A 144,179-nucleotide genomic window follows, 5' to 3' on the forward strand; every position below is an offset into this window, starting at 1 on the left:
AAGCCTCATCCCACTAGCCCTTTCTACTAGTATGCGCCGTTTTTTTTCCGCCGCTTGGTGGCGGGTTTGTCGACGGGTCTTTTCTTGTTTCCGTACTTCATAAACTGCATTTGTTTCTTATCTGATCTAAAAGACTGAACAAAAACTACTTTCATACATAATTGAAACGGTTCGCGACACTTGTATTTTGTATCTCGACAAAAAAAAAAAAAAGCATTTAGCGGCTGTGACCAGTAATAAGCCCAGGACCAAAGACGTCACATATTGCGCGCTTTCGGTAACGCGGGTTGCCCTCGTAGGTGGAGGAGGTTTCCGCGTCGTCAGGTTAATATATGACGCACTGATATTTAGTGACTCCCTCCGTGCCCGCTGGCTTGCTTGAACCCCAAGAGACGTGGAAACCGCGAAAAAAGGTAGACGCCTAAATATGACTGCAGTGCCCCTTTAAAGGGATACTTCAACAATATTTGAAATATTCCCGTCGTGTTCAAAAATAGGTTGAATATGATCCACAATATCCGTAAATGACAATCGCACGTTTGTATTTTGAGCCTGGTGGCTGTATTTTTCGTTATAAACGGCCCACTCTGGCAAGCGCTCGGAGAAGGCCCAGCGGAGACCACGTGACATTTAACGCAATCGTGACGTAGGTCTTCTCAGGACGAGCAAAGCTACGGCGAGGATGGCGTCGAAAGGATGGCCTATACACGAACTCATCTCTGTTACGTCACGGCGCGGTGGTGGCGCGTCGGACGCACTTCCGGTCCGGGGCTGTGGGCGGAAGTGCCCATTTGAGACGTGTATTCCTGCGTTGTTTTGAAAGGAACTAGACAAAAAATTTGCCTTCTCGTCAAAATGCTGCGACTGGGGCTGTACTAAGAGTATCGAGAAAGGTTTGTAGGTCAGGTTTCATGCGCTCGGTTCGTCCGAGAACGCGGATATGTCCAGTGAAAAGGGAAAACCAGACTCCGTCGGACCACGATTGCTTGGGCGTGAAGCATTTTGGGTTAAATTCACGGATACTACTGGCCATCAAACTTATTTGTTTTGTTCCAAAATGAACGCCGGAAAACCGTCAAGTTGTACGGACCACCTGCGAACTACGTTCAGAGCGTCTTCAAGTTCAAACGGTCGCCTAGTCGTTCGAACTGTCGTCTGCTCTTTCAAACATTTCTGCTTGTCGTCTGCTCTTTTAGAGGACACCGGCCCGTAGACCAAACGTGGGCCCGGTACTTGCGATAAGAATTAAGTGCAGGCCTCAAAAGACTTAAGTTTGAAGGTTGGTAAGCAGGCTCGACGTAAACAGTAGATACAAGAAGATGTTGATCCTTGCTACCACTGGCCATCACCGACTTGTTATGCCTGATTCACTTGGTTAGATTCTGCTTGCGATTTTCAGTATCGACGTCGACCATCTCAGCTACGGTTCACGCTTTTGCAGTCCGAGCGACGTCGCTACTGAAAATTGCGATCGAAATCTCATCATGTGAATCAGGCTTTAGCGTACGTTCTGCGGCGTCCACGCGGAATGAATCGCCGCATATCAGAATATTCACGCGAAGTTTTGCGGTGTAACGAGCCTCGTTAATTTCGCTGACGCTGCTCAAGTAGTCAGACATCGTTAGGAGGACGTAGAATCAACAATTCCAACGCGAAAAAGAGCGCGGGGACTCACACCGGCGCCGACAACATCGCATTTCAATGGTTTGTTTATGGGCGACGGCGAGCTTTTTGCCCACACCCCCATCGCGCATGCGCGGCGCCGGTGGCGTCCGCTAGGGGCGCTCGGGGCGCTCCGGTTTGTTTGCAAACATGAGTTGGTGACTCCGTGCGAGAACTATAGGGGGCGCTTTGAAGAACGCGCGCAGCGCCGCTAGCGGAGGAGCTGGCGTTCGACTGTGAGGCGCGTTCAGCAGCCTGCGGCGCCTTTTCGCATGCCAAGCTGTGGCGGCGGAAGCGCGCACGGACGAAACTTTTGCTTTTTGAGCCGCGATACGTTGAGGGTGACGTTGCATGAGTGCTGGGGCAGAAGGGCATTTAGCTGTTCTCTACTTATATATTGAGTTTGAGTCGTAATTAGGGGTAATTTCTCTAGTTGCGGCCGAAAAAGGAGTTGGAGTAATTTTCCGAAAAACAAGACGGCCCTTAATTGCTCTGAGTGGGAAATTTATTTCGCTCGTCGCTGTAAACCTAGGACTGCTGGAACGATGATATTTGGAGGCGAGTGAGAGGTTCACTAAGTTTGTGCACGAAGAGAGCCAAGTTTCTTTAAGACAGCAGGTGTGACAGTTATGTTTCTAACGAATAAAGAAATAAAGCTGTACGGGATATCCAATATTGGACCCAAAATGTTGTGTTATAGCGGGCTGTGCAAAGTGCAGATTTGGGCGCTAATGTGCTTGGACTTGACAGTAACATGACACTGCACTTATTATACAAAAAAAAGGTGGCATAGGGAAACCAGGTGAAAATTTGGTTTGGGCGGCGTAACTCAGTGGGAACCGGTTTTGATCATGAAAAGGCTGTCAAGAGAATACCACTGGTCGGGAGAGGTGGAGACTTTAGAGGTAGGAAGGGACTAGTGGACTGTACTTCCAATTGAAACAACTTTACGAAAGGTGGTTCCAAAGCCGAGAAAACAAAGTTGTCGGCCAACACACGGTTTGGCCGCCAAGGGCTTTTGCGGTCAGCTGTTGTGTAATAACCTGTTGTGCAAGGTGCTGATTTTCGGCGCACAGGTACTTTGACATGACCGTCACTTGGCACAACACTTAATATAACAAAAAGAGTTGGCATCGCGAAACCAGGTGGAAATTTAGTTTGGGCGGCGTAACTAAATGGGAACTGGCTTTGACCGTCAAAGGCTGTCAGATAATACCACTCATCGTGGGAGGTGCACATTTTACAGGTAGGAAGGGACCAGTGGACGGTACTTCCAGTTCGAACCACTTTGCGATAGGTGGCTCTAAAGCCGAGAGAAAAAAAAATGTTGTCTACAGAACTCGGAGTGTCAGCGTTTCCACATCCAAAAGGAGGCTGGTCAAGAAAGAAAGCACACCACATAAACTTCCATACTCAAACGTCGATTCTCCAGTGATTCCGAGTTTCATTGTTGTTTTCTTTAGATTTATATTTGTCACTTTTTTTACCTTTCGAATCTTTCTTCATGAAGTACAGATTGCGTGCCATACTTGTCCGGAAATATCATCGACACGTACGATGGGGACGAAACTTCTTTGGAGGGCATTCCTCCAACGAAATTGGCAATGCATACCTGCGAGTGTGGGTTCGTCCTATCGGCGCTGACACATGTAGGCGTTACTGGTACGAAAACAAACGCAGAGCGCAAAGCGGCAGTGTAGAATATGTCAGCCGTGCCGACACAGTGGCAGACATGATCGGGAGACCAAATTTCTCACGTCGTATGGCACGGGTCCATCGTTGTCGCTGTCCCACAAAACATCGGCGAGGTGAAAAACTGTGAAATTTTGTCTCCACGAGATACGACGCATAACTATTGAAGCACTTAAAATGACGCAGCACAGGCAGCACTTCATGCTGTGAACCCAGCGCAACCGCACCACTCAGACTTCAATGCGTACCAACGTACGCGGCGTGGTTTCGGTTTCGTTTTCTCTGGGGTTCTCGCTGCCTACCTTCGGTACCGGCCGCGCGGCGGCGCGCCAGTCGCGTCGCACGGAGTGTTACAAGTCAAGAAGGTAGGAGAAGCTCCTCCCACAAGTGTGATGCGCCCGTTTCAAATCTCTCCGCAGTCGAAAGAAGAGTTCACTGGAAACGCTCCTTGTTCCGCTTCAATGGATTCCCACTTGTCTCCGATCCCACTTTTTAAGAAAGCGACCTTTGTATTCATCGGAGAGGGAACCGAGCCCCTGAAAGCAGCCTTTGTATCCATCGGGGGGGAAGCTAATCCCCGAAAGCCGTATTTGTTTCCGTTGGTGGGGGAGAACTCTAATCTCCCTCTCGTGGCTTCCACAATGCTAACGAAAGATAAAGCAAATATGTACAGAAAGGCAAGACCCTCCTCGCGCGTTGTCCGCGACGTCACGGAAACGGTGGGACGCTATTGGATGCAAAGGTGGCGGAGGGATATCTGATTCCCTTTGAGGGGCACTTGCCGCTACCTTCTTAACCTGTAACTGACTATAGTCGTTCCAGCCACCGAAGCGGCTGCTTTTGTACGAATTTTGAGTGACGGGTTAATCTTCTATAATCTTGTAGGGGGACAATAGCGACTTCTGCGACACACAAAAGGCATTCTTGGAAAGAGGGGAGTTCCTCCTTCCCCGCTTCTTTCGTCGTGGCCGGAGGTGAGACAACCTCTGTCACTAGCTGTCAAGGTTCCTAGACGAGCATTACAAACGAGGCGTTAGCGACGTCCACCAGGTGCTCTTTGCTAATCGTTTAATTCGATTTAAAATTTCTTTTCGAGACTTTTTTAACAGGATATTGGTATGTTCGATGTGATACTACTCATTTGAACACATATAGACCAAAAAATAAGCGTCGGAATTTCGTTGTAGTATCCCTTTAATAATATTGGATACATGTGAAAATTTTTAGAAGTCAATTTCCAAGGCAATGGCGTTTGAAGCAGACGATTCTTTTGCGCAGCGGAGGGTGAATTTATAGATTGGTCGGAGCGGGTCACGTGAAGGGTGTGACGTCGCCGCGTCGTCTGCCACATAATGCCGCTCAGGCAATTTTTAAAACAAATTACGTTATTAGATGGCACACAATTTAGCGAAAATTATTGTAAACTGTTCCTTTATTATGTCAAAAACTATTATCGTTCCGTACATCCCCAAAATAACTAAAAAACGGCGATTTTCTCACGTTCCCCCTGCATTTGTGACCGGAATTGGAACCCCCGGGTGTTCGCCGCTAGCCGCCGAGAGATGGCGTTCTAAATTGCTCTACTCTAGAGTTCCTGTATACACCATAGGGTTATTACAATAAACGCTAGAGGCTCTGCTGGCGCTAGTGTCAATGGGACTTCCGGTTGCAAATTGAAGCAGACAGCATGCAGTCGACTTTTCCAGTCTTCCTGTGTATTCCTATGGGAAAACGCGCGTGAATTTTGTCTCGTCGCCGGAAAATAACATGAATAACTTTTGTTATTTCGGTTGTACCGGGTAGTATGTAACTTTATTGGTATTGTGAAAGTGTAATTGCTTTAGTTACAGCATTTTTCTTTACCGCTGAACGATGTTAAACTTCGCTATATTTCAGGCCCAAACCTCTGTTCCACGGCAGGTATGTAGAAACGAGCGACGATTCTAAGCAAAATAACGATCGAAAGGAATGTAGAGTGCGTTCAAAGTTCGCCAGCATTTCGTTGGTGCTTATATGTTGCTGATATGCCTGTCCTTTCACTATATGAAAATGACCCCGTCGTGCATCTTTACGAGTAATTAAAAAAAAAAAAGAACTGTCGAAACGTAAAGAAGAAAGTACTGGGCTACAAAAGGTGTGTTTTCTTATTATTTTTTATGTTGGGCAGTTTTTATCGCGCACCTGTCCTCTGGCTTCCCCCTATTTGCAAAGATTTGGAGCGTGCGGGTGATGATTTGAACCCAGAACAAGCATCCTCGCACATATTCATGAGCAGAAAGAATAAAGCAGTACTTATTTATGGCAAATCTGACTATATTGCGTGGCTTTCAATTTCTTTTGATCGTCTGCGTGCACAAGGAGTTACTTATCCAGTGTTACTGCGTAGTTCTTGCCGTATGGCTTGGTTTTCCACATGTCCTTCGATCGTTTGGCACGTATATCCCCCATGCTGGAAAGCGTCGACGCCGTGTTCGCGCTAACAGTGTCCGACAGTGCACATAAATACACGTACGAAGCGGTTTTAACACCGTTTTTCATTCCACGAATTTCAAATAAAAATACTGTAACTGACCAATTATTTCGTCTGCGTGACTGAGAAATGTTACAATGTGCCTAGTACGTGCAAATTATTAGTGATATTTGCTCTTATAATCGAGCACAGAGAGAAAATGCACTCGCTTTTTCCCATAGAAATGCATTACCGGAAGTCAATTTCTGACTGCTTGCTGTCTGCTTCAAAATGCAACAGCACACTAGCGCCAGCTGAGCCTCTAGCGTTTATTGTAATAACTCTATGGTATAGGCTCCTTGCACTGACGTCACATCGCATACTTTTGAACACCATAAAAGAGGAGGAGAGGGGTCACGTGACTTGATCCAGCGGATCAAGTCACGTGACAAGACAGATGCAGCAACGCTGGACGCGGATAGGTTTTCGAAAGCAACGGGTACAAGAACTTCACGCAGGAGTGAGATAAAAGCTGCGTTCGATTTACTTGCACCTCCTGCGCCGCTGCAGAAAAGTGTAGGGCAGTCTACTTCCGGTATACACGAACTCATCTCTGTTACGCCAGGCCGCGGTGGTGGCGCGTCGGACGCACTTCCGGTCCGGGGCTGTGGGCGGAAGTGCTCATGTGAGACGTGTATTCCTGCGTTGTTTTGAAAGGAACCAGTCGAAAACCTGCCTTCTCGTCAAAACGCCGCGACTGGGGCTGTACTAAAAGAGTCGAGAAAGGTTTGAAGGCCAGTTTTCGTGTGCTCGGTTCGTCCGAGAAGGTGGATATGTGCCGTGAAAAGGGAAAACCAGACGCCGTCGACCACGATTGCTTGGGCGGGAAGCACTTTGGATTGAATTCACGGATACTTCTGGTCATCAAATGTATTTGTTTTGTTCTAACATGAACGGCGGAAAACCGCGAGGTTGTACGGACCACCTGCGGACTACGTTCAGTGCGTCTTCAAGTTTAAACGGCCGCTTGACTGTTTAAACTGCCGTCTGCTCTTTCAAACGCTTCTGCTTGTCGTCTGCTCTTTTAGACGACACCGGCCCGTAGACCAAACGTGGGCCCGGTACTTGCGATAAGAAGTAAGTGCAGGCGTCAAAAGACTCAAATTTGAAGGTTGGTAACCAGGCTCGATGTAAACAGTAGATACAAGGATGCATTGATAATTGTTACCAGTGGCCATCACCGACTTGTTATGCCTGATTCACTTGGTCGGATTGTGCCTGAGATTTTCAGCATCGAAGTCGACCATCTCAGCTACGGTTTACGCTTTTGCAGCCCGACCGACGTCCGGACTGAAAATTGCGAGCGAAATCTCATCATGCGACTCAGGCTTCAGCGTACATTCTGCGGCGTCCACGCGGAATGAGTCGCCGCATGTCACATTATTCACGCGAAGTTTTGCGGTGTAACGAGCCTCGGTAATTTCGCTGACGCCGCTGAAGTAGTCAGACCTTGCCAGGAAGACGTAGAATCAACAATGCGAACGCGAAAAAGGGCAGGGGGACTCACACCGACGCCGACAACATCGCATTTCAATGGTTTGTTTAAGGGCGACGGCGAGTTTCTAGCCCATCCCCCCATCGCGCATGCGAGGCACCGGTGGCGTCCGCTAGGGGCGCTCCGGTTTGTTTGTAAACAGCAGAGTTGCGCATTCAGCCTCGGCGGGTGGCCGTAGCGCCGTCTTTCCCGCACGCCCTGGTTGATTTGCTCCTGCGGCGCCGGCCCAATGTTGGCGCGCCGCCGCGCATGGAAAACAGGAGAGGAGGAGAAGGAGGGCGAAAGCAGGGGAACATACGCCGGGGTGCGAGAGACGTCGGCGGAGCGACCGTAAAGGTGGCTTTCTTACACGGCAACGGATGCTTTGCTCCTCACGTGATGGATCTGGGCGAATAGCGGCGTGGCGGCGCGGGGAAAACAAATGCGCAACTCCGCTCCCCCTTCGGGGGAGCTATACAGGAACTCTACGCTACTCTCTAGATACTCTACTGTAAAGGGCTTCACACTATGCCTACCGAAGACAACATAGATTCAAAGGGACCATGAAATGATTTTAAAATCGAATTTCATCCACCGCACGTCGTAAAAGGTGTGAAAAGAAACACAAAAACACAAGACTAGGGAGCCAAAAAAAATTATTTGCTATAGAACTTTTAAAAGAAAACTGGACTCTTTTGCGACTTCTTTCCTTCGAAAGATCTGCCTTCACTACGATGCATACGCAGAAACGGTGCACGTCAGCCGAATCCACATCGCCTATTGGGTAAGAGCCTACCTCACCAGCACCGCGATCGTAAACAATAAATAGCCGGCGAATGTTTCCTAAAAGTTTTGTTAAATAATATTCAGATCCACATTTTGTAGCATAATTAGAGATGTGTGGCGAAAATTGCCAAATTTGATAATGCTGAGAGCCAAGCGCCATCTATCGTGTGGTAAACGAAGCAACTACTGCGCGTGCGCAGTAGGGCAGGGCCAAGTTCAGAACGGTTATTTCCTTTGGTTTCCTTCCTCTCAAAACTCTGACTGACTGAACGTTTATTTTTCTACGTGTTCATCTCGCGCGTGCCGACTTCAAGCAGCAAGAAAGAAATGTACTTAAAACAAACCACGACGAACAAGAACGCTGGATCCACAAACACCCGAGAAGAGCGACAACAGCCGCGAATCCCGCTCCGACGAAGCTCAGAATATAGGCCTAGCAGGCACTCCGACTCGGCGCAGCGTTGCTTCGTCGCAAGACCGTCTGCCTACGACCGGCTGGCGTACTGAATGGAATATGCCCGCGCTACCCTTGTGGACCCTTCCGTATTATAGTTTGATCGCTGACCTCAATTTTAGGTTAAGAGGTGAGGTCAATCTCTTCCCCTTGTTTTCCGAGGCAGTGTTGACGAACACTCGTCGAAAAGGGACCCTCGTCGATCCTCTCCTTGTTTTGTGTGATATAGAGCTGAAATAAACGCTGTGTGGATTACCTTCGTAGCACGGTATGTACACTTTGTTATTGGTATGCCATTTGTATTCTGACAGACTGCACGTCACTGTCGAGCTGTAACAGTTCGTGGGAGGTATACGTGCAATACCGGTCCAACCTTTCTTTGCCGAGTGTCGCGTCAGTATCGAGTTGCAATTGTAAAAGATCGGTCCCGAAGCGCTTACCAACAGCGCGAATACAGCACTTCATCAAACGCGCGCGTCCGCTCCGAGTGTGAACAGGTATTTACGTGGCTCTTGCTGACAGTTCAAACGTATCTTTTTTAACGTCGGCTCGCTCCTGCATCTCCGAGACCGCGAAAAACGCCGCGGCAAATTGTTCCCATCTGCACTTCCCAACAGGCATACCGGCGTATGGGACTAGTCCCATGCTGTCGCTGTAGCGCAACGTATCTCATTGAATTTCGCTCAGCTGCGATGCGGCGATGAGAGGCGCCGATTCAGAAAATACGTCGGTGACATCGGCGCAGTAAAACCCACCGGCGCACCCCAACTCGCTAACGCTCCCATCTCCTACTGCAGAGAGAACTTCCGGTTCCGGAAACATCGTACGTCACGGCTTGTTTTGCGGTCAAGAAAAAGTCGATATTTCATTAATTTTTTGTGTAGAAGTTAATAAACCGAGACGAAAACGGATGCCTGTTCGGCATTCAGTGAACATTGACGGTTTATTGTAAAAGTTATCTGGAAAAAGTAAAAAAGTCATTTCATGGTCCCTTTAATAAAGTCATTGGGTTTTAGAGACAGCGAAGGGAGAGTAGATTTCAAAACTGTAGAGATTACCAAGCAAAGATTAAGTGAATGGTGGCAGAAAGCGAGAGAAAACTAGGTATTTACTTATTAACTGATTGCAAGGGGTTTTTATAGCCTCACTTTCTTTGCAGTGCGGAGTGAATGTAGATTTCACATTTAAATATTCTAATAGCGAGTTCGTTTCACGGCACTCGTGTCCACGCGTGCCCACTCGCGGCGTAAAGAGTGTTCGTTTCGGCAGGCACTCCACGAGTAGTTGCACTCTCCGAGTTCGTTTCAGTGGCGGCACCGCACGCGTGCATGCACTCGCTGCACCGAGAAAATCGGGCGTGCGCCAGAATGCAATCCCGTCATGCCTCGCTCCGGCGAGGCCGGCGAGGAGCGAGAGCAGACGACGAGGGTTCGTCTGCTACGATGTGTCGCGGAACCGAAAGGAAAAAAAGTAGATTTTCTGATAGAAATCGCGTACCGTGGGCAACGGAATCAAACGCGAGCTTGAATTGTGAGCGTCTGCTATTTCGTGAAGGAAGCAATTGACAACTCGTGCTTTATTTGCAGTTTTAAGTCGCTATATTGCCGTACAGACGCTGAACTATACCAGTGTGTCAAGAAAAGCTCAGAACAAACGCACCAGCGGCCCCGGAGATGTTTATCAACATCTGTGTGCGGGTGAAATATTGAACATTTGTCGGCAAAACTGGCTCAGCAGAAAACTCTGACTACCAAATAAGCATCAGAGAAATCTAAACAGTGACTTTACCCGGAGCTTGGGCAACATCATCATGTTTAACATTTACCTACGTCAGCTAACTTGCCCCGTCGTATTTTGTTCGAGAAAGCTCTCGTTCTCGACGTCCTCACCAAGGCTAACCCCAGGTAACACGAAAACATTAGAATAATGTTATTTTTATGTTCGTCCCAAACGTTCGAGGAATGTTCTTAATGTCCGCCTGTATAAAGCTATTTGAACGTTTGGCAGAACATTCTTATAACGTTTTGATAAACGTTATTTGAACACTTGGAAAACAATTTTGCAACGTAAATACAATGTCCGGAAAACATTAGCATAACATTACTGTAAACATTGTAGTAACATTTGTACAACATAAATAATTTTTTTACGCAGCGTTATTACAACATAAATATAATGTTTACAAAACATTAAAATAATGTTCTGGCAAACGTTATAGTAACATTCGTAAAACATGTTATTACCACATTATAGTCGGTGACAGGTCAAGAACCAAGTAGAAGCTCCTCCCACCTCTTTCCTCTTTAGTAGAGCAAACGCTGGAGAGGAGGTCGCCTCCTCTCCAGTGTTCGCTCTACTAAAGAGGAAAGAGGTGGGAGGAGCTTCAACTTGGTTCTTGACCTGTCACCGACTACAGCAAAATGTATGCAAAATGTTCGGAGGAGTGTTTTGAACCATGAAGACAAATATATACTGTAAAAGTCTGGTTCAGACAGTTGTGTTTGACTGCATTGCCAGGGCTGTTGCCGAGAGACGGTGAATTGCCATGGCAACACCTGTCACGTACGGTAACTCAGTCGTCTTACCAAGGTGCAAGCCCTGCAACACAGTCAAATTAGTGTTTGAAGCAGCCTTAGTTCAGATGTGCCCTACACACAGTATATATATGCCTTTATGGTTCAGAAGTGTTCCTCCAAACTTTGCAGACATTTCACCAGTGCAGTAACATTCTCTTCTGTTACTGCACTGGTGAAATATATGGTGGGCCAAAACAATTCTACACAGCAATGACACCCTAGCTATTATTGAGTATTGTTTACTCAGAAGATGGGGGCTTTGCAATGAGCATAAAAATGTGAGGCACAATCATTATTAGACCTTTTCAAAACAGCAGATTAACACATTTCAATATTCCACACCAGTGAAAAGACTAAATAAAACAGACATGTATGGTTCGTCTTCGTGACTCTTAACAGTCCCTCCAAACATTTTTTCATAAAAGCAATTGCATTTTTTTTTTCGTGAACACTAACCAAGCTAGGTGCTCTTTTTGCTAATACATACGTAAAAAAAAAAAAAAAAAACCAACAAAGCCACAGTAGCGTGCAACCTCGAACTATGTGTGCGCGTCCTGCCGGTGGCGTGGGGAACTATCCCCTCTAATACTGGCAGATTGTGAGATTAGCGACTATCAACACCCAGTTATATGACCTGCACTGCTGCCGTACTGACAGTCATTTGCCTAAAGTGGCGCACTGTACACTGACATTGAAATGTTTTGTCAGCTGAACAGACAATGCGCTTTTCAAGAACTTTATTTGCAACGATGCATGCTTTTGGTTCAATATGGTCGTCGTGATGTGAATCAAAGCTTATTGTGCTTCACTGGAACTGTAGCGAAAACAAAAAGGAAAGACATTCTGTTGCGTTCCGCAATTCCAAGTACACACGATGAGCTTATTCGATACTGGTAGCCAGCCTTATCGAGATGCAGTGTAGAGAGTGCCACTCTAGGCCTATGGTCGTTAGTATGGTAGCAGGGCGGCAGAGCAGGTCATCTAAACGGATGCTGACAGCAGCTAATTTCACAGCTAGCTGCAGCAGCCATCGATACTAGTTCTTTTCGCTGCCGTCATGAAGTGCGCGAGTATCTCGAGGCCGCACGCTCCTGTGGCTTCGTTGAATCTTTCCACGTCTGTACATATATGTCAGAAAAGGAGTCTACTCCAAATGGCCTTTTAATTTATGATTATTGTAATATCTTTGCACTCTTCACCCAAAGTTTCAAGTGAGATTTAAGCAGAGAATGATAAACAAGCAAACAAAAGTTGATCTATGTTTATCATTCTCCCAAACTTGTCAAATCTGTTTGGCCATATACTGGTTGTCCCAGTAATTGTACAGAGTGTGTTTGTGAGAGGCATAATAATTTAAAATATTGAACACTAAACCATCACAAAGCTTCTTTGTGACAACAGATGTAAGCATAAATATAGAAAGACACTTGTTCGGAACATAAACAGCTGTGTGCGCCTCACACTTTCCCGGGGAGGAATAATCAGAAATTCATTTATTCAGCTTGGCCATAATGCCACTCGACACACCACTAATTGAAGAAAAAAGTGTTTCCTTGGTAGAAAGTGTGGGATACAACCATCACCAGATTTAGCACAGCACAAACAAGCTACCATACAGGTGATTAATTTTAGAAGAACTTGTAGTTGGGCTAGTTGGTGAACGTTGGAAATCATAGTGTAAGGCGCAAAAAATCAATGGACACAAGAGAGAAAACAGATATACAGGTGCCACTCACAACTGTACTTGAAAAGGGCAGAAAGAAAGGAATGCATACATTCTCATCTTCATCACGTCCACGCATGCGCTTAGCCATGTGTTTGATGAGGCGTATATCACATGGCTAAGCGCATGCGTGGACGTGATGAAGATGACGATAGATGTATTCCTGTTTTTCTGAACTTTTCAAATATATATACTTGTGAGTGGCACCTGTATGTCTGTTTTCTCTCTTATGTCCATTGTTTTTTTGTGCAGAACACCATGATTCCCAGGTGATTAATTGCAGTCTACCCCTGCTGTGAAAAGAAAACAGTTTGGTACAAGTTTATGAGCACATTTATTGACTCTCCAAATTTGGAACATTGAAGTGTACATGAGCAGCGACAATATTGCTAGGCTATGCAGTTAAAATTATTTTCCCTCTAAAAAAAAAAAAAAATAAAGTGAACAATTATGAAAAAAAATCACACTTCCGAAGAAGCTTGAAGGCCTGTAAATTGGGTTCATGAAGCTCACATAATTAAAGAAAGGAGCGAGAAAACTCAACAGTGTTTCTCTACCGCAAAAATAAACTAGACATCACAACGACCTCAAACTCTGGTAGTATGTAGCCCTGGCGATTGGAGTAGGGTGCAAAAGTTTGAAAACACGACATTACATAGATCAAAAGATAATAAAAATAAAAAAATAAAAAAATTCTCTATGAGCTGACGTCAATCTTAAGCCCAATTTGCGGTACATAAAAAATAGCACCGAGAATGCTAGCACTAATTTTGGTGGAAAAAGCTTGCCATCATGAAAGAAAGCATAATTATCTTTCCTGCTCACAAACTTTCTCATTAAAATGAATGCTACAAGAACTAAAATGTCATCTTACGGTTTTACAGTGGACTTTGCTTCATACCAAAATTGTTTCTCTTTGTTATAATTTAATAAATGTTCTCAAACGTTCACATCCTACTCCAACCACGAGGGCGTTTCAGAGGAGTTTGAGCTCTCCGCATTCTCATACCGAGCAGCTATAAATGTTCAAGTTGCAAAAGTAAAAATAGAGCTATAAAAAGCTTAAAAACCTCTTTGGAACACATGATTAGGAAAAGGTTTTAAGAGAAATGTCCACAACTGATGACTAGATGAAAGCAAGACAAAAAAAAACATTATTGCCATATTGAGCAGGTGGCAAATACTCATGAATAAATTGTTTTTAAAGGATAAAATAAAAGTAAACACAGAATGTCGTCCTTCTAGAGCTGAGATTCGCACCAGCACTTCCTGCTTTGGACACGATGCTTAGGACTTCTTTGCCTGCAAACAAAACAACACAATACTAAATGCAAAACACCTAAACTTGTTAACAAGGTGCTATAAAGGAAGCATAGCATGCTTTCCTGAACTTACTTCGCTTAGTTCAATATTCAGCCCTTTGTCAAAGATTTACAGGGATGACTGAGAGGTAATGTGGGCAGTTGTCGACTAATAGCAAACATTTTTGTTGAAAAAGTGGTGCGAGTTGCACCTGTTTTCAAACAAGCTTCTCGAAAAGTTCTCCTGCCCTCCTTGCCATTGTGCATACCTGTGGGGACTGACATTTTCAGCTTTTGCAACAGGCAAAACAAACAGTCGTGTCTCCATGTGGGACCAGACCTCTCACTAGCATTTGCCCAAATTTCACGAAGAATTTCCAAAATCGCAAAGAAACTGCTGGGCACACCGTCGCACTGATGACCTAGCCCATCGCTTGCCAAGCTCAAAAGATTTTACGACCGGATTTCAGTACCATCCGACTCTGAATCTGTGTCCACGCAAAGATCACTGAAACTGTTCGGTAGCACTGCTTAAAACCTCTTTCGCTCCGTTGTCGCTGTCCTCTGCTCTGTCGACCATCAAATCCCTATCCGCCGCCACAAAAACTGAGTTCGGAAAAATGTCTGCAAGATGGTCGCGGACGCTCTCGGCAATAATTCTTTTTTGCCGGTTGCACAGACGATGTAATGGTTTTCTATGTCATTTCATTTTCCCCCCTCTTGTTACTTTTGAAACAAAGAGAACGACAGGATACCAGTTTACGTCAGATTGTTTTCAAGAAAATAAGCACGTGCACAGTGGTTATCAAAAAGGTGGTTACTTACGGTTCTCGAGTCCCGCCGTCAAGAAGCTGTTCCGTTGTCCGCTTTATCAGTCAGCAGTCACCGTTGTGGACGCGGCTGGACGTAGCTTAATTGGAAATCAAAGTAACTCAAAGTTCAAACTAGTTCAAGCTATTCAAACTGTCCCAGAAGTTCGCTCGAAGAAATCGAACCGACGAAACCAGCGGTGGCAGGGGCCACAGTTGCACACTGTTGCAGTGGCGGGAACGCGGATGGATGAATATTGGCTGTTCCGGCTGTTCCCTTTATAAGGGGCGGTAGCTTGCGCCACCTAGCTTCGAATTAATTAATTGAGAAAAATTTCCTTTTTTCTTCTTTCCGTTTTCTCCCGTACTTAATCCTCTTCCTTCACTTCCTTGCAACTATCACAGGGCAGGTAGAGTACTTTTCAAAAAGACCTTTAAAAAATCGGGCAAAAAAAAAAAAAAAGGAACCGGCGAACATATAGTTTTTACATTATTTTATTGTTTTACAAATAAAGTTATTTGAATGTTTTATTTTCAACATTATTTTATTGTTCTACAAATAAAGTTACATTAGCGTTTTATTATTAACACTGAAATAATGTTAGTAATGAATCTTCCAAAATCATTATTTTAAAGTTCTATTTTTAACATTATTTGACAATTACATATGTGATGTTACATTAATGTTTCAATATAAACACAGAAATAACATTAGTAATAAATGTTCCAAAATCATTATTTGAACGTTCTATTTTTAACGTTATTTCACAGTTACATATGTGATGTTACATTAACGTTTCAATATTAACACAGAAATAACGTTAGTAATAAATGTTCCAAAATCATTATTTGAACGTTCTATCTTTAACGTTATTTCACAGTTACATATGTGATGTTACATTAACGTTTTAATATTAACACAGAAATAACGTTAGTAATAAATGTTCCAAAATCATTATTTGAACGTTCTATTTTTAACGTTATTTCACAGTTACATATGTGATGTTACATTAACGTTTCAATATTAACACAGAAATAACGTTAGTAATAAATGTTCCAAAATCATTATTTGAACGTTCTATTTTTAACGTTATTTCGCAGTTACATATGTGATGTTATATTAACGTTAATAACACAACATATAACATTATATGTTTTACTGGAACGTTATACTAATGTTTCAAATACAACTAAAACATAATATGTTTAACTTGAACGTTACATTAATGTTCAGGTATAACACATAACGTTATTTAAACATACGCAACAATAAAATAACGTTACTACAATGTTTGGTGCTACCTGGGACATCTGATCCACTTGTAATGACGATCGAAATCGAAAGTCCCACGAAAAGTTTTGCTGGATATTCCAACAGACTAGTTTTAAGCCGTATACCCTTTCGGTGGTTCACGCATAATACCATGCTCAAACGGATCAAGCTTCTGCTCGGACAGCATCATCAGTTTTCTTCAGTGTAAACAGTTATAAGAATTGAAAGATCGCAACCAGCTGCTTTGTCGACAGCTGGGTGCGGAAATTTACGCCGTCTGTAACTATCTCTACGACAGCCGAGTTGCTTGAAGTCATCGCAACTATAAACTACAGGTTGTAGCGTTCAACGTTTGTAGATAAACGTTGGTAGTGTCTGCACTCTCGCATTCCCACCCATCACTCCAAATAGAAAGGCGCTAGTTTCGGTTTGAGGTCGGTACATTTTCTACAACATAGATGGCGGCAGCATCAGTCTTCTGCACTCGGTGCATTTGGCGAGTTCGTTTGAGTCCAGTTCTCCGTGCAACACTCTGCGAGTCTGCTGCATTCTGGGAGAGAACTCGAACGGGGCCGGTGCGTGTAGGGTGGCTAGAGAGTTGGGTGTGTCGAGCGCGCCGGCTCTCCCATGCATCGCCGCGGCCGGTTTGGAAAATCACCGTCAGGGGCGCTCTAATCAGCCTGTATGTGGGAAACGGGTATGCAGACAAAACCAGCACTGGAGACGTACAGAATGTTCAAACAGGAAATTTGCAAAGAAAATATCTACGATAATTCTAGGGGAAGCTCTTTGTTGTTTGAGGCCAGGACAGGAGTATTGCGGACTAAGACGTACCGGGTTAAGTACCAGGAGATGGACACTTTATGTAGTGTGTGTGGGGAGCAGGAGGAAACGGCTGAACACTTAATACTTTTCTGTAAAGGGCTTCACCCAACAGTTAACAGTGACCGGGCGGATTTAATCAAAGCATTGGGTTTTAAAGACAGTGAAGGAAAAATAGACTTTACACGGGTAGAAATAACCAAGCGGAGGTTATCAGACTGGTGGCTAAAATCGAGGCAGGGGTGAGACTTAATCTTGGAATTCAAAACATATAATTAGATTTATAATGTTGGCTAGGTGGCGCAAGCCACCGCCCGATTCACAGGGTTTAGCCAGATCCATCCATCCATCCATCCATTATGCTAGGCTTGCGCAGCTGCAGCGCACTGATTTCCGTGCGGCAAGGCGGGTTGCGACGAGTTCACGCCCGCTTTCATCTGTTCTTTAGCGCTTGTGTGAATTTATTTCAACCGTTCCTGCATGCCCGTCAGTCAGGTGACACGCGGAGACCATGGACATTGCCCCGTCAACCTCCGGCGTAAAGAAAAAGCAGTTCCAGGATGCACGACAGGCTACAGGTCTGCAAAAGAAAAACACACGTTGTTCACAGTCCCGAAGGCCCAGTCCTCTTCTCTCAGGGGGGACAGGAATATTTCGAGGGGAGACTCGCATCTTCAGGAAAACTCTGTGGTGTGCGCACTTCGCTTCCACGAGCGGTACATCAAGCGATACTTCTCTAAAGTATCGCTCGATCCGTTCGATATATTGCTGTATGAGTGATGTTTTGGGGCTCGTAGCGTCCCTGCTGAACACGTCTGCGGCCAGCGTTGGGAAGTACTTAAGTACATTGCACTTAAATTACTACTTAAATTATATTTAGGAAACTTGTACTTTACTTGAAGTACATTCTCTGAGTACGTACTGTACTTTTTTTTTTCTGCTACTTTCCGAGGAAAGTACAATTCCCGACTTCAAAGCACATTCCCCGAATTTGGTTTTGTTAAATTTGTATCACGAAATGACGCTTTGTCAACTCCGAAAAAATACTGGGAGGGATATTCTACTCTCACCAGAAACGTGAGCAGACGACGGACCGCTCCGTTTGTTTTTGGGGGCGGCGTTCCCGTAGTTTTTTTAAACTCTCGCTACTTCTCTGTCGGTCAGCGCAAGCAACGAGCTTTAAGATATCAGGAGAGCAAAATTAATCATAATGTAGCGCCTGAGACTGTGGTGCGAAAAAATTAAATTTTCAAGTCGAAGTGAAAGACAACAGAGGAGGACGTCATTAATGTTTTAAGACATTCTCCTTTGTCTTTTCCTTCTATTTGAAAGTTCCTTAATTTTTTTCGCACCCAAATCTCGGGTGTCACGTTATGATTAATTATCACCAGCTCGCTTGGACACGCATTTTTTATTTTTTTTTTTTTTTTTATTAAGGAGAGGACATTTTTCTATGAGAGCTATGGGGCTGATGTCATGCTCTGTCCTATTACATTTAACCCCCTTGGGTGCTACAATCCAGTGCAAGGGGTGCCAAATTCAGAAGAGGGTCTTCTGCTGTATAGGGGAATGAAAGAGCGTCATGAAAGATTGTGTTAAAATACTTGTACTTTACATTGAAAGTACATTGTACGTATAGTTCTTTACTTCAAGTACGTTAATTGTTCCCAGTGTATTTCATACAATTTTACTTAAAGTACATCACGTCTCATTTACTTTGTACTTTAATTACCTGAAGTATCTTTTAGATGTATTTTACCCAACGCTGTCTGCAGCCTTATTTTCTGAAATCCGAATTTCGGTTCAGCATCCCTTTAAGCTGGTTGCATGCACTTTTCAACACGACTTTATGAAGCTGACTTTTCGCGTCGTCAACAGGAAGGAGCGGGCGTCAGTGACAGACACGAGCCTAGGAATGTATGCATGCATATACAACAATCCTGTGTGAAAGAGGTTGTGTAAAAGACGTAAATAAACTTTGGAATGTTTTTCGTCTTCAGCGGTGGTTCACATTCGCAATCTCTGCCCCCTCCCCCCCCCCCCCCCCCCCCCCCCCCCCGATGATCCCCGTTTTTAGCGTCTGCATGAGAAAATTCGCAAAAAAGCATCGGTTTTGGTGAAATAAATAAACGCCGATAAACATCCGCCGATTTTGTTATAAATAAACAGCCTATGATGTATAATATGTTACTTCGCTCACTCTCTTTTAAAATCGATTTCGTATTTCATTGCTAGTTTTACACGTTGCAAAAACATGTAAACAGCCAAAAATGCATTGTTTGCTTTGTGTCATGACAACTTTTCGCGTTCTTTCTCGCCAGCCATGTCTGCTCTTGAATCACAGGGGAATTGCTCCAGAAGTATCCAGCGTCCTCACACATATTTTAATGTTAAAAGGCCTGAGCCGTTCAGTGTCGATTCATTTGATAGACGAAACACAGCGGCTTGAAACGTGAAATTTCGTCACGGCTACTGATACCTCGGCGGACGTTTCACGTATTTTGAAAACATAGTACACGAGAGAAAAAAAAAATAAATTGCCCCATTTTTTTATATTACCCCGAGAGCGTTGCGGTGAGAAGAGAACGACTTCAAGTGGGGATTTACCTTCGTCGACGCTCCAAAATCGGGTCGACTATCAAATCCAGGTTTATCAGACTTTCATTATGCCACACCAATTAATTTTGTAAAAAAAACACAGCCGACAAGTGGCCGGAAAAAGGTCCGCACGCAGCGCATTTCGGCCCCAGCGCAGCCAAACTGCCGCTGACGCCGCGGTCGGGTAGCATACAGGGCTTCCGAGGCGCCTCCTGGCGACAGATTTCCTTTTGGTGCCGCGCGCCGGCCGCCGCTGGACAGACCCAACTCTCTAGCCACCATAGTATGGTGCCTGGAACGCGTCTCCGACTGGTGTGTTTACCGGGTTCAAAAAAGTGGTCCCTCGATTTCCGCCTGATGACGTCATAGAAGTGTCACGCTGTCGCCTGTTGCGACCCTGGCGGCGCCCCAACAGTTGCGGTATAAGTGGCAGACGCCTGTTCTGTTGCAGGTCGCTTTCCACTGTGACAGTTCACGGAAGTTGCAGCAGCCGGAAGTTGGGACGCCTAAAGGGACGCCGTGACGAAAGCGACACTCGCGTTCGCTCGTGCTTTTCGCCAGCATTTCTACGGCCAACCGCCAGGATCGCGACAGGCAACAGCATGACACTAGGGAGGCTGTAGTGAGGGTGGGCGCAACTCAAAACCTGGAGAGCGTTTGCAATTTAATGGCGGCGCCTGAGGGAGAGGATTCGAGAAAGGATATGCGCCAGTGTTGCCTGCACGAGAGCAGTCGCCCGCTCTGTTGCAACTCTGTTGCTCCATGCGCCTTTCCTCCTCTCGCCTCCCATTGCAAGCAACGAGCGCCTTGGCGCAGCCTCTCTCGCTTCCTTCTCGCTCCGAGAATTGCAAACGTCGAGCGGAGAAAGCAAAGTTGCTAGACAAGCAGCAACGTCCAAGATGGCGGAATTTACCATTTTTCGCGTTAAAAAAATACTTAACCTATCGCAACAAAACTGGCGGCTATGGAAAAGTAATCATTTATACCTTGTGTAAATTATTCAAGCACCTTAATGGGCTTTTATGACCCGAGTTAGGAAAGAAAACGACCCTTTGCCCCATAGACTCCCAGCAAAATTTAGCAATTAAATGGCGTCCATGTCCCGTGATCGCCGATCTAGCAGTTGCACGCACCCTCACTTGAGCCTCCCTACATGACACTCGCGTCAATTGTTGCCACATTGGGACCACTTTTGATGTATGGGCGGGATAGGACGCTAAACACACCAGTCGAAGACGCGATCCAGGCACCATAACCATAGAGCACTATATAGCTCCTACGGAGCAGAGTAGCGCAATCCTTTGAACCTCGTGTTTTGCCGACAAGATGGCCGACAGAGCGGCTCGGCGCGAGTCACGTCACACGTGGTACTCAGGGTTCTAAGAGGCGGCCCGCCCTATGGGAGAATACATGGAGATCGATACAACACGGCTGATTAAAAAATGAACGGCGAGTTCACACCTTTCAAAACTAGTCTGTCATGAAGTTAGTAAAGCACTAAACACTTTGTCAAAGTTTTAATAATATCGGATGCGTGTGCAAATTTTGAGAAGGCAATTTCCAAGGCAATGGCGTTTGAAGCAGACGATTTTTGCTCGCAGCGGAGATGGGCTTTTCGGGTTGGCCGGAGCGGGTCACGTGAATGGTGTGACGTCGCCGTGTCGTCTGCTGCATGATGCCGCTCAGGCAATTTTTAAAAAAAAAGTTACGTCCTTGTATGGCACAAAACTTATCGCATATTATTCTAAAATGTTTCATTATTATGTCAAAAATGATCTCCATTCCGCACATCCCCACAAAACTGAAGAAACAACGATTTTCTCACGTTCTCCATGCATTTCTGACCGCAGTTGGAACCTCCAGGCGTTCGCCGCTAGTCGCCGAGAGACGGCGTTCTAGATTGCGCTACTCCTGCGCTACTCTGCTCAGGAGCAGAGTAGCGCAGTCGCGAGGATGAAACGAACTCGCTATAAGCTTAAATGGTAAAACAAAATTGCTAGATGCCGTAAGCTACCGCCCGTTCCAAAGGGCTCAGTCAGATTCATTTATTTATTCATCCATCCTCTCAAACTTTTGCCACTGCAGCGACCCCTGTAGTAGAATCGATCGATCTATCTATCTATCCATCCAGAGTTTTCCGCACGAAGTCGAAGCAACCCCCGGTCACAGTCCCAGTTTCGCGGCGCTGACATTAGCGTCGCCACCATCAGCGGCGCTGTGCATAGCGTCGCCACCGGCAGCAGCGCTTAGGTGGTGGGGGGCTCTCATTAATACAAAAATACAAATATAAAACTTTGTCCGCTAACAGTAATTTCAACAAAACGTCTTCACCGCACCATGAAAATAAAATGCAATTTATTTTATATATTTCTTTCTGTTCGTTCTGTTTTCGGTCTAAAACCAAAACTCTAAACCGACCCGCTGGCCTCGCCGGTGCCCTGGAAGGCGCCGCTGCCCCCCCCCCCCCCCCCCCCCTTCGCTCTACCCTCGCCCAAATTTGAAACTTCGTAACGGCGGACGGCGGCGTCGGCGGCGTCGCGTGGTTTTGTTTACCCAAGGGTCGTGCGAGCGTAGTTTCGCGCTCCGGCGTTCCGCGCGCCTGTCGAACTCGATGGATATTTTGGTGCGAACTTTCAGAGACTGTTGAGAGGTGCATTTTACGTGGCCATATCCCGATGGTGCACGAACAGCGCAAATGCCAAGACCACAAGTTTTTGTTTGTTCATTTTTTTTTCAAGATAAGGCAGGTGAGTATGTATCTCCCGTACTCAGTTTTATTTGCTCAGCGAACTTACCATTAAACTTCTGCTGCCCATAGCTGTTAGTTTGCAGGCTCGTTCTCGCAGTAAAAACATATGCTTTCCCCCGAACAAGTACGGTTTTAATGAAGTTAATGGTATACACCTAGCTCCACTTCGATTTGTGCACAACTGCTTATTTAAAGTGTAACAATTAGGTTTAATCTTGAAAATGGTCTTTGGCGGTCCTCGAACAGACGGAGGATAATAAAACAAAAGAATGAGGCTTCCTATATATTAATTTGAAGTTTCATTTATTTCTGCATGGTTCCGGGTGCGACAATGGCATTATGTCATTAGTTTGTTCGCTGTAGATGGACATTTGTTTTGTTTTAAATCAGTTTAAAATTTTAAACATCATGACCACATTGTCATTACAGATGCTGGGACATATAGAACGAGCATTTGAACGTCGTCTCAAGGAGGAAGAAAGCTTCGGACACTTCGTGGTTCCGAACAAGTTATCCAGCCTGTTGAGTGCAAACATTTTTCGAAGCTTTATTTCACATTTTCATCTTGCTTGCGTGAGAAGCTTTGAATATGTAAAAATGAAGGTAATGATTGCTGGGGGCCACCTAAGTAGCTTATATTTCTTAAATCAGTGAACAACTTTACTTTCAGTGAACAGCTGATCCAACTTGGCATGTTGAATGCGTAATTATGTGGGTCAATGTGTACACTTGTAAAGATATATGTTAGTGACCATTCCCAAGAAGTGATAGTGATAAAGTTAGTGATAAAGCCCATTCCCAAGAAGGTGCGCGGCCAAGCATGTAATAATGAAGTGATGAGATCGTGCACAGATGACAGAGAGGTGCTGGCGATGTGCAACTGCAGCTGTGGGCGAGGTTGACGAAATGATTTTGCCAATGTTTTATTTTTGCGCGTATGCAGGTGCAGTGCTGTACTTAATTCCGTTTTAGCATCTGTGCAATAAATGTACCTCGAAATATTTCGGTCGCAGCTGTGGATTCCTTACTGGACGGCGGGACGCCTCGAAACAGAAGAACAACGAACACACATGACTACGCACCTTATACAGCTGAAAGCGAAATCGCACATCGTATATTACGTTAGGGACTTTTAGCGAACTGTTACCGTGTTCCGCGTACTGCACTATCGGAGCCTTTGAAACATGCTTTATAGGCGCGCACCCGGAGTGATACCGTGACAGCGGGGCGCGCACTTAAAAGCATGCTTCAAAGGCTCCGATAGTGCGATACGCGGAACACGGTTTGTTAAAAGTCCCTATTATTACACTACCGGGACCGGGCGTGATGCTCAGGAGCCTGGATCCAGGCTCCAGCACGACCCCGAAGCGATCCATACGAGAACCACCCTACAAAAATAAAGAGACGCCATGTTGGATTCTTTACGGCTTGGCTTAGAAACGGCTTCAAAGTAGGCTACTACGTCCCAAACGTGTATATAGAAGTCGTTTTGAAAAGTAAGCCAGATATTTTATTAATAGCATGGTTAGCTCTTAATATAATTTTACAATTTACCGAATATAAAATAATAAGTTAACTCGTTCAAGTAATGAGAGCCCCCCACCACGGACGAGGAATTCGGCGCTACTGTACAAAACTCGACTCCATTGGCCCTATGGAATCCGTCCGGGGGTTGGTCGAAGCAGTCGAAGTCGGAAGTGTGCTCGGGAGGCCTACGCCGAAGAGTTTGCGAGTCCTCGCGTTGGCACGTTGTTTCCAGGTAAATGATGAAATGAGCAGTAGAATTTATCGATTTTAAATTTTCGGAAAGCTTCTTGTCGCGAGCGCATCCGTTACCTGCTGTGGGCCTCTACCGAATTTATTGTCGGCCTTAATGATATGAACGAAAAATAGGGCGTTTGTACGATAGTTCCAACGCAAAAACCTCATGGCCTCGCAAATCCGACCGGTGCAGTTTCAGGCCTTGTATCAGCTAGAAAGCTGTTTTTTTTGTAATAATTTTAATTTTTAAGCTAACAGTTAGTCTCTCATTTGCCTTTTTCACACATGGGATTATCTTTTTGATTTGCAAGTTTAGCGCAGCGCTTTTCCTTTGGTTCGGGGTAAGGGCATTTGCGTAATGTGCCGGTCTCTTGCGGTCGTCCAAGTTTCTGTAAGTAGTGTTACTAATACTAATAAAGGTCTGAATCGATTGGATTGATTTTAGTTTGATGGAAGATGTCCGTTAGCGCACGCTCCGCCGTGATGCAAAAATGAGCATTTCGCTCTTGTAACGCCACCGAAATAGAATAACAATTTTTATTTCACAGACAAAATGCTGTAACTTGAGAAAGAAACAAACAGTATTGGTCCAGAGTAACAATTAAGATTTGTGTAAATATTCGACGGCAGCGGTGTACCGGTCTTGTCCGCTTCCGTCGCCTTGGCAAGACCGGGTCTCGTGTACTGACCTTCGCCGAGAAATGTTAGCGCGTCGCAAGCAGCAAGTTTCCCGCGATCGTTGCCCACCTTGACGGCTCTTCCAAACCTTTTGTCCGTGCACCTCCCGTAAAAGTGCGATGTCGTCTGTATTGAAAATTGCAGTCGCGAGGATGCCGCGGACGTCGCACTCATGACGACCGCCAAAGCGGCTGTAGCCGCGATCCTGGGAGCCGCGATTTTCGAGCTGCTCGTCTTGCTTTGGCCAACTTTTCGTGCATCACGAATTCACTTTGGAGGAGCGCAAAGAAGTGCGCATACAATTTCCAAAAAATTGCGACCAATAAAATAGCTCAGTCAAAGCGAAGTTAACGTTAGGCGCAAGTGCAGTGGCGACGACGCTATGACCAGTGTCCGAAATCCTAGCTTGATCGATAAAAATGGGAAATAATAAACTCAAGCGCAGGCTCATTTATGCGCAGAGCATTTTATGCTCTGCGCATAAAACACGATTTTTGCTTTTTTACAGCCCTCTTGGCGTTGGTGTTGTTCTTGGAGCTTCGTGACTATGCATTTCTGACGTTCTTGCACCATGATATGTGCGAAGGTTTCTAAAAACAAAAAAAAAAACAAAAAAAGCGGAGTCTTGCGAAAAGCTCGGGCACTGTCATGGCATCAGCATAAACTAACATGGCGCATGGAACAGAGTAGACACTGGCCTATACATGGCTTGCATTGACGTCACGTCTGCCGCCACTGCTCGTACCATTCTCCTGTGCCCTTCTGCAGCATACATTTGGCACCATGGAATTTGTGCTCGCCAAGAACAACAAATTGGATGGTTCCAAATGTATGCAGCAGAAGGTACCTGGTACGGTACCATCTGACATCACGTGCAAGGCATGTATTCTTTGCATACGCTGTCCTAAAACTCCCTATTTTATTGTAGGGTCTATCCTCCCGGCAGCCGGGAGAATAATTTCCGTGGAATTCTACTGGCAGTTGGCTTCCATTGGCGGAGGCAATCAGTTCATCGAATGATGTTTCATCAACAGATTGTTTCATTGACAGCTCAGATTAGCTTTTTTTTTTCTAATGGGCCACTGAAGACTGTCACCGCGAAGTGGCATGAATGGGTGGGCTGGGTAGGTTATCACGCACCCCCAATGATACACGCACGACGAAATGTCCTTACAGCATGCAATTTGCGTAACGAGTGTCGATGAGACATGTTTCCATGAAATGCCAGGAGGATAAGAAAGTCAGTATTGTACCGGCAGTTGTCGCATGATTTTTAACAGCCAATGGAAAGGCGACTGCCGACAGAATTTGGGGGAAATTATTTTCCCGGCAGCCGGGAGAATAGACACTGCCTTATTTTATATCTCAAGGTTTAGATTCTGATGTTTCCTAACCAGGTTGCTTGCATACTTTCTGTGATGTACCGGTTAATTTGGGATAATGCAAGGATATATTTATTTAATCGGTTGGTGTTATCAGAAGCGTGCCCAGTCTGTGGCCTCCCATGCTTCTCTGTGGCTCCCCCGCCTTTGGTTGCATCCGCTCTTGGGCTCAATAGGTCGTGTTCACTCTACGTGGTGAACACACACAATACACTTTCCCTTCTTAGAGGATTAATGCTGCTTTAGGCAACTCGCACGAGTAAAGCTGCCTAAGTTTGGCTGACAAACTCGGGTGGATTCGAAACTTAGACCCTTTAAATTATGCCAAGTTCTTTGTAAGAAGTTTACAGAGTTGGCCATAGTTGTTTTTCTTGTTGGATACGACCATTGCAATAATTCTACCTATCAATTAATGCTTCAGTGAGGTATCAATGTTTCGCTGATCCAGGGTTGTGCGTATTCACAATCATATGCATGTTTTTAATTCCAGCATCTGTACCATGGCTGCACAAATTTTCAACACGCTTGGTAAACTCGGAATTGGTCTAGCTGTGGCTGGCGGTGTGGCTAACAGTGCCTTGTACAATGGTAAGTCTTGCAAAGTCATTGTATTTATATTACTCATTTCGTCTATGATGAAAGGTGTGCAGTCAGATGCACTATTACCTAATACTGTCAGGCACTGAATTTTGCACATCCCCTTTGTTTGAATAGGCACAGGCACCAAAAAGTGTGATGTCAGATTGAATAAACTTCTTTTTCATATGAATCCGTGTGAGCACCAACTATGCCAAATGTTAAACAGATAATTTTTGGTGTAACTGCAAGTTCATGCTGGGGAACACTGAAAGAAATGTCTGAACATTTGAAGCGAAGAAAGAGTACAGCGACGGATGCCAAGCATTGGCACGCGGGCTATTATAAATGGAGGTCCATCACAACAGGATTGCATCCACCTTGGTAATCTCTCAAATAGCTTGGCTCCCCTTCATTTTCCATTCCCCTGTGTTACCGGCTGGACTAGTTCACGTGGTCCCACCGTGCCAGAGCTAGTGCAGCAACCATGTCGGAGTACCTTGTATCCCTCTGGCTTTGTTTACTAGGCCTTTTAATGCCACCTTTAACAGACATTCATTGCCGAGTGTTGGGTCTTGTGGAACCCCACTAACCAAACCTTCGTTCTACCTGAAATACTTTTTGACTACTTGGTCCTTAACTATTTCCTTACAACGGGAACACTGCCTATTTTTGGGAGGTCTTTTCGCAATATTCCTCCTTTTTTTTTCTACAAAATTTTGTATGCTTCTAAAATGTTTTTCAGTATATCCAAGTGTAGCACAATAAATGCTCTTTTTATATATGTAAATATGAAATAGGATCCCAATAAATTATGCAAAATTCAATTTCTGAAAACCAAAATTGTTGTGGCCAATGCAACAAAGATAAGAAAGATGTGCAGATAACTGCAAAAGTTAACAAAAAATTTCAAAATACACAAAATATGCTAAATTTCAATACCAAGAAAGACTGCAAATTGCAGTGCTCTAGATAAAAAAAAAAAAAAAAACTTTTCCAGTTCTGCCACATGGTCTCAACCATTGTGGCATTCATGCCATTTGGTGAAGTAGTTTCTGGATATGGTACAACAGTGAAATGTAGCACATAGGGCAGAAGACATTTGTCTTGTGGTCAACTTCACACTCCTTGGAACACATTGTGCAATTGTCCCGCTTCTTCATTTTGCTTTATTTCTTTTCTTTATTCTTTTTTTTTTTTTGGGTGCAGTTGTTTAGGGGTAGGAGGGGGTCGACATACCCTACATGAAGTGAGAGAATCTGTTGGTCATGCTCCGTCTGGAAGTCCAGCTGATCCAAATGTGCACTTGTGTAGAGTACTTGGGTGGGTTGAGAGAGAATGTCGACAGCTGAGATGTCCATGCAGTAAAAGAAGAGTGTTGAGCCGATGGACACACTTCATCAGGATGTTGTACGATCTAATCAACTGATCCAATTTGTCAACTCCTCGCATATCTGCATTGTAGTCGTTGACAATCTGCGGCTTTTTGATGGAGATCAGTGACCATGTGTCTTTTTTCCCTGTTTTTGCAAGCAACGTGCTTATTGGCAGTATGTACAGTGCTCATCATCTGTTTGACTCTTTCCATTCAAGATAGAATGCATTTTGATCCCCACTGGACATCAGCTCTTTTTGCCTTATTTGAAATCCTGCACACTGCTGCATAGTGCTATCTCTTCTTCTTGGACGGCTATCTCCTCGACGTGTTTGTTCATGATAAATTGCCATCTCCTGGGGAAAAAAATCACTGCAGTATGAAGAAACTCAAACTAGAGTGTCTAATCAAACCACCAAATTCATTGACAACAAGCACAAACTGCCCGGACTTCCATGCAAGACCAGTGAAGAGCTTGAAAACCGAAACCAAACCAAGCGTTACTAACACGCAGTTGTAGTTCCTGGCTTATTTGATGAATCCTTGCTTTCGGGATTAAGATTTGATGATCAGACATCATCTTCCGACTCGCTCGTGCTAGTATGAGCAACTAAATCGACCGCAGACACTCTGGAATCGCGAGACTTGAAGCGCTTCTGAGGAGGTGTGTTGCTTGATGAAGATTCGATGTTGGTAGCACGGAGCGCCCTAGCGATTCTAAACTCCATGTTTGGTTAAGATGAATCGCAGTCTCATGGGAAACAAAAGAGCTATATGGAAGCTGGAACTAAAATGCCTATGGTAACTACCAGATGCTGGAACTTGTCCAGAAACGCATCAGAGGCTTTGCAACGGTGCTCGCAAATCGTTGATTACGATTGATTGATTTTGACGTGTGCGGTACAAAAAGGGTTTAAGGGCTATTCCAGCAATTTTTTGAGCTACCCATACTAACTATACTTTCTGGGTGCCTTTACCCTTTCCGGCCTGCTGTTTAGTTTCTCCAAGTTCAAAATAGTTATTGTGAAATGGGCAAATCAAGGTGATACCAAACCAACATTCAAATATACCCAGGCATTTCAGTGTCATGCTGTCACTGGAAGGCAGGCTTCCAGGTCGAGCAGACAGTTTAGAAAGCACAGTACTCCAGCAAACTATAGAGGGCGCACTGCTCAGGCAAAATAAACGAAAGGAGGTTGTTTTCGTCGCTCAGCACGCGGACCAGCACAAATTCCTGCACTGCGGCGTAAAATCAGTGTTACATTTCAAAACAAAGCGGTTTTTCGATGGTAGAAACCTTCTTCTAGTCAGTGCGTAGGAATGACATGGCAGAATCAAAAAAAATAATTACTGGAAACAATGTTTGTTTCTATGCTACCTACAAGAACCAAGCAGCGATAGCAGACGACAGAGTCGAAACGACCTCCTCTCCTGAGCTTCTTGGCGCTGCCGCTATGCGGCGACGAATTGGTTGGAGTCACGAATAGTGCGCATTTGTTTTGTGCTGCTGTACGAGTGCTGGAGCAAGCTTTCAAAGCTTTCATTTGTCACCATCAAACTTCTAATCAGTTGGGAAGAAATTTTCCTGCCCAGAGAGTGAGCCCCTGCCTGCCAGCAGCATCACTTTTTGATTGTTGCCAGTAGGGACTTTCAGTTTGAAAAGAAGTGCGAGGACAAAAATTAAAACTTTGTGAAATAAAATTATTTTGGCCTAATATTTGGGTTATTAGTAGGGTGTGTACTTTCCGGTGTTTATTTGTGAGAAAAATCGGCGGATGTTTTTCGGTGTTTATTTATTTTCAAAACACCGGTGTATTTCGGTAGAACGTCTCGCGGCGAGGCTAAAATCGGTGATTATCGGTGAAAAAAAAAACGATTGATCACAGACAGAGGGTTCCAATTTTATTCACATAGTTCATACACTTCTTCTCTAGGTAGCAACTATTTCTCACACTTGGTCTAGTAGATGAAAGCATTATAGTATTTGCAAGCATGTAGATGCTTGCATCTACACGCAAGGAACGTGCTGCCGTCATGGCAGCACGTTCCTTGTGGTTCGCAACCCGCAATTATGAAAACGCACGCTCCTGTACGACACGGACGTTGGTAGTGTCTTCCAGGAACCACAGCAACCTCTGAATACATGGCTTGCACCGACATCACTTGGCCAGACACAATGAGGAAAAGGCACGTGAGAGCCTACCCTCTACTGCGTTAATTTTTCCACAAAAGGGGGCCACGGGAGACACAATAGGGGAAAGGCGTATGAAAGCTTAGCTTCCACTGCGTTCACCAGACGCTTTTGACCCCCAGAAAGGAGGGCGGACTGACGCCACCTGCAAGCCATGTATAAACACTGGAAGAATGCAGGATCCACGAGATAACACGTTTGACGAACCTCTACGGGGAAGGGGTTTCGCTAGGTCGGAAACTAGCAACGAGCGGTGTTTTTCGGTTTTAACCAGGGCGAAAATATCCAACCACCGGTGTTTTTCGGTTTTAACCGATTTTATATTTTCGTCACCGACGGATGTTTATCGGTGTTTTTCGGTTAAAACCGGAAAATGCACACCCTAGTTATTAGTCGTTTAGACAATTTGTAGGCAAATCAGGTGACCGTAAAAAGAAAACGCCAGAGTCCTCCTTAGAACGGGCACCAAAGTGGTTTTTGAGATGGTCTATTTATGGCCACATTCCAATCTGAGCTCCAAGCATTCTAAACAACCCGAGGTTACATTGATATGCGGCCAATTTCCCTATTAAAAACAAAATGAAAGATAGTACCACACCCCATTTTCTACTTTTGGGTGCAGAAGGGCGTCGTCAAACGTGTTAGAGTGAATCAGGAGTGATGGTTTCCCGCTTGGCAAAAGGGCCGGCCAGTGGGGGACTGATTTTCGAATCTGCGGATCGCTGGGGACTGGCTGTCGCACGTCCAACGGTGTCTGTACTGAAAAACAGCAAAAGGGGTATGTCGCAATCTTCGATCCTATTTTTAATAGAGAAATCTGCTGGGTATCAATGTAATCTTGGTTTTTTTTAGAATGCTTAGAGCCCATAGGCTGAGTTCTGACCATAAATAAGTGGTCTGAGAAACCACTAGTACCCCTTTAATAGCTCTGTTGAATATTGCGACTAGTCTGATCTGGGACTTGATATGACCTCCTGTCTTGTTTTCACAAAGGCAGGTCACTGGATGAATGATATGGTAATGTCTGTTGAGGACACAGTCCAGTTTTCTCAGTTACTGAGAGGAGACCTTTCTTTACTGAGCAGTGAGCCCTTCAAAGGAAACGAACAGGTCCAGCTCATGTGAGGATGCATACTGGGTTCACACTTTGCCAGAAGCAAGTTCAGTGGAGCACATCACTGCGGTCATTCAAGGTAGCTCTTCAAAAGGGAAAATGGCATCCACTTTACATGATACTGTCTGACAGGAGCTCTGTCTTTCGGTGTTTATTATTTGCAAAACATGGTTTTTAGCCAGCAAGTGGTGCAAAGTAGGGGTGTACGAATATTAAAGTTTCGAATTTGAATCGCATAATCATTCAACAAGTAATTCGATTAGACTTTCGGGGTATTTGAGTTTTTTTTATTCATTTGATTCATTGACTATGAGCACTTCTGGCAAAAATAATGGTTTCTTACTGGAACACTGTTCACATGGTGATTATAGCCTGCATTCAGAAGAAGCCTTGACTGACGAACCATTTCAACACAATGTAGTTTGTTTCTTATATTTCTCAAATGGAACAGTCCTGCTCTTATACTTTGTTTCGGCTTAGGCCCGACCACAGCCTAAAGGGACGGTTCATAACTTTGAAAAGGTTGTTCCTATTCGGGACAAAGTAGTCTGTAAAAGTGAAGTTTTAAAAATATCCCCTTCTTGCGTAAACGTTGCACAGCATTTTATTTATGTAATTCGAAGAATTATTTATTAAAAGGTTGATAAAATGAAGTTTTTCTAATACTTCCAACGCACGTGGTTTGGTCGTTTGGTGAAGAAAAGAAACGTATACCTGCTGGCAACATTCCAGCTTCCAACACTCCAGTGCACTGCAGTGGCTTAAAGGGGTAGTGTAACGAACGAAACCGGAGAAGCGGCACAGTGTTAGAGGACGGCCACAGGTGGCACTGGCGCTTGCAGCACCGTCGTTCCGGCTATGGCTCCGGCTTGGCCAGCTTGGCTCCGGCCGATTCGCAGCTGTGGACTGTGTTGCAAGTTGCGTGGGCGCTTTGTGTTTTCAACGGCGGGCTGCGTTGTCTCGATCGCCTGTGGTCATCAGAGTGAGCCATGGTCGCAAAAATGTGTTTCAACGTGATAGCCAACTACTCCGACAGACTCTGGACCAGACGAAACAGATCGGCCTGGATGCATTTATCTTAAACATTTTGTCTTTTACAAGACCACTACAAGCGCGAAAAAACAGGAAGCTCTCACGACCGGATCACAGCATTCATTCATTCGTTCATTTATTAGTTCCCCTTAAGACCCACAAGGGGTATTAAAAAGGGGGGGGACATTGGCAAGAAACACAATACAATAATGCCACAAGAGAAAAAGAATGAATTCAATGGGCGTATCACAGGTGCAGGTAACCAATAGCAGCTTCGGCGAATTTTTGAGGGTCCGTTATCGTGACAACGGCTTCTGGTATAATGTTCCAGTTTTTAATGGCGAGCTGCAAGGGTGAAAACTTGTAAATATTAGTCCTGGGAATGTCTAGGTGAAGTTTGCAGGAGTGGTCAAGTCGGCGAGAAATGAAAGAGGCAGGTATGCAATAAGTAGACTTACGAGATGGAGGGTGATAGAAAAGTTTATGAAGTTGTTTTAGTTGGCATACAGCTCTATGTTCACTTAGAGGACGAAGGTTGAGAATTGACTTCAAAGAGGTAACGCTTACAGAGTGGTTATAATTCCTTAGGATGTAACGTGCAGCTTTATTTTGGATGGATTCTAACTCTTTTTCAAGGAAGACTTGGTGGTGGTTCCAAATGGCAGAAGCATACTCTAAAATGGGGCGTATTAAGGCGTTATAAGCTACAAGTTTAGTTTCTTCAGATGCGAGATATAAAGTACGACGCAGAAAGCCAAGAGATTTGTTAGCTTTAGCGGCTATATGATTAATATGACATTCCCAAGAGAGGCTACTGGTTAGAAAAACGCCTAGGTATTTATATTTCATAACTTTTTCTGCACAGGCATTAAATAAAGTGTAATTGAATACAGAGGGAACTTGTTTAGTGCTGAATACCATGAACTTAGTTTTGTGAACGTTAATTTCCATCTGCCGTTTCCAACACCAAGACTCAATGCTAAAAAGGTCATCTTGCAAGGAAATGCAATCTGCTATATTAGTAATTCTAGCATACACAACACAGTCATCAGCAAACAATCTTATAGTTGAGTTAATACAATTAGGCAAATCATTAATATAAAGCAGAAATAACAATGGTCCCAGCACGGTTCCCTGTGGTACACCTGAGCATACTTCCATTGATGAAGAGGCCTGATTATGAAGAGAAACATACTGTGTTCCAGATGTTAAAAATGATTCTACCCATCTTATAACGCCTTCATCAATACGGAAGGAGAAAAGTTTTTCAATTAGCCGGCTATGGGGAACTTTATCAAATGCTTTGGAAAAATCGATGAAAATGGCATGGGTATCTTTCCTGGCCTGTAAGCTTCTATGAATGTCAGTAGTTAATTCAAAGAGCTGTGATTCACGTAAAAGGGACTGCCGGAAACCGTGCTGGTTAAAAAACAGTAGATTATTTCAAGAAAGGTGATTCCTTATATGTGAAAAAATAATGTGTTCCATCAGTTTACTAGGCACGCTAGTCAAGCAAATGGGTGTGTAATTTGTTAAACACATTTTAGATCCGTTTTTGAACACTGGAGTTATTTTAGCATGTCTCCAGTCAGCTGGAACATCACCGGAATTAAGAGACTGATTAAACAAACTGGATAATAAAGCACACAACACTTTATTTGTTAGTTTCAAAAGTTTGGTTGAGATTCCGTCAGGACCAGGGGCGGAATTGAAGGAGAGGTTGTTTATTAATTTTTCAATACCAGCCGGTGAGACACCAAACCTAGCCATTTCATTGGCAATTTCATGTGAAGAGGGCAGTGAAGGCAACGGAAATATTTCCTCCGTGGGCATGCTAGAAAAAACACGGCTTAAAGTCTCATACGCCTGAGATTCCGTTAGCTCAGTTCCGTCAGAATCGGTAAATTTGGTTGGTAGAGAGCTTTTGGGAGTTTGTATAGTTTGCCAGAATTTTTGAGGGTTAGTTTTTAGTAATTGAAATACTTGTGCTTAGATTTTTCTACCTCATACTTGTATTTTGAAGCACATTCATGATATTTCGTCCATCTGTCAGAAGACCCTGATAACTTGGCGGTTCAAAAAAAATGTTTCTTTTTCCTTAGAAGCTTTGTTAGTGTAGCAGAGAACCAAGGCTTCTGGGAGCCAGACTGTATTGAAATCCTGGGAACAAATTTGTTTAATGACTCGACCAGAGCCCACCTAATGAGCTTCCAATTTGCTTCAACGGTTCTATTTTCAAATTGATCAAAAAAAGTGGCTGCAAAATGAGACATGTATTCATGTCTGCTAGTTTCACATTTTTATTCACCTACAAACACAAACCATGTCCTTGGAAGTTCACTGGAAACAATAATTGTTTTTGAGGTATTTATATTAATTATAAAGCGTGTTAGGGTGCCTCAATCTGCCAGCCGATGGAGGCACCCTATTGGAGCTGCGAATCGAATCACCACCTGCACCGTCTTCCAAGGAGCAGCCATTCTCGATGCATGGTGGGGGCTATGCGGTAACTACACTACCCCCTTTAAGCCACTGCAAGTGCTCCGAGCTTCAGCGATCTTGCTTCACCATGTTTTTCTGCATGGTTTTTCCGTGTGATTTTGTGCCTGCAATGGCCGAGCCATGTGCGCGGAAGCTTTCATCCCCAAGTCACGTTACGACGGTTTTTGCCAAAGGCTCATTTGCGAGTCAAGCACGACAAATTGTGCTGAATATGTATGAATTTGGAAACAGAACAACCAATTGATGCCAGCATGTCGTAAATAGACATATTGTTGTACCATACTTGGCATCATGCTCTCTAACATTAGACATCAGGCATTGATACACTTCATAAAGACGTGAAATGTCACTTTTAAGGCGGGACACCACCTTAAATTTGCAATTTTTGAGAGAGAAAACAACTTTTTTAAATTTTTATTTGTTGTGGTTGAACAACTAATAGTTAACACTCCTGCAAATTTTTATTGCAATATTGGAAATATTTACAGAGAAATAAAACATTTTTGGTAAGCCGACGATGCAAAATCGTGTTTTGGAAACGTGAAACTTGTATGTTTTCTATTTTCTAACAGCTGTAGCTCCACACCGGTACACCCTAGAATAATGATCATACTCTCGTTTGGAAAGGACATTTCTTTGCAGTTTCGTTGCATTAAACATATTTGTATGAGAGTCAACACTATTTGGGCAAGAACACCATAGAAGTCCAGCTTTCCTGTGGCAGAGGCTATGCACATGGCCAAGAATCGAAAAGCCTGCTCTGATGGAACAGAAAACCAACTAAAACCAACACTTATTTAGAGAAAGCCACGTGGGTTTGTCCGCTTTGTATTTCGACGATGCTTTCCCTGCTTATAATTGCTGATGCTGGTTTGTGTATTGCAAGCATATCCAATTCCTCACTCGTTTCATAATCAATGTCCACATGTCGAAAAAAGCGTTTTCAGCTCTCTCAGCAAGGCCATGCAGGAGATTGGGTGTAAGCACCACCTCTTGGCAGTGGCGTCACGAGGGTCACCCAGGGTGGCCGCCCACCGCGACTCCCCCCTTGCGACGCCACTGGCTCTGGGTGCCTTTTAGTTGCAACCACCACGAGTAAAATCAAATGCAGTGGTGTCGAAACTTCAAAAAGGATTTCTCAGTTGACTTTTCTGCAGCAACTTTCGTTTTAGGAAATCTATCATTCAATGAATTGTGGAATTCATTCTTCTCTGTGGAGGTTTCTGAACTGATATTTAATGAGAAATGCTGCTAGATATTTATATTTCTATTTAAATGAAATTGTTATTGCCAAAAAGTTGGGTTTTGATGAGGAGAAAATGCCCCATTAGGTGAAACGCTTTTCAAATTAATATTTTACATAGAAAAAGTGCAGATTTCAGGGTAAAGAACAGATAGCCGCACCCCCCATATGTTCTAGTTACGGCTGAAGCTAAGAAATGCTGAATATTTTGCAGCAATTCTATATGATAGATTTCCTTGCCAAGTGAGGCAACTTACATCAATAGCTGTATACCTCCTCCTGCAGCTTATTGGAAAATTGTCCTATGGAGATGAAACGTCATAGACGCTCATTTAGGCAACAAAATGAATAGACCATTTAAATTTAAAAAAATATTAAACAACTGGTTTAAAAGTCGACCATTCAAGTCCCTTAAAGCTCGGCAGACAATACTGTTGATTCTCCCCTAGCAGACGAAATCGCCTCCCTCAGCTTTTGTGCTGAGTGACACTCAAAGCAAAGGTGGGGTCATGTGACCTAATGCCTCAGTTCATCCCGACCACACATGACATTGGGTGCGGTCGGACGTGACACCAAGTCTAGCTTCTTGGACAAGCTCAACGAAAACCCATGAACGACGGACGTCACAAGTTGGAGTTGAAGCACTTCGTGTCGCCTGCAGCCACATCCTTGCTATATAAAGTTTGTCTCGGTTGCAACATTTATGGAACGGGGTTCCAAACCTGCTCGGCCTTTCTCTTATCAATGGGTGTTTGCTGGAAAGGCCATTCTCAGCTTTCATGGTGTGTTCAGAATGTTCCAGAATGCACCACGTGTATAAAAGCAGTGCTAAGGAGCTGATTTAGGCCAGTCGCCAGTTTGTGCAACAATTTCAGGGCTTTGCTTCAAGATGCCTGACACTTCTGAAGTGAACTACAGAAAACGGATTTTGTCTGGATACCCTAGTTTTATTTTAAACAAAATTAAAAAGATCCAGGATTTTACCACCTCTCAACTCGTGCATCGTCTTCCGGGTCACATGCGCAGTGACGTCGATGGGGTAGGCGCGGGGCTCCGGTGAAGCTCTCTCTAGAGCCATCAGTGAGCAGCGAGAACTCATCCGCTCGCGACCGCATGACCACGTGCTGGCGGGCGAACAATATGGTGGAAGGAAGAAAGTCTCATCCGGGTCCGGCCATACCCGTCCGGCCCTGTCCCCCTCCCCTTCCTGCTTCTTGCGGCTGTTCGCGGTAGCAGATAGATCTGACGGCTTTGTGGACCTAGGATAGATGGTGCCACTAAAACTCCCTATTATAATAAAAGTTTTGTCCATGATACCAGGTTTTTGACGCATTTATATTTATGTTGGAACGACAAGATTTATAGGAAAGTTACCTTTTATTGAGCAGGTATTTGCACTACTTCCTATCTGTCTACAAGACCCCCATTGACGTCATGTCGCGTGTTTTTGTGGTCGCCGCTCGCGGCTGCAGGTTCGGGAATATTCAAATTTTTGCCTCGCGGATTTTTGCCTCGGCGGAATCGCAGCATTTTGATGAAAGGAGGTGTGTTTTTTGTCATTTGTGACAAGGTGCACAATGTCAAAAGTAGAAGATGCCAATTCTTTCAACGTTCAAATCGTTGAACAGCTCCTTTAAAGAGGAACTCTGCCGATTTGTTTATAGTCTTCGACTGGAAATTAACAAACTGCATCAATAACCCTTTCTCAACTGCTAGCCAAAATATATAAAAAAAAAAAATCTTACTGAGGAGTTGTTGAATTTTCAAGCTATGCTGGCCATATAAGTTTCAGGAGTTGACTCTAATGCCAACATTGAAAAATCCCTACTTTTCCCCATCTGTGCGTGAGCGGCGGGAGGGCACACGAGCGACCGGGAATTTTCCGGGTCACCAGCAATCGAAAATCTTTTATTATCATCCAACCTTTGTCTTTTAAATAGAAAGGAGCCCACATTTTTTAGTTCTGCCCGTATCACATTCACCTCTATTGGCCTTTCCATATCATCACCATCTTTTACTCCCTTGCTTTTCATAGCAGGTTTTAAGCAGCCCTTCTGGCAGTGATCATTTTCTCGTCATTTTAGAAAGCACAGACCCACTTCCATCAATTCCAAAATGCCTGCCAATGTGGAATTTGAAAAAAGACAAAAAACTATTGGGATCTTTTATTTAGAAGCCGTGCTTGATCTCTCCTTGTTTTGTGACATGTCTCCTGACGATGCTACAGCCTGCATCCCCGACTGCATTATAAATGCTGCCTTCTGTAGCATACCACAAACCTCGGGGAGCTTTCCGAGGAGGTGCAAACCTTGATGGACAGAGAAGTGCACAGCCACTCGGAAGGACTCAAACTAATCCTGGGGAGTGTTTCGTTGTTACCCCACCACTCGAAACCGAATTGCATTTAATGAAACCAGGGCCAAAGCTCGTTGGACAAGGAAACGGGCTAAGTACCTCTCCCGGATAAATAGTTTAGCCTCTGCAAAGGAAGTGTGGGGTCGGCTTAAAAAGATTAGAGGGGACTACCAGTCCTCCAGTCCTTTCGGATCCCTCTTTTCCCACCGTCATCATTAGAAGATCAGGCCAATGTTCTTGGGGAGGGGAGCATTTTCAGTGCACCTCTATAGTCCGTTGCAACTCACGAACGAAGGGCGAGGGTAAGCCGGGCCAAAGGAGGAGGAAGCAGACGGAACGCTGGAGAAGAGAGGGGGAAACCTCCTTCTCTCTTTAGCGTTCCGTCTGCTTCCTCCTCCCCGGCCCGTCTTACCCTCGCCCTTCGTTCTTAGGTTGCACCGGACTATAGTTCAAGTAACTACAGTGAATATTTTTACAAGTTAAGTTCATTGGCAGAGAAGCGGCCAGTTTTTCTGTCTGGTGCTCATGATGCAGCATACAACAGGCCATTTACTCTATGTGAGCTCAAAGCAGCACTCAGCGTTAAAGGGGCCCTGCAAGGACGTTTTTACTGGTGTTTAATTTCCACCGAACCTGGGCGCACTGAACGTAGTAACTTAATGAAACTTTTCTTGAATTTCGCTTTATTTTAAAAGTTAAAGGCAAATTAAAATCATAAAAACAAGCAAAAAATAACCTCCTTCATGACGTCCTTGGTCGCTTGAGTGGCAGTGAACTAGAGGAGGGGTAGTGAGCTCAAAGAGCGCTCCCGGCTGCCACACTCCGTGTTGACGGCTCGAGGGGGCGCCACTAAAGCATGTTCTGGATGGGCCAGGGCCTCCCGAGCGGGCGGCCAGGGTGGCTCGCATTGCATTTGCTGCGCGATTAAACACTAATTCGGCGGGACACCTCATTGGTTACAAACGACAGTAAACACAGGGTAAAGATCAGTTCAGAAAAGGAGCCATTTCGTGCTGCAATATCACCAAACGGCCGAACCGCAAGCCAAACCTGCTCACCGAAGGCCTTCGGAATACTCGGAACCGGTCAGATCCTCAAGCCCGTATACGACCGCAGCACTGCCACGTACATCCGGGATCTTTCTACGCTCGCCGCTCGTCGGTGCCTGATCCCACTACCCCTTTCTAGTATGCGCCGCCTCTTCAACCGCTTGCTGGCGGGTTATGTCGACAGGTCATTTCTGGTTTCCGTACTTTATAAATTGCATTTGTTTCTTTTCTGATCTAAAATACCGAACAACCCCACGGGTACTTCGAACGGCTCGGTTGTAACGCTTGGACGTTGTTGACACCACGACGACACCAACGGCCAAGCTCATAACCACGCCACCTTGCTACGTCAGAAATACAAAAAAACTTTTTTTTTTTCTTTTTCTTTTTTTTGTTTGCTCCAGATATTTTAGGACTCGTCACGCTCTGCGTTCGCTTCTCTTCAAGCGCTTGCTTGAGTGCACCGTTTGGAATGAAAAATATAGCCAGTTGTTCAAACTACAAATACAAAATATCCTTTACGGTTATTATTCGTCATGCTTGACTCATTTCCGAACGAAATTCGAATATTTCAATTTTCATTTTCGTACCCCTTTAATTTCCTTTGGAAGGGTTCTTCTTTTCCTCAGTGTCGGAAAAGGGCATATATAATCCCTCTGCTGATACCCAGTAAGGATCTTTCTCTGCCAACATACTATTGCCCCATTGCTCTCGCAAGTTGTCTGGGAAAAACCTATGAAAGACATATTAATCGTCATCTCGTGTATTTTCTAGAGGCAGAGAATGTCTTTGATGTTAAGCAGTATGGCTTTGGAGCGGGCCATCTGCTGCAGATAACCTAGTACGCCTAGAAACCTTGATTCGCAAAGCTTTTGTGCATCGTCAGCACTGTGTCTCGCTATTTTTCGATTTGCGCGAGGCATACGACACGACGGGGCAGTGTGAGATACTTATGGATTTGTATGACTACGGTGTGTGAGGCTGCAGGTTATGCTGTATCCAAAGTTTTTTGACGGGACAAACCTTCAAAGTCCGACTAGGCTCTACCCACTCCGTTGTTTTTAACCGGGAGAATGTTGTCTTTCAGGGAGGAGTATTAAGTGTGACTCTATTTGCAATCAAAATTAATGGCCTGGCAAAGGTGATACCGACATCAGTATCTTATTCATTAGATGTGGACTATGTGCAAATTTCTGTATCTTCTTCCAACTGGTCTAATTGTGAGTGCCCCGCAGGGGGTACCTGTGAAAGCAGGTGTTTGGTGAGTGGCATTACCATGGACCCTGAGCCATGCGGGTTCGCCCGCCCACGTCTGGCTGTGCGTGGCTTTCCCGTGTCCGGGGAAAAGGGCATCCTGGTGGTTGAGTCGAGCCCGGGGTAGGTTTGGACCCTTCGGGGCCCCTCGGGTGAGGCAATAGACCACTTCGGCCCCCGCTTCCCATAGACGGGTGTCCTGGCTTGGCCCGACCGGGATGATTCAGTCAGTCGCCACTTCTACTATTCCCTTCTTTCTTTCAGCCTTGTCTTCTTCTTTTTACTCTTCCCATTTCTCTTCTTTCCTTTTCACCTCCTTTGCTGGCAAGGGATAACCTTGGGGTGCAATAGATTCTCTTGTCTTGAACCACGCTTGGTTATGGCATCTTGGTAGTACTGGCAGAGCAACATCCTCAGACAAGCCCTGACTGTTATGAGGTGCTGCCTGTCCCCTTGTTGGGCTCCGTGGTGGGCGGTACACCACGGATGCTGAATTTTCTCTGCCTTCTATGGCGTCCTCTACCAAAACATCTTCAGGACAAGCGTCCAAGCGGCCTTATCCTGCACTAACCAAAGTAAAAGATGTTGAACCTGCAACCTTCACAAGATTCTTTGTTATTCATTCTGAAGATGAACAGCGCCCCGTGGGAAAAATGTCTCCTTTCGTTGTGGCAAAAGTTCTTGAGAACTTGATTGGTTATGATTACAAAGCAAAGAAGATGCACTCCAGTGATCTCCTCGTCGAAGTGACACTAAGGATCAAAGCATGGTGCTCCAGAAACTGTCCCGCATTGTAGATGTCCGAGTAACAGCTGCCCCACACCGCACACTGAATACCATTCGAGGGGTGCTCTCAAAGGACGACCTCCTACACTCTAGTGAAGAGGAGATTCTCAAAGGCCTCCGACCATCGGGTGTCGTTGCTGTAAAGTGGATCATTTTCAAACGAGATGGTGTCGAAAATCCAAGCAGGCATGTTATTCTCACATTCGAAAGACACACTCTCCCAGCATTCGTGAAGGCGGGATACCTCCACTGCCGTGTCCGACCGTACGTACCGAATCCGCCGCAGTGTTTTCGGTGCCAGCGGTTCGGTCATGGCGCTCGGAGCTGTCGAGGCAAGAACATCTGCGCAAAGTGTGGAAGCACTGATCACGTTGCTGACATCTGCGAGAATGAAGTGAGGTGTGCTAACTGCGATGGTGCACATGCCCCATATGGAAACAGGAGAAAGAGATCCTTTCGTTGAGAGCCAAGGGCAACCTGTCTTACCCCGAGGCCAAGAAGCGCGATGCTTTCTTGACAAAGGGGGGCTTCCTCGAGGTGGTGCGTAGGGGGCTTGCACCACCCTTCCGAGCCTCGACCCTTCCAGGTTCCGTCTGGGAACCGGGAGGTCGTCGCTCAGCCCCCACCTATCAAGAAAGCAGAGGTGGCGGCGTGCCCTCCACCTCAGGGGGACAGGCTGTCAAACGACATGCCTGCCCTGATTACTCGGTCTCCTCCTAGGAGGAAGGAGCGAACCCCTCGCCCCAAGCCTCTCGAGGAGCCGTCCACATCTAAGGAGAAGCAGGCCCCTCCTGCTGCCTCCACCGTCTCACCTGAAGAGGAGCGGATGGATGGGAGTGAGTCTCCTCCCATCCGTTTGGCTCCTCCTGATGACTCAAAACTAAAGAAGTCATCCCAGAAGAAACCGATACCACGGGTAACCCCGCCCAAGCCGCCTGAGGGAGTCCTTGCAGGAACCCTTTTAACATTTCCACCATAAATGGTTACAGTTTCATGCAATGGAACTGCCGAGGACTGCTTCACAACATTGACGATGTGCACTTTTTTCCTGATGAGCTGCGAGCTCTAGCAGTCGCTCTGCAAGAGACTCATCTCAATAGCACTCGTATAACCATGTTTCGTCATCACCATGTTTTTCGAAAAGACCGTACACCATCTCATTCTCCGGGTGGAGTTGCTTTTGTGGTACGAGGCGATATTGCATGCACGGCAGTTTCTCTTCTCTCACCCCTGGAGGCTGTTGCTGTGCGTATTCTTGCAGATCGTCTCATTACTCTTGTCTCCCTTTACCTTCCACCAGATGTTTCAATTGACTTTTAGGATTTGCATGACCTGCTGAACCAGCTGCCGAAGCCTTTTTTAATCTTAGGGGATTTTAATGCACACAACCCCTTATGGGGAAGTGCTTGGTTGGACAATCGTGGAAAATTCATTGAACTTTTTTTTACTTTCATCTTCACTATGCCTTTTAAACAGTAAACAACCAACATTTTATAGTGTGAGCCATAACACTTTCACATATATAGACTTGTCTATATCATCAGCTACATTATTCCCTTGTTTTTCATGGAAGGTTTTAGATGATCCTCTTGGCAGTGATCACTTTCCCATCGTTGTAGAAAGTCATATTCCATTGCCCACTATTTTAAAGTGAATTCCCCGATGGAAACCTGATAAGGCTGACTGGGGACTGTTTCGACTGGAGGCCACACTTGACCCGTTAATGCTTGAGAGTATGACACCAGAGGAGGCTACTTTATATGTTACCGAGCAAATCATAAATGCGGCACATCACTCTATCCCCAAGACAGCCACAAACCTCCCAAAATGGTGCAAGCCGTGGTGGACCCAGGAGTGCAGCACAACTAGGCGAAACCAGAAAACAGCATGGGACACCTTTCGAAGGTACCAAAAACTTGGTGGCGTTTAGAAAAAGAAAGGCGGAGGCTCGGTGGACACGAAAGCGGGCAAAACGGACATCCTGGCTTCATTTTTCATCCTCTCTTCGCCCCATCTCCTGCATCGTTAAAGGATATAGGAAATGCCCTCGGCATGCACTTTTAGGGTGTGTCTTCCTCTGGTAACTACAATGCTGCTTTTAAGCTGTTCAAGAGGAATGCAGAATGTCAGCGACTGAAGTTATCAGGTGCGAATTCTGAACCTTACAACAAACCTCTTACGGTTTGTGAGCTAAAACTGGCTCTTAACACCAAGAAACAATCCTCACCTGGTCCCGATTCTATCCACTATGAAATGCTTCGTCGGCTCTCCTTGGAATCGATTGGACACGTCCTTAAATTTTTTAACTGCCTCTGGGAAGACTCCTACTTTCCCGACGCATGGAAATGTGCACACGTCATGCTGTTTCTGAAACCGGGAAAAGACCCCTCATGTCCATCAAGTTACCGCCCAATGGCACTCACTAGCTGCCTGGGTAAGACATATGAGAGATTCATTAACAGGCGACTTGTATATTTTCTTGAAATTAACAATATTTTGGATAAGAATCGGTGTGGTTTCCGACAGGGTCGGTCCACCTTGGATCATCTGGTATGCCTTGAAACCTTAATCAGGGAAGCATTTGTGAACAGGCAGCATTGCATTTCTGTATTTTTTTATTTAGAGAAAGCGTACGACACTACTTGGAGGCATGGCATTCTTCAGGATCTCCTTGCCTATGGAGTACAAGGTCGCATGCTCCGTTGCATTAAAGCTTACTTGACGGTACAAACTTTTCAGGTTCGGTTAGGCACCACTCGGTCCAATATCTTCTTGCAAGAAAATGGGGTCCCACAGGGAGGCGTCCTTAGTGTCACACTGTTTGCCGTCAAGATCAATACAATTGCTAAAGTGATACCACATTGTTGCATATTCGCTCTATGTCGACGACCTGCAGATCTCTTCTTCCTCTTGCAATCCTTCTAGTTGCCAGCGCCAGCTGCAGCTAGCAATAATAAAATCAGCAAATGGGCAGATGAAAATGGATTCCGGTTTTCAGCTGAGAAAACTGTGTGCGTACTCTTCTCTCTCCGGCGTGGGATATCGCTAGATCCTGGCTTAAAAATAAACCAAACTCCTATAGCCATTAAAGCTGAACATAAGTCCTTGGGCATTATTTTCGGCAAAAAGTTAAATTTATTTCCCATTTACAGCAACTTAAACAGAAATGCTTAAAATCCCTTAACATTCTCAAAGTTTTGTCTCACAAAACACGGGGTTCAGACAGAAAGGTTTTGTTACGCTTGTATACCTCTCTGGTGCGATCCCGTCTTGACTACGGTGGTGTAGTCTAGAACTCGGCGCAACCATCCTCGCTAAAAATGCTGGACCCCGTGTACCACCTTGGCCTGCGGCTCTCCACGGACGCCTTCCGTACGTCTCCTGTGCTTAGCTTGTATGTGGAATTTCACCACATGTCCCTTGCCAAGCGACGGCAGTATTTAGGCCTGAATTATGCTTCTCGGATTATGTCTGACCTCGACCATCCAACCTTTACTAATTGGCAGCGATCTCGGTACGCCCGTCTTTTCGAGAACAAGCCGAGTACGGTTAGTTAAGTTTTCGTGTGGGAAGTGATCAGGAATCTTTTGAACTTGACCTTAATGGGATAGAACACCTTAAGAAGCCTCTACGTATTGCACCTTGGGAGCTGCTTCCAGTTTTTTGCGACTGGACCTTTACACGGTTCAGCAAACATAGCATTTCTCCATTTATTATTCAACAAGAATTTGTTGAGCTACTAAAGAAATACAGCAACTATGTTCGCTTTTATACTGATGGATCCAAGAACTCCTTCTCCGTAGGAACTGTTGTTTACTCTGAAGAATTTGCAAAGGCCCAACGATTTGAAAGCATGGCTAGTATTTTAACCGCAGAGCTCTATGGTGTATTGATGGCCATTGAATACATTATGGCAAGTAAAACTATGAAAGCTGTTCTCTTCGTGGACTCACAGAATGTTGTTTCAGCTCTCTGCTCAGTAAAAGATACCAAAAATAAGCTTGCCCAATTAGTGTGATTTAAAATCAATAGCTCCTTAGTTTGTGGCCATGATATAAAGTTTTGCTGGATCCCCAGTCATGTTGGACTTTTGGGCAATGAAAAAGCAGACCAGTTGGCTACCTCCACAAAAAATCTCACGGTGACCTCTACTGGCCTACCCTACCAAGATGTGAAGCCCGTCATTAAAAAAAGCACTCCTCCGAATAGGCAATCTGAATGGGACCAAGAAAGTGAAAATAAGCTCCATGTGGTAAAACTAGGTTTAGGATTGTGGGAGAGTGCATCTCATGAAAAACGCTTTATCGAAGTTCTCCACTGCCGCCATAGAATTGGACACAGTTTCTTGACTCATGGGCATCTCCTTTGTGGAGGGGACGCTCCAGTCTGTGAGCACTGTGGTGAATCACTACGAGTCCTTCATATTCTATGGCTCTGTTCAGGTCTTGAGGAGAACCGACGTGCTTGCTTCCCAGAATTTTTCGCATACAGTATTCCTTTCCATCCTGCACTCTTAGTGGGTGAGCATCCCATCATTCCCTTTAATCGTGTCATTTATACTTAGAAAAAAGTGTTTTTTTATGTTGATTTTAACTTCCAACCCAGCACACCACCACCTGCGCCCTTGGAAGTGCAAATAAAATTATTATTATTATTATTATTATTATTATTATTATTATTTTTCATCTTCTACCTAAAACAAAACTTTTGTTGCAGAGCTGATTTCACAGTGAGCCTTCCAAGGCTATTAGTCTGAGCAACATTATTACATTTGTTTGGCGCAGTATGGCCCTTCGTCGCTTTTGCGCCAGTAAAACACCAATACTACTACTACTAGTTGTGAGTGGCAGCTCCAACTCGCATTCAATACAATGAGCAAATGGGCAAACAAAAACGGTTTCGGGTCTTCTCCCGGAAAGGCAGTGTGCGTTTCTTTTTTACTGCCCCGTGGGCTGTCTTTAGATCGCATTCTGAATTTAAACAGCATATCTATTTCTATAAAGCAGGCACAAATTTTTAGGCATCATTTTTGATAGAAAGCTCAATTCTGTACCTCACATTAAGGAGTTAAAAAAGGTCATATGCTCCTCAAACATCCTCAAAGTGCTGTCGTACATGTCCTGGGGGTCGGACTGACGTTTTCTCTTGCGGCTTTATACCTCTCTAGTACGGTCTCGCTTAGGCTATACCCTCCGGGCAGTCAAGTTTGGTGTGACACGTTGCATCATCTAGCTCAAAATATTTGCAACACTGAGAAGGCCCTTTCGCCAGCCTGCTTGCTCGTGGGGCTGTTGACGCATCAATTTGAAGGAGTTGATTCGTGCATTTTGGTCTGTTTTTTCTTAACATTGCTATCGGATGTCGCCAAAGAGCAAACGCCGAAGCTGTAAGCACTGTTGCGTACCGGACGGTCGCAACCCTGGAAGCTTGCAGACGTGAAGCTCTGCTGGTTCCCGTCGAAACTGGAAAAATGCAGCGCCGTCGGAGATGAATAAATGCCATAAAGCGTATAAAATAAGCATTCCGTTGACGTTGCCTGACTTGATTTCTAAATGCGCTGTTTGACTCGGTATTTGGAATCTGTGCTCGAAGCCCGGCATTGTCTTCGGACTTGCTACAATATGACTCTAGAATCGGATCAGTCCTTTGACACTGTCATTGCTCTCTGCTCCGCAAACTCATCTTGATCAAACAATGTTTTGTGGACGTTTGGTCGTAGTCACCTAAACCCAAAGTGAGCATTTTCTCCGCTTCGCCGATTGCAGAACAAACTGTCGTTTGCGCCTCTAGCATGATCGCGTAACTGCCCAGTATGGTTGCTCTATTTCAACCCGTGTCTATGCGGTCCTAACTTCATTCCTGCTGCGAGAAAAGTCTGTTCGAGAAATAATTAAAAAAATGTACTCACCCCACGAGAAAAGGTTATCCATGAGGCGTTTATTTCTGTTCTATGTAAAAATGAACAGCATATTCAATCGACGAGAACGAGTACGGGCTTGCGCCGAGCAACTGCGTACGACACCGTCCAAACTACAGCGAGCTTGCACGAAAAACACATTCTTCGGACACCACAATCGTCTTCAACACAGTGACGAGGTGACTGGAAACAAGCTTTATTTATTTACGAGAAACCCTGCAGCGCCTAAGCATTGGAGCAGGGGAGTGAGATAATAATACAATCAGACGTCAGTATACGTCATCACAGTACACTTCAAAAAAAAAAAGAAATTTACGCATAACCTTTTTTTTTTTCTTTTTTTTTTTACAGTAATACTATATCAGCGGGCACACGCGTTTCAACTCATCATGACAGGGTGTTTACACATCAGCATAACACTTTTCAATACTGCATGTACAGATTCACAATTCATTCGAGAGTTCTAAAAAAGTTTCATTATCAAACGATACCGTATCTGCAGGCAATTCATTCCATTCGCTCTTGGAAAAAAAGAAAACTTCACGTAGTGTCCGGCATTTTATTTCACATATTTTCTTGCTATGATCCTTCCCATTTGAGATGTAATGAGGCGTTTTCAGGTATAGAGATTTATCAACCCCAGTTAAGTTATTGTATATCGCATGAATAAGTTTTAGTCTGCATTTCCTGCGTCTGGCATCAAGATGCTCCATTTCAATACAAGCGTTCATCTGCATTACACTTTGAAACCCAGAATATTTTTTAGGGATAAACCTTACTGCCCGATTTTGTACACCCTCAATCTTATCCATCAAGTATTTTTGGTGCGGATCCCATACGGCACTTGCATACTCTAAATGGGGTCTTACCAATGCACGATAAGCTGCTTCTTTTAGAAGTTGGGGAGCTGTACGCAGGTTTCGGATAACTAAACTAAGAATTTTACCGGCCTTATTTAATATCATATTTATGTGATGATTAAAGGTCAAGTCTTCAGAAAGAATAACTCCCAGATATTTAAACTCTGACACTTTTCGAAGGGGGTCCCTTCCAATAACGTAAGATGAATCAATAGTACTTCTTTTTTTACTAAAGGTCACATGAACACATTTCCCTGCATTTAAACGTAGCCTCCAGTTCTGGCACCATATACTGATACAGTCCAAGTCCTGTTGCAACTGTAGTACATCGTTAGTGTTTCTTATTACGCTGTAAATAATGCAATCATCTGCGAATAGCCTGATGTTAGAAGGGACAGAGGATGCTATATCATTAATAAAGATTAAAAATAATAGTGGTCCCAAAACAGATCCCTGAGGGACACCCGAAGTTACGTCTACAAATTTTGATTTTTTCCCACCTAGGACGACACATTGTTTCCTTTCACTTAAGTCATCTTTTATCCATGCGAGTACAGTACTATCAATATTAAGTGCGCTCAGTTTATGTAACAACAAATCGTGCGAAACGGAATCAAATGCTTTACGAAAGTAAAAAAAAATAGCATCAGTTTGTAGCTTATTTTCCGCTACACTAACCAGATCATGAAAAAGTTATATTAATTGAGTACTGCAAGAAACGCCCTTGCGAAAACCATGTTGGTTTGGACAGAAAAAGGACTATCTTCTAAGTGCTTCATTATATTACTATACATGATATGCTCCATGAGCTTACATCCTATACAACTCAGTGAAATAGGCCTATAATTATCTACTGTCGATTTTGATCCACCTCTATGAACTGGCACAACATGCGTTTTTTTCCATTCTCTTGGCAATAACCCTGTTTCAAGAGATTTGCAAAAAATTATGTACAAGTATTTGGACACTATACATGAACAAGCTTTCAATACCTTAGGGGACAACTCATCTGGACCAGAGGCCTTTTCCACCTGCAGGGAGTCTAAACACTTTTTTATTCCCTCTACCGTGATTGTGACAGGAGGCATTATGTTTTTCACTTTATCCCTTATCACCGGCAGATTGCCAACGCCGTCTCTGTCTGGGAATATGACTTAAAGTAGTCATTGAAACAATTAGCTTTTGCAGAGTTATCAGTTATGACTGTGCCAGAAACAGTAATGCTAGGAATGCCAATTGTCTCTTTTCGCGTTTTCCGCAGATAACTCCAGAATGCTTTGGCATTTGTGCTGATAGCGTTTGCAAGTCCAGCAAACTATGCCTCCTTAGCATCACTTATGGCCTTCTTATAGGCGCTTTCTAGTTCTCTTAGACGATGCTCAAGATTAGTGCAGGGGTTCTTTCTATATTTTTTTATACATACGGGAGCGTTGTTTCACTACTTTTTTAGTTTTTCTGTTCATCCAAGGTTTATCAGGCTTCGATTTGTCTATCATGTGCTTAAAGGGAATGTGGTTGTCAATGAGTGATAATAGCAAGTTTTTAAATCTGATCCACAATGCATCAACATCCTCAGATAACGATTCTGCCGTGTACATGTCCAGTTCACTCTCAAGCTTGCTTATGATTTCATTGTAATTGGCTCTATTGTACATGTACACTTTTTTAACATCACAGCTAGCAGGAACCAACTGAGGCAGGATGAACTTGGCGCTAACTATGTTATGGTCACTTATACCAGGTAAAACACTCACACATCGTACCACGCTTGGATCATTGCATAGTATTAAATCAAGAATATTAGTTCCCCTTGTAGGGGACAAAACATACTGTTCAAGACCATAGGTATTAATGACATCATAAAAGGCTGAAGAATTTCCACTGGGTGGTATCGCTCCATCCCATTTCAAACTTGGCAAATTAAAATCTCCAGCCAAAATAATGCGGTCATCAGGAAGTGAAGCCAAGACAGAATCTAATGACTTTATAGTTTCATTAGTTGCTCCAGGGGGGCGGTAGAAACAGCCCAGTGCCATCGTACCCCTATCAGGCGTAGTCAATTTACACCACACAGATTCTACATCATTACACTGAATGTCGATTTCAACACTGTCCAACGACTCTTTAATTATAATAAACACTCCCCCCCCTCAATGACACCTATCTTTTCTATATACCCGATAGTCCGTAGGAAATATTTCACCGTCCTTTACGGCGTCATCCAACCATGACTCAATTCCAAAGACTATGTCTGGGTTTAAAACTTGCAGCAGACCAGTGAAGTCATCAGCTTTATTTTTGATACTTTGACAGTTTAGCAGGAGAACAGTGCATTCAGTTATACTATTCTATGCTGTTAAGGGTCGTCATTTTTTATTTAATTTCGTTGCAGATTGTGTATCTTCATCCCAGACATAGGCTTCACCGTTTACGATCAACTTATCGTGCACCAGGGAAACTTTATCTTGACTGTTTTGCTTTCTTGCCTTGCCAACATTCCAGAGCTTCCGTCGAATTTCTCTGACACGTGGTGAAAAGTCCTTCGAAATGCCGTAGTTGGAGCCCTTCAATTTCTTACCGTTGCTAAGAATTCTGTCAATATCCTTGTAGGATGCAAAGTTCGCAATGTTTGGGCGCCCCGCAGGGGGCACCTGTGAAAGCAGGTGTTTGGAGAGTGGCGTCTCCACGGACCTCGAGCCCCGCAGGGGGCGCCTGCACCTTATGTGCTAGGTGCTTGGTGAGTAGCGTCACCACGGACCCCAGCCACATTGACGACACCACAGACCCTGAGTAAAAAGTGGCTAAGACCCACCCACGTCTGGCTGTGCGTGGCGAGCCCGTGTCCGGGGAAAAGGGCATCCTGGTGGTTGAGCTGAACCCGGGGTAGGTTTGGACCCTTCGGGGCCCCCCGAGTGAGGCAACACACCACTTTGGCCCCCGCTTCTCGTAGACTGGTGTCCTGGCTTGGCCTGACCAGGATGATGCAGTCAGTCGCCATTTCTCCTACTATCCCCTCTCTTCTTTCTCTTTCCTCTTCTCTCGCCTTTTTCCATTTCAACTTCTTTGGCGGCAAGGGCTAACCTTGGGTGGCGACAGAACCCCTGTCTAGCACCACACTGGGTTATAGTGCCTGGGCAGCGCTGATAGTGTAATGTCGTCGGCCAAGCCATTCTTGCTATGGCGCATTACCTATCCCCGTGTTGGGCTCCGTGGTGGGTGGCGCACCCGGGGCACCGAAGATCCTCCCGTTATTATGGGTTCCAAACAAAACTTTCTTGATCGGCCTCTGAAAAGAGGCCGCACCGAAGCTCTACTCCCTGAAAAAACACTATCAACGCCTGAAAAATTTTCCTAATTTCTCGTAATGCATTCAGAGACCGAAAAACCTCTTGCCAAACTATCCCCATTCCTCGTCGCGAAAGTGATAGAGGGAGTGGTTGGAAAAGACTTTCATGCCAAGAAAATGTCATCTGGCGACCTCCTCATCCAGATTAACACTAAGCGACAAAGTGACGCCCTCTTAGCGCTAAACTCCATCTCAGACTATAGGGTCACTGTCACAGCACACCGCACCCTTAACACTGTTCAAGGTGTCATCTCTGAGGATGACCTCCTTGATACACCGGAGAATGAAGTTGTTGAGGGGCTGGCCACGCAGGGGGTGACGGCTGCACGGCGGATCACTCTGCGTCGGGACGGCGTAGAATTGAAAACAAAACATATTGTTTTAACTTTCGAATCGATCTCTCTTCCCGAAGTTGTTAGAGCCGGCTACCTCCAGTGCCGCGTCCGCCCATATGTGCCGAATCCGCTGCGCTGCTTTAAGTGTCAGCGGTTCGGGCATGGGTCGCGGAGCTGCCGGGGGACCAACAAGTGTGCCAAGTGCTCTAGTAAAGAGCACATTGCTGAAGCATGTGAGAGCGAACCTCTGTGTTCAAACTGTGAAGGCCACCACCCTGCCTATTCCAGATCCTGCCCTGTCTGGAAACAAGAAAAAGAAATTCTTGCACTAAAAATTAAAGAAAAAATAAGCTACATTGATGCAAAGAAGCGCTTTGCGTTTGTCTCTAAAGGGTCTTATGCCCAGGCCGTGCACAGGGGTCCGGCACGGTCAATGGTGTCAACGGGAACGCAGACGTCTTCGGACGACCTGCGTCTCCTGTTAGGTCCCCCTTCCTCGGGAGCAGTGCCAGTTGCACTGCCTCCAAACCGCAAGGTGGATGCTTCCTCATCAGCGTCCACCTCGGGAGCGGTGCCCATGGCACCGCCTCCAAACCGCAAGGTGGATGCTGCTGCGTCAGCATCCACCTCGGGGCAGGGTATGACCTCCCCTGCCCCACCTGCTGCTTCGGTCCCTCGGGGCCGGGGCCTCCAATCCCGGACCTCTACTCCTCAGAGGAAGCCTGGGGAGCCCCCCAAGCAGTCGACCTCTACAGGTCAACCTGAAGCCATTGCCTCCCCAACAGAGGAGCCAATGGATGAGAGTGGGCCCAGATCTGACGAGGACTCCCTCCTCTCGGGATCCGAGTCTTCCTCTTGCGCTCCCAGTGGTCCCACTGGGAAACAGAAGGAAGCTACGAAAAAGAAAAATGCCCCGCGTATAAAGATCGATTTTAAGACCTGATGATCCCTTTTGATCAGCATGTTCTTGTCTTTTTTTTTTCTTTTCGCGTTTTTTAACTTTTTAATATTTGCTCTACTGTTTTTTAAATAATGAGTTTTATGCAGTGGAACTGCTGAGGTCTTTTTAGTAATTTGGACGATGTGAGGTTCTTGTTACACAAACATGAACCTTCCGTATTCTGTCTGCAGGAAACATATCTGAAGCCATCTAATATAAATTTTCTTAAATCGTATCAGATATATAGGAGGGATCGTGTGACGACCTCTGGCGCTTCTGGGGGAGTTGCAATTATTGTAGACAGTAGTTTACCTGCCTGCGAAGTCTCCCTTAACACTTCTCTGGAGGCCGTCGCAGTAAGGTTGCTACGAGATCGCCTCATTACCATCTGCTCCATTTACATCCCTCCTTCATCATCCTTGGAACTTTCCCAGCTTGAAGCCTTAGCTGACCAACTGCCTGAACCTTCTATTTTAATGGGTGATTTTAATGCACATAACCCGCTCTGGGGTGGTGATCGGACTGACACCCGGGGTTCTGTTGTGGCACGGTTTTTGACTCTTAGAGAAGTGTGTGTTTTAAATACTGGAGCACCAACATATTTCAGTTCTCATAACTGCTCTTTCTCTTGTCTTGACCTCACTATTTGTTCATCTGCGATTTTTACCGACTTTACCTGGAACTTATTAGATAACCCTTATGGGAGCGACCACTTCCCAGTGTACCTTACTCCGCTAGAAGTTCTACCTAGGCTTCCTTGTTGTCCTCCTCGTTGGAAGATCTCTTTAGCAGATTGGGAGCTTTTTAAGTCAAGCTTTCCTTCCTTGGATCTTTCACAAGTGGTCTCTGTGGACGATGGAAATGCACTAATAACAACAGCAATCCTTGAAGCAGCCCGTTTGTCCATCCCACAGACATCCGGCAACCTGCCGAGACGCCCGAAGCCATGGTGGGATGATGAGTGCAGAGAATCCCGAAAGCGACAAAACTGTTCTTGGGGAAAGTTTAGAAGGTATCCGACCTCCAGAAACCTCCTGGCATTTAAACAGTTGCGGGCAAAAGCCCGCTATATCAGAAAACAGGCCAAAAAGAGATCCTTTTGCTCGTATGCATCCTCCATCAATAGTTACACACCAGCCAAGATTGTCTGGGACTGAGTGGGAAGAATGGAGGGCGACTACCGTTCTTTCTCAATCCCCTTGCTTTTAGCTGAGAATGGAGAAGCTTATTCATCGTTATATGAACAAGCCAATGCACTGGGTAAGCACTTTGCACAAGTCTCCAGTTCCGAAAATTACACTGCAGAGTTTCTACGGTTTAAGTCGAAATGTGAGAGAACTCCAATTCGTATGTCAAATGATTGTACTGAAGAATATAACCGTCCCTTTTCTCTTGTCGAGCTTCGTCGAGCCCTTGCTGCTGCAAAACCCACATCCCCTGGACCTGATTCAATTCACCCCACTATGCTTTCCCACCTACCTGACACATTTCTTGTCACTCTCCTTCAGTTTTTTAACATAATCTGGGCGAAAGGGAAATTTCCCAGCTCCTGGAAACAGGCTGTGGTCGTTCCCATTTTAAAACAAGGAAAGGACAGAAGCAAAGCCACGAGCTACAGGCCAATTGCCCTCACTAGCTGTCTGGGAAAGACGTTTGAACGGCTGGTCAACAGTAGACTCGTCTACGTGCTAGAACGTAAGAAACTTCTAAGTAATTTCCAATGTGGTTTCCGCACTTCCAGGTCTACTGTTGACCATCTGGTGCGCCTCGAAACGACCGTCCGGGAGGCTTTTGTAAATAGGCAGTTTTGTCTTTCGGTGTTTTTTGACCTTGAAAAGGCCTACGACACCGCCTGGCGCTACGGCATACTTCAGGACCTCATCTCGATGGGCATAAAAGGGAGAATGTTTAACTGCATTTCCGACTTTCTGCAGGATCGTGGCTTTCAGGTACGCCTGGGGGCTACGGTCTCTGACCCTTTCCCCCAGGAGAATGGCGTACCGCGGGGCTGTGTCTTGAGCGTCACTTTGTTTATTATAAACATGAATTCTCTGTCTCAGGTGATTCCGCCCATGGTCTCCCATTCTCTTTACGTTGACGATATCCAAGTTTGCTTTTCTTCGTGTAATTTAGCTATCTGTGAGCGCCAAGTTCAACTGACGGTGAACAAGATGAGTAGGTGGGCTGATCAGAACGGTTTTCGGTTTTCCGCCGAGAAAACCGTGGCAGTCTGTTTTTCTCGAAGGCGGGGAGTATTTTCTGTTCCATCGCTGTTTATCAAAGGTGCGCCCATTCCTGTTAGGTCAGAACATAAGTTCCTCGGTTTAGTACTTGACAGCAAGCTAACCTTTGGCTCACATGTGAAGGCTCTAAGAATTAAATGTCAGCGGAAATTAAACATTCTTAAAGTCCTGGCACACCGTTCTTGGGGTTCAGACCGTCTCTGCCTTTTACGACTTTATAGGGCATATGTTCGTTCTGTGCTGGATTATGGCAGCATTGTCTACTGTTCTGCTAAGCCCTCTACGCTTAAGATGTTGGACCCGGTTCACAATCAGGGCATTCGACTAGCAATCGGGGCCTTTCGAACATCGCCAGTGCTTAGCTTGTATGCTGAGTCAAATGAGTGGTCGCTTGATAAACGGAGGTTTTACCTTAGCGCACAGTACTATCTAAGACTGCAGACTCTCCCTCAACATCCAAATTTTTCTTTGACTAACAACATAAATTATGAACAGGCCTTTCAAAACAAGCCGTCTGTAACACGTCCCTTTGCGCTCCGCGTGAGGGATGCCGCAGAGAAGTACAGCTTTGATATATCCTCTCCTGTTATGGAAACTCCACAGAGATTTGCTCCTTGGGATGATATAGCCGTAACATGCAACCTCTCATTAACAAAGTACAACAAGAGAGTTGTCGACTCGAGTGTTATAAAACAGGAATTCTTCGAGATAGCAAGCTGTTACGAGACCGGCAAGAGTTTCTTCACCGATGGGACGAAGGGCATTGATTATGTTGGATGTGCTGTGGTGGGGCAGTCCTTCCAGCGTGTTAGACGAATAAACCCCGAGGCCTCTGTTTTCACTGCTGAGCTTCTAGGGCTGATATTAGCTGTCGAACAAATAATTAAACAAAAGTTTAGGAAATCCATAGTATTTTCTGACTCGCTTAGTTGCCTCCTTCCACTTGACTCAGCAACATCCTGGAACCACCCCCTCATTTCTCTACTCCGTGGTAAAATAATAAAGGCCCGCAAGCAAAATATTGATATTCAGTTCTGCTGGGTACCCAGTCATATAGGAATACACGGCAATGAGGAGGCTGACCGAGCTGCAAGTACATGTATAAACAGGTCCATTGAAACCCACGCCATTCCAGCGACTGACTATAGAACTACTCTGCGAAAGAAAATAAAACGTTCCTGGCAAGTGGAGTGGAGCTCTGCCTGTTGCAATAAGCTCCATAGTATTAAGCCTACTTTGAGTGAATGGCGCAGTGCCAGACATCGGGAAAGGTTTTACGAAGTTATTCTGTGCCGGCTGCGAGTAGGACACACACGCCTAACTCACGGGTACCTCTTAAAAAGCGAAGACCCTCCAGTGTGCGATTACTGCTTTGAAACTTTAAGTGTACTCCACACCCTTCTAGTATGTCCGCAATTTCATAACGAACGCTGCACGTACTAGAGCACTGCACGGGCCGGAATTTCTAGGCCCGGCCCGACCCGGCCCGGTAGAGACACGGCCCGGGCCCGGCCCAAGCCCGACAGAATTTTAAATTTCTAGGCCCGGCCCGACCCGGCCCGAAAGAGACACGTCCCGGGCCCGGCCCGAGCCCGACAGAATTGTTAATTTCAAGGCCCCGCCCGACCCGGCCCGATGGCTGTAGCCCGAAGCAACCCATTTCCGTTTGAACCCGTCTTGTTTCGACCCACTCCCGAAACGAGCTCCCCATTTGAACCCGTCCTGTTTCGACCCATTCTTTAAACACCCTTCCTATATGAACCCGTCACGTTTCGACCAGTTCCCTAAACGCCCTTCTCGTTTGAATTTGTCCTGTTTCGACCCATTCCCTAAACGCCCTTCTTATTTGAACCAGTTTCCGAAACACCCTTTGCGTTTGACCGTGTCTCGTTTCAACCTACTTTTATAAGGCCCTGCACATCGCAACCTCTTCGCAAAAAGTCTCCATCGTTCTAAGCCTGGTATGCGCACCTTTTCTGTTTAAGAATACGTTCTGAAGTAGCTTTACATGTCAACGCGTTCTTAAAATATACAACCCTTTCAGGCAAGCTTAAGTTTAATGTATTCCTAGTTAACCCCTTAAAACGTTTGTTTCAAGATGGTTCCCAAAACGTGCAAGCGCGGAACGGACTTTGTACACTGCGCGACACTGATACCGCGAACAGGACGTTGGCTCTTTTTTCGAATTTTACTTCGAAATGGTTTTAGTAGGCACCAAAGTGGTGCCTACATCTGTGGCCGAGATGAGCACTTTTAAAGACACTAATATTTTTGAAAACAGCGTTTTGATTCTATGAGATAAGCATAAAAACACGACGATCGATTGTTCGCGCTAATATAGTGTCGCGCTCTGTGCAATAAGGGAGTCTTAGAATAACGTACTCAAGCACTTTGGGCAAGCTAAAATTAGCATCGCCATAGGTTTTACATCGCAACGCTATTTTTACGGTACCCAAAGCGCTTGCGTACGTTTTCTAAATCTTCCTAATAGTGAACTAGATATTTTTGAGAGCGATGAATCAGACAGGTTGACAAGCATATGACTTGGACTTTATTTTGTTTACAACTTATAACCCAACCCCTGCTCACACGGAAAAAGCTTGAAGGCTTTCTAGCTTCAAAATGTCTTTTAGTTGTTATTTTTAACGACGCTGTAGTGAATTTGCACTTCGCTTTTTCTTGTATTCAATGAACCTAAAAGATTAATGAGCAAACTTATTGCTATCAACAACAATTTATGATTTACGGCACAAAATTGCCCAGGCACGGCTCGGGCCGGCCCGGGCCGGCGCGGCCCGAGAACTTTTTTGTTCAAGCCAGAGCCCGGCCCGGGCCCGAGGAAAAACGTGCTACCCGGCCCGAGCCCGGCCCGCGGGCCGGGCCGGGCTCGGGCTTTCGGGCTGGCCCGGGCCCGTGCAGTGCTCTAGCACCTACTTCCCAATCTTTTTTAGAGAGCATATTCCGTTCCACCTGGCACTTTTGCTCGGAGACGAGCCTCTTGTCCCACATACACAAGTGTTCAACTTCTTAAAGAATATTGGTATTTTAAACCGCCTTTAGCAGATTTTAGTAAAGTGAAATTTAGCAATGTATAATTGAGCCGCCGAGTCTTGTGACATTTACTCACCATGTGTTTGGTGCACTATGGCCCGAGTTGCTGCTGCGCCAAAAAACCCCAAATTCATTCATTCATTCAATGTATGGGCGATTTTTGTTAGGTCCATACTTTCCGATCCTGTGCACTCTCTGCATTTCCCCAACCGATATTTGCAACCTATCCCGAAAGAAAGGCCAAGGTCACATTTTCAGTTGTTTCCCAACTCTCACGTGGATCACGATCTTCGATACCGTAAAAGATAAGATTTTTCCGTCTGTTTTTTGATTTTCTAAATCATCTAGTTTTCTAGCCATGTCATCTACGTTTTCTGAATGTGCTTGGACCTGGTTATAAACCCTAGCTGTATCCCTCTCAAGCTCTCAATCTGAGCTGATCACCAAAATGAGGTCAGCTATTCATGCGGGAAGAGTTCACTTGGAAAAAAAAGGGTGGGTAGGGATGAGAGGGAGGGGGAGGGGGGGGGGGTGTTTTTAGTTCCGCTTTTGCAGTGCGCTTTTGTAGAGGAGGAAAGCTCGACAAGGTCTTCGCTTTTGTTATCTTAAAATGCACGCAAACAACGTAAAAAAAAAAAAAAACTGTCCTTGTTTGTTTGTTTTTACTTATATTTGGCTGAATATTATGACATTCAATTTTGTTCTGCTAGCTCCCATTTCGGGTTGTCTCTACCTATCGAGGAAGGCACCTATTAAAACTCCCTAATGCTAAAACGACACAGCCACACATGGATACACATTTATATATTTAATGTTTGATAGATTCTTAAAACAGTCGGTAGAGTACCACGCGACAACACGACGCTCAGAGTTTGTAATAACGTAATCTTCCAAGGGTATTCCGGCGGCGCTGCCGATTTTAGCCGTCTCAGTATTGCCTCATTTGGCCACGGTGGTGCTGATGACCAGCCGACGGTGGCACTCTGTGGAACCCTGCCGAGAGCTTATGGTGCCTTGGTTTATGGATCAGCACGGCCCTCTGTCCTGGGGATGTTGAACCCTGTTCATCGCCTAGCGTGATGAACAGGGTTCAACATCCGCAGCTTTCCAGTGGCCTGTCCATCACCTAGTGTGATGGACAAGTCACTGGTGCATTTCGTGCATTACTTATGCTTACTTCATATCCCGAGACGCACCAAATGTCCCTTGAGAGGCAAAGGCAATATCTTAGCCTCTGCTATGCGCACAAGGTGTATGGTGACCCACACCATCCCTGCTACGCTCTTCAAACTTCTAGGTCCTCCCTACTTTTTACAAATAAACCAAGTATTGTTCACCTTTTTAGTATTCGTGTTGAGAGTGTGGTAACATCTTTCCAGCTTCCTCATACCGAGATTACTTTGCTGAGAGTTGCTCCCTGGGACTTTCTGCCTATATTGTGTGACTGGTCTCTAAGTACATTAAGAGAATTGTCTCTCTGCTCGCTCTTCAGCAGAATTTTGCTGCCTTAGAGCAAACATGTGGGGACTCTGTTCACTTGTACAATAACGTAGCAAAAACCTCAACCTTTGTAGGTTGTGCAGTTCATTCCATTGCATATAGAAAAGCCACAAAACTTGATCCATTTGCTAGCATTTTCACTGCTGAATTGTATGCTATTTTATTAGCCATCCACTCGATAGTAGACAGGAATATAATGCAAGCATTTCTTTTTGTTGACTCCTAGAGTGCTCTCACATTCCTCTCTTCCTTAGCTGAGACTAAGAACCCTCTTGCGCATTGTACAACTCGTGTATGTACAGATAAATGAGGCCCTTCAACTTGGACCTGTCGTAAAATTCTGCTGGGTGCCCAGCCATGCGAGTATTCTCGGTCATGAGAAAGCGGATCAACTTGCTTCCTCGTCGAGGGAATGTATTCAAGCGTCTCTCGGCCTGCCCCACCAGGATGTCAAATGAATTTTCAAAAAGTAATTATTAACTCCTGACAGTTGGACTGGAACATGCAAACTGTCAACAAACTTCATTCATTGAAGCCTATATTGGGGGTGAGGAACTGTTCCTCTCATAGACAACACCGGTTCGAGGTCCTCCTCTGTCTCTTACGCATTGGACACTCCCGTCTGACTCATTTGTACTTCCTCTGTGGTGAGGATGTGAAACTCTGAGAACTGTGGGGAAGTGCTAACTGTCCTGCATGTATTATGGCAGTGCAGAGGTCTAGATGCTCACCACCACTCCTGCTTCCTAGAACTTTTTAGAAACCATCTTCCATTCCATCCATACTGTTTACTTGGTGACCAACTTTTAGTACCATTCCAACGTGTTTGTAACTTTTTAAACAAAGTTGGCTATTTACACTAGCTGTAAGTTTACTTCTCGGATACCGGTAATGCTTCTTGAGGAACTTGTCTTTGGAACATTATGGCCTTAGTTGCCCCCGAGCCACTAAACTTGTAGTCATCATCATCCTTTAAACAAAACAAAAAAACACAAGTGCAGAAATTGTTTACTCTCAATCCTAGACTGCAGCGACGCCCGACTTATACAGTTACCAGATGTCTTTATATGAATCGGTTCCTGAACTACATGTTTCACATCATAATGTTCTTTATGAATTACTTTCGTTTCGGACGAGTTCGCTTTACATGCGTGACATTCCTATAGGTGCCTGGTTTAGTCATAGTTGGTAGCGTTGTTTCTCATATTTTGTTTCTGTTCAATAAGTCTGTCATTCATACACCTCGATGCCTGACCTACATGTTTCAACCCCCACTCCAAAGGGATCTCGTAAACCAGATTTCTCACACGTTGAAGTTTCAATCGGAATTGGGTGTGTCAGTGGAAGGGTTCCTTTGCATGTTGGATTTCTTTTACAATCAACAGTCCTTGAATACGATAATCAAAAATGCATCCAGAAAGGTGTCTGCATAGGCTCGTCGGTCACACCGTTGTTAGCTGAAATATACCTCAACAGTTTAAATAGTGTTGTTTGACAAGATGATTGAGTTGACACAAGACGTGGGCTTGATCACAAGCCCAGGCAGTGCTCGTTTTCAGCTGTAATTTGTTTTGTACTCTCGAACCGCAAAGCCGGAAAAGGGTGGATTCTGAACCAATGTCATGGAGTCACCTTACCAATGTGTTCAGTGACTCTCGCTTGATGACTTGCTTCATGAAAATAGGCGCCAAGTGCCTATTTTCATCCAATGATAATGACCGTGATTTATTCCGGACCAGGTAAATATACAGTGTTCTGGTTCGTTTCATGGTTTCATGTTGAGCCATCAAGCACCAGCAGCACGAGGGAGAACTGCACAAGTTGGTTGTTTAAGTCGTCCGTTTGGAACGCAAGAAGAAGTAAATGCTTTTTATTGTTGTTAAAAAATCTGCCGTTTAGACGAATATGAAGGATAAAAGTTGTGTGTTCCCATACCAGTGCCTTGGAAGCACTTGGTTGTTGCTTTGTGCCATCAGTGGCACAGCTGAGCCAACAATGTTCTCTGAAAATGGGACGTGCATAGGTGGCTTTGGCAGAAGGCATCAATTCGTTGATTACTTGTTATATTATTTTTTTTGGCGGAATGGCGCCAAACGTGGCCTCGTGTATTTGAGATACCGCAGGCATTAAATTGCGTATACCATAAAGTCTCGTGTGAACACCTGCCCCCGAGGGATCGCCCATCCTGGCTTTTGGGGTGAATATCCATAGCATAAAAAATCCGAAACATGGCCCCCTCAGCTTGGTAAAAAGCACAAAACAAAATGGAAGCTGTACTTCTTAGCTATCCACGAGATGGTGCAATCTGTTCCTGCACGCCAAATTTGAATTTGGCGAGTTGTGGAAACTATTAATCACTGGTGATTGATGACCTATGTATGTGGTACAGAAAACGTCATGCATTAGATCCAGCATAGTTTCACTGAACCAAATGTCTGGTCACAGGTGTTGGTGGTTTTTGTGCTTTTCGAGTTGAGGGTCTAAAGGTCTATTCACACGATGCATCTTGTTGGTGAATCTTGTTTTGTGAAACTAGGTTTCAAGAAACGAATGTTGCGTGTGAATGCAACCAAAAAAGCGGCATGCCTCTGAAAAAGGTTGCACGCTCTCCTCATCACTTCTGGAGCGTGTGGAGGTCTCAAAGGGGTGGCGCCGTCCGGCAAGGAGGCCGACCGCTCAACCTACCACTCTGCAGCGTATCATGCTAAGCGCTGCGGCGGGTTCGACTGTCGGCTGCAACCGTTAGCCGGGACTCTCAAAAGGGAGCACACGGACACACCGAAGGCAAGGGATAATCGGGTGTTTATTTTACGTGTTAATCGTATACAGATAAAAAACACACTAAGGGCGACAAGGAAGGAACAGACCTTACCTTGTCGAGCCTTCCCGAGAGCGGGCTCGGAGGTGGGCCGTCAGGGAGGGCCGGGCCACACGTCCGAACAGTTCGATGTCCCCGCGAGCAGTCCCTTCGAGCGGGGTACAAGGCCCCCATCTCTCTTTCTCCCTCTCCGCTGGCGGCCTCAGCCTTGGACCCAAGAAGGTCCAACCGCCAGGGGGACGTTTCGCGTGTCCCCGCAAGGTGGGGGGGCATGGGGGATGGAGGCATGCGATGCGAGGGTAAGCAGCCAAGATGGCTGCTCCTCCGAGGCACGAGACGGGGCGTTCCGGCTGACGGTTGGACAGCTCGGAGCGCTTTTCCCGCGGCCATAGGGCCTAATCAGGGAAGTGGAGCGGGCGGCTCCCACAAGCGATATTTTGCTGAAACCTCATAGAGGCCTGTCATTCACCCAAAGGAGAAACGTGGACGCTGCGAATGGCTGTGGTATGATGTCTGACCTTTGAGGCGGTGCAAGCTTTTGCAGGAGCTTGGCTTTTGGCCGATCCCGTATCCGAGCCAAAGTGGCCAAAGCCTCGAGCACTCTCTCTGTAGCGGTCTGTCCATTAGTCTGTCTCAGTCGGGACCTCCGCACTGCCACTCTTTGCTCAATGTATTTTGGTGGTTGTAACTGTCATTGCAACAACATGTTTCGAGCACAGCTGTGCTTCGAAAGATCAGGACAATCACCAAAAAAAAGAGCAGTGATTCCCGATATGCATCACTTGAAATAAAACAACTTTTTCAAAAGCAGTCTTAATTTCTTGTTTAAACAAAATCATTAAAACATTGCAAAATGCAATTTAGAAGAGCAACTCTTACCGCAAAATTGGTAGTAGACGAACCTCACCCACCTTGTGTTGGTCTATTATGCCACAACTTGATTTTGGCTGGTGTTGCTGATCCATTCTACATTAACACCAATTAAGACTACCAAAAAAAAAAATTTGTCTTGTTGGGTTATTAGCATTTTCGAGCTTGCGCAAACAAAGTAAAACTGAATAGAACCTGTACACGAAAACCCATCTCCACCCAAAGTTTTCAGATATCTGGTGTGGTTGCTTCTTTTTCACAGATGAGTTGTTAGGGCACGTCAGGCATGGCCTTTCTGTAGATTGTTTCTTCTTTGTGTGCAGGCTTATCCCGCAGTTCATCTGTACCCTGTCGCACAGGCTGTCAACCAGAGTGAAACGACTTTTAAAAAGCTCCCGAAAGTGTATTTAGCTCTTCTTACTTCATTGTTGATTGAACATTGTCAGGGGTGAAACTCGTGAAATATACTTAGGAGCAGCCACGGGAGCAGCTGAAACAGTTCTTTTGGAGCAGGTTGGGAGCAGCTCAGATCAGTTTTTATCTCAGATCAGTTTTTATTGCACTTCAGCTTGTGTCTTAGACAAGCATGGGAGTAATTTCAATTGTGCTTAGCAGCACAGATTAACATGGTTAGGGACATATCATTTTGGTGGTTAGGGACTTAGGTAGATTGGATAACAGTGTAACAGATGCGAAAACTTGAAGCTTTGTGAGCCTAAACGAGAACCAAAAAGCAAGTACCATATGCTTCTGAAGATAGTGTCCTTGATATTTTCTGAGTGGCTTTCAGCTGCTCAAAATGCAAGCCAGCACTGCTTATCGCACAACCCACACGAGCTCGACATGATAAATATTTGTGCGAACCACGTGACATGCATAAGCAACGAACGTGCGGTTGTGTGGAGGAACAGGGCCACAAATTTTGAGTTTATTCTATTTTGCAACTCAATATCGAAGCAGCAGACTACAATTAACGGAGTTATTGTATTTGAAGCGTTAAGCAGGAGCAAGGTTAAAGTACGCCGAGCAGATCTACGACTCGCTTGAGAGCTGCTGGCTGGCAAGGTTTCGGCTCGGACCACGTTTCAGTTCTATCAAATCACGATTTACCTTGCGGGAATGCGGTTCCAACTTCTAATGATGAAGTACTAAAAGGAATCTTTTGCTCATTTGTTTTCAACTGGCTGACGTCCGGATCCCGGGCTGCAGAGCCTCAGCAATCCTCACCTCGGCCGACTTGCTTAAAGGGAGACACCCCCCAAAATTTTTTTTCCATTTTTTTGCCAGGCGCTTCATTATGGTGTCGGAGGACTACCCAATTAATATTTTGCAACAGAGTCGCGTATTTTTTTAATAAAGCCAAAAGACGCAACTGCTCGAAACCGAAACCCGACGGAGGTCGGAGAAGTGGAGAGAAGAGAGTGAGTGGCGGAAGTCACGTGGCTACACCCAACCGTGCGGTTTTTTTTTTTTTTTCTCCTCTCCGTAGCAGACGACACGACATGCGGCGTGCGATGCGGCCTGCGGGAACTGCTCACCGTGCGATTCTTTTGCAGTTATGTTTGTTCCACTCGTTGTTCTGTACTCCAAGATGAGTTGTTTTGTACATTGAGGAGTTGGAAATGAGTAGTAAGTGCCCGTGGTGAATTTTCATGATTGGCTCCAAAAAGAATACACCCAAGATGTTGCGTGAAGAGCTAGCTGGCTCACATGTCCTGCGTCCGGAAAAAAAGGGGCATTGTGCGACAGAGTTTCCGAAAGATCAACGGGATCGGGAGCAATGGCTGGCTGCAATTCCTGTAGAACATATACGGGCACCTGGGAAAGCGGACGCTACCTGATTTATATGCTCCTTGCATTTTGTGGGAAGTGATTACATTGAGTTCGCAGGTGTCAAAAAGGAAATCCCATACCATTTAATTCAGCGAAGTGTCGTCCACAACATTTGTTTGTTATTTTTCTGGTTGTTTCTTCAGTGATAATTGTAAAAAAAAAAAAAAAGATATGTAAACATCGAAAAATGTTTGAATACAAAAAAAAAAAAAAAGTTTCACTGGGGATCGAATTCGGTTGTACCGCGTGTGAAGCGGACGTCCTTCCCACTGAGCTACTGGCGCATATCTCTACTGGTGGATATCTTTCCTTAGTAATAATTCAACCGGTAAACTGTAAGTTGGAAAGTTTGCTGCCGATTTTCCTCTAGCAAAAGCACTCCCGGGTCGAAGTCAGGAAGTACCACGCATTGGCGACATTCGCACCTAGTAAAGAAATCGTACGCGTGCATATTCAACTCGAAGTAGACACGTCGTGCTTGACGTTTGTGCGAGCGATGTCTTCAGCCACGAGAAGGGAGCGACGGCTCGGCGACGTCTTCGTGCAAATCGGCTTGGTGGTCGGGCGTGTCGTACGGGATGAATACCAATTCTTTTGATCAGTCCCAAATTTCTCTTTTAAAGGTAGACAGAATTCGCCGGTACCGCGAACGACAGTTCTGAAATAGAGGTCCCACGCCCGTCGTCCGCTGCCATCGCCGTCCCCGCAAGTCCCACGACACGCGAAACGACGAACGCACAGAATGCTTCCGGTTGTCTGTGGAACTTTTTTTTTCAGTCAACGTATTTGCAGCTTTTTAGAAGCCACAAAAAATGGGTTTCATATTTTTTTCTATTTTTAATACTGAGTGTGTGCCTTCAGTGACCCACGACTTTGATTAAATTTGGTGGTCGCATCGATACCTTAGAAAACTGCCCGTGACCGCGGAAAAGAAAGTGAGCGAGACTCGAACCGGCCAGTTCTTATCGGCGGTTTTCGGGCAGAAAGAAACCGAATTTCGAGCCGCAAATTCTGTTCTGGGTAGTTTAGCTCTCATATGTCGCGTACAACTAAAAACCTCGGCGGGCATAAATACCCTGTCAGTGTCCTTTTAACCGCTTATGGTTGAAGAATTACAATCCAGTCGCTGGTGGTGGTGTAGTGCTTGGAATCCAACCCCTCAGTTTTTTCGCAAGCTTCCGACTCGGGATACACTGGGAGAATAAGCAGAACAAAGAATTGCAATGCCGACCAAGCTAAACGCGCTCATTGTTGCCAATTGAGTCAATAAAAACCAAAACCAAGCAAAAAAAAATTTTTTTGGCACACGTTTTGCAATTTGGTTCATAATGGCGCAAGGTATTGGCTGTGGTGCAGTTTCCGCAACATGGCATAGGATGGTGCAGACAATGCGTCTGGTGCAAAATGGCGCAGACAAATGTGTCTGGGGCAAAATGCGCCAATGGCGCAGCCATTCCACCCCTACGTTGTGCACAATCCTGAGCACTAGCAAGCTCAGTTTTCTACCGAGTCATTCTTTTCACATTCTTTGCCATTGAACTGGATGTTCACCTGTTTCCACTTGTTTCCCTGCTCGAGCAGCCGGAGTGCTCGAGTAGGGGCGGCGTTTTTTTTTGCGGCCGCAGTAGGACCATCGCGTGAATGCAGTGGGTTCACGTCTTCGCGAAACGAAGAAGCTGACAAGGCGATTCTAAAGCGATAATACCAGTGATGTGATTGCTGCGCCCTTTGCCCCAAACTGCACCAAAGGACTTGCCCTGCTACATCCTGCTACATTTAGCCAAGATGTGAAGAATCTGCACCAACATTGCGGCAAAACCTGATTTCACTTTATGAATACTGAAAATATAGCTGATGCCCTGCTATACGTCTGGGTCATTATGGTAGGCTTGTGCAAATTTTCACAACTTTCTGTTATCGCCGCTAAGAACGTACTGTGAGATTTGATCTCTCTGTCAAACGCTGACAGTACTCGGAATTTTCGCTATATAAAGTTGTGCTTGCAGTTTGCTTTGGCGGGGAAGTTAGCTTACTTGAGTGCGCTTCTCACGGCACATTTCTGTACTGCAATGAAAGAACCGCAAAGTAAGCATCATCACCACAGTGCGCCCATGTGCGATGAGGAAAGCACTGCCCCAAAGCAGGATAGGTTAAGGCTGCGGTACCACGGCGGCCATCTTGAACAAGACATTAGTTGAACCTCCAGGGTGGCACTGGTTGTCTGTGTGAGCAAATGCTGCAAAACCTGCGCGCCAATTTCGAAACCCTTTTTCCCGTCTCCACTCTTATGCCCCTCCTTTCACGTGTTCACCCTCTGGCGCGTCGCGCTCACGTTCATTGTTGGGAGGACAATGTACCGGATAATCCCCAACTGGAGGCCCCCTGCCCCAAATTGTCCGGCTGCCAAATGATTTGAGCGAGATGGGGTTTTGAAGCGGTATGGAAAAGTGGGAGCGTCAATTTTGAACTATGCTTTTTTGATACTGCATAAGTTGTGTACGGGGCTGGCAAAGGCACGGGCACGAGGACGTAACTGTATACAATGCTTGGGTTGCGGGAGCACTCGCGCGTAGGAATGGTAGGAAGCACTTTGTGAAATCACACGCCTACATTCCCCAGCGTTACAATCCTACGAGTAAAAAAGAGTACACGTTCGACAGTGTGTGAACGTCTCATGAGTTTGTGAGCGCAACAGTAAACATCTGAGCGCGCCTTGGATGCCGACCGTACGAAAGACACACCTGGCGCTTCCTGTCACCACTGCCTCTGCTTGCACGCGCTGCCGATTGGCGGTTCTTTCTTTTGTTATTTTGTTTTGTTGGTCTTTTGAAGATACTGAAACTAATATTTTCTCAGACCCTTCTCATCGTACCTCCACACTACAGTTGTGTAAACACATTGTGATGTAATTTGAGATATGGGACAGAGTGTCTACATTCTTATTTCGTGTGTAATGCCGGCATAATATTCCTTTGCTGCGAGAGGGTCAAAAGAATGGCAGTGTCGGCAGCAAAAACTATTTCAATGACCGAATTATGATCAAACACCAGTAAGACCATAAAAAATAAATCACATGGGGACAATAAAAAGATTGCTACAACAGGATGGTGCACGGGGCACAAACAATATTCGGAGTGACATTGAGGGAACGCGACAAGCCAGATCTTTCCTGATGGCAGCTGTAAAAGGAAGCGAGGTAAACGTTGATCTGGTGCCTCGTTTTGATCGGCTTTGCACGGAAACTCGTCGACTACCGACTATCTTGCCTGTTGTGAACATAGTGAACATGGACTGGATGATTTTTTTTTTCTGTAGTTAAATGAGAGTATGGAAATATGAGACGTCCGCTGACGCTTGCGTCTGCTGACAGAACCTCAATCGCCGATCGCGGCTGATGTCATGGGTGTATACAAAAATAACAAGTCGTCTGGGCGGGAGCAGTTGAAGCGCCACACTTTTTTGGCCGGTCAGTAGAGACTCCGTGAATTCTGACTCGAGGCTACTCTGTGCGGAGGGAGCCGCTACTGAACGGCGACTAGAGTTCCTGTATAGCTCCCCCGAAGGGGGAGCAGAGTTGCGCATTTGTTTTCCCCGCGCCGCCACGCCGCTATTCGCCGAGACCCAACACGTGAGGAGCAAAGCATCCGGTGGCGTGCAAGAAAGCCACCTTTACGGTCGCTCCGCCGACGTTTTTCGCGCCCCTGCATATGTTCCCCTGCTTTCGCCCTCCTTCTCCTCCTCTCCTGTTTTCCATGTGCGACGCCGCTATTCGTCAAATTTAGTCACGTGAGGAGCAAAGCATCCAGGGCGTGCGGGAAAGCCGGTGCTACGGCCACTTGCCGAGGCTGAATGCGCAACTCTGCTACCGTAGGTAGCATATACAGAAACTCTAACGGCGACCAATCGGAAACCAAGAATTGCTGAAATTTCCTAATTGCCATGAGATTTGCAAATTCGTTCTTCCCGTCGTAGTAAATTCGTCCGAATCGGCATTCGATTTACTAATCAATTATTTGGATGAAAAAATATATTTCAAAATTCGTACGTGGCCCACCAAATGGCAATAAAATTGGCATAGGATTTCAAACCTATATAGTGTCACCCTAATTTACAAACTTGTTTCACTTGAAATTAGAGTTGACACGCAAGCGAGCTGGTGGAAGCCTATACTAAAAAGGCCAGAAACGGGAGAAACAAAAAATAAATAAATAAGAGCGGGATAAACACAACACAGCTCAAATCACAGCTGAAAATGGTTACTTGGTGAGTGTAAATGTCCAGACATTGTGTTAGTAAAATGTGTATACATATATATATATATATATATATATATATATATATAAACAAATATGTGCAGATGAATGAACCATACTTAATCTAGTGAATCAAAGAATTAAAGTTTTCAGAAACCCGCCGAAAGCCAAAAATTGGCGGAGCCAGGACAGACAGCCAGCGCCGCCCTGGTGGTTCAACTAATGCCTTGTTCAAGATGGCCGCCGTGATACCGCAGCCTTAACCTATCCTGCTTTGGGGGAGTGCTTTCCTCATCGCACATGGGCGCACTGTGGTGATGATGCTTACTTTGCGGTTCTTTCATTGCAGTACAGAAATGTGCCGTGAGAAGCGCACTCAAGTAAGCTAACTTCCCTGCCAAAGCAAACTGCAAACACAACTTTATATAGCGAAAATTCCGAGTACTGTCAGCGTTTGACAGAGAGATCAAATCTCACAGTACGTTCTTAGCGGCGATAACAGAAAGTTGTGAAAATTTGCACAAGCCTACCATAATGACCCAGACGTATAGCAGGGCATCAGCTATAATATTTTCAGTATTCATAAAGTGAAATTTTTGGCTTTTGGCAGGTTCCTGAAAACTTTGATTCTTTGATTCATTGGATTAAGTATGGTTCATTCATCTGCACATATTTGTTTATATCCTCCTCGGAGACCACGTACGATGGTGTGAAGTGCCCGTGTTGTATGTATAAAGTCAAAAATGCGTACTGTCTGAGTTACTAATTCAAAGTTTATTACAACGTTTCGAGCGGGGACCGTTCTTCATTAGGTGATGAAAAGCGGTCCCCGCTCGAAACGTCATAGTAAACTTCGAATTAGTAACTCCGGCAGTACGCATTTTTACTTTATATATATAGAGATATAGATAGGTAGATAGATATTTTTCACTTTTTGCTGACGGCCGAAACTCACTATACAACATAATTTTCGCTAAAGGCTACCGTTATTTACAAAATATGACGAGCGTAGTTATATCTGCAATAATTTGATAGCAGAAACGTAATTCGATCAAGCATTGTCAAGCTACTTGAGTTGGCGTTCAATAAAGCGGTGTTCGATGAAATGTCCACTATTCAATGAAACGCCAATCAATAAAACATAGCTTCATCGGACGACGATGCCTAGCTGTTGTGAGCCGCAATATTTCGCGCAAAAAAGAAAGAAAATAGAATAAACAACAAGTAAAACCACAGAGCTGCCCTGCCTCATATCACCCTCAGTTGGAGCTCGGCCGGCACATTGCGCCGATCAAGCATCACCAACAGCTCAACACCTAGACGCCACGGCGTCCACTATCTTTGTTTGGGTGATTCAACCCACTAATATAACAACGCATACAATGCGCCGTGATAAAGCGCTTTTTTGGTTTTGTGTATGTGTTTTCATAACATCTAACCGGTGTTTGCGCTCTAAGAACGAAACCATGTATACTAAAACATCGATAGTGGTCTCTATTTTTAGCAACGCTCGCACACGTAAACGATGTGCTTGTCTTTGACGCAGTGGCATTCTATCTCCCACACTCGGACAATTGGACAAAATAGGTTGATCGGCCTTCACTCATTAGCGGCGGAACGTTTTGACCGTGACGTATGTATAATTCAAAGAAGCACCGACAGGCGGGCGCCCCTTTGAAAACAAATCATGCTCGCGTAGAGAGATTTAGCGGCTATAGAATTGTCCGTGGATATTTATTTCTAGGCCAACTTGTCGGCGTTAGTCGGTACATGCGCTGGAGGCTTGATGAAAATGCTGGCAGATGGCAAATGAACCAAGAACAATATTTGTCGATGGGCAATTGATTGAATAGGCCAATCGGTAGTAGGATGTCTCGACAAAGGGTAATTTATAAAAAATTCCAACTCGTTGACAATTGTCTGTGAGGCCATTCAGTTGCCACATTGCTCTCATCTTCTGTGTTAGAACACATACACATGTTAGACATTTTCATATAAGCAAGTTTCGGGCACCGGATATTTTTTTTAATTGCTGTTTCACCTAATTTCGCATCTCCCGGTTCGTCGAATTTTGATATGAAATCATAATATAATTTTTATACTTGTCACTTCTTCAATCAGAATTTGTTACAGATAATTATAAAATAAAAGTAGGCTTCCGCAAAAATTATGTCGATTACGGGCTATGCCAACGTAGCCGAAAAGTAAAAAAAAATGTCATGAGGGTGTTTTGGTTAGGGTTCAGGAAAGACAAAAAGCGATTCTTGAAATGAGCACTGGTCACACAGGCCGACTGGTAACAGAATTAAAATAAAAGCACCGAGTTCACACAACAGGAAAAAACAATTTCATTAGACGTTTCGACTCCCATGCGGGAGGCATCTTCAGTAGTTACACAAGAATGCCCGTTTAAGCTTCGTGGAGAGGGCCGCGGTTTTGTTACACACGGATGTGTCCCTGCGAACAAACCACGATTCTAGGAGTTTTCGGGACCCCCATCTGTCTTCCTCCCGCCAAGGTCGTCGCGGCCGGGAAGTCAAAAGAATGCCCCATTGTCCACGCATAGTACACCAGTTCAGACTTCAGTCGGGTCGCATGGGATGCGTACGTGACGTCACGCTTGTGTTTACAAAGCAAATGCAAAGTTCAACCTCAAGTCAACGCTATTTATCAAGATTGTCCATATAAGCTTCGTGGAGATGAACGCGGTTTTTGTTACACACGGATGGGTCTCTGAGAACAAACCACGATTTTAGGAGATTTTCGGGACCCCCATCTTCGTTATAGGGTGACTCGTTTATCAGACTGTTCGTCACAGCAAGAGTGCAGGGAAGGATAATAATTCATACCCAATATCGTAAAAAAAAAAGAATATTAAAAAAAAAAAGTAGCGGAAATTCTGACTTCCCTTCTTGTGGACAAGACATTGTAGGTGAACGTGGCTTCCTTGTTTGATTCGCCAAAGTAGCAACAAAGCAGCATTTTACGATCGAGCGAGCACCGTCGGAAACACTGCTCAAAATAATTTTATGGGGAGTTTCACGGCTTTCCACTGCGACATAAGCACGTGGATAGGAAAACAAATATTGACAACAATAAATGTCGAATATTTTTGGCACACTCACACCTGCTTTTTCTTCATAATTTGATGACTCGTATGCTGAGTTTGGTTGCGCAACCATACTTCTGACTGGCAATTTTATTGCGTACGTGAAGCATGCGATCCACTAAAGTTAATTATTTTTGGGTGTCCAAGTTGAAGCGGTGAGTGTTATTTTTCGATCTCTGTCCAAATGATACGAAGTTTCATGTTTTCACCCTGTGAGTGAAGTGAGTTGGTCAGTGCTAGCATCGAAGGCTTACTTCGAACTTTATTTTGGAAATGATGTCTCTGTTGCTGCATCGCGGACAATAATATATATGCTCTTATCACTGTAGCAAAAGAATGTGGCAGGATTTGTGCTTTTGTTATGATTGTGTACCATTCTAGTCGACGTCATCCCAGCACGGCGTATCGTTTTTGTATTCTGTTCAGCCCTGCGAACCACACTTAGGAAAAAAATAAAAGTTTGCACCTTTTTTGTTAAATTTTTTGTTATACTGCAAAAACACATTGCGCCCCGTGTTTTTGAAGGCACGGTAGACAGTGGTGACGGTGAGGTGGCCGACCCCCATGTTCGCCGGCGTCTCGCTCGACCTCCTCAGAGGACAGGTCGTTTTTACTGGTGACTGGTGCATTCGTGGAGCAACTCCGCTCGCATTGCGTTCTCCATCTCAGAAAACGCAATACATGACTCAGCTCTATCTCGTCATTGCTCCAAAATGACGAGTGGAATTCGCAACTGTAGTCGGTGACAGGTCAAGAACGAAGTGGAAGCTCCTCCCACCCTGTTCCACTTCAGCGGAGCGAACGGTGGAGAGGAGGTCGCCCCCTGTCCAGCGTTTGCAAATGGCAAATTTTAGTTTATTAGGCCACTAACTGTCAATTTACGTTCGTTCCTTTACGTCCGTCGCAGCCGATAACGTTATCCCGTAGGAATACCAAAAGTATCATTTCTTTCAGAAAGAAAAAAACAAAAAAACATAATAATAAAACGCCCGGTATATCACAGCTTTGACAACGCTTCACGTGTGTGAGGTTCGATGACCGACAGAGAACCACCGCTGGCCATGCTCCCGAAGCGGGAAGTGCAATTTATGGAGACCAATCATATTATCAGAAAGGTGCAGACAATCCAGGAAAAGTATTCTCGCAACTATGAGGTTCCAGTTGTACTTACACATGCATTATCATCAAATTTGACGGAGTTCCTTCGAACACTAAAGAGTTGTCAAGAGTGAAGATTATAAAGGAGAATATCAGCAGGAATCTATTGTTTATTCAAAACAAAACAAGCATCAGAAAAACGCATTTGGGCGGCCGGGGCGGCCAGAAGCACGGACTGCGCGCACCCAGCGTGGAACCAGCGAATGAGAGGGCACTCCTAGCAATCTGTTTTCAGAGCAACGGTATGCTGGCTGCCGGCCAAATGTCCACTTTAATTCTATTATGGCTTTCGACACGTAAGTACACGCTCGAGAATTTTCAACAATATCACGCGAGCGCCGACCGGCCTGTAGATCAGCGCATCGTCACGGCGCAAAGTAGCGATATCAACAAGAGTATGTGGGTGCGCAGAAGAAACGCGCCGAAGTCGGCGTCGGCTGCTAAGCTGTTTCCCCAATCACGACCCACCCCTGGCGCGACGCCCACCGCTTGCTCCGCCCCATAAACAGGGGACCTATACTTTGTCTCATCCTACGATGGACCTGGCGGCCCTGGCCAAAGCCAGGGCCGCCAGGTCCAATCACGTTCCATGCTAAACTAGGAGATGCTTAACATTGATTAGGTGTGGACGAATCATGCTTTGAATACAAAAGTGCTGCGCCATTTCTATAGTGTCGACACTGCAAACAGCCTGTGTGTCGTGGCTTTCTTTGCAATGGAAAATTGTCGAGTCACTCAGTGCTAGTCGATTCGAACAACTGTCCACACACCCCCATCAGTGAGACGAGACGGGACCATCGACACGTGAATCGAAGCGATATAACACATAATTTTTAAGTCGCTCGTGATTGGATCCGGCAGACTGTAGCTTTTGCCTTTAGTCCATCATAGGGAGAGACGAAGTATAGTAATCGAAGCGACACACACGATAAGCAAACAGGAACAGCAGCCAGTAGGAAGGACACCGACACGAGCTTAGTCAGCGAACGAAAAGACAGACACAAACTTCACGCTAGGCACACAGAGCAGGGGTAGTTACAAGGATGAGAGGCATCCGCAGATGGAGGTAAGCAGTGCACAATAAATACGCGAAAACTCGCAGCAACCGAAGAACCACGCAGCAAACACGTACGTGCACACGCACCAGAAGCATGTGCGTCACGCTGCGTATCAACGCGGAACTGGCGATTTTGGCATTTCGGTAATTTAAAACTTCGATATCGATTGCGTGAGCGATTTATTCAGCAGACAGAACCGGTGGAGCCTCGCATAAAAAAAAAATTGTTTGACAATATGAAAGCGATTGAAACTCTTCCTAAAAGCTATATTAGCAGAAAGTACCGTGTTATAAAGGACCTTACGAGTTTCGACCAAGTTTTCCAGCACGTTATTTTGCAAGAAACACAAGAAGCCAAGTGGACGACCAGTTTCCGAAGCTGGCAACCACAGGTGGAATCAGCGCCATCCCCGGCAGTCTCCTGAACCTCGCGTAGTCACATTTCAGCCACCACCACATAGAGGACGCAACCGGACATCCAATTTATGTTTTCTGTATTTTTATGATTTTTTTTTTTTTTAATAATTAGGCACGATTAGCGAAAATGTGGGCTAATAATCAGGACCTGGGACAGGAATCTCCATTTCATACTAAAAGTATTGGCCTAAATGTCTGCCAAAAGGGGTCAAAATACTCGGTTTTGACTATCAACAAATTCGTGATTTCGCCTATATTCAAACTTTTTTTTATGGAAAATCAAAGGTGAAATTTAGAAAAAGGGCCTCTGTTGACAAAGCAGGATATGTTTTTCTTTGCGGGTCTACAATTTTATTCAAATGTGCCAATCCCTAAGCGCTGTACCACTGTACTACTAAATGAAGTTTGCCAAAAAATACTGTTTTTGTCACTTTTCACGTGAGCATTCCGAAAAAGGCTTAGACCATATTACAATGAAATTTAGCATAGCTCTTTCGACCATAGTTGCAAACACATGTAAAAAGTTTCAAATAAAATGACAGAGGAGGCGGCTAAAAATTCGCGACTGAATGTGCTTCCGCGAGGTAAACTTTTTAAAGTAAATATCTGTCAAAATAAAATAAAAAACGAAAAAAGGGCCTCCGTTGACAATTAACGTACTCTTCTTCTATAACATTCTAAAATATGAAAGAAATTGCTCCAATGGTGCACACTGTACTACGAAACCATGTTTTGCCGAAAAGGCCAATGTTCGCGGGTGCCCACTGAATTAGCGTTTTACACTAGGAAAACAAATCCTACATCGGAGGAAAGATAATGTTGTACAGTACAATATGATATATAACACATAATTTTAACAAGCTTGAACACGCCACAATCGCATTTCGAAAACATGCGGAAAGCGTCATATGTCATGGCCGCCGTGGGACCGCAGCCTTAAACATGCAGGCATCGGGTCTATTAAAACAGAAAAAGGGAGAAAACTTGGTGTGTGCTAATGTAACAAGTCTAGCAGGGTTGAAAGCTGGTCTAGTGGGTAGCAGTTCATGATAAAATAGAAAGTGTGCAAAAAAAAAACAAGGACGAAAAAGAGAGGACACATAAGACAGACAAGGGCTTACTCGCAACTGTTATTGAAACTTGGGAAAACACGAAGATAGTTCCTTTCGCCAGCTCCTCATGCGCCAATCAATGATCCCCCCACTGATTCTAATGTACAAAACAAAGGAACCCTTTTGTTACCACTCCCTTAACGTGCGCGTGGCACTGTCGCACATAGGAATGCTTCCTCAGCATCTGTCAAAGTAAGTGACGGGTGACTTAAACAGCCTTCACCCAAAGTTTTGATAACAAAAGCCTCTAAACCCTCCCTCACTCTCTGCTCCTTAAATCGTCCTAAAATATTAGTGTTTTTAAAAATAGGAGCACATTCACGCCTGCTGCAGTGAACTGCTAAGTGGCCAGACAGAGTGTTACGGAGAAAGTTGCAATGCAGTCATTCATTATTACAACGTCCAGTCTGGCCCACAGAGGCCTTACCACAAGACAGTGGAATGCAGTACACGACGCCGACTCGGCAGTTGACAAACTAATTTGTATGTTTCTTTCCACATGAAAAAACACCCTTTTTCTTCTCTGACATGCAAAACTTTCTGCACAACTGCATCAATTTTTCTTGTGTGCTGAAAACAACTGGCACGTCCTACTGCAGAGCGACGTGCCAGTGGAATATTCCGTGGAGGTACGGAAGCGCCACTGGCCTGACACTTTTCTAGAGCCCTGAATATCCGCGGATATTCGCAGTAAACGGGCGGATGCGGATAAAAATTAGACAGATTCTGGCGGATTGCGGATCGGATGCGGATGTCAGAAGCTGCGGATATGCGGATATCCGCAGATCCTGATCTAAATGTTTGCCCGGTGGCATTCAGTTCGCCGACTGACGTTTCATCTACAGATTGTTTCGACGAAATGCATTGTTTGATCGAAAGGCGTCTCGCGTTCATCTCGTAGAAAAACCTGAGACGTTTCGTTGCACACAACCCTGCTATTTTCGTAACAAACTTTTTGCGTCTCGCCTGGATTACAGGGGGGAGGGGGGTATGATTTGGTTTAGCTCGCCTTAGTGAATCATGCGCTAGCTTTTAGCGGCTTAGTGAAGAAATGCGTTGTCAACAAAACGTACAGCGTCAACGAACCGTGTGTCCATGAAATGTATGCCAATGAAAAGTTGTCCACGAAACTTATTTCCACAAAACACGTTTCAAAGAAACAATAGGGATCCTAAGAAAGATCTGATTCTCACTGAAGATCGCTTCAGTTAGTGCGTTGCCTCTCGTCAGAAATGCTATCTGTAGAAAAAGTAAAGATTGCAGGGCAACAATCGTCCCGACAAAGCTAGTACATTGGCAGGAAAAGAGCAGAAACTTTCTCCGGGCAAAGAAAACCTTAAACGTACAAGTCACAAGAAAGTAGAAGAAACGTCCCCCTCTCCGCAAAGAGTGGTGTGGTCATGATTCCAAAAACAAAAGAAGTGCCTAGACATCCTTTTTGTGCACTTCTGGGCAAAGTGTCGCGGACTCCTGGGACGATCACATAACTGAGATCATTTTTCCTTCAACGCGCAGTGTCTCGGGAAGGCTGATTGCTTTTAATTTAAATACAATGAAAGTGATAATGATAAAGTGACCTGTTAATACTGCAGATTGGGAGAGTTGGTAAGGCATCATTACAGACCAGCACACAAGTAGACAGTTATTCCAAATCCAAACACAAAAAATACACTCGCACAGCGCTGAACTATCAACTGATTTGTATTTCAAACTTCCTCTTCTTCGACCCCAAGGAATAGGTTGCCAAGGAAGAAAAGGTGAAAAACGAGGCAAGGGGGGAAGGCGAAAGAAAAAGAAAAGGAAATCAGATGAATAGAAAAGAAAAAATATAAGACAAAGAAAAGGAGAATAATACTAATACAACAGAGTCCAGGAGTTACAAAAATTACAAAAATAATTACAAATGTAATTACGAACAGATCTTTTTGCATCACTCAAACTATTTACGACAAGAGTGTAGTCGACAGCAGGCCAGCATATCACCTGGTTTATACCTGTTCGTAATTACTTTTGTAATTATTTTTGTAATTTTTGATGCGAAACGCTTCATTTTCTTGGTGCAGATGACAAGGTTTGACGTAAATCTCATGAATAAATGTGACGTAGGTTTTGCGCATCAAACTTTACATGTGAACAGGCCGATTTCATGAAATCTCAGTTTCGCTAAACTGTTGCGTGTTGAAAAGATGCATGTATGAATAAACCTTAAAGGGTAACTGCAAAGAAAAAAAAGTATTTTTTTAAACAGCCTAATTGGGACAAGCATGTCACAAAACAAATCTTCCGCGAAAAAACAAATTTTTTTTAACAATATTTACGCCGCAGGGCGCAATTTAGTCGGAGTCACAACCTCTCCACATTCGAAACTCCCGCTGTTTCGACGCGCGCGGAGTGGCTGGAATACGTCACTCCGTGACGTATAGCAGCCACTCCGTGACATATAATACCAACTTTGTGGCGCGCGATTTAAAACAGACGAAATAGCCGCAAACTAAAATCAGTCCCTCGCAATAAATATTGCTCTAAAAATTTTTGTTTTTGTTGGAAAAATTGTTTTGTGACATGCTTGTCCCAATTAAGCTGTTTAAAAATACTTTTTTTTCTTTGCAGTTACCCTTTAAAACAAACAAAAAAAACAACTTGATTTTTTTTTTTTTGCTTGATTTGAAGAAAGGCATTTAAAAACTTTTGTTTTGCCTTAGTGGCTCTTGGGCAAAGTTCTGGACTACAGGTCTCTAGTGGGCAGGTTGTAATGCCAGCCAAGATGTCCATAATGTGGTGGAGGCTTATTACATAGTCTAGTTGCAATGCAACTGAGTTTTTGGTCACATGTTAAAATGTTGCTGTGGGGATGCTCTAAATGTCGTTATGAGAAGGGATTTGGTGCACCATACCAGTTTGGAAAGTGGATTGTAACACATTTTGTTCCTTTTCAGTGGACGGTGGTCACCGCGCTGTGATCTTTGACCGCTTCACGGGGGTGAAGAACTATGTGGTTGGCGAAGGCACCCACTTCCTTATTCCATGGGTTCAGCGGCCCATCATCTATGATGTACGTTCACGACCCCGCAATGTTCCAGTCGTTACCGGAAGCAAAGGTAATCCTTTTTTCTTTCTTTTTTAAGATTGTGTTTGTAGAGTGGTTAGAAAAGCCAGTTTGTTACGATCCAGCTTCATCTGATTTACTTAGTAAAGTGTTCATACAAGTCACACATCTGAAGCAAAATTCAGTTACATTCAGTATTGAGTAATTGAGTATCATCATTATACCGTAAAATACTGAGCATGTGACAGTAAGTGCCCACCCTTTACTTTTGAGACATTTAAAGTCATTGAAAGACATATCAAGTGCCCACCCCCTATTTTTAAGGGGCAGTGCAACTATTTTAATGATGAAGGAAAGAACTGCTATTCTGCTGCGTAATCGTAAAGGATACAATGATTTATTTGCCCATCTGCAGCTGTTTGTGGCAGTTACGGGAACTACTGTGTCCCGTAACTGAAGTGCGTGCGGAAGTCAACAAAACCTGTCCCCTTCCACTGCTACACTCGCCGTGAGCAATGTGGCAAACTGTCTTTTGTCTCGATGACTGGCCGCAACCTTCGGTTGTGCAAATCCCTGAGAAGTTCGTGGAGGAACAGTTGGGGGCTGTGAAAACAGAGCCCTACAGGAAACCAGGTGGTCCCCCTGCGACGTCACTCGAAAGACAGCATGAGAGTTGATGGGCACCTTAACCGTGCTCGTCAACCGTGCGCAAGTAAAAATAGTGTTGTGTTCTTCGTTGTATAGACCGACACGCGGGCTTGACGTCACAGAGCTGCGGCAGCGCTGCGATAGCGCCGGAGCCGGGTGGTGTAGGCAGAAGGGCACACATTTTGCATAGGAGTCGTTGCATTTCAGCATGCCGCGAAGCTGTGTTACCCATAATCACACCGAAAGGTTTGAAAAAAATTTGCGGAGTGAGCTTCCACAAGTTCCCGGCAGACTCTGAAAGGCACAGAAGGTGGATAATATTCGTGAATTGAAAAAAAATGGTCGCCTCGCGCGAACGATTGTTCGTGCGGCAAGCACTGTCTTGAAGGCAAGTGCGGCTTCAATTTCAATCTTTGTCCCGAGGCTTGCTTATGTGCAGGGAAACCGTCGTCTGATTGAGACCACCCGGATTTTGTTCTCACGGTGTTCACGCACAAAGCTTCGGCCAAGCGCTCGGCGGCGGCTCGCTACCAAGCAAAAGGGGATCGGCGACAGAACGGCAGTGTTGTAGGCGTTACCGAAAAAAAGTAACGAAATACATTACTCGTTACTTGCAAATAAAAAGAATGCGTTATCAAGCTATGTTACTTAAAATTAAAAGGAATGTGTTACCGCTGCCGATAAAAAGTAACGCACATTACTTCTGTGCTACTTTTTAAATTATGATCTAACACATTTTACTGTTTTGACAATACAGGTTGGCATAAGCTCATATATTAAGAAATATTATGTTCATGCAGAAACTGAACATAATTACTTTATCTCTTTTTACGGTTTCACCTAAATACTCACAAGAAAAAACGCGAAGAAAAACGCAGAAAACTATAATTCACATGCTTGACGCCTAAAAACTCGGAAAAAATTGAATTGTAATTTATTAAAGACTTGGGAAGTAGTAACGAGTAACATAACTACGTTACTTGAAATAGTAATGTAAGTATGTTACCCGTTACTGTGTTGAAAAAGTATTGAGTAGGTTACTACATTACTGGAAAAAGTAACTCGTTCCTGGCAACTTGTAACGTGTTACCGCCAACACTGCAGAACGGACAAAGCGTTTCCGCTTGTCATGCCTTGTGGTCATGAGGGTAGAAAATATATCATACCTTGCCTTGAAGATGCTGTGTGTATTTAATCAAATAATAAATATACTTCTGCAGACCCACAGTCTGCTGATTCCGCCGGCAGTGCGAAAACAGACTCAAAGTAATTGTAGGCCTCGAGAGACTTGTACGCCTGCATCATGTCGGCCGTGAACTGGCTTGGCGAAAAAACTAAATAAACGACGACGTGAGCCGTCGACTTCCGTGGCAGCAACTTCACGTCGCAAGTCCAGCAGGCCTTGTTTGCGGCATACGGATCCTCGAAGGCAACGCCGTCCACGCACAGTTTGTTTCAATACCGCTGCCATTCATGCTCGTGTAGGGAGCTCAAATAGTTGGGCATAGCATACGATATACGTTGTAAGGAAATACGACGCACAAATAAAGCTAGAAGCGTCCCTACAATGTCAACAACGAGCGCACGCCACGCAACGCAATGGCAAAAACATGAAGAGGCGGGCCACTTTTGACCACATAGCTTTTGCGCATGCGCGGCCTTTTGGCTGTGTTGGTAAACAGAGCCGCTCCGCGTGTCGGTCTATACACTCCGTGCGGGAACTATAGGGGGCACTTTGAAAAACGCGCTTAGCGCCGCTAGCGGAGGAGCTGGTGTTCGACAGTGAGGCGCGCTCAGCAGCCTGCGGCGCCTTTTCGCGTGCGAAGCTGTGGCGGCGGAAGCGCACACGGACGAAACTTTTGCTTTTTTAGCCGATAAGTTGAGGGTGACGTTGCATGAGTGCTGAGAGAGATTTAAGAAGGGCATTTAGCTGTTCTCCGCTTCTTATATATTGAGTTTGAGTCGTTATTAGGGGTAATCTCTTTAGTTGTGGTCGAAAAAGGGGTTTGAGCAATTTTCCAAAAAGCAAGACGGCCGCCACCATAATTGCTCTCAGTGGGAAATTTGTTTCGCTCGTCGCTGGAAACGTAGGACAGCTGGAAGGATGATATTTGGAGGCGAGTGAGATGTTCACTAAGTTTGTGCACTAAGTGGGCCAAGTTTTATTAAGACAGTAGGTTTGAAAGTTATGGTTCTAATGAATAAAGGAATAAAGCTGTCAGGAATATCCAATATTGCATCCAAAATGTTGTGTGACAACCGGGCTGTGCGAAGTGCAGATTTGGACACACAGGTTCTTGGACATAACTGTAACTTCACACAACTGTTATAATACCAAAAAATAGGTGGCATAGGGAAACCAGGTGGAAATTTGGTTTGGGCGGCATAACTGAATGGGAAACTGTTTTGACCGTGAAAGGGCTGTGAAGAGAATACCACTCGTCGTGGGAGATGGAGACTTTACAGGTAGGAAGGGGCTAGTTCACTGTACTTCCAATTGAAACAACCTTACGAAAGGTGGCTTCAAAGCCGAGAAAACCAAGTTGCCGGCCGACACACGGTTTGGCCATCAAAGGCTTTTGCGGTCAGCTGTTGTGTGGTAATCTTGTTGTGCGAGGTGCTGATTTTCGGCTCACAGGTGGCATAAGTGGCAAAGAGGTGGCATAGTTTAACCAGGTGGAAATATTTTTGGGCGGCGTAACTAAATGGGAGCCGGTTTTGGCGGTCAAAGGCTGTCAAGAGAATACCACTCATCAAGGCCGGGAGGTGCACACTATACAGGCAGGAAGGGACCAGTGGACGGTACTTACAGTTCAAACAACTTTGTGACAGGTAGCTCTAAAGCCGAGAAAAAAAAATTGTTGTCTACAAAACTCGGGGTGTCAGCGTTTCCACATACAAAAGGAGGCTGATCAAAAAAGAAAGCACACCACATAAACTTCCATACTCAAACATCGATTGCCTATTGATTCCAAGTTTCATTGTAGTTTTCCTTAGATTCATATTTGTCACTTTTTGTACCGTCCGAATCTTTCTTCATGAAGTACAGACTGCGTGCCATACTGGTCTGGAAATATCATTGACACATACGATGGGGACGAAACTTCCTTGGAGGGCATTCCTTCAACGAAATTCGGACTGCATACCCGCGAGTGTGGGATGGCATTTCAGTTCGAGCTGAGATATGTAGGCGTTACTGGTACGCAAACAAACGCAGAGCGCAAAGCGGCAGTGTAAAATATGTCGGCTGTGCCGACACAGTGGCAGACATGATCGGGAGACCAAATTTCTCGCGTCATATGGCACGGGTCTATCATTGTCGCTGTCCCACAAAACATTGGCAAGGTGAAAAACTGTGAAACTTCGTCCCCACGAGATACGACGCATAAATATTGGAGCACTTAACGACGCAGCAGTTCATGCTGTCAACCCAGCGCAACCGCACCGCTCCGACTTCAATGCGTACCAGTGTACGCGGCGTGGTTTCGTTTCGCTGGGGCTCTCACTGCCTACCTTTGGTAACGGCCGCGCGGCGGCACGCCGGTCGCGTCGCACGGAGTGTATAGGCGATGCAGATTGATTCCCGCAGTTAATTGGCCTAAGTCCTAGGGATATTAAACCGAAATTTGGATTTCGCAAAATGAGACTGCAGAAGCATTGAAGAGGATGCTACAAACTCCAAAACATCACTCGTACATCGATATCTTAAAGGGATGGCTGTACTTTTGGAAAAGAAGGGTGCAATCAAGCGAGGTCTTCGACGTCATTGACCTCCGGCAGAATTTTGGTTCAGCAGCTCGACGTGACGTAGCAAGGAGGAGCGCGAATGGGAATTGTGACGTGACTTGTCTCATGGGCCTTGTCGGCCGTGTTCAATCGCATACTTCTTTTCCAAAAATATGGCGATCCGTTAAAGATATCGCTGTACGAGTGATGTTGTTGGGTTTTCCAACGTCCCGCCTATCGCTCCAGGCTTGTTCTGGGAGCTCGAAATTTTGGTTCAGTATCCCTTTAAGCAGTGCCTAAAGTCAGGGGGATCTTGGGTGATCTCGGACCCCCTGCCAATATTGAAGGGTGGTCTGAGACCCCCCGTCATAGCACTGGCGTTTGTGAAAACGCAAGCTCAAGTACTCCATCTTGTTGACTTTCCCCATTCAAGTCTTGTCAAATCAAAATCTCATAAGATTAAAAAAAAAAAAAAGTGATGTTGTGAATAGCCATGTTAATTTCATGTTGAGCAAAACGATGGATGTTTCAGGAAAATTACTATAATTCTTGACGAGAAAAATAGGCAAAATCAACGTTGTTGGGCGATTTTGTTTTCTGAGAAACATGCCGGGTTACGCTTATGTTTTAGTGAAGTTGGTTTTGTGCGCATCTAATATGACCCCCCCCCTCCCTTTACCATAGTTTGTAGAGACCCCCCCTAACTTACAAGAGACTTTAAACACTGCCTTTGAGCAAGCTACATCCACACTCTGCTCTGGTCAATAAAATCAATGGCTGTCTAATGGAAACAGAGGCAGTAGATCTGGAATTCCTCTGTGGGCTTTGTCTTTGGCAGATCTGCAGAATGTGAACATTACCCTCCGCATCCTGTTTCGGCCAGTCCAGGAGCAGCTGCCGCGCATGTACACAACCCTGGGCGTCGACTATGATGAGAGGGTGCTCCCTTCCATCACCAATGAGGTGCTCAAGGCTGTCGTGGTGAGTGAGGGAACGCCCTTTGTGTTCCAAAGTCTGCTACATCTTGCGCCCAGATGTCTCCACTCCAAGGCACTGGAGAAAGCAGCTTTACATTGAGTGGTGATTTATCCCGCAAACAAATGGAAACGTAAACCGCTCCCCAAGCACTCTGCCCAGCAATTATGTCCCGGGGCTGCGTGATGTCTGCAAAACACCTTACATACATGTGTGCAAGTAGTGACACGTGTCCTCCCATGAGCAAAGGACTGAATCGGTCCCGAAATGTCTGGATATTGTTTATCTGGCTTCTTTTATTTTCGAGCTTATACCGCCACCTTGCGCAGTTTAAAACCGAAAGAAAAAATCATTAAACATCTTTTAAACTGTGCTCGAGTTGAAAGGCCATAATTCTATGTTGAATTGTTTTTTTTTTTGCTTGTTTTGCAGTTTTGGTGCTGCTCAAAGACTGTTAGTATTTTGTCTTGAACTGGCCTTGGAAGCAGTGGTATTAGGATAGCCTGTGTTTGAAGCTGATGGCAGGAACTTTGCGAGTGCTTCCACATAAACTTTGCGAGTGCTTCCCTTTTTTTTTTTTTGCTGTTCAGCAAATAAAGCTGTCTCAACAACCAAACAAGTTAATGACCTTTTGTTGTAGTATGGCACTGTTTATATCAAGGAAGAAAAGTTTTCAAGTACCGTAAAATCCCGTAAGAAGGCCCACCCAAAATGAAAAAATGAATGGTGAAAAACGTGGGATGGGTTATCTCTGGGGATGCCACAGCAAAGCTTTATCAGAAATTAATGGTAAGCACCTGGGCATCCGCTACAAACCACATGATGTGGGAACTGATACCGCAGATCGAGGACACGGCGAATTCGTGTTTCACAATGCGATAAACACGCGGGAATTCGCTACAAACTCCTGTGTTAAGGGAAAAAATACCGCAGGTGGCCGACGCAGCAGATTTGCGTTTCACGGAGCGAAGGGCTCGCGGAAACCCGCCGAGAACTTGCATCTCACGGGAACGGATACCACAGATCGCGGACACAGCAGATTCAAGTTTCATGGTGCAATAAAGACACGGAAACCCGCTACAGTCTAGCCTGTCACGGAAACCGATATCACGCATGCAGATCACGGACAAAAACGCGGGAATAAGCTACAAACTTGGATGTCATGGAAACAAATATTGCAGATCGCGGTCGCAACAGAATCTCATTTCACGATGCAATATACACGCGGGAACAACTCGCGCATGTTACAGCTAAGGATTGATATTGCGCGTGCAGATTTCGGACAAAAACACGGGAATCTGCTACGAACTCTGGAACGGATACCGCAAATCGCTGACGCAGCAGATTTGCGTTTCACGATGCAATATACACGCGGGAACAGCTGGCGTGTTATGGCAGCCAATATCACGCGCGCAGATCGTAGACAAAAACGCGGGAACCTGCTATAAACTCGCTTCTCGGACACACCCGTACCGCAGATTGCGCCCTTGATGCGCGATTCCCGTCAGACATCGTTTAAAGGGGCCCTGCAGTGACTTTTTGACTGGTTTTTAATTTGCACCGAACCTGAGCGCACTGAACGTAATAACTTAATGAAACTTTTCTTTTCTCAAATTTCGCTTTATTTTAAAAGCTATAGGTAAAGTAGAATTACAAAAACAAACAAAAAATAACTTCCTTCATGACGTCATAGGTCCTGGCTTGAGTGGCTTTGAACTAGAGGAGGGGTAGTGAGCTCATCAAGCGCTCACGGTTGCTGCACTCCGTGTCGACGACTCAAGAGGGCGCCACTAAAGCACGTGTTGGATAGACTCTATGAAACGGGCAACCAGGGCGGCTCGCATTGCAATTGCTGCGCGATTAAAGACTATTTCGGCATAACACTTCATTGGCCACAAACGACAGCAAACACGGGGTAAAGATCAGTTCAGAACGGGAGCCACTTTGCGCTGCCATACCGCCAAATGGCCAAATCGCCAGCAGGGCCCGCGCCGAAGGCCCTCGGAACGTTCAAAACCGGTCGGATTCTCGAGCCGGTATACGACCGCAGCGACACCACGTACATTCGGGACCTTTCTACACTCGCCGTTCGTCGTAGCCTCATCCCACTAGCCCTTTCTAGTATGCGCCGTTTTTTCCGCCGCTTGGTGGTGGGTTTGTCGACGGGTTTTTTTTTTATTTCCATACTTTATAAACTACATTTGTTCCTTTTCTGATCTGAAATACTGAACAAAAACTACTTTCATACATAATTGAAACGGTTCGCAACACTTATATTTTGTATCTCGACTAAAAAAAAAAAAGCTTTTAGTGGCTCTGACCAGTAGTAAGGCCAGGACCGAGGACGTCACATATGCGCGCTTTCGGCAACGCGGGTCGCCCTTGTAGGTGGAGGTGGTTTCCGCGTCGACCGGTTGAAATATGACGCACTGATATTTAGTTACTCTCTCCGTGTGCGCTGGCTTGCCCGAACCGCAAGAGACGTGGAAACCGCAAAAAAGGTAGACACTTAAATATGATTGCAGGGCCCCTTTAACCTCCAACGGGAATCGGGGGGTGGGCGATGTTTCGGAATTTTTATGTTGCAGATATTTAACCAGAAAAACGGGATGGGCAATCTCGGGGGAGGGCGCCCTTACGGGAGTTTACTGTAGGCTGTACTTTACGGTAGAAATAAGTTGGGAATTTCTCCTCTGCTCGGTTCTCAGTGATTGGGCAGATTGAAGAATAAATTTTTCGTGTTAAAACAGATAACTAGTAAAAAGCAAATTATTCTTTCTTAGGTAAAGTGATTTAAATAATATAACTAATTTGTATTTCATTTTGAATTTAAAAAGATTGATTTTTTTCAATTTTGACTTGACTGAAATAGCACTATCTCGCATTAATCTGATCAAAAACTATTCCAGCGTTTTGTTTTGCCTTCACCTAGTGCCTACCAGCAATCTTAAATGTGAAGACTGAAAGGAGGCTAAATAAAATGAAAGCACACCTAAAGTGCTAGATTCAAATGTTCATTGTTCAGTAATTCCTAGCTTGATCATACTTTTTTTAGATACACATTTCTCACTTTTTGTACCATCCCAATTCTTCTTCAGGAGGACAGCCCGCATGCCATACTGGTCCGAAAATATGGTTGACACGTTTGATGGGGATAAGAGGCATTTGGAGGGCACCTCTAACGAAATGGGCACTGCATACCTGCAAGTGCGGGTTGGAATTCCAGTCCATCCCATTGGCGCTGAAAGATGTAGGCGTTGCTGGCACAAAAGAAAAATAAATAGGGCAAAACGGCCAAGTAGAATATGTCCGCTGTGGTAGACAGTGGCAGACATAACCGGGAGACCAAACTTCTCGTGTTGTACGGTGCGGGTTTATAGTTTTCGGACAAGTCCCAGACGGGGTCTGGGGCCCGTTTGGAGATTGGCAGCAGGACTAACTTTCCAAAAAAATAAATAAAGCACGCTAAAATATTTTTATACAAAATACCAAAATCAAAATACCAATATTTACCAGAAATACTAAGGTCGCACACAAACGCGCATGTGGAGAGGTTCTGACTCCGACTAAATTACATCCTGTAACGTAAATATTGATAAAAAAAAAAAAAAATTTTCGCGGAACATTTGTTTTGTGACATGCTTGTCCCAATTAGGCTGTTTAAAAAAATGCCTTTTTTTCTTTGCGGTTAGTTACCCTTTCAGTAATGGCTGTGCGGTTGCGTTAGCTTTGGTTTTAAAACGTCTGCTTCAGCCTGCCACTTGTGTGCTTAAGCGTACCGGCATGACACCCAATTTTTTTTATCCCACAAAATAACAAAACACTGCCCAGGAGTGGGCCAGGCGAGCAGAGGAGCCCTTCCTCTTCACCTGTTTCTGCGCTAGCAAAGCAGTGACCAGCCACAAAAGAGACCATGTCGAGTCACTGTGACCTGAGCCAGAAAGAGCAGAGCAAAGCAGTGACCAGCCACAAAAGAGACCATGTCGAGTCACTGTGACCCGAGCCAGAAAGAGCAGAGCAAAGCAGTGACCAGCCACAAAAGAGACCATGTCGAGTCACTGTGACCTGAGCCAGAAAGAGCAGAGAAAAGCAGTGACCAGCCACAAAAGAGACCATGTCGAGTCACTGTGACCTGAGCCAGAAAGAGCAGAGCAAAGCAGTGACCAGCCACAAAAGAGACCATGTCGAGTCACTGTGACCTGAGCCAGAAAGAGCAGAGCAAAGCAGTGACCAGCCACAAAAGAGACCATGTCGAGTCACTGTGACCTGAGCCAGAAAGAGCAGAGAAAAGCAGTGACCAGCCACAAAAGAGACCATGTCGAGTCACTGTGACCTGAGCCAGAAAGAGCAGAGCAAAGCAGTGACCAGCCACAAAAGAGACCATGTCGAGTCACTGTGACCTGAGCCAGAAAGAGCAGAGCAAAGCAGTGACCAGCCACAAAAGAGACCATGTCGAGTCACTGTGACCTGAGCCAGAAAGAGCAGAGCAAAGCAGTGACCAGCCACAAAAGAGACCATGTCGAGTCACTGTGACCTGAGCCAGAAAGAGCAGAACAAAGCAGTGACCAGCCACAAAAGAGACCATGTCGAGTCACTGTGACCTGAGCCAGAAAGAGCAGAGCAAAGCAGTGACCAGCCACAAAAGAGACCATGTCGAGTCACTGTGACCTGAGCCAGAAAGAGCAGAGAAAAGCAGTGACCAGCCACAAAAGAGACCATGTCGAGTCACTGTGACCTGAGCCAGAAAGAGCAGAGCAAAGCAGTGACCAGCCACAAAAGAGACCATGTCGAGTCACTGTGACCTTAGCCAGAAAGAGCAGAGCAAAGCAGTGACCAGCCACAAAAGAGACCATGTCGAGTCACTGTGACCTGAGCCAGAAAGAGCAGAGCAAAGCAGTGACCAGCCACAAAAGAGACCATGTCGAGTCACTGTGACCTGAGCCAGAAAGAGCAGAGCAAAGCAGTGACCAGCCACAAAAGAGACCATGTCGAGTCACTGTGACCTGAGCCAGAAAGAGCAGAGCAAAGCAGTGACCAGCCACAAAAGAGACCATGTCGAGTCACTGTGACCTGAGCCAGAAAGAGCAGAGCAAAGCAGTGACCAGCCACAAAAGAGACCATGTCGAGTCACTGTGACCTGAGCCAGAAAGAGCAGAGCAAAGCAGTGACCAGCCACAAAAGAGACCATGTCGAGTCACTGTGACCTGAGCCAGAAAGAGCAGAGCAAAGCAGTGACCAGCCACAAAAGAGACCATGTCGAGTCACTGTGACCTGAGCCAGAAAGAGCAGAGCAAAGCAGTGACCAGCCACAAAAGAGACCATGTCGAGTCACTGTGACCTGAGCCAGAAAGAGCAGAGCAAAGCAGTGACCAGCCACAAAAGAGACCATGTCGAGTCACTGTGACCTGAGCCAGAAAGAGCAGAGCAAAGCAGTGACCAGCCACAAAAGAGACCATGTCGAGTCACTGTGACCTGAGCCAGAAAGAGCAGAGCAAAGCAGTGACCAGCCACAAAAGAGACCATGTCGAGTCACTGTGACCTGAGCCAGAAAGAGCAGAGCAAAGCAGTGACCAGCCACAAAAGAGACCATGTCGAGTCACTGTGACCTGAGCCAGAAAGAGCAGAGCAAAGCAGTGACCAGCCACAAAAGAGACCATGTCGAGTCACTGTGACCTGAGCCAGAAAGAGCAGAGCAAAGCAGTGACCAGCCACAAAAGAGACCATGTCGAGTCACTGTGACCTGAGCCAGAAAGAGCAGAGCAAAGCAGTGACCAGCCACAAAAGAGACCATGTCGAGTCACTGTGACCTGAGCCAGAAAGAGCAGAGCAAAGCAGTGACCAGCCACAAAAGAGACCATGTCGAGTCACTGTGACCTGAGCCAGAAAGAGCAGAGCAAAGCAGTGACCAGCCACAAAAGAGACCATGTCGAGTCACTGTGACCTGAGCCAGAAAGAGCAGAGCAAAGCAGTGACCAGCCACAAAAGAGACCATGTCGAGTCACTGTGACCTGAGCCAGAAAGAGCAGAGCAAAGCAGTGACCAGCCACAAAAGAGACCATGTCGAGTCACTGTGACCTGAGCCAGAAAGAGCAGAGCAAAGCAGTGACCAGCCACAAAAGAGACCATGTCGAGTCACTGTGACCTGAGCCAGAAAGAGCAGAGCAAAGCAGTGACCAGCCACAAAAGAGACCATGTCGAGTCACCGTGACGTGAGCCAGAAAGAGCAGAGCATGCACCCTGGTGGGACCTTCTTTTCTGTTCCCATTTTGTACTTGTAAAGAACCAACCAAACGATAACAGCACCATTGTAAAGCGTGTGTTGACTCGACTTGTCGAAAAATGTTCGAAGAAGTCGCATAACCTGCCTCGACTTTTTCTTGGCCCTTGGTCTCGCCCTGCAAATCCCCGTGAAACTCGGACCCCCGCAAAACCCCTGACTTTGCCCAACTCACAAATTCGCGCCGCTCACTGAACAAGTCATGAACTCGTCAACCTCAGCCCCTCACTGAACCTCGGGAGTTTTTAATATTTGCAAACTTGGCCTCACCCTACGCGTGAGAGTGAATGAGTTCTGCCGAGCTATGCTCACTGGTTCCTATTGATGGGCTTCTCTTGCATGTGTTTCCCAGGTCTAAAGGGGCTGCTCTCTAACATGGTTTTTCAGCTGCCGTCTCCCTCGGGATCTCCTTTTCCTACCTCAGCTCTTTCATAAAGTGTTTCAGCTCATGTTGTCTGTGATTCTACGTGGGCAATTCTTTGACATCTTCACTATGTTTGCAATTGTTGAGAAATGTTCTACATAACATTTGATCTCTTACATGAAACATAGTTTGATTTGTGTGCTTTGATATGAAATCATGTGGCTGAATGAAGGCTGTTTGCTTGCAGGCTCAATTTGACGCAAGTGAAATGATCACTCAGCGTGAGGTGGTATCTCAGAAGGTGTGCGATGAGCTTACCGAGAGGGCATCGCAGTTTGGCGTCATCCTGGACGACATTTCAATTGTGAGTGACTCAGATTCCCGATTTTTTGAAACTACGGACCTTCGAAAAGCTTCATCTCTAGAGTCTTTATTTTGCACACACCAATCACTCCAGTAATTTTTTTTTTTTTTTTTTTGCAGTGCATTTTTTTACAAGACTAGTAGTGGCATTTCTAGCGCTGTTGACATTAGTAGATTGGCTGGTGCTTCCACTATGTAGGCCGATGTTTTTCACAAGTGCATTTGTTTCTGGTGTTTTAGAACGGTACATGTCATTTATATGTCGATTGTTTTAAATTTGTGTGGCTGTAGAACCTAGATATCTGACTAGGCTTGGATTGACCCGTATATGGGGTCCATGCACAGGGTTTGAGGGCCTGATTTGGGACCCGCATAATTGGACAGGGAATTGCACAAAGCTGCACAGAGCTGGGAAGAAGTTCTGGGGCCAATGAGACTGGTCCGAATGGCAACAAGTGTGAACACAATGAGCATCCCTGAAGCTGCTGGGGACTCTAGCGGTGCTCATTGAATGCTAAAGACAGCCGCACCTGGATCAAAAGAGCAGTATTTCTCTAGGAGTCCCCTGAGGCCCAATAATTTTATTTTTTATTCACCTAGTGCTAAGTTCCTCTCGGAGGTTCTGGCAGGAGTGGTAATACAACGCACAAGAACTTATACATTGGACAAAAACAGTTTGATAAACAGATTAGAAAATGTATACAGAAACTTAACACTAAATGTACAATTCAAAACAAATGTACAACCAAATCTTGTTCAAGGACAACTTTCCAATGATTTTATAAATAAGATTATGGTTGACAAATTGACCTGCACTTATGTATTCCCATTTTCAATACTATGTGGAAAAAAAAAATTTGGAGAGAGTCATTATTAGAGCCCTGCATATCCGCAGATATCCGCAGTAAACGGGCGGATTGCGGATCGGATGTGGATGTCGGGCTGCGGATGCGGATGTCCGCGGATCCGGATTTAAATTTTTGCCCGGCGGCATTCAGTTCGTCGACTGACGTTTCATCTACAGATTGTTTCGTCGACATGCGACGTTTGATCGAAAGGCTTCTCGTGTTCGTTTTATCAAGAAACCTGAGACGTTTCGTCGCACAAAACCCTGCTATTTTTGTAACAAACTTTTTGCGTTTCGGCTGGATTACAGGGGGAGGGGGGCATGGTTTAGTTAAGCTCGCCTTAGTGAATTGCGCGCTAGCTTTTAGCGGCGTAGTGAAGAAATATATTTTCGACAAAACGTCGCAGGGTCCCCACAAAACGTACAGCTTCGACGAACCGTGTGTCCATGAAATGTATGTCCATGAAAAGTTGTCCACGAAACTTATAGAGATCCTAAGAAAGATCCGATTCTGACTGAAGATCGCTTCAGTTAGTGCGTTCCCTCTCGTCAAAACTCCCATCTATAGAAACAGTAAATATTTCCCGGGGTATCAATCGTCCCAAGAAAGCTAGTACATTGGCAGGAAAAGAGCGGAAACTTTCTCCGGACAAAAAAAAACCTCAAACGTACAAGTCACAAGAAAGTAGAAGAAAGGTCCCCCTCTGGGTGCAAAGAGTAGTGTGGTCATGATTCCCCCCCCAAAAAAAAGAAGTGCCTCGACAGCGAGCACGCCCCTCTGGCGCCACAGTTTGTAAAGTTTCAGAATCAACAGCGCACTCACATAAGCAGCCCATAAACGGCCTCTGTGTTTCTTTTTTGTATGCTTAGAGACATAGCCAAAAATTCTGGTAGTTCATATTCGTCCAACTACGATGCCAGGGTGTCGTAGCCGGACGATTATGAGCCTCTCTTACTTTTTAGTTGTTTGACGGAACTAAAATGTCATAATTTAGTATGACCTTTTGAAACTTTTGTTTCAAAAGTACACGTCTGCATAAAATAAATGTTACAAAGCAAAAAAATTTTTTTTGTTTTCTGCGGTTTTTTTGGGCAGTGTGTTGCGGACTCCTAGGACGATCACATAACTGAGATTATTTTTCCATCAACGCGCAGTGTCTCGAAAAGGCTGGTCGCTTTTAATATAAATACGATGAAACTGATAATGATAAAATGGCATCCCCTTTGAATGGTGACCCGATGATTTCTTTGTACAAAAATAAGCAAGCAGCTTAAAAAGTGCTATTTTTTTAATTCATGCTTGATCTTATGATATACAGTAAATGCCTGGATTTTGAGTTGGATGCGGTTCCACATTTTGCGGATGTGGTTCGGATAAATATACAAAGTATGCGGATGCAGATCGGACACGGATACAATAATGTAAAAAGTTTGCGGATGCGGTTTGGATGCGGATACGAAGTCTGTTGATGGGATGCGGATATTCAAACTGTTGTCCACGCAGGGCTAGTCATTATTATGCCCTATTCTGCTAGCTTCATCTGGTACGAACCAGTCGCAGAGCCAAATATTTCCAGTGCCCAGTATAAAGTTGCCGTCAAGTATAGAATATTATAAAAAGTTGAGTCTAGCCATCTGATGCCTAGTCAATAAAAGTTTCATTTGAGCCTTTTCATAGTTAGAGATTCGTTGGTACTGGCTGTATACGAAGCTCAAATCTGGGCACCTTTTCTAATTTGCCAGTGTTTGTGTCCATGTGAGGGTCCGAAACCTCCATAATCGTCAACAAATGACACTGTGGGCACTTGTCTTGACCAGAGGAGCTTTTTACCTACCTACATAACAGTTGTTCCCAACAGGCTACTTTGCCCTGGACGCCTAGTTCAAAAGCCACGTTGGGAGTTGATTGTTTCGTGCTTAAAATGTCTGACACTGTCGAGCTTCATTGAGTGTCGCCCTGCAGACTCACCTGACCTTTGGCAAGGAGTTCACCCAGGCCGTAGAAATGAAGCAGGTTGCACAGCAGGAAGCTGAGCGGGCCCGGTTCCTCGTCGAGAAGGTATGGGAGTTCATTTGGCTCTCGTAGATTTCTTCTTGCTCTTATGGTCTTCAGCAACTCATTTTTAACCTTCTAAAGGGATGGTGAACCGAAATTTGGATTTAAAAAAAAAAAACCATGCAGGAGATGCAGGAGAATCCCAACAACACTACTCGTAAGGCGATATCTCGAATGGACAGCCATATTTTTGGACAAAGAGGTTGAAAAGGCCGACGAGGTGCGTGACGTGAAGATATCTCGTTTCCTCCTCTCTTTTCGCTCCCTCAAGGCAGCGAGGCAGAGAAGACACGAGGCCGTTCCCTCTCCTTCTCGGAGAAACAAGACGTAAACAAATCTGTCAAATGTGCCTCCCTTTTTTTTAAAATTTGGTCATCCATTTGAGATATTGCTGTATGAGTGATTTTTTGGTGTTTGCGGCATCCCGTTGCTTGCTTTTGCCGCTGTGTTTTGTGGAATCCAGATTTCGGTTCAACATCCCTTTAAAGGGCAACTCCGCACAATTCTAAAAATTTTAGGCTAACATGTGATTCCATTTGCCAAAGCACTACTAAACAGCCCTACGTCTTCAGATTCGGAAAATGTGTAATATTATTTCTGTAATCTTAGTTTGAACATCAGCAGATATCGAAACTTTGGTTGCGACAGGCAACATTGATCTCGTGTCATCAGTCATGTTCACGTCACGTTGAATCACGGGATCCGAAAGGTCACCTGATCCTCCATGTGACGGCGGGCGAACGTAGAGCAAAGCGCAGGTTTCGTCTGCTCCGCAATTTTTGCCAATGTACAGTCAAACCTCGTTATATTGAACAGTGCGAGGACCGTGAAATAGTTCGACATTTAAAGTCACACACAAAAAAAGCGTCAAAGTACAACGCGATTTAATCAGTAAAAGGCTAACGGCAAAAAATGACTAGTACGCACGTGAAGCGTTAAGGTGAACTATTTATTCCGGCGAAAAAACTGCCGCAGCGTAGATTGCTGCATGGAGCTGACCGCATGCCTTATTACGGCCGGTTCCACTGTCTCCAAGCAGTCCACCAGTGCCAGATCACTGCCGTCGATTGCACTGCAGTAGCGGCGTAAAAGCGAAACCGTCTTCCCGACAATGTTGTAACAGGCTTTGAAGCGTTGCAGCCACCCGCTACTTGCGGCGACGTTTTGTGCTTGGTGGATGTACGTGAAGTCCTTTGCTTTCTGTTGAAGCATCGGCCTGACGCCGGAATGTTCCGAGCCCTTGCGTTTATAAACCACTTGCTTCGTTCAGCCTTCGATTTGATGTCACTTTTCGTCTTCAGCAGCGTGCTCAAAGTGCTTCGCGGTATGTTGTACGCTTCGGCAACGCTGGACTTCTTTTCTCCTTTTTCAACGCGGCGGATGATTTCAAGCTTCCTCGCGAACGTCAGCGACCTAAGTTTCTTTACATTTGTTGCCATGGCCACATGCGGTTGACGCAACGTCGGAGGAACGAACCCGGAGCCACGAAACTGCACAGGGCATGAAAAGAGCGATGCTGGCGATAGGATTGAGCTGACTGGACTGAGTCCATATGCCGCCGAATCTGGATGGCGTTCCCGGCACCACAGGCATAAAGCTTTATGCGGGCATGCGCTTGAATGAAAGTCGCAAACGCCTGCTGCGCCACCGTTATCCTACAATGTGTTGCAGAAAAGCCCGCGTATCCTCCGATGTGCTGCGGGAAAGCCTGTCTCCAGAGCGCAGCTTTCCGGTGCTGCGGAGTTCGATATATTAATTTTTTAACTGACCGAGTTTGCTATAAAAAATTTAAAATGCATGTAATTCTTATGGTAGTTTGACAACGATTCGATATAAGCAATAATTCTATATATCCGTGTTCGATATAATGAGGTTTGACTGTAGTTTGCTACAACAAACCAAGATCTCGGTTACACTTGACAAGATCCCCAGGTTGTCCAAATTCATCAGGCCTCTGCTTGGGCATGAGAGATGCGCTTTGTAGGTCACATTTATTTTACAGAAAATAGCTGAGTTTTCATGCCTGGTTTCTACAGGCACGAGGCATATATATGCTCGTACACTGGGAAACGCCCGGTACGTAGTGCGACCGACATGGGGGTCGTTTCATCGTGTTGGTCAAATGACCACCGTATCGTTTGACTAAGGTACACAATTCATGAATTGTGTACTTTGATGAAGCTGTACTGCAGACTACACGTTTATTGTCAATAGCAAAATAAGCAAGAATAATAAAGGCCGTGATAAGTATGCTCCAGTCATTTGGTTTCACAGCGGAACTGATCTTTTCACGCACGTTTTGCTATTTAGCTGGTAACAGCAAATTAGTCATGAGCACAAGCAATCAGAACAGATCATTGTTGTGTGCATTTGGCGACAACGGCTTCCCGGATTTCCATTAGCACGGTATGTTCGTCCATGCATTCAGAGGCGCACAGTTGTGTAGAAACTGGTGAAAGGCAACTCCCAGGCTGGTCAACTGGTACTTGGAGCAGGCAACTACACAACTTGGTGAGCCTATGGATCTTTCGCGAGGTATCATCGCCAGGCATCGGAGATGCGGCCGGCCCCCGTACCGTAAACAAAACGTTGTTCACAAACTACAACAGCAGCGGGACGAAACAGACTGCTCCCAGCCCCCAGCTCCGGGAGGCGGGCAGCGCAAGCTAGCGCATCCAGGTTACGGTAATCACATGGACACCGTTTAGCCAACACCGGGAGGAGAAACTCGTGACGTCGTCGTTCAATTTCGCTCTGAGAAGCAAAAACAAACAAAACATGAGAATGACGTCGACATGTGACGTAGTGGCTCAATGTAGGCTGCTCCAACTCTGGTATTGATTGCGCTGTTGATTGCGCCTCACATCGCACGCTAGCGTTAGCAGATTTCTGCGACTTGGCTCATTTGAGAGTGTGCTGGCCAGTTTATTAAAGATAGAGACGGGATTAGGTCGTTATATTTGACATCTGGTCTACCTAGATGATACTGAAGGGGGCTGCATAGTTTTCTCAATAACAAAAATGAAGTGGAGTTGCCCTTTAAGTGGCTTTTTTTTTTTTTTTCCGTCCCAGCGTGCTTCCTATGCCAAACTTTTTTCGCTTCACAAAAAAAAAAAATTTGTTGGATGCAGAAATGCGGTTTTATGCTTTAATATGTACATTTATTTACCAGATAATGTTACTTTACGTTCAAAGAGTTGTATAACTTTTGGATTTCTTCAATATAAAAAATTTTTTTTGCGTGGTATTTCTTGAAACACGGTAGTGGTACCTGGCATGCTGGGCGCATAGAGCAAGATTCTTTGTGCTTCCTTTGGCGTGTCTTGCTCCAAGCACACACATGGCAGACTCTTGTGGAATTGTATCTTTGCGGGTATCGCTGAGATCAAATGTCGTGCTGTTAGGGGCATTCGTTTGTCTCCGCTAGAAGTGCATCCTGCCTTGGGTCTTGCGCTTGGCTGGTGGCAATTTTCAACCATCTGACAAAGGAGCTCTAGGCAATACAGCAGAACCTCATTGATACGTTCTCGGTTGATACGTTTTCCCGGCTGTTACGTTCAAAAACGACGGTCCTGTTTTACACCTATAGAAATGCATGTATTAGTTTCCTGCCTGTTATGTTTGCTTTGCCGGCTGTTACGTTCAAAAGTGCCTCGGTGTGCCGGTCGCTAAGCTGCCACACTGGCTGGGAAGCGAAGCTAGCGGAGCAAAGCCGAACCATGCAATGCTGGTCGCACGGCACGCATGGGCACGCAGACGCCCGTCTTCCCTTTCTCTCCTCGCTGGGCTTTGCTGAGCTCTGCCACAGCTTCCCATCTTGTCCAGGTGTGATCTTGGAGCACCGCTCGGACGGGGAGCGAGGCGGCAAACGCTCCTTCTCTCATTCACCTGTCCTTCTCTGACACGAGGTGCACGCTGCTCTTCTACTTTCTGTTCGGCTCGATTGCATAAACCGTGGTGTTTCGGAGTATGTGCGCTTTGCACCCATTGACGACGGTCATGGCATCGCGGAAAAGGAAGGCACTCTCTTTTAAAGAGAAGTTATAAATTTGAGACAAGTTAAAAGTTTTAAAGAGAAGAAAGTGATGAAGATGTCGAGCAAGATCGAACGATTTCGCTGCGCCCACGTTTGCGGACGCGATCATTGTATTGGACACCTTGCGCCGCTACGTAAATATTCATGACTGCGCGGAGAGTGAGAGAGGACTGCGGCTCCTGGAGAAGCAGCTTTTACTGCTTCACATTAATTTGAAGCGGCAGGCGGATATTACGCGCTTTTGTGAACATGTCCGAGTCCTCGACAGTTCTGTAAGTACACATAAAATAAACCATTGTATAAGAGCTGCTTTCTATTTCTTGTGAAGACCCCCCGAGTGCGTTATCGGTTGTTACATTTTCCTGGATGATATTTTTTTTTTTTTGCAGTCCCCTGAAAAACCTATCAACGAGGTTCTACTGTAATCTGTCAGGGGCCTCTTTTTTTTTTTTCATTTGCAGAATGTTGCTGTTCAGAACAGTTACGTCGACAAGCTGAAAAATCTACTTTTCACACCATTTGAACGACTTGCATGTGACTGTACCAGACAGTCACAACCATGTCCGCCTTGTCGACTGTGCAGGAATTGTATTCAACCACACATTGCGGTATCAATTTCAGCGGACCAGTCTTTCTTTTTTGAGCTGTCCACCATGCAACCCTTGTGGTTGGCTGAGCATGCAAACCTCTCGCCTGTCCATCCAGCGCACAAAGAGATAATGTGCAACTCGCTGGTTTCGCCTCATTGATCTGTTTTCCGAGAGGGAACATTGAAAGGACTTGTATACCAGTTGTCGACCCAGACCCTTGTCTAAGTAGGTGTTGAAAAGAGTAAGCACAATGGAGGCGCCATATGTTAAACCAAAATCCTGTACCTCTATTCATGCTTAAGAGTATGTCATGTCATCCAAGACGAATCCTGTCTTCACATTGTAAATTGCAAAAGATGTGAGACCGAACAGACTCCTTTTAGCTGGGATGTACTGCTTGAATGATAGTCATCCCTTGAACAACATCAAACTTTTGTCAGTCCACAAATCCCTGAATGGTGCAAGGGATCCTTGAAAGTTGCTGCAAAGCATGGAGAGGACCGGACGCTTGTACAACCTATCACCGCGCTGCTGTTCATTATTGGAGAAATGAAGAAAGCTGGAGTGCTCGGAAAAGGATCCAGCGACCAGAACTCTGCAAAGCTTACTGAGGTTACTGACTCTCGGGTTTATCAATATCAAACTTCGTGGAGAAGTTGTAAAAAAAAAAAAGTAAATAAGAAAAGAAGGAAATGCAATATGCCATTTATGACATTGTAAAAATAATAAAAAAAAATGTGTAGTTTTCACGTCTTATCTAATATGACTGGAAAATAATCAGTTAACGAATATCTTACTTTCCTTCTACTTTTATTGTTTCGCGAGTGCCCCATGTCCCTCTCGCGGAGCCGCCAGGGCTGGTTTGTCGTCGCCACGAAGCGGCCCCCCTGTCCCCTGTCTTAATTGTTCCTCGAGGACCCCGCTCTGGATGCGTACCGTGCGCTGTGTCTCGCTCGAGCACAGCGGGGCCCCTCGATGTTTTGTAGCCTTTTTTTTTATTTTGAGAAGAAGCGTCGGTACTGCTCTTGCACCCCGACGAGGGGTTTTTCCTTGAAGCGGTGTCCGGCTGATGGTCGACAGTTAGGGCGAAGGTTTTTAGGAGTTTTCGGGGGTCTATGCACGTGTCCTTTCTTAATTGGATTTTGTATTGTATGTGCTTCTTTTGTACCCCGTGGCTCCCATTGGTCTAAAAAGAGCAATATCTGATTGGCTCCTCGGATGGCGAGAAAAGTCTTAGAAAAGTGAATATAGGTGCCTAAAGGCGCGGGATTTGCGGTTCAAGGTTCGAGTACGGAAGTGGTCATCGGCAGTTTGAGAACCGCGCGAGATAGGGGCGCGAGTGTGCGACCTGCTGCCTCAGGACGAGAGCCAAGTGCAATATGTGAGTGTGCAAACCATTTTACATTGTCCCTTTGTTGCGTTGTGTGACTTCCTTGACTTTCTTTTGTGAGCGGACTTGGGAAGTTTTAGAAATCGACACCAATGAACAAATCGCGGGAGATTTTTGTTGGTTAGATCAGATTAAGATAGGGAGTACTTTATGGGGGAGCAGCTTTCCAGTGCTTATCGTCTATCCATCAAGATGTCCCGCGTTTCTACTGATGCATCATTGTTCTATCAGTCCTGATAACTGGAGGCTTTGTGCATTGGAGTCGTGCTTCACAAAAAAATAGCTTTTATGATTTTTTGCTTACTCTGGTGCCTTCTTTTGACGGGACTTGTAAATAAAAAAAGTAAAATGCAAATGCCTTCCTGGTGGGGAATTTCCGGGGCATCATTTTTATGTATTATAATCATCCCCAAACCAATATGACAACTTTATTTTAATTACTTAATAGAAGAATACATAGTTATTAGAAAAAAAAAATGAACATGCTTTTAATTTCTCTTGGACTTTCTTTCTATCTCCCTTTACTCTCGTTGGTCCGGCCCCCCGCGAAATGAAATCCTGCGTACGCCACTGCATAGCGCCCTGGCTCTTGTGTTCACGTCGGCCACCAGGCTCCTGCGTGTAGAAGGGTTACTTGTAGCGCTCTCTTTGCCCGTCTCCAAACCTTGCACCCTCTACTGATTGCCGTGAACTCTGTCTTCTTTACGTTGCCTGGGGGGCCAGTGTGCGACGCATATGCCCGTGCATCTGGTGCCCTGGGGGCACTGTGGAGGATTGTGTAAGTTGCCCCTCTGTCTTTCTTGGACCTGATTAGGTAAGCATGGTGGAGGCGGTCGGTACCGAATTTCGGTCAAGATGTCAGCTTGAATGGTTTGTGCAACCCATGGCATGTCATCCGGGTCTTCGAAGCTCCGCTTTTGAAATGAGCGTGGAAGCACAGGTGGCTCTGATGGATTGTACGTGCGACCTTCTCTGGGTCTGTGGCATCTGCAATGTCGTATAACCCTCGAATGGCTCTTACGAACTTGATGAGCTTTTCGTTGGGATGCTGTATGCACGCAGCTTGTCTTTCATGTGGATTGCGTTATCCGGTGGCAGGAGTTTGGCACTGAAACGAGTGAGGAAGTCAAACATGCTCGTGAAGTCTGGTTGCCAGTGCCTCCACATTGCTGCATTCTCCGTTTATGCGAGTGAGGGTCACTTTGTCGCCGACGGTCCATGCCGCCTGGTAGTTCCTGGGCGATGAAAGGGGCTACTGATTTGCTCTTGGAGTAACCTGCATATTTGAAAACATGGAGTGAAAGTTTAATACTTAGCAGGCCTGGTGATGGTGGGGTGTGGAACGCTCCACCTGCTTGCGCTGCATCTGAAGCAACGATGGCTGCTCTTAAAGGCCGTCGTGTGGCACTGTGTTTGCTGGCGGAGGATGCTACCTGGGGGTTGGTTGCACTCCTCTTGGAGCTTTTCGACAAGCTGGGCGAGGGGTACGTCCTTGTCACTGAAGGTCACGTTGGCTTTATCCAACGATAGGTTTCGTGGACGCGTTTGCGGTGGCATTCGCTTCATCCTATAGTCCTCGAATGTGCACGGTCTCGTCCGTGAGGAAAAGTGTCACTCGAGGCAAGCTCGCACTGCTCGTAAAATAATGAGAAAAAAAAAATGTACTCTGGTCTATTAGGCTGTGAACCCAAACATTTTGCATTCTAAGGCTAGTGGAAAAATTGCAGAGTCAGCCGGACTGTGGAAAGTAAGCAACGGCAGCCAGAGCAGAGGTTGCACGAGCCTACCTGGGGGGTAGGGTTCTGGTGGCAATAAGCGAGACACGAGCCTTTTCAGGAAAAGAGCGGTAGTAGCGGCTGGTAGCGTAGAGCGGTAGTAGCGGCGAAAGAAGCCTCGCGCGGCAAACCAAACAACTGGAGCACGCAAGAAAGCAGCAAGAATATGATTGACCTCTTGGCAGATAGAAACATAACCTTTTACACCAAAGCTGTTTATGGCTACGGTTCCAAGGATTTTTCGTGTGCGTGACCAAAAACTGCACCGCCGCACGCGCACGCCTTCCTCATATAAAAGATTTGAAGTAACCAAAATAAAGGGGGCGTTGACGAAAGTGCGTGCAAGATTCCAATTGTTTTAGGCTGTTGCTTTGGGACAGTTACTGCTGCAGACGCCAGCACGTGCGGCGCCTGGAACACCATTTCCTGCATTCTCCTTGATGCTTGGGCAATTCAGCAATAGGTCTATACACAAACTCAACTCTGCTACGTCCCGCCGCGGTGGTGGCGCGTTGGGCGCACTTCGGGTCTGGGGCAGTGGGCAGAAGTCACCGTGCGAGACATGCATTCCTGTGTTCTTTTGGGAGAAACCGGACAAAAAACCTACCTTCTCAACAAAATGCTGCGACGGGGGTTGTACCAAGAGAGTCTGGAAAGGTTTGAAGATCAGTTTTCAAGTGTTTCTGTTCCCTCCGTTTGTCTTAGAATGTGGATAGTAGCCGTGAAAAGGGCAAACCAGACGCTGTTGAACTACGATTGCTTGTGCTGGCAACACTTCGTGGTCGCCAGATGTATTTGTTTTGTTCCAACATGAACGAGAGAAAACCACCAAGTTGTCCGAACCACCCGCGGGTTCAGTGCGTCTTCAAATTCACATGGCCGCCTGATCGTTTGCACTTTCGTCTGCGCTTTCAAATTCGTCTGCTTTTTGTCGTCTGCTCGTTCAAACAAAAGCGGCCCGTAGACCAAACTTTGACCCAATGATTGCGATAAGAAGTAATTGCAGGCCTCAAAAGACTTAAGGGGGGACACTGGCTAGAAGTTTAACTTCTGAACCACTCATATGATCGGAATGAAATTTGCAGGGGAGATTTAACTTCAGATGAAGGTGTACTGTACAAACCTTCAGCTCTCTAGGACAACCTTACATACCTGCATAAGATGTCACTCTTCGTTAAGAAATCTGATATGTAAATGAAGCTATTAAAGGGGCAGTGCAACGGTTTTCAGACTTTGGCCAATGAACTGCGGCAATTAATTTGCGTCACCTATGGGACGAAAAACAGAAGACCTCATTTTCTTGCAAGCGTTAGTTCTTATTTATAAAAAATGAAGCAAATCCAAGGTCGAAGTGCCTCTCAACCCTCCACGCCGACTTTCGAGTGATGTCTCTGGGGGTTCACGTGGTTTCCCCTGGGCCCTCTCTTCAGAGACCCTAGCCGCTTCCTCCGCGATTGTCGACTTTCAAAGGATTAGCCTCGTCGAAGGTCGTGGCGAGCAATGGACACAAAGGACGTTTCGCCACAAGGCTGACCGCGAGTGTAGCAGCGGTGGGGGACAGGGTTTGTTGACTTCCACGTACCCATAGAGACGCTGTCATTTTAGTTCCCGTAGCCGCCACAGACGTCCGAAGATCGGTAAATAATTTGTTTTTTGCTTTGCGATTATGCAGCAGAATATCAGTTTTTCGGGGAAAGGTGACGCGTTTTTGATCACTTGGGCTTGGATAAACAATATAAAAAATGCAAACTGATTCTTTCAACATTAAAACCGTTGCACTGCCCCTTTAAGCATCATTTTATCTGCTTGAATATAAAGTAGGGGATGTGGGACATTGGGCTATTTAGTTTTTATAAAACAAATGTAAATATTTCAGGAAGAGCGATTACCTCAAAATATGAGATGCATATTTGTCATGTCAATTTTTGAAAACATAGCTTTTTCTCAATGAGAATTTTAACTTAAAACAAAATAAAGTAGATAGCCCAATTCCCCAGTAAATTTCAGTTTGGAAACATCTTGACTGTGGTATCAGAAAAATTTTACCTTCTAACAAAAGACTCCTTCGTATGAAATTTGCAGCAAAAAATGGAACTCAGAAAAATGCATTCAAACATTGACCTCCTTTATTTTGTTACTGCCTCCCAATGTGTTACTGCATCCCAATGCCTCCCAATGATCATCAACTGTCTCGGAGCTGGTGGCCATTAGGGAAAGCTTGAAATATATAATACGCACCGAACCACGAGCATGGTCCGTTTTCACTGACTCAAAAGCTGCACTCCAGAGCATGCAGCACTATCTACGACGTGGAGCAAATGAACAGCTGACATTCACCGTAGTCAGCCTCTGCCAACAGGCCCAACAGGCTGGCCACCACATTCACTTCCAATGGATCCCGAGCCATTGTGGCGTCCCTGGTAATGAGGCCGCTGACCAAGCAGCAAAGAGCGGTCACGACAACATATCTAGCATTTCTGTTCCATATTCAAGAACTGACGCTGGTGCAACGGTTTTCTGGGTCGGAAAAAAGATAGGTGCGGCCCTCTGGGCTAGCCCTTCTCACCACTATCCACGACTTGATAATATAGATCCTGAACTTAAGTTCAGACCGCCCAGAAACCTTACAAGAAAGACTGAATCAGCACTTCACCGAATCAGGCTGGGCGTTGCATTTACATATAAATATCTCCACTCTATTGGTAAAAAACCTTCTGCAAACTGCTTGATATGTGAAGAAGTGGAGTCACTGAAACACCTGTTATGCACTTGCTCAATTTATGACGTGGAAAGGGAGGTGCTTACTGAAGAACTTTCCCAGCTGGACTCCCGACCGTTCTCTCTCCAGAAGATCTTAGGAGCGTGGGAGAGCCCAGAAAAGCTGGCTGATGCGACCAAATACCTATTACGTTTCTTACGTGATACCCAACTTATTTGCCGTCTTTAAGGAGCAGATATAGAGTTCCACGTTATTTTGATGTGTTTTTATTAATTTCCTCTTCTCGCCCTTCTTTGGCATCCCCTATTCCCCCTCCCCAGCACAGAGAAACTGGTTAATGCAAACTGCATGGAGCGACCGCTCTGTCTTTCTAAATAAACCTCTTCTTCTTCTTCCCAATGTGTTGAAAATATTTTATATCAGTGTAACTATTTGGCACATGGTTACGAAATGTAGTGTAAGTGTACAATTAGTTTCCAAAATCGAAAACCTCTAAATTAAAAATTGAATTTTTTCAAAAAGTTTTGAAGCTTAGGCTTATGTCCCCCCTTAAGAAGGCTCGGTGTAAACGGTAGGTACAAGATGTTGATCAGTGGTACCAGTGGCCATGACTGACTTGTTACGCCCAATTCACTTGGTCTGTTCCAGGGCCGTAAACAGGGGGGGGGGATAGGGAATTCTGACCCCCCCCCCCCCCCCCCCCCCCCCCCCCCCCCCCCCCCCCCCCCCCCGAAATTTTTTTCTGGGTACGGCCCTGGTTGGTGCACTGGCAGCCAGCCGATTTTAATCTCCACCTCTGTGCACGCGCAGTGGCGCCGGTCGGCTACCGGGTACCAAACCGGGACCGGTTCTCCGGTTTGCTGTAACTCTCCATTATATGCCACCGATGCACATGATTCATAGGTGAAAATAAGACAATAGACACTTTCAAAATGGCCGGCGTTGTCCCCCTCCCCCCCCCCCCCCCCCCAAAATTTTTTTCTGTGTACGGCCCTGGTCTGTTCCCGCTTCCGATTTTCAGTATCGACGTCGGTCAGCGCCGCTACCTTCTACACTTTGGCAGCACGAGCGACATCGCGACCGAAAATAGCTAGAAGAATCTCATAATGGTTTTGGCATCCATTCTGCGGCGTTCATGCGAATGAATCGCCGCACATCAAATTACTTACGCAACGTTTAGCGGCGTAACGAGCCTTAATAATTTCGTTCAGGCGATTGAAGTGGTAAGACATTGCTATGAGGACGTAGAATCGACAATTCCAACGTGAAAAAGAGTATGCAGACTTGCACAGACGCTGACAACGTGACATTGCAATGGTTTGTTGACACGGGACGCGGTGTTTCTTCGTCGCACTCCATTGCCCATGCGTTTGAACCGTCGTCTGCTCTTTCAAACTTGTCTGCTTCGTGTCGTCAGCTCGTTCAAATGACAGCGGTTCGTAAACCAATTGTTGACCCGGTAATTGCGAAAAGAAGTAAGTGCAGACCTCAAAACACTTTTGAAGGTTGGTTGTGGTAAGTAGGCTAAGTGTAAACAGTAGATACAAGATGTTGATCGTTGTTACCAGTGGCCATCACCGACTTGTAATGCCCGATTCTACATGCAGTTTTCAGTATCGACATCCACGATCTCAGCGACAGTCCACGGTTTAACAGCCGGAGCGACGTCGCAACTGAAAATAGCAAACAAAATCTCATCGTGGGAGTCGGACTTTAGCACCCATTCTGCGGCGTCCACGTGAAATGAATCCCCACATGTCACATTATTCACGTGAAGTTTTGCGGTGTAACGAGCCTCGTTAATTTTGCTGAAGCCGCTCAAGTAGTCAGACATTGTTAGGAGGACGTAGAATCAACAATTCCAACGCGAAAAACAGCACGGGGATTCACACCGACAACAACGCAATTCAATGGTTTGTTTATGGGCAACGGCGAGCTTCTTGCCCACCCTCCATCGCTCATGCGCGGGACCGGTGGTGTCCGCTAGGGGCACTCCGGTTTGTTTGTATACATGAGTTGGTGTATTCAGTAGATTAGTTATAGGCACCATTTTCAAGATCGGTAGACTCTCAGTAGATAAAGGTTTCTCGAAGATTTGCCGCAGTGCGACTCGCGTCGGCCATGTCTATGTTCGCACCGCCCTCTCTTTGTCGTCGTTCCAAGTGTTTGCGTGCCTAGTTTTCTTCCGCTCTCCCGGGGTGGCGGTTCCGTCACGCATCTCTAGTTTCCTCGATGCTCCTCGGGGCAGGTCTCTTTCGTCTGCTGAACAGCTTCGCTGGTCATCCACTTTCATAGAATAGAATAGCTCATGATTCCTTTTTTTGTGTGTGTGCAACATGTAGCTAAATGTGCAGAGCATACAATGTTGGTAGCAGATTTTTCAATATCAGTCTGGAAAAGTTTGCAAACGACGGAGAAAAACGTGATCCTATTGCTGCTCCATGAATTTGTATGTAGCGGTTCATAAATGTGAAATGATTAAGCTCCAAAGTTAAATGCATAAAAATACTTAGCACATTCTTACTAATGGCACAATTTTCTTTTCTTCATTTTCTTTTTTTTTTTTACTATATGATGTAGCATTTTGATATTTGTTTTCAATCCAGGGTAACTGAGAAGTGTTGAAAATACTCTGGGGTGTTTCCACATCAGATCGTACAATGATGGTCCGAGTCATAATTTTTATATTTGTGTGAAAATTTATTTGTGAAAGCTATGTTCTTGGGAGGAGTATTCAGCTCTATGTGAATGCTAGAGCTAATTTTCTTCCGGAGATATTAAATTTCCAAGTTCGAGGTGTAAAGGTTACAGAGGCTAGGTTTGCATCAGGATGGTCATAGGGGTGTCGTGCCTAATTTTTGTTTTTAAATTTTATTGGAGGTAGTAAAACATGTCCAGAGAATGGCATTAGCCTTACTTCTACAAAAAAACTTGCTTGTTTTCGTAAAAGGAAAAATAAAAAGCATTTGAGAGGAGATGGAACAACGATTTTCCCGAGTGCGCCTAGACAACTTTGAGGGCCTAAGGAATAAAACGAAACTTTCTAAAATGCTAACATTTTTATGTTTAAAGCGTGCCAATTGGTCTATACTACAAAGTAGTTAAGTTTATTTTATTTGTTTATATTTTAACTAAAATAAAGTGACGAATTTGGCCTCTCGCACAACCCTTTCATATTTAGGCATTTACGCATATCTTAAAATTGAACTTTTAAGCCAAAATTTTTTGTACACAATGTATAAGGCTTTGTTTACTTTTAAATTTAAAAAAATTGGTGCTCAACTATTGTAAGTGTTTTTTACATTGTGCTTAGAAGTTTTCTAATTATTGAAAAAGTCTCAAATGTGCTATTTTTGAGCGACAATTCTAAAAAAAACAATCACCCTAGATTTTCCCCAAACTTTTCTCAATGAAGCCTTGGAAACAGGTAAATCACAATCTGCATTATATTAATTGAAATTAGAAACAATTAATGGTGAGCCACCTCTATGTTGCAGTCAATTACCGTTTGAGGGTTTCTGTCTCCACCACTAGTGGTACTCGAGCACCGCATCCAAAATGGCCATACTTGGTTGCACTATCTCCCAGACACCATAAAACATCTAACAAAAAGAGAAAAAGAAAAATGTTTTTGATGTGACTGATATTGGGGGGGGGGGGGGGGGGGGGGAGGGAGGGAGGGGAGGAGGAGGGAGGGGGGAGGGGGAGGGGGGGAGGAGGGAGGGGGGCTATGAAACAACTTTGTGGCATGTTCGGCCCTGAGGGTGTTATACTTGATTGATAGCGCTACTCTCCCTAGGTAGTACTTTAAAGGAGTCTACTGACTGAAGCACAATCCCAAGATACAAGGCTCCAAATGTCACCAAAACATTCAAAATGTGACTTTTTCTTTATTTTTTTTATTTATTTCTTGCATGAAATATGTTGAAGCAGCCAAGTTTAAATTTAAAATATAGACCATGCATCCTACGTATACAAGATAAATTACTGTGAGTGTTTTTGTTTTTACTTGTTTATAACAACCGACAGAACTGGGTAAAAAAAAATCAAGCAGCCAAAATGTAGAATTTCACTTTGCTCCACATCAAAGTTTTTGTGGAGGGAAATAATTTTCTGAACTCTTTTTAAAAATGGCTTTGTTCATTATGAAAATAGGGATTTTTTTTTTTCTTTCAATTAACCAAAATATCCATTTTGACACACATTCAATTTCAAATGAAAGCACCCTGCTGTATTGTAAAGTGTTCTCATGGGGCAGTGACATGAGGGGCAAACTTTTCTGTCCACCACTGTTGAAGTGCAAAAAAGTGTTGATGCTGCGTATCTGCTAACAGTATTGTGTTTCATTTGCAATTTGCGTCTCCAGCTCGTTGCTCGCCCTCCCCCCAGCGGAAACGGGAAGCGCTTTAGTGAGGGTCCCCCGGTTCTCTTGCTCAGCAGGCACAGCAGAACTGCTCACAAAATGTCATTTACGAACACAAACAACACTCTTCACTGTCCCAACGTAGTGCTGCAGCCGATATGAGATTGTACCTTACTAGAGAGTTTTAATATTGCGTTTGCGTTAAAGTTGCATGCCCCACATTGTTTGTGCGCCTCATCGCCATGCACCAATCCAAGACCGCAATTTCGGGCTCCGTGCGCGCGCTAACGCAAACACACTGCTTGCATTTGCTCGTATACGCAATACTAAAACTCACTACTGTTTCACCGGCTTTCAACGCCAACGAAACGTGCTGCAGTGAGCAGACGTGCAAGCAGGTAGGCGTTCCTTCAAACTGGAGAGGCTGAGATTGATAAAACGGCGGCACGTAAAAATGAAAGTAACTAAATGTTAAAAAAAAGATTAATAATAATAATAAAAACTTTTTTAGGGGCGAAGCTCCTTAGAGTCTAGCCTTGTCCATCTGTCCGGCATCCGTGCTCACATCGATTGCACTGCCTCCGAAATCGGCCCACTTTTAAAACAAAAACGTACGCCCGCACGGGGGTTTGAACTCTGGACCGCTTGCTTAAGGGGTGTCCAAATAGGACACTACAAAAGGCGCGACTCCGACAAATCGTGAAAATGGAAGCGGACGTGCCCGCTTCGCGCCCGCTTCAATTTTCACGATTTGTCGGAGTCGTGCGTTTTGTAGTGTCCTGTTTGGACACCCCTTAACGAAGCAGACGTCCTAACCACTACGTTACACCAACGTTGCATGTAGCCGCTCAACGTCTATACAGAAGAGGGTGCTGCAGTCAAATGTGTATATAATCGCGTTAAACTTTGCATGCATTGGCTCAACGTTTATAGACGAGAGAGCGCTGCGGTCAAATGCTCAACTGCGTATGTAACCACAATCCATAGCGGATCCAAGCTGATCCGCTGGAAGAACCACTGGCTCTGCATTTCACCGACCATAAAGCAGTAATAATGAAGTCGAAATGCAACCCGGAACTCAGCACTACCTATGAGCAATAAAAAAAATCAGCACCATCAGCACTAGCTATGAACAATAAAATCAGTATCATCAGCACCACCAGAGCTTCGCCCCAATCAACATCATTCACCACGTGGAGATGCAGCCTCTTTTTTTTTATTATTTTGATGCATTTAGTCTGGAAGGATTTTGGCGGCGACTTTGTAACTCTTGCCGATTGTCAAAAGTCGCGACTTTCATGGCAAATTATGCTTTACCCACAATTAATGTAATTTTACATGGATTTCTCGCATTAGCGAGATTGTTTTGATTGATTTTAGACTATTCTTTTTTTATAACTTGGCAATTAAAAATGCTGCATTTGGCACCAGTGATCATAATTAGCACACTTTAGATTGTCACTTTTTTGTGTTAGATTATAAGTAATAAGTTGTGCAGTATAGACCACTTACAACGTAACCGCTTATAGTGCAGGACCGGTTTTAAACCACCGGTTCGCCTCCCATAGAACTCCATGTAATTACATACTGCTTAAAATGCAGGCGCGCGAAGGGAAATACCGGTTATAGTGCGGTTTCTGGAACAGCCCGCCGACCGCGCCAATGACCAGAGCAGAGAGCACGCTTCCCTGTGCGACACTACATAATGGCGCGAGCCGCAAGCGGCACTCGTGGGCCAAGGAGGTTGCTCGAAGAAGCGGGGAGAAGCGAGGAGAGAGGCTTCAGTTGCCATAGCAACGGAGGGACGCACGCACGTGTCGTTCACGTGCGTACGTCTCTCCGCTGCGTTGGAAAACAACCGCAACGACAGACCAATCGCAGGTCGAGGAAAAGTGTTCGCGCGCGTTGCATGCCGGTCGCGGGCCGGCTTCGGCTTCTTCTATCCGCAAACATGGCGTCGGTTGTGATGGGTTGTGATCGTCGTCGTAGACGGCGTGGTGGAACTCATAGTTCCGCGTAAAAGCGCTATCCTTGACTGTGAATTTTCGTTGTGTGTCACTATGATAACCCAGCACGTACTAGAAGGGAAGATCCACCTACTCGTGCGGCGATGTCGTGGCGGCGCTCTCAAGACGGCAGAAACGCCAGTGTCGTCGTGTTTGTTTACTTTGACTACAGTGGTGATTTCTAAGCATTTGTGTCCTCGAACATCGCCCGGATTTCTTATTTGGCGCATTTCATGCCTGTGCGTGCTCAAGTTGAAGGTATTACTGGCGCGTACCGTATGAAGGATGCGAATTTTCACGCGTTTTCATCACCGGAGAAAAGTGACTAGGGTTAGCAATCCTGAACGCTCGCAACGTCCGTCCGCAACCCGCGACGCCGTTAAAAGGCTGCGCCAGGCAAAAGCCGCTCATTTCTTTCAAAATGTGTAGCACACTTGAGACAGAACTGTACTAGTCTGGTGAAATAAAGACTTTCCTCAAACTAAGCTTTATTTTTCATCTAACATAAAATAAATTCTTTTACAAAGGTAAGTTGTCTCATGGCATGTATTTTGGCCTGAAAAATGGATGTTTTGGTTATAGCGTGGTACCGCTTATAGTGCGGATTTTTGCGACTCCTGCGACATAAGTTATATGCGGTGTACACTGTAATACAGTTTGAAAAATTGTGTATTAAAATATTTGAATTTTAATATTATTATTATTAATACAAATCACGGCAATGTATGCCCCCAATTAATGCTGAGATGACAAAAATACGCCATTTAACCATAATAGTCTTTCCAGAAAGGTATAATTTTGTTTTCTTTTTAGCATATGAAAAACTCTGATATCGTTGTCCAGATAGACAATCAAACACTGGAGGCAATATAAAGTCCTATGCGTCACACGTTGCTATAAAAAACACACACACACACTTCAGCTGTCTGACTTGGATCCCGTCTTTGGGTTGTTGTAGTGAGAGCAGCATTTATTAATTTATACGTTTTGTGGACATATTGTAAAAATGGGATTTATTCTGTTATTCTTGTGCTAGGAATAATGTTAAAGCAATTGATCATCTAAATACCCAAAACCCATTAAAAGGCCCACAGTTCATTATTTCACATGACAATTATCCGAGCGAGAAAAGGCAGTCGGAATGCATAAATATCAGCACTGATTTTGTCAACAACTAGAATATTGTGTGTTACCTCTAAGGTGTAGGAAAGACCCTGTCTTTAAAGGAACACTAAAATCTCCGAAATGTTTTGAAGTGCCTGAATCGAATATGTATGTCACAAAATGAAGTTTCCACAAACAACTTCTTTAACTAAATATTTACGATCTTGGGTTGTGAAAAAATTTGAAATTAAGACTACATCGAGATATTAAACCCAAAATAGAGAATAGTTTTGGTTTGGCTCCAGAATTCAAACGTGCCTGCTGGAGTAAGCATTATGCTAAACACCGTTTTTGTTTTCAGGATAAAGAGGTGACCTGCGCTGATAACACCCTAGCTTCCTCGTATTACCAGAAATAATTTATGTCGCTCACTGAAGCCAGCACACTAGACTGGCTCAGCAGCGGCACTCATCTCCGACCCTCACTATAACCGCCATTCTGGAAAATGAGTGGCTCCACCTATAGTTTGTTGCATGCCGAGCATAGTTTGCGACCATTTGTCATGCCGAGGGAGAGTGTGATGGAATTGCTCTATTATGCAGATGTTTAGTATTTTCTAAACTGGCCGACACTAGCCAATGTTAGGTGCTCAGAGGACAGCAATAGCTATTTCTAATATCTTTGGGGTTGTGTTGACTACTTGCAGGCGGAGCAACAGAAGAAGGCTGCTGTGATCACGGCGGAGGGGGACTCGCAGGCGGCGGCTCTGCTGGCCAAGGCGTTTGGCGAGGCCGGGGACGCCCTTGTGGAACTTCGGCGCCTCGAGGCTGCCGAGGATATTTCCTACCAGTTGTCGCGGTCCAGGAATGTGGTGTACCTTCCGACGGGGCAGAGCACGCTGCTCAGCTTGCCCCAGTAGGAGCCTACAGCACTTCTGCCTCTGTCCGGCTTCCCTTTGGGCCCCATCTCGTACTTTCTCGATTCTTTAGTCTTTGTACCACGTGTATCCCCAGGGGTCGAGAAAAAAAAAAAAAGTTAGAAAACCAAATAAAGAGAGATTTTGACAATTGGCATTTTCTTTGTGGAGGGCTGCGCTAAGGGGATTCTAAGTCCCAGCATCCAACACGTCAAAACATCCATTTGTGGTTGTTCTGTCTCGATGGATCTATTGACACCTTGGTCGTTTTTACTCGGATGGATGTTCTGACTCGGATGGATGTTCTGACTCTGCTATCACATGGCCTACTGAAAATTTTGATTCGTGGAATGTTATCTTTTTTTGTGGAAAACCGACCATTTTGTTCAGTCAATTTTTGAGAGCATGGTAAGCAAGGACTTGTTACATGAGTTCCCTGATGAACCTAAATCAGTTATGAAGAAAGAAACATACATTATTTTATGAAAGTTTGTTGGGTATGAAACAAAATGAGTTGTATTGTTTATGATTGCATCAGTGTTCAGTACACCTGTCACTGGCGCTTCCACTGTCACCGTCGTATCTAACTGGGGTGGGGCGTATAGGAACTGCTTACTACAATGTAGTCTTGTTGCCCTGCTTCGTATTGAATTGAGGCTGGACAAATGGGCAGCGTGGATGACTATAACGCGGTGAGCAGAGCGGGTGCGTGGAAACATCTTGCTGATCTGCATCCTGCAAGACTCTTTTTCTTTTGTTTTTTCCCTTGTGGTATGCATATGATCTATTGCGAGGAGGCTTAGGAAGCAGAAGCATTTCGTTAGGCATTTTGAGACTAGGAATATTAGCAATTTAATCAAAACCAACGTGCTAGATAATACAGGAATTGAAATCTGAATATTTTCCTTCACTGCATTCATTCGAAAAGAGCAGCGTGCAATGAGCTCTAAATATGCGCAAGTGCTCGAGCCATAAAAAGGCCAGAAATCTGTAACGTAAGCCAATCAAACGATTTAATATCGCTCCGCCAGTCAATCTCCACTTTTTGCATGATGTAACATAACAAACTTTATTAACAAGGCAGCGTCCGCCTCTCAAGAAGCCTTTGCAACATGCAACTTTCAGCAGCGAGTTCGCTTTTACTACGGTCTTTATCTAAGCATGAATTTCATTGTGCGCGCGGCGAGTAATTGCGTTCCCATTTGCAGCGGCGTAATATTTTTAGGAGGTGCTGTCAAGAGGCAGGTCAAGCGGATCTGCCTTATATTCCCACCTTAGTTTTAGTATTCCACTGCTGCAGGTGCCGAGATGTGTAAAATAAATTAAGCTTTTTTTTTCTAAAATCTAAACTAATCTAGCCTATATTAACGACCAGTGGCGTCACTAGGGTCAGTGGCACACGGGGCGGTAGCCCTCCGTGAACCCCCCCCCCCCCCCCCCCCCCCGCCAGTGTTGCGGAGTTGCCACTTCGGAGTTGAAATGATTCCCGGAATCATTCCGAATTTTCGCGACCCCGGAATGGGATGGGGAATGGAATTGGGTGCATTTTGCCTGAAATGGGCCCATTTCTTTTTTTTTTTTTTTTTTTTTTTTTTTTTTTTTTTTTTTAGTGTTTATGGTTGGCGAAATTGAGTCAGTCAGCGAGCCAGGTGCTCAGAAATGAGCGAGAAACTGCCAACCCGCATGGAGCTCTAACACTTATGCGCAAAAAATGCAATACAAAAAACAAGCGTCAAAGCAAAGAGCAGAGGGGGGAGGGGGGGGGATGGCGCCTTTCGCACAGGCGACGGGCTTTACTGGCGTTGCACGACAGCGAGCGAAACAAGAAACCAAGCGCCAAGCAAAAGAAATGGCATGGATGGAGAATACACACGCGCACAGACCGAGATCTGGGAGCGGGGGACGACTCGTAATTCGCAGAGCTCTGATACTCGTTGACTCTTGCGCCACCGAAAGATGATCAGTTATTGTTTTCTTATAGTTAGAGGAGCGTTGTTTAGCAGGCGGGCCAACCTTGCTTCCTTCCATGTTCATTCGTGGGCACTTATTTGAAGTGCGAAATCTGGGTTTGCTTCGGTATTAAAACAAAGAGAGATTCACTTCTCCCTTCTCTTGCGCTTTGCTCCGACGCTTGTCTTTTTATACTGCATTTTTACGTGTAAGTCGGCCTTTTACTTGGTCTTTGTTCCGATGCTTGTTTTATGTGTTATATGTTTTACATTAAAGTGGATTAGGAGGGTTACTGCCAGTCTTGGGCAGTAACTAGTAACACGTTACCGGTAATTAGTTACTTTTTTCGGTAACTTTTACCTCTAATGCGTTACTTTTTAATACTGGTAACTGTAACACTGTTACTTTTTTTTATTGGGTAACTAACTGTTTAGGCCATTACAGTTACTTTTTTGACTACATAAATTAAAACTCCTCGCTGACAAAAAAAAAAAAAAGAAACGTTGAACAAACAAAAAATTGCCTGGTTTTGCCCACGACGGACAATAGACGACTGAGCGCGAAACCGGGAGATAAAGGAAGCGGCGCCTGCGGTGGTAGGGGAGGCAAACAATGTCTGTTTCACCGACTTTGGCTCAATCTTCTCTTGTGAGGACCATCTGCGAGTGTCGGTGGTCATGCGACATGTCTCCGAGTATTCAGTCTGGGCTGTGTCTGCCCTCTCCCTTCGTCTTTGTCAGATATGTCCGTGCTGTCGCTTTTACACCCAGCCGGTCGCCACTCCCTCTTCCCTATCAGTTTTCAAGGAAGCCATTCCCATATTGGGCGGAAAGCCAGCGCTTCTCCATTCTCTTCGGAACCGCTCGAGTAAACACGACGGCAGGTTTAAGGGCCTTTTCCGTTGACAGCCCCAAGAAATACCCCAATGGACATTTTGTTGTGGATTTTATGCAGTGCTCCAGCTGAAGCGATTACCCGGAAAACACATGTTTTTAAGTGAGAGAATTAGCTGTTTTCAGGCGCGTGTGCACTTTGCGCTCGTGTGTGTGGGGTTTGTGTTGGCATTTTGGAAGCTGCCGGAAATGTAAATGCGCGTTCTAGTTCTGAGTGCCAGACGGCGATGAATTGTGCCAATTCCACTTGTGAAACAAGAAATCCTGCAGTTAATGAAGTACGATGAAGTCTCTACCGAACTTGAGTTCGCACCGCTGACTTACATGGCTGGCTACTTGGCCTTCGTTTGCGATCAAAAGGTGACCATTTTTATTTGTAGAAATTGGCGTAATTTCAAAGTAATTAGTTGAAACATTCAACCTAGCAAAGCAGTAAGAATTTCTCAGTGAAAGCAAGGAAGGCTAATGTGTAGAACCCGCTAAACTTAGCAGGTGACATGTTCTGAATGCAAGCGCAACTTAAGGGAAATGCATCACATGACTGAGCATATCAGTCCATGTTTAGCCTTGACCAAGGAGGACTCGGCTATCCACGACCTGAAGCTGTCTGGCTGTGCAAGCTCGTCTGCACCTTTGTCGAGGGGGCTCTACAGTCGGCAGAGATTCGTGGTTGTGGAAGGACTTCCAAGGTGCTCTCGAGCGCTGTGCTTCCACACCTTATGGACTGCCCGCTGATGTTGTGTGTTAACTGCCGAGATCCCTACCACAGCGAAGAGCTCTGCGAGCTCTTTCTCAGAAAACTCCTCAGACCTTTTTTGGCAAACTGGGCTGGTGACCTAAACAGCCCACTAGAGAATATATTGAGGCTTTCGCGGAAGCCTCTTTCCCGAAAGGTACTCCGCTTGTGAACTATACGACTCCCTTGGTCTGTTTTTTGTGAACAATGAAGTTTATATTGCTGAAGTTATGCACGCGGAATCCGATTTTATATTGTCCTTCACAGATGAATAAATGACACAGCTCGCGCGTGCTCAAGCATCGGTTAAAACCAGAAATCATACGGCCTAGCTATATCAAACTATAAATACAGTGGTAATAGAAACGGGGCAACAGTTACGGGAACAAGAAAACAACAATTCGCTCATACTGCCAGCAGAATGGAGCTTTAACGCGCAGCCTGCTGCTGAGTGAGCTTTTTGCAGAAAGAATCATGTGCTTTTATTCTACACAGATATGTCACATCATTCATGCAATCTGGCACTCGTTTCAATCGAGACTTGCAGCTTCACGAAAAAAAAAAAAAATCTAAATAGCCACACCGGGCCGGGCCGGGCGTACTGCTGCTCTCTCACTATATTTCGTCTTACCTTAGCATGGACTAACCGCGAACGCTGTGCTAGCGCGAGCCTTTACTGCCTTGACTGGAGCACTCGCTGCACGAGCGCTCATGCAGCCGCCGAGGCTTCCTCCGAAGCAACTATCTCGCGCTTTTAGCACGCGCGGCTAACAAGCATACCTCGGCAAACCTCACTCATGAGGGCCCTCACTCACCCTCACTCACCCTCATCTTCAGAGGTGAGGTGAGGGTGAGTGAGTTTCTGAACCAGGAAAATTCATGAGTGTGAGGGTGAGTGAGGGCGGTGAGGGCCGTGAGGTCCGTGAGGGCGGTGAGGGTCATGAGGGCCGTGAGGGCCGTGAGGGCCATGAGTGCGTGAGGGCGGTGAGTGGCGTGAGGGCCATGAGTGCGTGAGTTGTGTGAGGGCGGTGAGTGCGTGAGGGCTATGAGTGCGTGAGTGGCATGAGAGGCGTGAGGACCGTGAGGGCGGTGAGCGCATGAGGTATGTGAGGGCCATGAGTGCGGTGAGTGCGTGAGGCCCCCTTCAGATCTATCATCTTTCTCAGCAATTTTGGTGTTAATGGCGGGTTGTTTTCTAGTTTTCCCTAGATCGACACGAATTGCTGAGATCGGGTGCGGCTCGGAATAAGCAAGCAACTCGGAGCAATTTGAATGCGTTTGAAGCGGCTGCATTTAATCAGGGACGCAAAATTTTCACGTGATACCTCGTGCCGGTGATGATGACACCGAAAGACTTGGTTCTGGTTTGAAATCGATCGTTTTTTTTTTTTTTGGAAATAAATTGTTTCAGAAACGTGCATTACTATTCTTAAGGAGATTTAAATGCATAAAAACACGTTTATAAATAGTGCAAGAAAAATAAAATTTTATGATGACGATGGCAAATTGCAGCGATTGGTTGCTTCGTGTGATCGCGGGCGGCACGTGTTGCTGGTGTTGCGACGTAAGGTTTCTGGGCGAATTTGCCCCATCTGAAGCTGGCCTGAGTGGCGTGAGGGCCATCAGTGCGTGAGGGCAGTGAGGGCGGTGAGTGGCGTGAGGGCGGTGAGTGGCGTGAGGGCTATGAGTGCGTGAGGGCCGTGAGGGCGGTGAGTGGCGTGAGGGCGGTGAATGGCGTGAGGGCCATGAGTGAGTGAAGGGCGTGAGGGCCGTAAGGGGCGTGAGGTTCAGTGAGGGTGAGTGAAGGGCTGAAGGTGAGTGTGACTGTGAGGGTGAGTGTAGCTGTGAGGGTGAGGGTGAGTGAGGGGCTTAGGTGAGTGTGGCTGTGAGGGTGAGGGTGAGTGAGGGCGACCTAAAATGCCGACCTCTGCTAACAAGTGCATACTAACGTGAAACGAAGTATAGAGTTCCTCGATATGCTCCCCCGAAAGGAACTCTATCTCTCACTGTCTCTCACCGATAAGGAGCGCCATGGCTGGCGCTGCGGGGTAAAGTAGAACTATCGCTCTCGCCGGAGGAGTGAGGCATACGGCAGGCCGCTCCCAAGGGGAGTCCTAATCGAGTGGCCGTGGCAGTGCACAATAAATACGCGAAAACTCGCAGGAACGCGACAAACATGTACGTGCACACGCACCAGAAGCACGTGCGTCACGCCGCGTATCGACGCGGAACTGGCGATTTTGGTGATTTGAAACTTTGATGTCGATTGCGTGAACGATTGTATTCAACAGACTGTGAAGCCTGCCTTAAAAAAAAAAATCGTTTGACGATATGAAAAGCGATTGAAAATCTTCCTAAAAGCTATGTTAGCAGGAAGTTCCGCGTTATAAAGGCCCACACGAGTTTCGACCAAGTTTTCTAGAACGTTATTTTGCAAGAAACGCAAGAAACCAAATGTACAACCAGTTTCCGAAGCTGGCGACAACAGGTGGAGTCAGCGCCATCCTTGGCAGTTTCTTGAACCTCGCATAGTCACATTTCAGCCGCCACCACATTGATGGCGCAACCAGACATTCAATTTATATTTTCTGTATTTTTTATGATTTCTTCAATAATTAGGCACGATTAGCGAAAATGTGAGCTATTAATCAGGACCTGGGACAGTAAACTATTTCATACTAAAAATATAGGCCTAAATGTCTGCCAAAAGGGGTCAAAATACTCGTTTTTCACTATCAACAAATTCGTCATTTCGCCTAAATTCAAACTTTTTTTTATGAAAAATGAAAGGTGAAATTTAAAAAAAAAGGGCCTCCGTTGACAAAGCAGAATGTGTTTTCTTTGCGGGCCTACAATTTTATTCAACTGTGCCAATCCCTAAGCGCTGTACCACTGTACTACCAAATGAAGTTTGTCAAAATTAGCTGTTTTTGTCAATTTTCATGTGAGCATTCCAAAAAAGTTTTGTACATATTACAATGAAATTTAGCGTAGCTCTTTCAACTATAATGGAAAACACCTGTAAAAAGTTTCAAATAAAATGACGGAGCAGGCGCCAAGGAATTCGCGAGTGAATGTGCCTGCGCCAAGTCAGTTTTTCTAAAGTAAATATCTGTCAAAATAAAATAAAAAACGAAAAAAGGGCCTCCGTTGGCAATAAAGGCACTCTTCTTTCATAACATTCTAAAATTTGAAAGAAATTGATCCAATAGTGCACCCTGCACCACTGTATTCCGAAACCATGTTTTGCCGAAAAGGCCAATATTAGCGGATGCCCACTCAATTAGCTTTTTGCATTAGGAAAACAAATCCTGCATCAGAGGAAAGATAATGTTGTACACTACAAGATGATATAAAACATATAATTTTAGCAAGCTTGAACACGCCACAATGGCATTTCGAAAACGCGCGGAAAGCGTCATATGTCAGGACGCCGTGGGGCCGCAGCCTTAAAGGAACCATGAAATGATTTTAAAATCGAATTTCATCCACCGCACGTCGTAAAAGGTGTGAAAAGAAACACAAAAATAGGGAGCCAAAAAAATGTATTTGCTATTGAACTTTTAAAAGAAAACTGGACTCTTTTGCGCCTTCTTTCCTTCGAAAGCTCGCTGCCTTTTCACTACGATGCATCCGCGGAAACGGAGCACGTCAGCCGAATCCACGTCGCCTATTGGGTAAGAGCCTACCTCACCAGCACCGCGATCGTAAACAATAAATAGCCGGCGAATGTTTCCTAAAAGTTTTGTTAAATAATATTCAGATCCACATTTTGTAGCGTAATTAGAGATGTGTGGCGAAAATTGCCAAATTTGATAATGCTGAGAGCCAAGCGCCATCTATCGTGTGGTAAACGAAGCAACTACTGCGCGTGCGCAGTAAGGCAGGGCCGACTTCAGTTACTTGGGTCGCGATGACCGACGAACGGTTATTTCCTTAGATTTCCTTCCTCTCAAAACTCTGACTGACTGAACGTTTATTTTTCTACGTGTTCTTCTCGCGCGTGCCGACTTCAAGCAGCAAGAAAAAAGTACTTAAAACAGACCACGACGAACAAGAACGCTGGATCCACAAACACCCGAGAAAAGCGACAACGGCAACGAATCCATCGACTCCGACGAAGCGAGCTGCTCAGAATATAGGCCTGGCAGGCACTCCGACTCGGCGCAGCGTTGCTTCGTCGCAAGACCGTCTGCCTACGACTGGCTGGCGTGCTGAATGGAATATGCCCGCGCTACCCCTGTGGACCCTTCCCGTATTATAGTTTGATCGCTGACCTCAATTTTAGATTAAGAGGTGAGGTTAATCTCTTCCTCTTGTTTTCCGAGGCAGTGTTGACGAACACTCGTCGAAAAGGGACTCGTCGATTCTATCTTCTTGTTTTGTGTGATATAGAGCTGAAATAAATGCCGTATGGATTACCTTCGTAACACGGTATGTACACTTTGTTATTGGTATGCCATTTTTATTCTGACAGACTGCACGTCACTGTCGAGCTATAACAGTTCGTGGGAGGTATACACACCGTGCGACGCGACCGGCGCGCCGCCGCGCGGCCGTTACCGAAGGTAGGAGGCAGTGAGAGCCCCGGCGAAACGAAACCACGCCGCATACATTGGTACGCATTGAAGTCGGAGCGGTGCGGTTGCGCTGGGTTGACAGCATGAACTGCTGCGTCGTTAAGTGCTCCAATAGTTATGCGTCGTATCTCGTGGGGACGAAGTTTCACAGTTTTTCACCTCGCCGATGTATTGTGGGACAGCGACAACGATGGACCCGTGCCGTACGACGTGAGAAATTTGGTCTCCCGATCATGTCTGCCACAGTGTCGGCACGGCTGACATATTCTAAACTGCCGCTTTGCGCCTTGCGTTTGTTTTCGTACCAGTAACGCCTACATATCTCAACTCGAACTGAAATGCCATCTGACACTCGCGAGCAGGGTGTCGAACCGGAACCGAACCGAACCGAAAACCGGAACAGAACCGTTATTTTTAGCCGAACCGGAACTGAACCGAACCGAAATCTTCGCCGCCATCTTGGAACTGAACCAGAAAAAAATATAACGGTAACCGGTTCAAAACGGTTCACGGTATTTTTTTTTTGTTAGTATTAAAAATTTATTATTTGGGAATAAAAAAATTGGCACGTGTATTCCTCTAGGTATTGATCAAATCGTCATATACAGAATTGCAATGTATAATAAATCCTGGTTTTTTGCGGCGCTTTCTTATTGGCACTATGATTAGCCATGTGTCACATCGTCACGTGACGTCATGATGTCAAAACATGCTGTCAAGTAATGTCACATCACGTGACCCCGTGACGGCACGTGATTCACCGCGTTAAGTCGATTCAAATTGAGGACGTCGCTAGATCTATTAACGTTGTTGATACCGTGACGTAACATGACATCACAACTTCGCACTGAGAGTCACGTGACACCGTGATGTACCCGATTGTCATGATCCCGAGTTGAATGCTCTGGTTCATGACAACCAGCATCGCCAAACATTCGGGTAACGGCTCGTGTTCAATTCAAAGATTATGATGGGCCCGAGTCCCACTAAAGCCAGAAACAGAAACAAACGACAGCGACAAGCCTCACACACGTGCAGCATGTTCGCGATGGTACCTTTATACGGCTTTGAGTTGTTCGGTGCTCGCGAAGTTAGCACGAGCGTTTACAAGCCTGCAAATGGTACCATCGTGTGCATGATACTCATGTTTCAGCATAGCCTTCTTTATTCTACAAAGCCTGTCAAATCGCGAAATACTCCGGTTTAAGGCTAGCCGCTGTCGTTTGTTTCTGTTTGTCGCTTTAGTGGGGCTCGGGCATTATAGCCCAACTAAAACTATATCTGAAGATCAGCCCATGCTCTCTGCTTTGCCAACCCTGCGTATGACTATGATAAACACTGACGGTGTATATATTAGGATCAGATCACGTGGCTGATAGTTCTAATTGCGAGTTGAGGAGGGGAAAGCTGTTTCATTTCTTTCTTTCAACTGTCTGCCATATCGCGGAGGGGCAAACTAATGGATGCTTTTGCAAGTTATCAACGTCAGGGATTACCTCTTAGCGGTATTTATTGAACTTAAGGTAAAAAAAAAAAAAATGCTGCACGACCCATTTTACATGTATGCACACAATTGAGGCTCCCAAACATGTTTTCGTTATTGCTGAACTGCCTCAGAAAGTTGTCCCGAGAGTAGAAGTGTTAAAGGGTCTAAATGTGACGTATTAGTCCGACGTTACATGGAACTATTACTGTGTACGGGAAGGATACCTGAAAAGAAAGATCCTAGTGGCCTCAGGGGGACAGCCGAACGTTGGCAGCCGCTCTAAGTCTCACAGGAGTGTCGTTCTCAAGTTCTCCAAGTTTCGACCGCCCTGTATTTTGTTTAACCTTCACAGTTTGGTACGAAGTAAAAGCAAGGAAGAATTACTGTTCACAAGTGACACAAATATAATCGTCGAGTGAACACCACTCAATACGGAGCAGGCAATCCCTGAGGAATAAAAAGTATCTTGAGGAGCAACTAAGAAAAAAAAAAAAAAAGGAGTGGGGAGGGGGATAGTTTTAAAGCCATAAAGATTCCTCTGCCCCGCATTTTCGGCGCAGACTATAAAGCGTGGCCTGGAAACGATAGTGACAGATGGGTAGTTGGTACAACTTTTATTTGTATAAAACGCTCTTGCCAGAAAGCACGTTTTCGTCGTGCCAGATACTCGCGCCGTGCCTAACGACGATGCACCAACAAGAAAAATGTGTGCCTCTCAAATACGGGTCCATATCGCATGAGCGAATGAGGTTTTAGCGAACAGCGACGTTTGAGCGAATGGACGTTTTAGCGAATAACGGGGGCGCGCGTTAACCCATCCGCCGCGCTGCGCTTTACGCCGCTTCGCGGCGACAGTCTGCGGCGGCTCATTACAAAAATGTGAACCCATTTTGCCCACCCAAAAACGCCGCTTCGCGGCGTCCGACTATTCGCTGAATTGTCATTCGGTGAAACGTGGGCGTTCGCTCAAACGTCATTCGATCAAGTGAATGCCTCCCCTCAAATAGATAGCTTGCACTGAGCGCGAAACTTTCGCAGCGTGCATTTTGCCCCACCGGATTTGATTTTCTCAGCAAGAACAACTCGCAATGACAACCAGTATCTAGTGCGATTACGTCACGTGCAAACCATGCTAAATACTTCAGCTTTCTGGTGAAATGCGACGTTCACAACACTAGCAGTAGACGTCCAAGGTGTAAAGTTGTGTAGTATTTATAGCAGTCTCGCGATGATATACGGCAGTCTAATGAAATGTTGGAGCACATGACTGATAAAGAACAGAGTCGTGAAGTAAGGTCCCAAAACAAGTGCACGTAAAACCTAAGATAACATTAGCCTCCCGAGGTAGTATCTCGCGACGTTTCGAGCTGAGGCAAGCTGATGCCCAAAAGTGATTTCTATTAGGATTCAAAAAATCTTCGTTTGCCCTGCGCGGAATCTATGTTTAATTAGGAATATCATTTTATGCATTTCTATGCATTTCTTTTTGCAGTAAAGCGTTGTGCAAGGGATTATTTAGAAAAAATTGCGCGTCATCTCCTTATTTCTGCACATTTCGTGTATTCGCCTTCCGATATATCATGTGACCACAGTGTTTTTTGGCATACCCTGCAACCCAGTATTTTACACTGCAAAACAGCTAACAAAAGCACGTTGCCGAAGACTCAACAGCTGGCGTATTTTCGAGTATCGTCCTTCCGTGTCGGTTTCAGGCGGTTACGTGAACTTCATAAAGTCAGATTTATCGATTATAATAAAAATATACCTAATTCCTGTCTGAAGATTTGGCGGCATAAATAGAAGATCCTCACCTCAAAGATATATAAGTAAATGCACCTTTAAATTATCTGAAAGATGTTCTGCAAATCTTTTTCGGCGCTTTTATACTCTATAGACACGTTATAGGTGATTTGGAAAAGCTTTAACGTTTTTTTTTTTTTTATTTTGAAGCTAATTTAAATAACTATATGTGTTCCTCACGCATATATAACTTCTCAAATATATAGAAGTTTATTATCGCTTTTTTTGTGTTTTCATTATCGCCTTTTTTTACAGGAACGAATGGTGGAACTATGACGATTGCACACTTAAACTGTCAGAAAGTGTCCAATTAGGTAGCTTCCGAATTGAGTAGAGCATGAAATACCACTTTGTTCTATTTAACAAAAATCATCAATTAGCGAGGGTGATGCTTATTTGCAAATTAAATTGACCGGCATTTTGTTAAGACCAATCCTCAACATCCAGGCTATGCCAGTTTATTCAATATAAGAAAATGTTCACATGGGTAAGCACTGTTTTAGGTCAGATTCGATCTCAGTACGAAGGTGCTCATAGGTTAGAGTGAACAATTTCAGCCACTCCTTTTCGCATGATTCGTCGCCCGCATCATGGTGCTGAGAGCAAACAATGCTAGTTAGAAAAACAAGCATTGCGATTGTCGCTTAGTGTTTCTATAAAATATAGACTGGAAGGACTTGTCCCGTGACTTTCGTGACATTTTGATAATTATATTGCCTTAAGCTCAGTCGTCTCGTCATCATAGATATATTGTGAAACGTATTCCGTGAAACACATTTTATGGTATATATGGCGACGAGGTGCCCATTTCATGATTTTATTCACCGTAATCAATTCCTTAGTTCAAGGTCAAAACCACGATTCAACATCTAATACTGCGATACAAAGTTGTACCAATCACGGGTATTTTAGGCAACCTACTTCACTTCGCGAAAACATTTCGTTTCAGGTACAATGTATGTGACTCTGGTAAACGAAGGGAGGTTGAGTCGTATAAACACGACGTTTTGTATGTTAATGTAGATTTTCCTTTCTTGTGTAAGAATAAATAACAGAATTTTATAATTTTGGTACCTGAAAATAGAACCGGATTGAAGAAACGACAAAAAAAAAAGAAAACTATATACTGTAAACGACTTATTTTTCGTGGGCTCAATATTTCGCGATTTAGGTCAAAGCTGAAGTTTTGGAATAATTCGCGGGTTGTAATTTTCTTGACGCGGTGGAATCTCAATATAAATTTCAATGTGTTTACATTTTACCGAAATTGTTCGCGTGACCCATTTTTCGCGAATTGTAGGCGATTCGCGAAATTCTCAAAAATAGGTCCTCGCAAAAATCAGATCGTTTACAGCAGTTAGTTTCACGGTCTAAATAGTGCCTATTGACAGAACAACGCGGAAAATATATTCTCAATTTAGCGGTTCGAACCGGTTCGAACCGGTTTGAACCGGTTTGAACCCTTATTTTTTGCGCCCCGGAACTGAACCGGAACTGAACCGAAAGCCGTGAACCCGAACCCGAACCGAACCGAGAAAAATATCGGTTCGACACTCTGCTCGCGAGTATGCAGTGCGAATTTCGTTGAAGGAATGCCCTCCAAAGATGTTTCGTCCCCATCGTACGTGTCGATGATATTTCCGGACCAGTATGGCACGCAGTCTGTACTTCATGCAGAGAGATTCGGACGGTAGAAAAAGTGACAAATATGAATCTAAGGAAAACTACAATGAAACTTGGAATCACTGGACAATCGATGTTTGAGTATGTAAGTTTATGTGGTGTGCTTTCTTTTTTGATCAGCCTCCTTTTGGATGGGGAAATGCTGACACCCCGAGTTTTGTAGACAACAATTTTTTTTTCTCGACTTTAGAGCTACCTATCACAAAGTTGTTCGAACTGTAAGTACCGTCCACTTGTCCCTTCCTGCCTGTATAGTGTGCACCTCCCGGCCTTGATGAGTGGTATTCTCTTGACAGCCTTTGACCGCCAAAACCGGCTCCCATTTAGTTACGCCGCCCAAAAATATTTCCACCTGGTTAAACTATGCCACCTCTTTGCCACTTTTTATGCCACCTGTGAGCCGAAAATCAGCACCTCGCACAACAAGATTACCGCAGCGCGATCCAAACCAACGCTTCTTTTTGCGCCTGTAGGTCGTGCGGCTGCGGATGTGACGCATTTCCTGACGTTTTCGCTGTTTCCGGGCGCGCTTTCTGAGTCAGAACCGTGCGCTTTGGTTTGGACGGGCCAGCTTCGGGCGAGCGCGCACGCGCGCAACAGACTGGCCGGCCAGGCCAGTCTGTCGCAGCCAGAAGGCGGCGAGAGAGAGAGAGAGAGATCGCATTGTTATGTTGGAAGAGAATAAAAGTGGGGGGAGGAGATGGATGCGCACCGGGCGCTTTTGTCACTTGCTCTGAGAAGGCGGCGAAGAAACGCGGAGCCGGAACTAGCTTGCCCTCCACCGATCGGCCGGGACACAGGAGCGCCCTAGACGTCACCGCGCGTTTTTGTGCGCGTTGAGAAAGAAGTTGAAATTATCCAACTTTTTTGCGCGCGCCCGGAAGGAGCGAAGAAGTGGCGCGACGTCACGAAAATACGTCACATCCGCAGCCGCACGACCTACAGGCGCAAAAAGAAGCGTTGGATCGCGCTTTAGGCAGACGGCTCGGCTGATTAGCGATGGAAATGCTGCGAGATTGCGTGTTGGTTTTTAGCTTGCACGGCTCTGTTTTCTCCAGGATTGGAGTTTGCAATCTCGACACTATATTTGCCTATGTCTTGTTATTGCCCCACGTTGAGCGCGAGCACGTCTTCGGGTGCGCGTTAGATTACGCTGTTTTGCGTATGCTCGGATCGTTTAGTTGTTCGGGGTCTCGTATGCTATGTTTCGCTGTATGAACATTTATTCAAGAAATTTCAACTTCTTAATACCCATAACATCATTCCTCCGTGGTCTGACATTTGAGCGATAGGGCGAAGGTGATAAGAGGCAATTAGTGCGTGCTTCTCAAGCTAGAATGCGAGGCGCATTCCAACTAGCGCGATATTTCAAAGCCGCGTTCTCGCGCTGTGAACAGAGAATGGCCTTGTTGCTGATTGTTTATACGTTTCAGGTAAGGGACCAGCGAAGTGAAAGCTTGCTACGCTCTGGGACTCCCTGGCTCGCATGCGAGCTGGTGCAGTGCGGGCACCGTTCTTTCAGGCTGCGTGCTCTCGCTCGTAGCTTTTGCCTCGTGCGCAGGTACATGCAGCAGTTATCAGAGCGCTGAAACGTCTGCAGCAACCCCCATTGCGCACCGTAACGAAACGGAAAATGCAGATTTTATTTTGTAAACTTGTCCGAGTAGGGTACTGAAGGCTGATGATTTCAGCTTGACATTAATTGCGTAATTATACATACCAAAGAGGTAATGTGGATTTTTAAGCATTAGTATTATCATAAATGGATTCTCCAGTATACTGGTGAATGATGTGAGCTCAAACCTTAGGGACGGAATTTGTTCATTCACTTCTTAGTGATGGAACTAGTCTCCAATTGGAAGATTGACATAGCTTTAAATATGCTATATATGTAAACAATACAGTGCCCTACTGCAAACATTCAAAGAGTCCATCGGAAAATTCAATGCAAACCACGAGTCATTTATTAGCACTATATGCATTTCGACAGAATACAGGACGAAGACATCTAACACACAAACTAGGTTCTTTCACCTGATTTGGCTCGCCGCCGCTAGCATACCGACACTTCTGCTCCCACATTTCTGGCTATCCATGCGAAAAATCAGCCTACGCTTGTCGTTCCTTATTTATTTTTAAGACACCACTGTATTTTGGTTAATTGTCTCGTGCGAAAGCTAGAAGTGGCGACAAACGAAGAAAGAAAATACGAAACAGACAACAATACTAAAAAGAGCAAAGATTTCGAATTGTACTTATTATGCACGCGCGGATACTCGCGACGTGAAAGCGGCCTTCAAACCAACCTCGCACGTATGATGAAACAGAGTGTAGTATAGGGATATATAGTAAACAATACTCTCTTAGGAGCTGCAACTTCCGTCACACAGCCTGGACTTTGACTAGGATCTTCCGACTCGCGACAACCCAATCTTCTTGTTTCGTTCCCCACGGGAACCCCGAGCACCTTTTGCCCGCTTGTGCGAGCAGCCCGCAAGAAGCGCGAGACGGGGGCCACGAATGCCGGACGGAAGTCGCAACCCGAAACCCAGGGGCCGCTCGCCCAATGAGACATAGTGGAGGATTTTCACCAGGGGGACACGGATCTTGTAGACGGCGAGAATGCGCAGGAATTTGAGAACAATGAATGGCCTTCCCAGTATAGAGTGACCTTAGGGGAAGCGAGGAGAGAAGCGAGGCCGCTTCCCCTTATTCTCAAATTTTCCAATGACGTCATAGCCCTCGCTTGATCGCGCCCTTTTCCAAATGTACGACTATCCGTTTGAGATATCGATCTATGAGTGATGCTTTTCAGTTCTTAGCGTTCAACGATTCTGCGGTCTTATGTAGCGATATCCAAATTTTGGTTCAGTATCCCTTTAAAGACATATTAGGCCCGCTTCAGACGGGGCAACTTTTCCAACAATTTTGAGGTTGCTGGCGGGTTGTTCCCTAGCTTTCCCTAGATCGACACGTATTGCTGCGATCGGGTCCGGCTCGAAACAGACGAGCAACTCGAACAACTCGGAGACGTTTGAAGCGGCAGCAGCCAATCAGGGACGCAATATTTTCACGTGACACCCTTGTGGTGGTGATGATGACAGCTAAAGACTTGGTTCCAGTTTGAATTTGATCGTTTTTGGAAATAAGCCTTTTCAGAAAGATGAGTTAGTATTCTCCAGTGCCATTCAAAGATATAAAAACACGTTTTTAGCGCGCAGCTGTCTAAATAGTGCAAAAAAAATTCAAATTGAATGATGATGATGGCAAGTCGTAGCAATTCGGTTGCTGCGTGTGAACGAGGCCGGCCCCTGTTGCTGGTGTTGCGACGTCAAGTTGCTGGGTGAAATTACCCTTTCTGAAGCGGGCCTTGGAAGGAGCCTTGTAGCTGTCTCAGAGATGTCTAGGAGACGTCTTGCAAGACGTTTTCTAGCCCAAAAATCAGGGGGCGTTATGAGGCATAGAGGGCGGCCGGCTACGACTCAAGACGTCTTAGGCTACATCTTACCAAGACACATACAAAACGTCTTGTTCGTCTTGCCCTATTTAGACGTCGAATAGGCGACTTGGTGTTCAGTGAGTAGCGTCGTGTCGGGTGCGCTCTTCAAAAAAATAATAATAAAAAAGGTAAAGGGGGCGTCCCGGCGCCCCCCCCCCTTTTTTTTTATGACCGCCCAGGTCACCCACCCTTAGGGCCGACCAGTCTTAGATAAGTTACTTTTAAAAAGTAATATTCGTTACGGTTACAGTTACTTTCAGAAAAAGTAGCCAAGTTACCGTTACAGTTACCGCAACAAGAGAGTAACTCGTTACGGCTACAGTTACTTTGAACAAGTACAGACGTCACTTTTCAGTCACTTTCTTTAACACGAAAAATTGAGAAAAAAACTAGAAAATGCCCCTCATGAACTTATATTGCATAAAATTAAAAAAAAGTATGCTTTTTACGCTTTTGTTAGCAACCACCTTCACCACAGCAAAATACTCTCTGTACGCCGGCCACAATAGTTTTTCTTTGTTCTCATCAACATCGCTATCCTTGGTAGCACTAGCACATTTCTGGGTCGTTGACGGTTGCACTGGGTTCATAGAGTCCCTAAACATATTTCAGTCCGTACCCGGAAAGCCAGAAACAAACCCCGCGCAAACAGCAGTAAATTTTGCCTCGACCGTTAACACCACGCCAAAGTAGTAACGCAAATGAAAACACGAAACATGCATCGTGCCTTCCGCGTGTATTGTTGTTTCACGGTTAATTCACCCGATTAAAAAGCGTTTGCGCAGAAAAAACAAAAACCGCAACATAGATAGTGCTTCAAGATACTAAGTTGTAAGTGTCGAGTCACACAGCACATGCCCGTTTGTAACGATAACTATATATATTTTTCCATCAAATCTACAGGTGACTATATTCGAGTCGTGACTTGCGAAAAAGAACGTATTCGCAAGTTTGTGCAAGGCCAACCTGACACTCGAAATGTCGGAACAGACAATTTGGAAACTGCAAGGAATAGCTAGATTGTATTCGTTCAATGATATATTATTCATAAAAAGGTGGAAAGTAACGGCAAAAGCAACGTCTTATTTTCATCGTTACATCAGAAAAAAAAAAAACTACAGTTACAAGTTACATTTTTTAAAAGTAACTAGTTACAGTTACAAGTTACCAAAAAGGTAACGAAGTTACTGTAAAGCCGTACTAGTCTAGACTGGGGCCGACCCTGGGTCCGGGCCAGGCACGGTCCTTGAGTTCAAGTCTACAAGGCGGGCTAAAACGGGCAAAAAAGCCGTTACTTTTAGCAATGTTTTTGGAAGCTTGCTCGGGTTGTTGGGGGAGGGACCATAGTGGGGGAGATTCAAATTCTGAAACCATGTATGTGTGTTTGTACGGTTCAGTGCCTGTGCACCCAAGCTCTTCCAGAGCACCAGCGCCGCCGTCGTAAAGTCGCTAAAGTAGGGGACACTGCGCGAGAAAAAAAAAGCGCCGCGCGGAAGTTCCCATGGCAACTCCTCGGCTGTTGCTATGGGAACCAGCGCGCGGCGCCCGTTTTTGCCGCTCATATGTCCCCTCCTCACTCCGACGTCGAGCGTGCGTGTGTGTTTTAAATGGAGATCGCTGCACTCGAAGCCTTTACAATCGCTTCTCCCCGTCAACACGCACACAAGCACGCCTACACAATGCGTACCCCCGCAGGCGTACACCATCTGTACGTTCGAGTGCGTGCATAGGTGTGTGTCCCCTTAGGTGTGCTTTTCCTAAACGATTTCTCACAGACCACCGCAACAAACGGCGTTTTTTTTTCTTTTTTGTTTTTTACAATAGCTTTTCGGTTGTACGGGAGTTGGAGACGTTTCACTTCCATTGCAACTTTGGCACATGATTTTGTTTACTGTTGCTTGCCATTTTTACTTTTCTGTCCTTTTCGATACGCGTGTTTGATCGCAAAAAGAAAACGATGGGGGTGATATAATATATGAGTGATTTCACCTCAACGCAGGCACAAATTTTGCTCGAACTTTTTTTTTTTTCCAATTGCTTTTCGGTTGTACGGGAGTGGGAGACGTTTCACTTCCATTGCAACTTTGGCACATGATTTTGTTTACTGTTGCTTGCCATTTTTACTTTTCTGTCCTTTTCGATACGCGTGTTTGATCGCAAAAAGAAAACGATGGGGGTGATATAATATATGAGTGATTTCACCTCAACGCAGGCACAAATTTTGCTCGAACTTTTTTTTTTTTCCAATTGCTTTTCGGTTGTACGGGAGTTGGAGACGTTTCACTTCCATTGCAACTTTGGCACATGATTTTGTTTACTGTTGCTTGCCATTTTTACTTTTCTGTCCTTTTCGATACGCGTGTTTGATCGCAAAAAGAAAACGATGGGGGTGATATAATATATGAGTGATTTCACCTCAACGCAGGCACAAATTTTGCTCGAACTTTTTTTTTTTTCCAATTGCTTTTCGGTTGTACGGGAGTTGGAGACGTTTCACTTCCATTGCAACTTTGGCACATGATTTTGTTTACTGTTGCTTGCCATTTTTACTTTTCTGTCCTTTTCGATACGCGTGTTTGATCGCAAAAAGAAAACGATGGGGGTGATATAATATATGAGTGATTTCACCTCAACGCAGGCACAAATTTTGCTCGAACTTTTTTTTTTTTCCAATTGCTTTTCGGTTGTACGGGAGTTGGAGACGTTTCACTTCCATTGCAACTTTGGCACATGATTTTGTTTACTGTTGCTTGCCATTTTTACTTTTCTGTCCTTTTCGATACGCGTGTTTGATCGCAAAAAGAAAACGATGGGGGTGATATAATATATGAGTGATTTCACCTCAACGCAGGCACAAATTTTGCTCGAACTTTTTTTTTTTTCCAATTGCTTTTCGGTTGTACGGGAGTGGGAGACGTTTCACTTCCATTGCAACTTTGGCACATGATTTTGTTTACTGTTGCTTGCCATTTTTACTTTTCTGTCCTTTTCGATACGCGTGTTTGATCGCAAAAAGAAAACGATGGGGGTGATATAATATATGAGTGATTTCACCTCAACGCAAGCACAAATTTTGGGTCGAACTTTTTTTTTTTTTTTTTACTATAGCTTTTCGGTTGTACGGGAGTGGGAGACGTTTCACTTCCATTGCAACTTTGGCACATGATTTTGTTTACTGTTGCTTGCCATTTTTACTTTTCTGTCCTTTTCGATACGCGTGTTTGATCGCAAAAAGAAAACGATGGGGGTGATATAATATATGAGTGATTTCACCTCAACGCAGGCACAAATTTTGGCTCGAACTTTTTTTTTTTCACAATAGCTTTTCGGTTGTACGGGAGTGGGAGACGTTTCACTTCCATTGCAACTTTGGCACATGATTTTGTTTACTGTTGCTTGCCATTTTTACATTTCTGTCCTTTTCAATACCCGTGTTTGATCGCAAAAAGAAAACGATGGGGGTGATATAATATATGAGTGATTTCACCTCAACGCAGGCACAAATTTAGGCTCGAGCTTTTTTTTTTCCAATTGCTTTTCGGTTGTACGGGAGTGGGAGACGTTTCACTTCCATTGCAACTTTGGCACATGATTTTGTTTACTGTTGCTTGCCATTTTTACTTTTCTGTCCTTTTCAATACCCGTGTTTGATCGCAAAAAGAAAACGATGGGGGTGATATAATATATGAGTGATTTCACCTCAACGCAGGCACAAATTTAGGCTCGAGCTTTTTTTTTTCCAATTGCTTTTCGGTTGTACGGGAGTGGGAGACGTTTCACTTCCATTGCAACTTTGGCACATGATTTTGTTTACTGTTGCTTGCCATTTTTACTTTTCTGTCCTTTACGATACGCGTGTTTGATCGCAAAAAGAAGACGATGGGGGTGATATAATATATGAGTGATTTCACCTCAACGCAGGCACAAATTTAGGCTCGAGCTTTTTTTTTTCCAATAGCTTTTCGGTTGTACGGGAGTGGGAGACGTTTCACTTCCATTGCAACTTTGGCACATGATTTTGTTTACTGTTGCTTGCCATTTTTACTTTTCTGTCCTTTTCAATACCCGTGTTTGATCGCAAAAAGAAAACGATGGGGGTGATATAATATATGAGTGATTTCACCTCAACGCAAGCACAAATTTAGGCTCGAGCTTTTTTTTTTCCAATTGCTTTTCGGTTGTACGGGAGTGGGAGACGTTTCACTTCCATTGCAACTTTGGCACATGATTTTGTTTACTGTTGCTTGCCATTTTTACTTTTCTGTCCTTTTCAATACCCGTGTTTGATCGCAAAAAGAAAACGATGGGGGTGATATAATATATGAGTGATTTCACCTCAACGCAGGCACAAATTTAGGCTCGAGCTTTTTTTTTTCCAATTGCTTTTCGGTTGTACGGGAGTGGGAGACGTTTCACTTCCATTGCAACTTTGGCACATGATTTTGTTTACTGTTGCTTGCCATTTTTACATTTCTGTCCTTTTCAATACCCGTGTTTGATCGCAAAAAGAAAACGATGGGGGTGATATAATATATGAGTGATTTCACCTCAACGCAAGCACAAATTTAGGCTCGAGCTTTTTTTTTTCCAATTGCTTTTCGGTTGTACGGGAGTGGGAGACGTTTCACTTCCATTGCAACTTTGGCACATGATTTTGTTTACTGTTGCTTGCCATTTTTACTTTTCTGTCCTTTTCAATACCCGTGTTTGATCGCAAAAAGAAAACGATGGGGGTGATATAATATATGAGTGATTTCACCTCAACGCAGGCACAAATTTAGGCTCGAGCTTTTTTTTTTCCAATTGCTTTTCGGTTGTACGGGAGTGGGAGACGTTTCACTTCCATTGCAACTTTGGCACATGATTTTGTTTACTGTTGCTTGCCATTTTTACATTTCTGTCCTTTTCAATACCCGTGTTTGATCGCAAAAAGAAAACGATGGGGGTGATATAATATATGAGTGATTTCACCTCAACGCAGGCACAAATTTAGGCTCGAGCTTTTTTTTTTCCAATTGCTTTTCGGTTGTACGGGAGTGGGAGACGTTTCACTTCCATTGCAACTTTGGCACATGATTTTGTTTACTGTTGCTTGCCATTTTTACTTTTCTGTCCTTTTCGATACGCGTGTTTGATCGCAAAAAGAAAACGATGGGGGTGATATAATATATGAGTGATTTCACCTCAACGCAGGCACAAATTTTGGCTCGAACTTTTTTTTTTTCACAATAGCTTTTCGGTTGTACGGGAGTGGGAGACGTTTCACTTCCATTGCAACTTTGGCACATGATTTTGTTTACTGTTGCTTGCCATTTTTACTTTTCTGTCCTTTTCGATACGCGTGTTTGATCGCAAAAAGAAAACGATGGGGGTGATATAATATATGAGTGATTTCACCTCAACGCAGGCACAAATTTTGGCTCGAACTTTTTTTTTTTCACAATAGCTTTTCGGTTGTACGGGAGTGGGAGACGTTTCACTTCCATTGCAACTTTGGCACATGATTTTGTTTACTGTTGCTTGCCATTTTTACATTTCTGTCCTTTTCAATACCCGTGTTTGATCGCAAAAAGAAAACGATGGGGGTGATATAATATATGAGTGATTTCACCTCAACGCAGGCACAAATTTAGGCTCGAGCTTTTTTTTTTCCAATTGCTTTTCGGTTGTACGGGAGTGGGAGACGTTTCACTTCCATTGCAACTTTGGCACATGATTTTGTTTACTGTTGCTTGCCATTTTTACATTTCTGTCCTTTTCAATACCCGTGTTTGATCGCAAAAAGAAAACGATGGGGGTGATATAATATATGAGTGATTTCACCTCAACGCAGGCACAAATTTAGGCTCGAGCTTTTTTTTTTCCAATAGCTTTTCGGTTGTACGGGAGTGGGAGACGTTTCACTTCCATTGCAACTTTGGCACATGATTTTGTTTACTGTTGCTTGCCATTTTTACTTTTCTGTCCTTTTCGATACGCGTGTTTGATCGCAAAAAGAAAACGATGGGGGTGATATAATATATGAGTGATTTCACCTCAACGCAGGCACAAATTTTGGCTCGAACTTTTTTTTTTTCACAATAGCTTTTCGGTTGTACGGGAGTGGGAGACGTTTCACTTCCATTGCAACTTTGGCACATGATTTTGTTTACTGTTGCTTGCCATTTTTACTTTTCTGTCCTTTTCAATACCCGTGTTTGATCGCAAAAAGAAAACGATGGGGGTGATATAATATATGAGTGATTTCACCTCAACGCAGGCACAAATTTAGGCTCGAGCTTTTTTTTTTCCAATAGCTTTTCGGTTGTACGGGAGTGGGAGACGTTTCACTTCCATTGCAACTTTGGCACATGATTTTGTTTACTGTTGCTTGCCATTTTTACTTTTCTGTCCTTTTCAATACCCGTGTTTGATCGCAAAAAGAAAACGATGGGGGTGATATAATATATGAGTGATTTCACCTCAACGCAAGCACAAATTTAGGCTCGAGCTTTTTTTTTTCCAATTGCTTTTCGGTTGTACGGGAGTGGGAGACGTTTCACTTCCATTGCAACTTTGGCACATGATTTTGTTTACTGTTGCTTGCCATTTTTACTTTTCTGTCCTTTTCAATACCCGTGTTTGATCGCAAAAAGAAAACGATGGGGGTGATATAATATATGAGTGATTTCACCTCAACGCAGGCACAAATTTAGGCTCGAGCTTTTTTTTTTCCAATTGCTTTTCGGTTGTACGGGAGTGGGAGACGTTTCACTTCCATTGCAACTTTGGCACATGATTTTGTTTACTGTTGCTTGCCATTTTTACATTTCTGTCCTTTTCAATACCCGTGTTTGATCGCAAAAAGAAAACGATGGGGGTGATATAATATATGAGTGATTTCACCTCAACGCAGGCACAAATTTAGGCTCGAGCTTTTTTTTTTCCAATTGCTTTTCGGTTGTACGGGAGTGGGAGACGTTTCACTTCCATTGCAACTTTGGCACATGATTTTGTTTACTGTTGCTTGCCATTTTTACTTTTCTGTCCTTTTCGATACGCGTGTTTGATCGCAAAAAGAAAACGATGGGGGTGATATAATATATGAGTGATTTCACCTCAACGCAGGCACAAATTTTGGCTCGAACTTTTTTTTTTTTCACAATAGCTTTTCGGTTGTACGGGAGTGGGAGACGTTTCACTTCCATTGCAACTTTGGCACATGATTTTGTTTACTGTTGCTTGCCATTTTTACATTTCTGTCCTTTTCAATACCCGTGTTTGATCGCAAAAAGAAAACGATGGGGGTGATATAATATATGAGTGATTTCACCTCAACGCAGGCACAAATTTAGGCTCGAGCTTTTTTTTTTTTCACAATAGCTTTTCGGTTGTACGGGAGTGGGAGACGTTTCACTTCCATTGCAACTTTGGCACATGATTTTGTTTACTGTTGCTTGCCATTTTTACTTTTCTGTCCTTTTCGATACGCGTGTTTGATCGCAAAAAGAAAATGATGGGGGTGATATAATATATGAGTGATTTCACCTCAACGCAGGCACAAATTTTGGGTCGAACTTTTTTATTTTCCTATAGCTTTTCGGTTGTACGGGAGTGGGAGACGTTTCACTTCCATTGCAACTTTGGCACATGATTTTGTTTACTGTTGCTTGCCATTTTTACTTTTCTGTCCTTTTCGATACGCGTGTTCGATCGCAAAAAGAAGACGTTGGGGGTGATATAATATATGAGTGATTTCACCTCAACGCAGGCACAAATTTTGGGTCGAACTTTTTTTTTTTTTACAATAGCTTTTCGGTTGTATGGGAGTGGGAGACGTTTCACTTCCATTGCAACTTTGGCACATGATTTTGTTTACTGTTGCTTGCCATTTTTACTTTTCTGTCCTTTTCAATACGCGTGTTTGATCGCAAAAGGAAAACGATGGGGGTGATATAATATATGAGTGATTTCACCTCAACGCAGGCACAAATTTTGGCTCGAACTTTTTTTTTTTTTCACAATAGCTTTTCGGTTGTATGGGAGTGGGAGACGTTTCACTTCCATTGCAACTTTGGCACATGATTTTGTTTACTGTTGCTTGCCATTTTTACTTTTCTGTCCTTTTCGATACGCGTGTTTGATCGCAAAAAGAAGACGTTGGGGGTGATATAATATATGAGTGATTTCACCTCAACGCAGGCACAAATTTTGGGTAGAACTTTTTTTTTACAATAGCTTTTCGGTTGTACGGGAGTGGGAGACGTTTCACTTCCATTGCAACTTTGGCACATGATTTTGTTTACTCTTGCTTGCCACTTTTACTTTTCTGTCCTTTTCGATACGCGTTTTTGATCGCAAAAAGAAAATGATGGGGGTGATATAATATATGAGTGATTTCCCCTCAACGCAGGCACAAATTTTGGCTCGAACTTGTTTTTTTTCCAATTGCTTTTTGGTTGTACGGGAGTGGGAGACGTTTCACTTCCATTGCAACTTTGGCACATGATTTTGTTTACTGTTGCTTGCCATTTTTACTTTTCTGTCCTTTTCGATACGCGTGTTTGATCGCAAAAAGAAAACGATGGGGGTGATATAATATATGAGTGATTTCACCTCAACGCAGGCACAAATTTTGGCTCGAACTTTTTTTTTTTCACAATAGCTTTTCGGTTGTACGGGAGTGGGAGACGTTTCACTTCCATTGCAACTTTGGCACATGATTTTGTTTACTGTTGCTTGCCATTTTTACTTTTCTGTCCTTTTCGATACGCGTGTTTGATCGCAAAAAGAAGACGTTGGGGGTGATATAATATATGAGTGATTTCACCTCAACGCAGGCACAAATTTTGGGTCGAACTTTTTTTTTTTACAATAGCTTTTCGGTTGTACGGGAGTGGGAGACGTTTCACTTCCATTGCAACTTTGGCACATGATTTTGTTTACTGTTGCTTGCCATTTTTACTTTTCTGTCCTTTTCGATACGCGTGTTTGATCGCAAAAAGAAAATGATGGGGGTGATATAATATATGAGTGATTTCACCTCAACGCAGGCACAAATTTTGGCTCGAACTTTTTTTTTCCAATTGCTTTTCGGTTGTACGGGAGTGGAAGACGTTTCACTTCCAATGCAACTTTGGCACATGATTTTGTTTACTGTTGCTTGCCATTTTTACTTTTCTGTCCTTTTCGATACGCGTGTTTGATCGCAAAAAGAAAACGATGGGGGTGATATAATATATGAGTGATTTCACTTCAACGCAGGCACAAATTTTGGCTCGAACTTTTTTTTTTTTTTCACAATAGCTTTTCGGTTGTACGGGAGTGGGAGACGTTTCACTTCCATTGCAACTTTGGCACATGATTTTGTTTACTGTTGCTTGCCATTTTTACTTTTCTGTCCTTTTCGATACGCGTGTTTGATCGCAAAAAGAAGACGATGGGGGTGATATAATATATGAGTGATTTCACCTCAACGCAGGCACAGATTTTGGGTCGAATTTTTTTTTTTTTTTTTTTTTACAATAACTTTTTGGTTGTACTGGAGTGGGAGACGTTTCACTTCCATTGCAACTTTGGCACATGATTTTGTTTACTGTTGCCATTTTTACTTTTCTGTCCTTTTCGATACGCGTGTTTGATCGCAAAAAGAAGACGATGGGGGTGATATAATATATGAGTGATTTCACCTCAACGCAGGCACAGATTTTGGGTCGAATTTTTTTTTTCCCAATTGCTTTTCGGTTGTACGGGAGTGGGAGACGTTTCACTTCCATTGCAACTTTGGCACATGATTTTGTTTACTCTTGCTTGCCATTTTTCCTTTTCTGTCCTTTTCGATACGCGTGTTTGATCGCAAAAAGAAGACGATGGGGGTGATATAATATATGAGTGATTTCACCTCAACGCAAGCACAAATTTTGGATCGAATTTTTTTTTTTTTTTACAATAGCTTTTCGGTTGTACAGGAGTGGGAGACGTTTCACTTCCATTGCAACTTTGGCACATGATTTTGTTTACTGTTGCTTGCCATTTTTACTTTTCTGTCCTTTTCGATACGCGTGTTTGATCGCAAAAAGAAGACGATGGGGGTGATATAATATATGAGTGATTTCACCTCAACGCAGGCACAGATTTTGGGTCGAATTTTTTTTTTTTTTTACAATAACTTTTTGGTTGTACTGGAGTGGGAGACGTTTCACTTCCATTGCAACTTTGGCACATGATTTTGTTTACTGTTGCCATTTTTACTTTTCTGTCCTTTTCGATACGCGTGTTTGATCGCAAAAAGAAGACGATGGGGGTGATATAATATATGAGTGATTTCACCTCAACGCAGGCACAGATTTTGGGTCGAATTTTTTTTTTTTTTTTTTTTTACAATAACTTTTTGGTTGTACTGGAGTGGGAGACGTTTCACTTCCATTGCAACTTTGGCACATGATTTTGTTTACTGTTGCCATTTTTACTTTTCTGTCCTTTTCGATACGCGTGTTTGATCGCAAAAAGAAGACGATGGGGGTGATATAATATATGAGTGATTTCACCTCAACGCAGGCACAGATTTTGGGTCGAATTTTTTTTTTTTCCCAATTGCTTTTCGGTTGTACGGGAGTGGGAGACGTTTCACTTCCATTGCAACTTTGGCACATGATTTTGTTTACTCTTGCTTGCAATTTTTCCTTTTCTGTCCTTTTCGATACGCGTGTTTGATCGCAAAAAGAAGACGATGGGGGTGATATAATATATGAGTGATTTCACCTCAACGCAGGCACAGATTTTGGGTCGAATTTTTTTTTTTTTTTCACAATAGCTTTTCGGTTGTACGGGAGTGGGAGACGTTTCACTTCCATTGCAACTTTGGCACATGATTTTGTTTACTGTTGCCATTTTTACTTTTCTGTCCTTTTCGATACGCGTGTTTGATCGCAAAAAGAAGACGATGGGGGTGATATAATATATGAGTGATTTCACCTCAACGCAAGCACAAGTTTTGGATCGAATTTTTTTTTTTTTTTTTCACAATAGCTTTTCGGTTGTACGGGAGTGGGAGACGTTTCACTTCCATTGCAACTTTGGCACATGATTTTGTTTACTGTTGCTTGCCATTTTTACTTTTCTGTCCTTTTCGATACGCGTGTTTGATCGCAAAAAGAAGACGATGGGGGTGATATAATATATGAGTGATTTCACCTCAACGCAGGCACAGATTTTGGGTCGAATTTTTTTTTTTTTTTTTTTTACAATAACTTTTTGGTTGTACTGGAGTGGGAGACGTTTCACTTCCATTGCAACTTTGGCACATGATTTTGTTTACTGTTGCCATTTTTACTTTTCTGTCCTTTTCGATACGCGTGTTTGATCGCAAAAAGAAGACGATGGGGGTGATATAATATATGAGTGATTTCACCTCAACGCAGGCACAGATTTTGGGTCGAATTTTTTTTTTCCCAATTGCTTTTCGGTTGTACGGGAGTGGGAGACGTTTCACTTCCATTGCAACTTTGGCACATGATTTTGTTTACTCTTGCTTGCCATTTTTCCTTTTCTGTCCTTTTCGATACGCGTGTTTGATCGCAAAAAGAAGACGATGGGGGTGATATAATATATGAGTGATTTCACCTCAACGCAGGCACAGATTTTGGGTCGAATTTTTTTTTTCCCAATTGCTTTTCGGTTGTACGGGAGTGGGAGACGTTTCACTTCCATTGCAACTTTGGCACATGATTTTGTTTACTCTTGCTTGCCATTTTTTCCTTTTCTGTCCTTTTCGATACGCGTGTTTGATCGCAAAAAGAAGACGATGGGGGTGATATAATATATGAGCGATTTCACCTCAACGCAGACACAGATTTTGGGTCGAATTTTTTTTTTTTTTTTACAATAGCTTTTCGGTTGTACAGGAGTGGGAGACGTTTCACTTCCATTGCAACTTTGGCACATGATTTTGTTTACTGTTGCTTGCCATTTTTACTTTTCTGTCCTTTTCGATACGCGCGTTTGATCGCAAAAAGAAGGCGATGGGGGTAATATAATATATGAGTGATTTCACCTCAACGCAAGCACAAATTTTGGATCGAATTTTTTTTTCCACTTGCTTTTCGGTTGTACGGGAGTGGGAGACGTTTCGCTTCCATTGCAACTTTGGCACATGATTTTGTTTACTGTTGCTTGCCATTTTTACTTTTCTGTCCTTTTCGATACGCGTGTTTGATCGCAAAAAGAAGACGATGGGGGTGATATAATATATGAGCGATTTCACCTCAACGCAAGCACAAATTTTGGGTCGAATTTTTTTTTTCCACTTGCTTTTCGGTTGTACGGCAGTGGGAGACGTTTCACTTCCATTGCAACTTTGGCACGTGATTTTGTTTACTTTTGCTTGCCATTTTTACTTTTCTGTCCTTTTCGATACGCGCGTTTGATCGCAAAAAGAAGACGATGGGGGTGATACAATATATGAGTGATTTCACCTCAACGCAGGCACAAATTGTGGGTCGAACTTTTTTTTTCCAATTGCTTTTCGGTTGTACGGGAGTGGGAGACGTTTCACTTCCATTGCAACTTTGGCACATGATTTTGTTTACTGTTGCTTGCCATTTTTACTTTTCTGTCCTTTTCGATACGCGTGTTTGATCGCAAAAAGACTATGGGGGTGATATAATATTTGAGTGATTTCACCTCAACGCAGGCACAAATTTTGGGTCGAACTTTTTTTTTTCCAATTGCTTTTCAGTTCTACGGGAGTGGGAGACGTTTCACTTCCATTGCAACTTTGGCACGTGATTTTGTTTACTGTTGCTTGCCATTTTTACTTTTCTGTCCTTTTCGATACGCGTGTTTGATCGCAAAAAGAAGACGATGGGGGTGATATAATATTTGAGTGATTTCACCTCAACGCAGGCACCAATTGTGGGTCGAACTTTTTTTTTTTCCAATTGCTTTTCGGTTGTACGGGAGTGGGAGACGTTTCGCTTCCATTGCAACTTTGGCACATGATTTTGTTTACTGTTGCTTGCCATTTTTACTTTTCTGTCCTTTTCGATACGCGTGTTTGATCGCAAAAAGAAGACGATGGGGGTGATATAATATATGAGCGATTTCACCTCAACGCAAGCACAAATTCTGGGTCGAATTTTTTTTTCCACTTGCTTTTCGGTTGTACGGCGGTGGGAGACGTTTCACTTCCATTGCAACTTTGGCACATGATTTTGTTTACTGTTGCTTGCTATTTTTACTTTTCTGTCCTTTTCGATACGCGTGTTTGATCGCAAAAAGAAGACGTTGGGGGTGATATACTATATGAGTGATTTCACCTCAACGCAGGCACAAATTTTGGGTCGAACTTTTTTTTTTTTACAATAGCTTTTCGGTTGTATGGGAGTGGGAGACGTTTCACTTCCATTGCAACTTTGGCACATGATTTTGTTTACTGTTGCTTGCCATTTTTACTTTTCTGTCCTTTTCGATACGCGTGTTTGATCGCAAAAGGAAAACGATGGGGGTGATATAATATATGAGTGATTTCACCTCAACGCAGGCACAAATTTTGGCTAGAACTTTTTTTTCACAATAGCTTTTCGGTTGTATGGGAGTGGGAGACGTTTCACTTCCATTGCAACTTTGGCCAGAGGTCGGCATTTTAAGTCGCCCTCACTCACCCTCACCCTCACAGCCACACTAACTTAAGCCCCTCACTCACCCTCACCCTCACAGCTACACTCACCTTCAGCCCCTCACTCACCCTCACCCTCACAGTCACACTCACCCTCACTGAACCTCACGGCCCTCACGCACTCACCGCCCTCACGGCCCTCACGGCCCTCA

The 144,179-nt window shown here is 44.8% G+C and overlaps 1 protein-coding gene across 2 annotated transcripts; it reads left to right on the top strand.

Annotated features, from left to right (window-relative positions):
* Positions 1-21,755: 21,755 nt before the first annotated feature.
* On the top strand, positions 21,756-113,897 carry LOC8025164 (protein l(2)37Cc). 2 transcript variants are annotated; one of them, XM_042287544.1, is made up of 8 exons: positions 21,756-21,825; positions 24,104-24,187; positions 26,740-26,837; positions 79,482-79,643; positions 84,804-84,946; positions 91,829-91,945; positions 94,755-94,850; positions 113,537-113,897. In XM_042287544.1, exons 3-8 carry the CDS (start codon positions 26,750-26,752, stop codon positions 113,747-113,749), a joined length of 819 nt encoding a protein of 272 aa, XP_042143478.1. In that variant the 5' UTR covers positions 21,756-21,825; positions 24,104-24,187; positions 26,740-26,749; the 3' UTR covers positions 113,750-113,897. The 2 variants fall into 2 exon arrangements, with proteins under 2 accessions (XP_042143478.1, XP_040357762.1); XM_040501828.2 differs by lacking the exon at positions 21,756-21,825 and having other exon boundaries at positions 84,849-84,946.
* Positions 113,898-144,179: the final 30,282 nt, after the last annotated feature.

This window comes from Ixodes scapularis, unplaced genomic scaffold (genome assembly GCF_016920785.2).
Source record: "Ixodes scapularis isolate PalLabHiFi unplaced genomic scaffold, ASM1692078v2 PGA_scaffold9__187_contigs__length_104089568, whole genome shotgun sequence".
NCBI lineage: Eukaryota > Metazoa > Arthropoda > Arachnida > Ixodida > Ixodidae > Ixodes > Ixodes scapularis.

Coding starts and splice junctions, on each gene's coding strand:
- LOC8025164 (XM_042287544.1), top strand. CDS start 26,750: ATGGCTGCACAAATTTTCAACACGCTTGGTAAACTCGGAATTGGTCTA. Junction 26,838..79,481: donor TAACAGTGCCTTGTACAATG/GTAAGTCTTGCA, acceptor GTTCCTTTTCAG/TGGACGGTGGTCACCGCGCT. Junction 91,946..94,754: donor TCCTGGACGACATTTCAATT/GTGAGTGACTCA, acceptor GTCGCCCTGCAG/ACTCACCTGACCTTTGGCAA.